Source organism: Rhodamnia argentea, chromosome 1 (assembly GCF_020921035.1).
Source record: "Rhodamnia argentea isolate NSW1041297 chromosome 1, ASM2092103v1, whole genome shotgun sequence".
NCBI lineage: Eukaryota > Viridiplantae > Streptophyta > Magnoliopsida > Myrtales > Myrtaceae > Rhodamnia > Rhodamnia argentea.
Genome location: NC_063150.1, coordinates 11,963,998 through 12,108,176, shown reverse-complemented (window position 1 = coordinate 12,108,176; position 144,179 = coordinate 11,963,998). Strand labels below are relative to the sequence as shown.

Below are 144,179 nucleotides of genomic sequence, written 5' to 3'. Positions count from 1 at the left end.
AGGATGTTTGAAAGTTAAAATGACATAATGTCTCGATATCCTAAACTTGATGGAGTGACTCTATCCAAGTCCGGGACGTTTGGGATCTAGGGCGTCCCGAATATCCCAAGAGAGGTCAAGTTCCCCCATCCGAGACTCCCCATCTTCATGATAAATCGGCGATCTCATATCTTCGGGTACATAGGGCTCCACTCCGGGCATATGAGGAACGATGTACTTCGGGACGTATGGCTCGACAAAGCTACGTCTAATTGTCTTGAAATGGCAGATGTATTCAGGTGATGCCCCGTGAAGGTTCATCTCGTCGATCATATCTTCCGGCCACTCTATATCCCGAGTCCGGGATTTCTTCAGGGAATCCTTAATGCTCTCAACTTTGGCCTCGAACGGCTCCTTATCTTTGCCTTTGAGAACCTCCTTCGGCATGTCAAAAGAGAAGACTCCTGGTGCGGGCGGTGTCGGCATCTTCCGTAAAGCTCCAAACCGTCCGATGACCCTCATCGGATAATATGCAGTAGCTACGGTAAAGCCCAAGAAAGGAACTAGATCTCCATCACTACAAGTGAGTCAAGCCTTATGTATCCTTGGCCATTTAAGCCGCCATCGGAGTTGTTCTGGTTTTAAGGTTCTAAGGAATTCTCTCCAATCCTTAAAGTTAAGGTTAGGGACTCGTGTATGAGTTTGGACAAAGGTTCTAAAGGGATTGGTGTGAGGACTAATCTCAATGAAACCCATACGGAGGTTGAATTGTTTGATGTGAGAAGTGAACCACATATACAGAAATCCACTAGAAGCCCTAAAGATCCCCTTATTCCTAGCCCTGAAGCGATTTAGGGACATGAAAGTTTCTGCTAAAATCAGGTTGGAATAATCCCACCCACAACAGACCTGTCTAATTACCACGGCCATAATAGGATCAAAAGTGATGGTTGAAATAGGAAATAACACGAAGCTAAAGAAGGCTAAGATAAAGACCCTACCCGACTTAGTCCCCTTATCTGCAGGAAGGTTTGAGAACCTATTTATGAGGAAAGCAAGGGAAACATGCCCACAATTACTCTTGGCATTCGAGTTACCTCGAGAGAGGTTGGTATCTAAGAATTCAGCTAAGGAACTAAGGGGTTCATATCCTATCGGGGGTTGGACAAGACGAGGTGTAAATTCTACTCCGATGGCAGCACTATACTCTTCCGCAGTAGGGGTGAGCTCGAGTCCTTCCATATTGAATGTGGCAATGATCGGATCCCAAAATTGCGCCATGGCTTGGATGAAAGCGGGAGGGCATTCGATCTTCATCAAGTCCAGCAGATATCCCGATCGTGTCTTGGCGTACGTCCGATTGGCTTCATTCATATTCTCCCACCAAGCTAGGAGCTCATCTCGAGGGATCTTGAATACTTGGATATCATTCTTTCCCATCAAGTCTAGAATATTCAAATGATGTTGAAAAATCAATTGCCTTGGATTACTTTAAAATGCATGGATGCCAATGTCATGAAACATGCATGATGCGATCTAATTACATATTTCGATTAGTGAAATAGAAATTAGATCATCTCATCTAGGCTAAAGACCCAATATGAGATCTAATTTAAATTTCAAATAAGCGAATTATGCAATTGATCGTGATCGTCTCGGTGATTAGGAGAAATAACAAAGTCACATTCCATTGATCAAAACAACAAATCGAACAAAATAGGGAGAATATACTAAAGTAGATTCCTAATACATGGATATCTAGTAGAGAAAAAGTGGTAGAGATAAGAGGAAATCCCATGAAAAGGGAATCCTATACATGTAGACTAAAACATGAAAATGGTAAAAGACCAATGGAATGTGAAACCTAAGCTTCGAACTCCTCGATATCGCCATGTTTTAGTTGTCTTCGTCCGATTCCTCATCGGGGTAATCTTCGTTGTCTTGGGTAGATTCTTCAGTCGGGACCTCCTCGGATGAGTAGTCCATCGGGGGTTCTTCCTCGAGCGACCCCTCACTAAGCTCCTCTTCCGGATAGGGGTCCTCGATCAATACCTCTTCTTTAATTGGTTCTTCCTCTAGGGGCTCTATCTCCGAGTCTTCTCTTGAAAAGGCGTAGATGATGGTCTTTCTTCCCTCAGTGGATTCTCCATGTTGGCGTAATTCCTCCGGCCATTCTTTCGTCCATGTCATTGTTGTTTCAGGGGACTCTTCAGCCATTTTGAGTTTAGGCTTCTTGAGCACGATATGCTTTGGCTTGGTTTTGATAGCGGGACGCTTCCCCTTCTCCCACGGAGCCAGCATGGGTCGGTCCACTTTGGTCCGACGTTCAGCCTTTCGACGAGCATACGCTTCTCTAGCCAATTGGTTGCGACGTTGTCTTCGTAATTCCATAAATTCCTCATGACGTCTATCCATTTCGCGCTTGAATTGCAAGTTCATCACATAGTGCTCGGTGTGGCAATCCTCGGCATATCCTAACTTCTTTCCCGTCGGTTCACGTCCATGCACAAACCTGGTGAAGTGCAGGCTCGTATTGGGTCCGGGCCACACTACCTTCCTCCGATGGATGAATGGCTCCAGCTCAGCAGAACTTCGGAGAAACAACTGCATCCTTATCTACCATTGTTATTTTTCTTAATCACCAGGACGATTTATAAGCATATGTCGTGCTCGTGAATGCGAATGATATGCAATATATGAACAAATTATGATGAAACAGCATAAAGAAATACATCATAAAATAAAATGCCTTACCAACCGATACGAAAGGGAAGACATGATTTTTCCCGCACATCTTTGGTTTTAGGTATACCAACCATCCACGGACATGCGCATGAGACAAGTGAGGGGTATACTCTAAAAATCAGCAAATCAGGTATGGAACCTATGGCTAAAGGCTCCCACGATCCAAATATGACAAATTCGCCCTCGAGGGTACCTACCCGAGAGGGTTGGAACTTGCCAATCAAGATCATGAGCGGGAACGAATACGAAAGTCTCAAGTGCCATCGAACACAAGATCCTTTCGCACCCTTTCCCTATCTAAGGTAACCTATGGGTGGTTGCGATCGGGGTTTGACCGCCGGTGTGTGCAATGTGTCGTGATCGCCAAAATGCAATTTCATGCACAACAGTTTATATCAAAACACCGCTTCTAATAATCACATCCACAAACATACATTCCTTACTCCAACCTGCAGGAAATAATGTCAACAAAACACTCCACCCCTTATTTCTCCCATCTGCAAAAACATCTAACACATGCGTTAGCGTACGTACCTCACCTTCAAGAGCATCTGCATAAAACATGTTAGAAAAATCAATCAACTTTTTAATCGGCTCAAGTCCTCTAATGGCTTCATAACCATTCCCCAGTGGAGTCGCCGATCTGTCGCGACCCTCCTCGATCGGAACAGAGGAAGAGGGCTAATGGGTCACCCTTCCGGCCCGGTTGCGCGTGGACCTTCGGACGCGGGCCTCTCCCAAGGCCCATTACCCAAATCGCGGCGGAGGGTAAAATCGCGATCGACCTTTCGGTGCGGTCTAGTGGCATGTGTTACGTGTGCATGCTTCGGAGTCGCCACCAATCGTTTTGTGGAAGGTACGATTGGAAACTCTATCGAATAGTTGGGAGCTTCTATTCGATTCTCCGAGAACCAGAGAAGTGGGATCGGGGACTTAGTTACGCCAACTATCAGAGTTGACGCCCTTTCGGTACCTAAATTGATTGAATTTTTCTAATCTCGGATTTCATACAGATGAGTGGGGTACGAATCCTAATCTAGGAATTCATGCGGATGGGAGTGACTATCCTAGCAATCACAATCAATTAAAGTAAATGCGCATATTAAGGAATCCATAACGTGCGGATAAATCGCATCAAATCAGCGTGGCATTCCTAGTATAGCCCTATTGGCTTAGAGAAGGGACATTCAAAGCATAGGAGGGGATCGGGAGTGATTTGGAAGCGATTCGCCCATGAGGGGCAAAATCGTAATTTTTAGAAAGTTTGGGGACGATTTACCAAAAAAAGGGCAAAATCGTCATTTCAGACAAAATTTGGAGTGAGGAAAGTTGAAAATAGGATTGGCCACCTAAACCGACCCATTTCCTAATTTGCAACATTTTTTGGAAGTCCATAGGAATTTTTGGATACAAATTACCCCTAAAGGGTAAAATTGTCATTTTTGGAAAGATCGGGAAAAGAAGACTCAAAAATAGGATTGGCCAGTTGATTGTGGCCATTCCTCAATTTTTGAGAATTTTTTTTGAAATTTTGGGAATTTTCTACAATTTTTCCTGATTTTTTTCGGATTTTCTAATTTTTTTTTTTTTTTTTTTTTTTTTTTTTCGGATCGGGTCAACCCGGTCAACGGACCGAGTCAACCCGGTCCACGGACCGGTCCACCCGGTCCGGAGCCGCGTCCGGACCGGCGTTCACCCCCCAAAACGACGTCGCTCGGACGTCCGCGCGCAAAATTTCGAAATCCCACCCAAAAATAAACGAAGGTCTAGATTGTGCCACGTGGCGGAAGGACGACGGTCGGATCGACTTCTCCGAATCAACGGCCAAGATTAGAAGGAGGTTAGATCTCAACCGTTCAATCTAATTATTTTTTTAATTTCTGAAAATGATTTTATTTATTATTCGAAAATTCGAATATTCGATCCAACGATCGGAATGGTGACGTGTGGCCAAACCCGGGCCACGCGATCACAAAATATATTTTTTATTTTTCGAAAAATGGAATATTTTCAAGAAAATGATTTTTATTTTCGAAAATCAGGGATCTCGACACGTGGCGGGTGGAAGGCCGTCGGATCATTTTTTTCGGCTATAACAAAAACGCCGACGTGGCCGCCACCTGGTCGCTACGTCGGCGCCACGTAGACGTTGACCGAGTCAATTTGCATTGACCGGTCAACATCTTCGTCGGAGAAGACGACCGGCGCCGGCGAACCTCGCCGGAAGCCTTTTCCCGAGGGCCAAACTAGCAGATTTCTTCACGATTCCTTGTCTATTTGACTTCTCAACTATCCTACATCAAAATACCCCAAGTTTAGTTCAAAAGATAAGCTCGAACTAACTCAAATCTACTTCCATAGTCCGGCGACACTTGCAACTTCCGGCGAATCCGAGAAGCGACGTCTAAACGCCTTCAAAACTCCATGATTTTTACACGAATCTACTCTTCACCATTTCCGAAACAACATATCTCAATCTTATATCTATGTTCATCCCGCAACAATGAAAAACAAAGGCCACCGAACATCCATGACCGGCGAACTTCGAATATCTTGATTAACGGAATTTTCTCGGTTGAAACACCAAACTAAACTACCTATCATCATCCAATGGAATGCAGAATACTCACCCGAAGATCTCACATCTTAGATTTCAAAGTCAGCGAGTTCGCGAGCTTGGGATTGGCGACTGGATTACAGGATCGACTCGGGGGTTTTTATGCATAAAAATCAAAGAGAAGACACCAAAAAACCGGAGTCAAGGGAGGCACAGGAACATTTTAAGCCCAAGAACACGGAAAAACAACGATCTATTGGAATCGGTCTACGAGAAATCCAATCTCAGAAATGGCGAGGAAGCTCACCTGTCTCGAGCTTGTCGACGACGGCGCGAGGTTCTGGAATCTTCGCGAGACCGCGAGGAATCGACCGGTATTATCGGCGAGTAGAGGTGTCGCTTGAACTAGCCGGCGACCAAAACTCGAGCTCTCGGTCTCTCCCTCTCTAATGGCGTTCTCCCTTTTTACGGAGAGTTTCCTTTCTTTTTTTAAAACTCCCCTCCCCCTTTTGTTTGCGAGCACCACCGTTTCTGTTAATCCCCTCGTGCTCGCTCTAACCGCCGACCCTTCTAGATTCTTCTCGAATTTTTGTTCAAGAAAAGCCGTTCAAGAAAAACGGCCATCTGCTCTCTAACTTGCGCCTGTAGAGCTTGAGGGAGACGATGAATAGTACCGGGTCACCGGGATGGATCCGCCCGACCCGGCGGACCCGGTTCGTGCAATGGAAAGCCAAATTGAGGTAGCAATCAACATTTTTTCATAAAATTGATGCCAGAAATCGCTTTCCCATCATGGATTACCTCTAAAGATGTGTTTTTCGTGAAAAATTCCTTTGAAATCGAGTAAAAACCCCAAATTTTGAGTAAGATCCGAAATTGATTTTTACAAAATTGGGGTCCTTAATGAAGGAATTGACCTCAATTGAGCCCACCATTAGATTCAGAAGGTCAAAAACTATGGGCTAGGGGTCATAGGGTTCCATGGGTGCCTCTTAGTGAGATTTAATTTTGAATTTGGCCTTCTAGGGACTAAAATGAAAGAAATTTTTGTGCAATTAAATCCCTAATGCCAAAATTGAGCAAATTAACATGCAATTGGATCAAAATGTGAAATGTAATGCTAGAGAACCATGTCACAATCCTCAAAAGTGAAGAAAGAAAAATAAAATGACCCCGAATGGTATTTTCACGTCTAATTTGTGGGTGCATTTGTGAAGGAACACACAAATCCGAAATGGAATTTTCAAAATTTAAGAATTCAAAATGAAAAGGAAATTAAAAGAAAAATACTGACTATTTTTATGTATTTTTGTGACCTCGAATGGTATTTATCTTGATTTTTTTGGGTATTTTCCTATTTTCCGAAAAATATGAAAAAATACGAAAAATATGAAAAATTATTTTTTGATCAAAAATGGTTCCTTGAGCTTGGCCAAGGCTACCAAAGTTGATTTTACAATTTTCTAATTTTTTGTGAATTTTTTATGAATTTTCAAAAATAAATCGAAAAATGATTGATTAAAAATCGAGTGTCAACAAGAACATCTTTATGTTTATGCAATCCCCTGCGTGGGACCTTTTCTGTTTCCTTTAGGTTTTTGGTCACATTGGGATTTCTATTCTGTGTTGCACTCTTGAATTTTTTCCTAGAAGATGTAATTTCATATCAATAAAATTGCACTATTTTTCGAATCTTGTTGAAGTATCCCAAACCAACCCGATGACGATAACCAACGACCAACAAGTTTGTCATCATGGTAAGAACCGAGGGTTGGGCTTCTTCAAGAATTCCTGTCCCACGGTTTTGAAAAAAAAATAATAACAAAAAATAAATAAATAAAGTTCTTCAAAAAAAAAAAAAAAAAAAAACACCGCAATTAAACCTTGTTTGTTTTTCCGATTTTGTTACTTTATGTTTCAGGGGGATACATGAGGAGGGAAATCTAGTGGATTCAGAAGTATACGACCTAGATGAGTGCAGTCCAGATTATGAGGAAATTCGTCGGGATTTCGAACGACATGAGGAGATCAAGCCCTTGACCGGTGAACAAACCGTCTCGGTCAACCTAGGCGATGTAGAAAACCCTAAAGAAGTTAAGATCGGGGCAAACCTTTCCAAAGAGATGACCGAGCGCTTGACTAAGCTCCCGAAGGATTACCGGGGATATTTTCGCCTGGTCCTATGCGATATGCCCGGTCTTGACCATTCCATTGTCGAACATTGTTTGCCGATAGATCCTTCGGCCAAGCCGGTGGTGCAAAAGTCAAGGAGGGCCGGACTGCACTGGTCCGGAAGATCAAAGAGGAGGTCATGAAGGCGCTTGACGTCGGATTCCTTGAGACTACGTAATATTCTCGATTGGGTTGCCAATATAGTCCCGATCATGAAGAAGGATGGGCGTATTCGGGTCCGTGTCGATTATCGAGATTTGAATAAGGCCAGTCCTAAAGATGATTTTCCCCTCCCGCATATCGACATACTTGTTGACAAGATCATGCAGGTTTGAATTGTTTTCATTCATGGACGGTTTCTCCGGGTACAATCGATCTTGATGAATGTCAATGACAAGTTGAAAACCACTTTCACCACACCATGGGGAATGTTCCATTACCGGGTGATGCCGTTCGGTCTCGAAACGCCTGGAGCTACTTACCAACGAGCCATGGTTGCCCTTTTCCACGACATGATGCATAATGAGATTGAGGTTTACGTCGATGACATGATAGCTAAAACAAGGCATGGAGAAGATCACGTCGAAATGCTGAAGAAATTGTTCGACAGACTCCGAAAGTACAAGTTACGCCTCAACCCCGCTAAGTGTGTCTTTGGGACCAGCTCGGGCAAGTTGCTCGGATTCGTGGTAAGCAGCAAGGGCATCGAAGTTGACCCTTCTAAAGTCAAGGCTATTCGTGAGCTTAAGCCGCCGACGACGGTTAAAGAAGTTCGAAGTTTGATGGGTAGGCTAAACTATATTGCTCGATTCATCTCTCGCTTATCAGAAACCGCTAAGCCATTCCTCAAGCTGTTAAAGAAGAATGCGCTAGTTCAATGGGATAGCGAATGTGAAGAAGCTTTTGGGAAACTGAAGCAGCATCTCATGAATCCACCGGTGCTTGTTCCTCCAACACCGGGGCAACCTTTAATCCTCTACCTCACAATCCTTAGTGAGTCCTTGGGTGCTATGTTAGCCCAAGAGAGGCAAGAGGATGGAAAAGAACGAGCCATTTATTATTTGAGCAAGAAATTCACAGCTTCGGAAATGAAATACTCCGGCGCAGAAAACATGTGCGGCGTCGGTCCGGGTACCGCACAAGGCTTCGGCAATATACCTTGCATTACCAGGTGCTTCTGGTGACAGAGTGCGATCCTATCAAATACTTGCTAAATCAACCCGCCTTGATTGGTAGACTTGCCAAATGGCAAATCCTCATCTCCGAGTTTGATGTTCAATATTTGTCCCAAAAGTCAATCAAGGGACGAGCTATAGCGAGATGTCCTAGCTGAAAATCCGGGCGAGATGATGATGCCTATCATTCTGAAGATCGAATCATGTCGGTGGAGGATTACATCTGGACTATGTATTTTGACGGAGCTGTCAATTTATCGGGATCAGGCACGGGCGCGGTTCCGATATCTCCAAGTGGTCAACATCATCCTGTGGCAGCAAAATTGGTATTCCCTTGCACAAATAACATAGCAGAATATGAGGCATGCATCCTCGGTTTGCAAAGCTGCGATTGAAATGGGGATAGCCGGACTCAAGGTGTTCGGAGATTCCGCTTTGATTATCCTTCAAACCGTTGGAAAGTGGAAGACAAGAGATGCTAAATTGCTGCCCTACCATGAGTATCTGGATGAACTGGTGGAGGAATTTGAGGATATCTCATTTGAGTATCTGTCCGGGACTCATAATCGATTCGCTGATGCATTGGCTACCTTGTCTTCAATGTTACAAGTCGCCAATGGACTTGAGGTTGACCCACCAAGATCGAGGTATTTAAAAAGCCAGCATATTGTATGGCCGTAATCGATGAACCCGATGGTAAGCCGTGGTACCATGACATCAAGACTTATATTCAGAAGCGGGAGTTCCCCGAAAAAAGTACCGTATCCGACCAAAAGTACATAAGGAAGATGGCCTCGAAGTTCTTCTTGAATGGAGAAAATTTGTACAAACGGTCATTCGATTCTGTCCCGCTAAGATGCGTTGACTCAACCGAAGCGATTCGTCTGATGATGGAAGTACATGAAGGGATCTGTGGTCCACACATGAACGGCCACTTGTTAGTTAAGAAGATTATGAGATTGGGTTATTATTGGCTCACGCTCGAAAGAGATTGTATTCAAGATGTCCGAGAGTCACAAATGTCGATTCATGGTGACAAAATTAATATCCCTCCAAATGAGTTGCATCGTTTATCCGAACCATGGCCGTTTTCTATGTGGGGCATTGATGTTATCGGCCCTATCAACCCTAAAGCATCCAATGGACATCGATTCATCTTGGTGGCGATTGACTATTTCTCCAAATGGATCGAAGCCGCATCCTATTTAGCGGTCACGGCACGAAATATCGTGAAATTTATCCGTCGAGACATCATTGCTCGATACGGTTCACCCGAAGCCATAATCACCGACAATGGCTCGAACTTAAACAACAAACTAATTGACGAATTGTTTAAGGAATTCAAGATCAAGCATCTAAACTCTTCCCCATATCGTCCTCAGATGAATGGAGCAAGAGAAGCCGCCAATAAGAACATTAAGAAAATCTTGGCGAAGACGGCTGAAAATTATCGCGATTGGCATGAGAGGTTGCCATTTGCACTTATGGCATATCGGACCTCAATCCGGACATCTACTGGGGCAACCCCGTATTCTCTTGTATATGGAATGGAGGCTGTTCTACCGGTTGAAGTGGAAATTCCTTCCTTACGTATACTGTCTCAAGCTATCTTGACGGAAGCCGAATGGATCCAGCAGAGGGCAAGCCAATTGAATCCGATCGATGAAAAGAGAATTAAGGCTATATGTCATGGCCGGTGTTATCAGCAGAGGGTTGCTAATTCATTCAACAAAAAAGTTCGGCCTCGATATTTTCAGATCAATGACCTGGTCTTGCGAAAATTGTTGCCAATAGTCCCACTCCCGGAAGGGAAGTTTGCTCCAAACTATGGTGGTCCATATATAGTAAAGAAGGTGCTCCCCGGTGGTGCTTTGATTCGGCCGAGATGGATGGTCGTGTATTTACCAACCCAGTGAATTCGACTACGTAAAGAAATATTATACTTGATTTACTCGATGTTTTCATAATCGAGTTATAATATTAATACGGATTCATAAGTTGTTCACATTTGGGCATTCATTTGTTTCATCGCTACCAATTTTTTTCGAGAGATCGTTTCGAATGGGGGGGCTCTCTCCGGCCCAATTGAATCAGCCATCGATGGCGTGAGATTTACATATTCACGTAGTAAAAGGGGTTATCTTGCGAAAAAATATGACGACCAAGATGAAATCGGTAAAAACTTGCATTCATTTCATCCATCAGAAAGCCTTACAAATAGATCATCGGGGTGGGAACGTAAAGCCAAACGGAGCCCTAATGAGCATCACAAAGGAGCTTAACTGGTCCTCCATACAATTGATGCTCGGCCTACACCGATCGCTTCGAGAATCAAGATCCGCCAGCTTAAAGATGAGGAGCTCACATTTCTCTTTAAGCTCGGCTACCTTGTCCTCGTGATACTCGACAGCAGATTCCAAGTCATGGATCAGCATTCTCCCGCGGGCTATATCCAGGGTCAGATCGTCCATCCTTTCTTCTAGCCAAGTGCATTGGAATTTCAAAACAATATTGAGCGGATCACGCTCAAAGATGGTCTGAGACATGGCCAAACGTTCCACCAAGTTTCCCCTCTCACGAACCAGCAAGGAGACTTGATCATTACCGTAGTCAAGGGCCTTCTTATAATTGTCGGCTACAAGACCGGCCAACACCAAGTTATCTGTCCGATCCCGATAGCGTGCCCTCACAAGATAGGCCAAAGTAACATCTTGATGAGCATGATTGTAAGCCTCCAGGAAGTTAGTGAAGAGGGTAGGGAAGATCCTATATTCCTCTTCTAACTTGGTACCTTGAATAGAAGTAGTGTCCATATCCCTAAACATAAGACGAATTTCAGTTTCGACCTCTGGATGATTGGCTATATAAGAGTAGCCCTGGCCTAGGAGATTATAAAGTTTCTCCCATTTGGCCAAAACCTCACCCGAGAAGACGTGTGCGGGGAGGGAGGCCATTGTTGTTGAAGCAACCGAAAAAGAATGGATGCGAAAGAGTGCTTAGAAGGTTGGAGATGAAGATATGAAAGCGATGATCATCTCGGCGTTAAATCCTAATTTAAAGGGCAGAAAAAGTCATAGCAATAATTATTGTGGGGGCCAAGTTAATTATCCGGGTAAAACTACGGACGTTTCGTCCGTGAATCACGGATCTACCATCTCGAGGCTCACGAATTCGAAAAAGTTGTGAAATGACTTAAAGGTTCCGCCATATTAAAAGAGGGACAAGCATACTGCAGAAAAGATTTAAGGGTCCCACCATGTCAGAAGGAAATGAAGAAGACAGAGCGGGAAACACGAAATCTTGGGAGAAGCACTGGCTTAGTGGTTTTCATCCACGTTAAAAGGGATGCTCTGGAACATATATGTTTACTCAAAAGAATTTGGAGAGAGTAAGCATACAGCGGAGAGTAGAGTGAACAAAAGGTAGTAAGAGGTATTTCAATCCAACATGTTTAGAGGCTACCAGCACTTACCGGGGGCAACCAACCTAGACATCCCCGAGAGCGAATCGCTGGATTTCGAGGCCAGATCCGGCACCGAAGCGGTAAAACCCAACTCCCTTGGCGGTGAAATTCAAGATCTCGACCGCAACAAAGGTAGCAGCATCCGCAGTCAACCCCAGGAAAGAAAACATCAAATTAGAGAGCTCGAAGCTGCCTTCAAGGAGTGCCCTTACGTGAACGGGAAACAAAAAAATGAATTGAGCCGGAAGCTAGGAATGGAGCCCTTGAAGGTCAAGTTTTGGTTTCAAAACAAGCAGGCCCGATTGAAGGTTCAAAGTGAAAGTCATGAACTTGCGTTTCTGAGGGATGAAAACAAAAAGCTTCGAGCAGAGAACAAGAGGTATAGCGATGCTCTTAACACCGCTGTTTGCCATGTTTGTAGCAGCCCCATAACCTTTGGTGACATGTTCCTTGATGAGCCACATCCGAGCATTGAAAATGCTCATTTGTCAATTCATCCCCCAGAGCGGGTTCTCACACAATCAGATTTCGTTGGGGATGCATCCCGCAAAGTCGGTTTTGCGGAGGCGTAACCGATGCCCTTCGAGGGAAGAGACATGCATCACTACAATTGGAGTTTCCCTAGTGTCACAATCAGCCAATTCAACGCTAATGAAACTCTGAATCAGTAGCCTACATGAAGCTTGAGTTTTTTTTATTAGGGGCTCTCAAAATGTCGCTCTTTTGAGCATTACTAGCCAGCCCTTACGAATCCTCAAGAAAAGTGGAGACATGCGTGAATGAATGTACTGTTGTTACAAAGTCCCCATGTGAGATATTCTTCTTTTTACGCCTAGAGTTAATCAAGGGGCAAAGAACAAGACTATTCGCGAATGTTATCATGCTTAAATGCGTGAATTCCTTGTCAAATTTGACTGAACGCCGAAAGGAGAAGCATTAAAAGCCTTCACACAGGTAGATGCAAAAGGATTTGAGAAAAAATAGCCGCCTCGTTCGTAGGAAAAAGCGGAAAGATTTGAAGAGGGAAATAACCGCCTCTTCCGTAGGAGGGAGCGAAAAGATTTGAGGAGGGAAATAACTGCCTCGTTCGTAGAGAAAGCGAAAAGATTTGAGGGCTCCTCCATATCAGAAAAGAAAAAGATGACAGATTGAGTGAGAGGTAAGAGTTATTACGAAATGGATCCAAGGCACTAAGACCGGAAAGGAGAGAAAAAGCTGTCATCTTTCGTAGAAAAAACGTGAACCTATATGCGAGACTAACGGATCGGAAAAGTTTATAAAGTCTCCATGCACCTAATGATCACCAGAACTCGTCACGAAAGACCACCATCACTTTGTGATTTTCGGGCAAATTGTTTTGCAAGTCCGAGAACATCTAAAGCTCGGTCTCTAGTCGAAACAGCCATTTTCGGTCTACATATGGAAGGTTTTAAAAGAAAAACACGTTCATTCCAAGCGGAAGTATGGGAACCTTCCTATCCCGAGGATCTACGAGTCATGGCCATTGATGGCAACCCCGTTTCCCTCTCAATCCTCGTTGCTATGCTGAGAAGTTGCATGTACAGGGTTTTTGCTTATGCGAAGGCAACGGATGCCTTAGAAGTGCTGAGGCGATACAAATATGATTTTGACATCGTCGTCACAGCCGTCGTAGGGATCGATATGGATGGTTTCGGTCTCTTAAAGATCATTGATTCTGAGTTGGACATACAGGTCATCGTAGTATCAGCAAGTAATGATCAGCGGTTCATAACGAGGGCCATATCGCATGGTGCTCGAGACGTCCTACAGAAGCCGATCTGCGTTCAAGTGCTCCAAAACATTTGGCAGCATGCTGTAAGGAAGCAATTACTCGTACAAAAAAACCACGACCAAGGCGACGACGACGATTTTGTCCAAAAGAAAAGGCCCCTTTGGTCCGCCAAGCTTCATTCTATATTCATTGAGGCGGTTCGACGACTAGGAATCAATTCAAAGACGACGACCACCGGCTGTACACAAAATGATGAATATAGACAGACTCACCATGCAAAGTGTCACAAATCACCTTCAAAGGGTTAGAGATAAGCCGAGGAAGCACGATGCAGCTTGGGACCAAGGCGACCGGACCAGAGTTGGCTGGAAGATCAATTCCGGGAAAACCTACAGAGCAAAAGGTACCCGGCCACTTCCCAATCAAGAATACAGGTCATACCAACCTTCCGCTGGTGGTTCTAGTAGCAGACCAGTTGATCATCCCTACAAGTTCCCGAACAACGATGGAGGCTCAAGCTTAAGGAGTCGATCGCTCACAAGCAATCGTCACCGGTGTTAGCAAGTAACAATGCCCAATTCGAGTATCAATTGCTCGAAAAATCAGAAGATTACTTTGATGATGAGCTTGCTACCTTGATGAGCCTATTTGGAAATGAAGGACCTCCAGAGCTGTGATTCGAAGCAAGTTATTATGGGTCTTCAAACAACGATTGTTGGCGTTTAGTCCAAGACAGAATCGGTTGATCGTTGAAGTGGCCAAGAAGAGAGGTGGAACCAATCTCGCATGAATACTCCTTTAATTCCATGTATAGTTCCCCTACGTGGGATATTTTTTTACTTTCTAACTATCTAGAATTTGCCTAGAGTTAAAGGACGAATTTTCTCCTCTCTTGTCAAATGCGTAAGTTCCTTACTAAGCTAGGTCCGTAGCAAATCAATTTGTGGACGACGCCCCTGAACGCCCGTAAAGAGAGATTCCGAATAGCCTTACTTGGGAGAATACGAGTAAAAGGCCAAGCGGACTCAAAAATGGGTAATTCCGTATCGTCCCAATTGGCTCTCGGTCATTTCAAACTCTAAATTATGCTTATTTTATTCTCGACGAGGGATTGCCAACAGTTTTGAGAACAATATAGCAAAAAGCGAACCAACCGTGGACGCCAACATCACCACGGCCTAGTGGTTGGGGGAATGACAGTGGTCCGAGGCGTTCCGGGTTCGATCCCGAGATTTGGCATCAATGTACAAAGACTAATAAAAAATTTTTTTTGCTTGGCGATCCAAGACCGGTTGAAGTTTTGGCCCGGATGGTTACAGGACTCGGAGAGATAACATCTCGGACATACAATTCGATCCAGATGAGTTGATCTTTTCAATTCAAAGTTCACAAGAAATTTGTACAAGGGTAAAGCGGTATCGTTTCAACTCATTTAGAACATGAGAACGTACATTGATGCTTTCCCTTTTGATTTTTACAAGGATCACTGCCTTTCCGGATAGGGAAGTATCCCTTCTCCCTAAAATTAATGAAATGAAAAATTCTTGGAGCCTTTGACAATCTCATGTCTCGAACCAGATAATGAAGTTTTGCAACTCATTTGCATGAGCAGGGGCAACTCCCGATCCACGCCCCTAAGAAGTTTCTTATGTGCTTGCGAATTCCGTCCACCAAGATAAAAAGTTGCTGCATTTTATATGCTCAAAAACACTCATATATTGCATAGTTTGCGCATGACTGTTCCTCATGTTTAATTTACCAACTCTGAATAAGGAACATGAACTACATCGAATGTATAGAATGGGGCGGGACAGGATGATGAAAGGCAATCTTTTTCTAAACACGTCCCATTTTTTCAGGAGAGTTGAACGGTGGCTAAGTTCCGCATTTCACAAGGTAAAAGGTTTTCTCGCAAAAGGTACGATAGCCGAAATGACAGAGGCATTCAGTTCTCTATCCCAAACACTACGGGTGATCCATTGATTACCCCTTTTGAGCGGTGGTTTCATTTCTTTACCCCTGTCAAGAACCACCCCACATCGGGGTCCAAAAGAGTTAATTCCAGCAGCAACACGAGGTAAATGATTAGAAATTTTCTTGCTCGGACTAACATTAATCTTCGGGTGTTTCTTTGCATTTATACTCGAATTTTAATTCAAGTGCCTTAGGATGATAAAGAGCATTCATTTCTCTATCCTATACACTTCATTCTTTGCATAGCCCACTTGGGCCTGTAAATTCATTTCTTAAACCCCTGTTGGTGATCATTTGCTCATTCCAAAGACGAAGATAGCATTTTCCCAAGGATTAGAATTGGAGATGGTCGGGTCAACAGAGAATTCCCGAATGGACTCATTTCTTGTATGCTAGATTTTTTATGTTTACATAATTTTTCTTTGTAAATGTTTATGTTTGTTGTAATTCCTGGTTCAAAATCATGGGATTGTAAAAAAAAAAAAAAAAAAAAAGAGGCAAACTCAGCTTAAAGGAAAAGGGCCCGCTCTCGAAAAAAAAAAAAGAAAAGAAAAATAAAGAGATGACGAAGAGCTCTCAAAGAAAAAGGAAAAGAAATCTCTTCTCGAAAAAAAGAGAGAAAAAAAAAAGAAAAATGAGAGTCGGGAGTAAGAAAAGCAAAGGCTGATCTCATATGAAAATTTCAAGCATAGGAAAAGCAAAGTGCCTACCAAAAGTAAGGCCAATGCACATTCATTTGTAAAGTATTTCTGAATTTTGAATGTATATTTTTGCATGTTAAGTTGTAAATTCCATATACATGTTTGCATTGTGTCTCTTGCAAATCCTTGACAGACACTTGTTGTGAAGAAGACTCCCCAAGAAATCAGTTTGCAAAGTGCAATTTTCAGTAGAAAACTACCATCCCTCATTCAATGATGGTATTCTTTCTCAAGACAATTCCAGAAGACCAAGATCGGTGACTAGTCGGCGATGATCACCAACGTCAAGCCCCTTCTCATTTAATTTCTGAGCCAAAACGAGCATTTTCGTTCCTCGGTCCCCAATCCTAGCCTACGTTATAACCCTCCAAAGTCTCTTCTGATTAGGACACTTGAGTTAACGTAGAGTTAAATGATTTTAAGCATCACTCGAAGAAGTTCGAGCAAGATTATTTCTCTCTCATTTTTGTAGGATTCTTGACTTGTAAATCTGGAGCAGATGATGAAGAAATTCATTTCAGCAACCTTGACTCAATTAGAGTCTCCTTTGTAAACCTTTGACCTAGCCCTCATTACGGTCCTAATCAAGACCTCTAGATCGGCTCGGTCGTATCAATTGCGAGATTATTTGGATCCTTATCGAATGCGATGATGGAAAGATTGAGTGATTTTTCTTGAATCCCGCAGACAGGATAAATAACTTTTTTCGAGAGTGAGAGAAAGCCCTTTCGGACTGAAAGTCCATCCATTCAGCTCACATTCGAGGTATTCGTAATGTGAGGACCTCCCTGGACAAAATTGGTAATGCAAACTTGACAGAATGGTTATGCATGAACCATAGTATGAGTGATTGCATTATACTCATTGTTGAATATGTTTGTGTGTGTTACCTCTGACATTCTATGATAGGTAATACATTCCCGATGTTCGAGTTCCCTCCCAAGGCCTCGAAATTCATCCAAGGATTATTGAATGAGCAAGTTTTGCTGGCAAATGCCTACCAAGTACGATACGAGCAATCTGTTTCGTTCCTTGATTAATCGTTTGGAGAACCCAAGTAAGTTTTCTGAACCCCTTTTCAAATTAACAACTCTTCCGATGATAGTTGTTATGATTCAATTCGAGCAATATGCCCCTTTTGTACTTATCGATTCCATTCGATGGTGCTCCTATCAAATATTGTTCAATTCGGGCAATATGCCTCTTCTGTCAGGTCGTAAAGACATATGCACTGGCGATCTTGACATCTTATCAAATCATAACGACGTAGCTCTTATGATTTCGATCTCGAATCACGAAGACATATGCACTGGTGATCTTGACCTTTAGTCGGCTCATAATGACATAGCTCTTATGATTTTCGGCTCCTTTATCAAATCATGAAGACATAAGCACCCATGGTTTTGATCCAAACCAAATCATAATGACGTAGCTCTTACGATTTTGATTCCCCCTTTGTCGAATCGTGAAGACATATGCACTGGCGATTTTGACATTTAATCAACTCACAACGACGTAGCTCTTGTGAACTCGATCCCACTTCTTTCGACTCACAACGACGTAGCTCTTGTGATCTCGAAGGGCACACATATCCTACGCTGTCTCGCATCGGGGAGAAGTCTCTGATAACAGATAGGCCAAATACCTTAAGGTCCTCGTGTTTGCAAGAAACCGAGAAATTAAGAGAACCATTAGCTTACGAGAAATTTGGTAAAACATGTATTCTTGTATGCGATCCATGTGCGAGTTTCTCTAACATGAAAAAGGAAAATTATGACACATGTTATTTACGATCTTACATATCATGCATCACTTCATAAAAATGGGATTAAAACTCCCGCCAAAAAGTTCATCCATAATTTGCACTGTCAAAATTTAGGATTCAATTTTGTCTTTGAGTGGAACCTCTACGAGCCTCCACTCAAAGAGGGGCAACTGTTGACGCCTAAATTTTGACTAATCTATTTTTTGCATAAAAATTATAAAAATCATCTCACATATTTATTTTGAGCATACATTGCATTGGCATATAATTTGGCAAGTAGAACACTTAATTTAGCATGCGTCTAGACTAGGCACGTGATGGAAAAATGCACCGAGAAGAGTTGAAACTTCAGGGACTGTATTGCAAATACTTAAAACTTCGTGGTCTGTATTGCAAATACTTGAAACTTTAGGGACTGTATTGCAAATACCAAAAGAAGATGGAGAAAGGAAGATGGTGAAGAGAAGATAATGAAAGGAAGATGGTGAAGAGAAGATGAATATGAAGAAGGGAAGATGAAAATGGAAGGTGGAGAAATGAAGATGAAGAAGAGAAGATGAAGATGAAGAAGGGAAGATGAAAATGGAAGGTGGAGAAATGAAGATGAAGAAGAGAAGATGAAAATGGAAGGTGGAGAAATGAAGATGAAGAAGAAAAGATGTAGATGAAGAAGAGAAGATGAAAATGGAAGGTGAAGAAATGAAGATGAAGAATGAAGGATGAAGAACTTTGCCTATAAAAGAGGAGGAGAATTGAGAGAGTTTAGAGGGGGGAGAGTGGAAGAGAATTGAGAGAATTTGTGAGAGAAATTCTTTAGAGAGGAAAAAGAGAGTTCTTGAGAAAAATCGTAAGAGAAAATTTGAGAGTGAAGAAAAGAGTTTTAGTTGAGCATCATCTTCGACGAGTCCCGGCACGTACTTCGCCTCTCACCATCCAACAACGCCACTGCTTGCCTTTTTTCGACGATAGCCACGTTCTTCCAACTCCGAGATCTTGAAGGAAGCCATAACGTGTACGTGAGTAAGATTTTGTGTAATAGAAGGTAACCCTTTCCATCTCGATCTACAAAAATGTAATCGTTTGGTGTGAACATTTGTTTGTTTATTTTAGACATGTCACGTGTCCCAAAATTTAGCATTATTACATGTTAATTTATTTTTGTAAATACTTGTGATTGGCTGCGTTTTCTTTCTTGCTAAATCACCCATGGTGTATATCATACAAAGTTCAATGTTTTACATCCTCATAAAAAAGAAGATAAAAAAAACCAAAAAATTGCATCTTTGAATTTCAAGTAAAATCCATCAAAATTGCCAAATCAAATATTTTTCATGAAAATGGTACCGAAAGGGCGTTAGAGTAATCTAGCGTAACCAAATCCCCGAATTCAAAATCTCCGGTTCGCGGAAATAAGATAGTTTTCTCCCGCTATTTTATTTAGGTTTCTAATCAACCTACCGAAAATGATTAGTGGCGACTCCAAATTCAAAACACATTGCATGTTAATTATTTGAACCTTAAGTTGTGATTTGGTATGGACTTGGGAGAGTCCGAGTTAGGTTAGTTAATTAATTAACCTAATAATCCATTAGCCCGAAACTTAACTCGACTATTTTTTCTAGGTCGCGACAGTGGATAATGTTGCTCCATGAAAGATCGAGCACAACTAAATTCACCGGATGAAGATTCGTCGCCCGAATATTCAGCAGGCAACAAAGCCGAGAAAGCCATCTTAGTTTAGGGAGAAGATTTTTGAAGTTGCCTACGAAATTCATTCCTTCTCCTCCATCGAACCTCAGATTTGGAAAACGGGCTAATTCTTCAGGTGTAAAGTTGTGACCGATACCCAGCTTGAGTGCTTGTACAGCTGGCTTTTCCTACCAGCAGCAGAGAACAAAGATCAGTGCAACAGAGAAAGCGAAAGACCAAGGAAGTAGTCACCAATACCAAAAGGGCCATATAATATGTATGTGTGATATACATTATATCTAGCCTGATTTTTTTCATATCTCTTTTTTATTTTGCAAGATGACCCTAAGTTGGAAAAAATTACCCAATAAATCCTAAATCAATTGTACGGATGCTAATTCAGTCATAATTTTTCAACTTTGTTAATTTTGTCTTAAAATTTTTCGCAAAAACCCAATGTTGCCCTTGTAACCAACCTTCACATTGGAAATCACCGACGTGGAGGTACAGTCATCATCGGCCGTCCTACATGGCGTACCGCCAATTTCCAACAACAATTGACCAGAATGACTGCGTTTGGAATTTCATGCAAACGTCCAAGATTGAATTAGCAAAATTGAAACATTTAATATCGAATTGACATTCATACAATAATAGGGTTAGGACTGAATGGTAAATCCCCCCTGGTTGATGTTACGCCGTAGAACAAAATTGTGCATCACTTTTTCTAGTACCACAAAGGAAGAAAATACTCCTTCGATGGATATCGACGTATGCATTGTGATTTATCTTACACGAGGACGAGGGAGAAACATGAAAAGGCACAAGATTGCTTAGAATCCAAATGATTAATAGCTTCGACAAACAATAAACCATTAGAGTTGGTTGACCCGAATGAAAACAATTATGACTTAGTGGGTCGAGCGTCGCTCCAATCCAATCACAGACGAGCTCGAGATCTCATGGAAGGTGTCTCTGGCTCGCGAGTTGAGAACTGGAGCAGCTTCTCAAAAGTGTTCATCGCCGAAAGCGGCAAACCCATCACCACTACAATGCCCTTCCTCTCACTCCCGTCTGGCATGAACGCGCAAGTTGTCCTTGGCAGGTCGCCGGTGCCTAAGGTCCTTAGTTTGCCCCATCCAAAGTCCACGGAGTCATAATCGAACCTTTGCCATGAAGTCAACAGTAGCGAGCTCAGCGAGAAAAAGTTGAATTGATACGTCTGCAAGTAGTATATCCACGACCACACGTAGTCCTCATCCACCCTCTCAATCGCCTTCTTTATTCTCCCCACGGTGGAAGAGAATGGCTCGTCGATCAGCTCTCCGGCAGTGCAGAGACAGCAAGCTTGGACAATAGCATTTCCGAAGTATCTGGGGATTGGCGGTTTCAGCTTAGACCTGAAATTAACTGATAAGAGAAGCTTCGACAGCTGGTGTGGTTTCATGTTGAGTGCCATGCTTCGAGCGCGCCACACTAGGGCTGCAAGTGCTATGAAGCTAGAGCTGTTGCTTTTTACCTGTTGTTCATGTCGAATTCGTTAGTTCCTTTTAATACCTATTTTCATAATGTGTGTATGAAGTCCCAGTACTCCATTATCACAGTACAAATATTAGCTGATGATAAAGGACAACGTATATGTAGAAAAGAAGAAGGAACATGTACCTGTCCATCACTTGTTGCCATTTTTTTAAGGGTTTCCAATTTCTCCCTGTCGAAGTGGAAAGATTTCCACGCAATTTGCTCATCTTCGTATAACGCCATCAAGTTTGATACATCACTCATGTGAATAGAGCAGTCTGAAGTACTGGTGATTTGAGGAGGAACCCTTGACTTCAGAATGGTTCTATCGTGACAAGGAACGAAGGATGAAGGTCTACCTCTTGCTATTTCAGCCCATGAGTTCATGAAATTCTTCATCGAGTAACCATCAACCATGCAGTGGTTGATTACGATTCCTAAAGTGAAACCTCCACATCTGAACTTTGTAACCTGTTAAGTTTTTTCTAGGGTTACCGACATGCTGTAATAAAATGGAACACATGAAATGTACATGGGAAAATTCTTGCATGGCCGTTTTCCATGGACTGATTGCGTGCACGGGCGTCCATTTGAAACTTCGCATTTGACGAGCCCAATATCGGATCTTGTTTGGCCCTCAAAATTCAATAATAGCAAGCCAGAGTGGATGCACCCATCTATATAATAATTATTAAGATTCGGTGTACAATTACAATAAAGTAAAGTGTAAAAGCGAGAAAGTTTTATCCTAGTTCACCCGTACTTTTCTCTCGGTGAGGAGTATGAAGCACACTCCAATAATAGCATATCGGTTCTTAATCAAAGGAACCCTAGCAAGAGCAGACTAATCATATAATTATGACATATTCATCTTAATTGTAAATGAAATGATGGTTATTGTGTTACCGTGAAAAAAAGAGTACCACATTGAGAAAATACTAATTACTAAGATGTTGATACTCCGCTTTTTTTTATTGTAACCACATTAGAGAAGTTTTGCTTTCTATTGATTATAGAAAGCTAGTTTGAGTATAGGAAGTCACATTGAAATTACTAGTTATAAACAAGTTGACACTTCTGCTATATGATGAAAATTCATCAGCTAAATTGAGAAAGTTGCCAACTAATGATAAACAAAAGTGATCTTTTCCTACAGTAAGTCACTACCTACATCTTGCATGGAAAAAGTACAAAAAAAAATTCTGAATCTATTGCAATTGTGCCAATTTAGTCCTAAATCTTCAATAGTGAGAATTTATTCTAAAACATTTTCACATTTTACCAATTTAGTCCATTCGGCTAATTTTAGTTTGAAATCACCGACATGAACTTCGGTTGCCTTATATGGCACAATCGACAATGATGTTGACAATTTTTTTTTAAGTTTTTATAATATTTTATGATTTTTCTTTTCTTTTCTTCTTTTTTTTTTTTCATTGTGGTTGGCGAGAATAGCCGAAGGTTGCTAGCCACTAGGCAAGGGCTTTGCAGTCGTTGGTGAGGGTCACAGCCACAACTAATAAGGTTTAGAACTGAATTGACATAAGTACAATTGATTTAGGACTTTTTTGGTACTTTTTCCATCTGGCATGCATGTGGAACGTAATATTAACTGATGGAATGGGAATTTAAGTCTACCAAGACGGTTCCATCATTGTAATAGACGAGATAGCCAACGAAAATAGTTGAGAAAACTGGGAACCATTGGCAGAAAAGGAAGATAAGAGATTGTTCTTAACCTGGGCCGTTAGAAGAGGTGCAACTTCCAGCGTACTTTCAGTGAAACTTCTATAAACAAGCTTTTCCAGAAAACTTGGATCCAGAAGTCGCATATCACCCAGATCTTCGATGTTGCAATTTGCAGATGCCTCTAGAAATGGTACCCCTAACTTGTTGCAATCAACAGTCAACTTCCATTGAGATGTTTTAGCTAATCTCCCTGCAAGCGGATAGTAATGGACCAGGACTTTGGACAAAGTTTGCTTCATCACGTCTACCATGTTAGGATCGCTCCTGTCGAAAGAGTAAACAATTGATGCGAAAAAATTAGTCGCTTGGTCGAGTTTACTTAAGAAAAGTGAACCCCCAGGTGTCTCTTCTTCTGGCAAGACGGGTACTGGTACAGATCTTTCTACTATTAGGGAGTTGTTCGTCATGGTTTGAGAGGCCTCCATTGGAGAAGTCCGGAACCACATATCCTGCTCTCTTTCTGGGAGAGAAAACAACACCTTCAAGAGTTCAAACAAAACTGTTAGGTGGAGAAATATTACGTATTGTTTGATAAAGGTATCATCGATCCCGCATGCAAGCGAAGTGTCATCAAAGAAAATTTACCTCACGAGCAAATCTGATTGGAATCAATTCATATGAACTAGGAAAAGCAGGCGGAGTCGAAGAATGTGAATAAGGACCACAAACAAGCGAGATGAAGGCTCAAACATGTGCTGCCTCTATGCATCGGAAAAATTCAATCTGAAAGAAAAGACACAGGCCTATATAAATTCCTTGAACGAACCTCGTATCCAAAACACCAATGCTAGTGGTTACTCCCAAGTAACAAGATCTAAGCGTGTCTTGTCAAATGGAGGAACAACAAACGACTGAGAAACATGATAGAGATGAACGTACCGATCGGCTTCGTCTTCGAAATTTGCTGCAACTGCCTGTGCTGACAATTTTTGTTTTGGTTGACTTTCATTTTCCTTAAACATGTAATTCGAAACGGGTTGTTGACAAAACCAAATAGAATTGGAAAAAAATGGCAATTTGCCCCTCGGGGTTTAATGATCGTTGACCTTCGCTCTCCAATCTCAATCACGCATTGACAATGTCAAATACCCCTAAAAAAAAAATCTAAGAAGAAAAGAAAAAGAAATTTGAAGCATGCAATGATAGATTAAAAACTGACAAGTTGTCCTTTCTCAGTAGCTGTTGAGCCCCTAAAATAAATCCACAAGTTTGAGTGTCTCTACCAAACTGCTCGGAGACTCGGAGCAAAAGAAATGGTTGATGGCGATGGGTGACAGACCGTCGAATAAAAGAAAGGACCAAATGGCTACAAGTTTCACGGAGGCCAGTGCGACAGTGATTGAGTGACGAGGCCGTGAAGTGTTATAGAACATTATGAAAAATCAGATGAGTAATAATTGACGAGGTCGTTGAGATGTTGAATATTAGGGTGGAGTGCAAACTCATTAACTTAGGGATAAGCAAAAACAATCGATCAAATCGGAAACCACTAGACCAAACCGAACTGGTCGATTGATCCAATTCGGTCCCCGATTCTAGAGATAAAACTGCCTCCTCGAAATAGACAAATTACGCTCCTATAAGTTTTACTTTTTCAACTCTAAAAGGAAACATTTGAACTCTCATGATTAGAGGTGGCCATTTGGAACCGTGGGCCCGGAAACGGCTCGGAACCGGCCCGTTGACCAGGCCCACGGTTCCACAATTTTGGGAACCGGCCCGGAACCGCCGGTTCTGGGCTGGTTCCGGGCCGGTTCCAACCCGTCATTTAGCATTATAAAAAAACAAATAAATAAATAAATTGTGGGGGTGGGGCAAAGCCCAAGGGCTCTTTGCCCCCCCCCCCCCCCCACGCGGGCTACAACAGCCAAATTGGCCGTTGCCTTAATAAAAAAAAAATTAATGAAATTTTTAATTCTTGCCTATAAATACATATCCTCTCCCTTTCATTTTTCTCACAAATCGTCTCAACAATTCTCTCAAATCCTCTCATCCCCTCAAATTCTCTCAATCCCGCCTCAATTCTCTCAATCGGATTTCCGATCAATTCTCTCAAAAATGGCAAGTGGAAGCAGAAATGCCGACAAGAGCAAGATGACTATGGGAGATTCCGAGAATCCCATTGCTGAATATGATCCTCGTGAGTATGCATGTTGGGAAGACAACGACGATAATATCAACTATGTCCCGATTCCGAATGTCGAGCACATCCCAATACAAGAAAGTCTTCATCCTCCCACCGGTGTCGAAGAAACGTCAACAGCAAATGAGCCGTAACGGAAGGGCCAAGATAATACATCCGACTTGTGGCTACACTTCGACAAGGTACGTGATGAAGGCGAAGGTAAGTATAATATAAAATGTAAATATTGTTCGCAAACATATAAATTTACGAAAGGAGACGGCTACAGAACATTCCGTCGGCATATGACGAAAAAACATCCAACGCAAGTGAGGATCGACAATACGCAACAACAAATTTCCGGGTACGCCACTTCTAATCCTTATCCTATATTCCGTTACACCGATGCACTTTATAAACAAACATTAGCTGAATATGTTGCCCTTGATCATGCTCCGTTTAATACTGGTGAAAATTTTAATGTGAAATATTTAATAAATACTGCGTTGGTTCCGCAAGCACCAACTATTCCAAAAAATACTCTTAAACGCAAAGTTTTTCATCTTTATAAAAAAGAAAAAAAATCTTTAGCAAAATTTTTTCCGGAATTCAATGGACGTGTGCATATTGGTAGCGATATTTGGAGTGATCCTTGGCAAATTCATTCTTATATGGGTGTCACGTGTCATTGGATAGGTGACGATTGGACCATTCCAAAAAGACTTTCGGCTCATAATATTTATAGAATAATTAGGCAAGTTTTAGAAGAATATAATTTGATAAATAAAGTATTTTCAATTGGTTTTGATAATGCCGCCGCAAATACCGCTTCTGTTCCCGAATTAGAAAATATTTGCAAACCCACTTTTGACGGACAATTTTTTCATATTAAATGTGCTTGCCATGTTTTAAATTTATGTGTATAAGATGGTTTACGAACTCTTGACACTTCTCTCGCCCCAATAAAGGGTGCAATTAAATTTTTATAGAGTCGTCCCCATTTTATGAAATCATGGGGAAAATTTTGTAAACAACATAGGAGAAGGGCAAGAAGATTTCCAAAAAATATTCCGATTTACTGGAATTCTACGTATGAGTTGCTTCGGCAAACTTTTGATTACAAAGATTTATTATGTATATTTATTTCACAAAATATTCCCAAAATTACTTTACTTTCACAACATTGGGACGTTTGCAAAAATTTTTTAGATTTTTTGAAAATTTTTAATGATGCTACTAAGACTTTATCTGGTATTTATTATCCTACTAGGCATTTATTTTTAATATAGTGTGTTAATATTGATAGTGTTTTTAGTGAATATGAAAATGATACTAAATTAGCTCGAACTATTTTAGTAATGCGAGAAAAATGGTTGCATTATTATTTGCAAATTCCTCTTGTCTATTTAGTTGGTATTGTTTTTGATCCACGTATTAAATTAAACGGGTTACTAGATTATTTGAATGTGTATTATCATAATTGTTTACACTTGGAAGATTCAATAGATATTTCAAATATACAATGAGATATTAAAGAATCTATAGTAGTATTATATGGAGAATTTTGTAGTAGATATGGTTTAAGTGATTCTTTACAATCTACCGCCTCACGTAGCGAATGTGGTAGTTCACTTAGTAGAGGGTATAATATGCTCAAGAGTAGGCACAAAAAAAAAAAAAAAGACAACATGTAGTATTTCTGAATTAGAAAAATATTTAACCACTCAATTTGAGTTTCGTGATGCAGAACATAGTATAGATTTCGAAATCCTAAAGTGGTGAAAGAGTCACCAAATCGATTACCCAGGTCTCGCCCTCATCGCTCGCGAGATATTAGCAACTCTTTCTTCAACGGTTACAATTGAACAAACATTTAGTGCTGGAGGATTAGTTTTGGACTCTCGCCGTTCAAGATTAAGCTTGGAGTCTGTGGAAGCTCAAGTTTGTGTCGACGATTGGATGAGGGCGAAATTTCGACACCAAGAGCTGGATCGAGAATACGAATTTTTTAGCGAGGATTGTGGAGATACCACCGCCACGGGTATCACAACGGGTAGCGACGATTGACGATGAGGTACGTTGATGTTATCAAAGGTAAAAGAACTACATGGGCTTTGATTCTTCTACCCCAAGAAGATATGTAGGCGCTTAATGATAATTCATTAAATTCAAGCTCATTCCTTCTCTTTTTTTTTTTTCCCCACATTTTATTACAATGTACAATTTGATTATATTTTATAATTTATAATTTATTATGTTTATTTTATTATTTATTATTTTAAAAATTAAAATTTAAAAAGGAACCGAAATGAATCGACCCGGGAACCGGCCCGAAACCGGGATTTTCAACGGCCGGTTCCTGAACCGAAACCAGCGGTTCCACGGAACCGGCCATCTCTACTCATGATCATACTTGCTCTTAACCAAAATACTGAAAATAGGATGCCAATTTTCATCCCATCTCTTGCTTCTTAAATAGGAAACTTGCTTGGTCGTTTTTTCTAGCAGTCGATGAGGGACTGCAAAGCTCTCTATTGCTGTCCACACTCACTCCCCATCTCTCTCGTGCCGGTGTGGGACTTCAACTCACTCTCACTCCCTCTATCTCTCTCGCTTCCCCTCATCTGCAAGAGTACCCAAGCCAAGCCATGCACGCTCAAGGTATCCTTGCCACTCCGAGATTCCTACATCGAGTGGGAATGCAGAGAATACAAGAGGGATTGTCAATGAAAGCCAAGCGACGCTTGCTCAAAACATAATTTTTTTAGCGGTTTGGCTAAGATTAAGCGTGGTATGTATCGGTCGCAGTCGATGCCCTCACAATTTTTACCCATTTTTTGTAGTAGTACGATTTTTTTGTTACTCTTGTGGGAGGATTGGGCACTTCACCACAAACTGCAAACATGTCCCTTACAAAGAAATAGAAAATGGAGCCATAGGAGATGGAAAATTTGGCTCGTGGTTGAGAGCGGAAGCACGTGAGACAAACCTTTGTGGAAGCTCTCTTTTGGGGAAAATCTCCCTGAATCTGACCTTGAAGAAACCATCCCTGAGACCCCAACTCTGGAAAAGATAGCAGGGGAACTTGTCCCTACGAATGACGATAGCCAGCAACTTCCTAAGCCTATGGATCTAGTTGTGACGGAGGAAGCTTTAAAAAGAAAGGGCAAGGAAATTGTGGATGCGGCTGCAACCTCGAATCAGTGGAAATTACTGCTGCTATCGGACTCCTCATGGTCCGAGAATCGCCTGAAGAACGTGACAAGCTTCTCAAATAAGATAAAGAAGAAGTCCGAGACACCAGCTTTGAAAAAGATCCGTTGCTACAATGCACACATTTCCAAGGAGGCAGATTTAAGATACCTAGATTAAACTCATCTCCTTGACACTCTTATCCCAGTCGAGGATGGCTCAAATTAATGGGCTTTGGTGGCTAGCCCTAATAAGCTATCGGGGGATATATGAAACTTATTAGCTAGAATTGTCGGGGTTTGGGTACTCCCTTGACATTCCAGCAACTTTGAGCCTTAGTGGCTCTTGAGAGGCCCAGTTTGATCTTTTTGATGGAAACAAAGAATAAAGAAGCAGCAGTTGAGAGAGTTAGGCATAGACTTCGTTTTCCAAATTCTGTTATAGTTAATCCCACAGGTTGTGCAGGGGGATTAGGGTGGGTTTGGTTCAGCATTCCCAAGAGGCTTTCAACCCCCAAAGCCCATTGAGAGAATGCTGAAGCATTTGATTCAGCTTTAAGCCAACATTTGACCAAATGCTGGCCTTGGAAAAACTAAAAGCCCAATACTGGTAGGAATCCGCATTCGACTTTTAGCATTTGGCCAAATGCAAAGAGATTTTTTTCCTTCCAAAACTAATCTCATCAATTCCCTATATTTTAGACTTTGCCCCTCTTTTTACCGTTTATCTTCTTAGTTGATCTAGTAACGGGTAATTTTTTTAATTAAAAATTAAAAGTCGCATTCAAAGCATGTTTGGAATGTTGTTTTTACCAAACACCATTCAACTCAGAGCCCATTTTCAAATGAGATTTTGCCAAATGCAATTAGCATTTTCCTAAACTTCTTTAGGTTGAAGGCATTTGCATTTTCCCAAAGTTCATTTCAAATGCTGAGCCAAACCCACCCTTAGTGGTCATGTGGAACCACAAAGTTACGGTTGAGATTAGGGAATGCATGGAGAACTTTATCGATCTGATTTGCAAAGATTTAGAGAGTGGGACAAGAATGAGGATGACCTTCCTGCATGCCTTGACAAACTTCCAAGAGACGTTGTGCCTTTGGGATATACTACGTTTTATCTCGACTATCAATTCCATGCCATGGATTTGTGTCAGAGATTTCAACAAGATATTATTTCATTGGGAAAAGATAGGAAAACGAGAAGAGGAGAACTATAGAATGGGAGCATTTCGCGAGCTACTAGCTGATTGCTCCCTCATGAAAGGGGAAAGTAAGGACTGTGCTTTCACATGGTCAAACAATAGAAAAGGCGAGGCGCTAGTCAAGAAAAGGCTAGATAGAGTCCTATGCAATTCCGAATGGAGAGTCTTATTCCTCAATGCAGAGGCTTATGCTTTACCAGCTATTGGCTCCAACCATAGCCAGATCATACTCTCGACTTCCCCAGCTTGGAAAAGGAGTAGGAAAGAACTCAAATTTGAAGCATTTTGGCTTGAGGATCCAGAATGCAGCAAAATTGTCAAAGATGTTTGGGGTGACCAGCAAGACAGTGAGCTTAATTTCATGGACAAAACTCAGAAAGTAACCTTGGCTTTGACTTCCTGGAGCCGAAGGAAATTTTCGAATGCTTCCAAACAGATTTGAGGAGCTCAAAAGGAGACTCACTGAGATCACTAACAGCAATAGCTACAGCAAAAAGATAGCGCAAGCCGTTACAAAGCAAATTGAGATTCTGTGGAAACAAAAGGAGATGTACTAGGGGATAAGGGCTAGAATTGATTGGTTGAAATGGGGCCACAAAAACACGAACTTTTTTAATGCATCTACGGTCAAAAGGAGGTACAGAAACAGAATCTCAATGCTGAGATTGGATGACCAGAATTGGTGCCGCGAATCTGAGCAACTCAAATAGCACATTGTCGGGTTTTATCAAGAGCTATATAAGACGGTGGGTCAGAGAAACTTCCAACTGATCCTCAACATGTGCCCGATGATGGTAGGAGACGATATGAATAACTCCTTGACAGCTCCCGTCTCCTTAGAGGAGGTCAAAACAGCGGTATTCCAAATGGGGGCAACTAAAGCCCTGGGACCGGATGGACTCAATAGCCAATTTTATTGACACTATTGGGCGTGCATTTAGCAGGAAGTGTTCCAATTGGTATCCCAATTTTTGAGACAGGTATTCTCGACCCATCCATCAATAGTACTCTCATCACTCTTATCCCCAAGGCCCAAATCCGGAGTGTATATCTCAATTCAGACCTATCAGCCTTTGCAATTTTAGTTATAAAATCATTACAAAGGTGATGGCCAATAGGCTTAAACAGTGGCTTTCGAACCTTATCACAGTGCATTCATGGGGGAAAGACAAATTCAAGATAATATCTTCATAGTTTAGGAGGTAATTCATCAACTGAGAGTCCGAAAAAGAAAGAATAAATTTCAAGCTTTCCTAAAACTAGACATGCAAAAGGCTTATGATCGCATGGAATGGAACTTCTTGTGTGCATGCATGTCAAAGATGGGCTTTGATGAGAAGTGGGTCTATTTGGTAAGGCAATGTCTCGCAACTGTCTCCTTCAGCGTCAAAGTAAATGGGGAACCACTTCCTTACTTCCAGCCAACCCGAGACATTAGGCAAGGGGATTCCATATCCCCATACCTAATCATTATCTTATCAAATGTGCTCTCTTTCTTGATGAAACAAGCAGTTGAGAATGGAAGCCTTAGAGGGATCAAAATGATCAAGTTTTGCCCCACTCTTTCTCATTTATTATTTGTGGATGATGCTGTATTTTTTTCTGGATGGAAGCGTGAGGGAGTGCTAGAATCTGCAGAATATACTAAATCAGTACTTTTTTGCATCGAATCAAGCTATAACCTGAATAAATCAGGTATTTACTTTAGTAGTGGTTGTCTTCAAGCTCTACAATGTAACATGGCTAACGAGCTGAAAGTTCCAGTTATACAGAAAACAGGAAAGTATTTGGGCATTCCATCGGACTGGGGAAGATCTAAAAAGGATATGTTTGCTTGGATTTTGGCGAAAGTAGATAGGAAATTGGATGGTTGGAAAGAAAAACTCCTCTCAAAAGCCAGCAAGGAGATTCTCATCAAGACATTTGTTAAGGCCTTACCACAATATGCTATGTCCATCTTTAAAATCCCAGTTTCAATTTGTAGAGCAATAGAAAGAAGAATTGCTTATTTTTTATGGAAACAAAATGCTTCCAAATATGGTATCCACTGGAAAAGATGAGAGGTACTAAAAACTAGGAAAGATAGAGGAGGATTGGGATTCAAAGACCTTATTTTCTTTAACAAGGCCATGTTAGGCAAACAAGCCTGGAGATTAGCACAATCACCTTCAGCCCTCTAGAGTCAGGTATTACGGGGAATCTATTATCCTAGAGGTGACTTTTGGAAGGCTACGAAAGGCTCAAGGCCCTCATGGGGCTGACAAAGCTTACTCATCGAACGACATGTCGTAAGCCAGAATGTTAAATGGGTGGTTGGAAATGGGGAAAACATTAGAATCCGTGAAGACAAATGGCTGTCAGTCAGCTTGTCAGGGACTCAAGCTCACCCAGACGAACCATCATGGGTGGCCGATCTGATAGACAATGAAACAAGAGAGTGGGATATGCAGAAATTAAATCTGTTCTTCAAAGATAATATTGGGCACGGAATCTCTTCCATTCCTTTGCACATCCACTCAATACAAGACAGAACGGTATAGACAGCAAACATTAATGGAACATATACGATGAAGAGTGGATACAATTCGATTCCTCCAACAATAGCGAAACAGAATGCAGAAAAAGCGACATCATCCTATTAGCCTCCCCGAGCCCTGTGGTCCATTATTTGGAAACTAAAAACCAGCCCCGAAATTCATTTTTTTCCTCTGGAATGTGTGCCAAAATGCACTCCCAACCATGGAAAACCTCTATAAGACAAAAATACTAATTGATCTTATATGTACTCTGTGCCGCAGCGCCTTGGAATCAACCGAACATCTCTTCACACAGTGCCAATGGACTAAAACTATCTGGGAAGACCCGCAAGTCAGTATCAATACTTCACCTTGGAAAATCTTGAGAATTGAAAAGTGGATTTTTGAGGTCCTCACTGATGGCTCATGGATTTCACAGAGACAGAAGTTCGCAAGCCTACTTTGGCAAATTTAGAAGTCCCGCAACTCTGTTATTTTTCGAGGTAGCGAGACCTCTCCTCTAGCAACCATCACCAATGCACTAGCTATGCATAAGTATGAGATCTGTAGCCAAAAGGAAGCATCAGTAGTGGAAAAGGCCAAAACTTTAGAACTTGGGAAGTGGATACCTCGGGATAAGCACACGGTGAGTGTCATAACTTGTGTACGGTGTTCACTTGAATGCCATAACTTTCAAAATGTTTGGTTGAATGTCATAACTTTCAAAAATCATTCACTTGAGTGTAATGTCAACTTTTGCGACTTCCACGTTAGCTTTTTCGACATGCCACGTTAGCTTTTTAGCTTGCTACGTCAACTTTCCGGCGTGCCACGTTAGTTTTTACGACGTCCACGTCGGCGATAGCACTCAAGTGAACGATTTTTGAAAGTTATGATACTTAAGTGAACGTTTTGAAAGTTATGGCACTCAGGTGAACGTCATACAAAAGTTATGGCACCGATAGTGTACTTATCTCGGATACCTCCGAATCACACTCAGAGGAAGTTTAACATCGACGACTAGTGGATGGACGGGAATTCCGCAACTTCGGCAGCCGATATATGCAGATACAACAACGGCGTCCTGGTTGATGGCTTCATTGTGTCGATCCGAGCTGATTCAGCCACTTTGACGGAAGCCCTAGCCGTGCGCAAGGGCCTGAGACGTCTGTGGGAAGAGTGGAGACCTCTGAACGAAGCAGAAAAGGAGACATGCAGTCAACCTGTACTTGAGAAAGACCTAGCACCGTGTGTACTTACTTTTGAGTCTCTCTCCATTGTGGAAGGCCTTTACAACGTGGACTGAAGCCCATGGTCCATCAGAAATATCTTCGAAGATTGCAGAAAATTGCTGGCCCAATTAGAAGTTGTCTCAGTCACTTATGCTCCACGTGAAACGAATCAGTGCGCAGACCAAATTGCAAAGGCGCATAGACTTGGTTACCTCCCTTCTAATTGGCTTTATAAGCCCCCCCCAATCCCTTTGGGACTTGTTATGTGTTCACACTAGTTGTGTTTATTTTATCGGACCGTGAAAGTGAATGAAAGAAATTTTGACTACAAAAAAAAAAAAGAAAAAAAAGAATGTGTTTCAAGTACACGCAACGGGTTCTATTGAACCGCTCTTCGGACCGAACCAATCGGTCCAGTTCCAAGCACCTCAAGTTCGGTTCCCGATTTTGAAAACTAAAAGTCAATCGATTCTACTGGTTTGGTTCCCAATTTGTGGGGGTGATTGAATCGGTCCGGGAATCAATCACCCATATTTCTATTCCAATCGAAATTAGTAATGACAAAATGAGCATAATTCTAGATTTGGATGCTTGTCTCTCTCATTTCGAAGAGATCTTTATCAATCTATATTTGGGGTCTTTTGTGTGTATATATTCGGGATTTTGTTTCCCTTAGATTTCATTAGTGTACAAGTTCGGTTTTGAAGGAGATCGGAGGAGTATCGTTTAACATTTTTATTCTGCATGGCTTATGGTATATGGGACGCCGAATCCAAGCACGTACTGCCAAAAGGGAAAGCCGTAGCAACAAATGAAGATTTTAGTGTATGCTCATAACTATAGATCGATTCGGTGATTGGTAGGCGATTTTAATTTGAAAAAATCATAAATTTGTTCTTTGAGCATGTGACCCCTATCAATGTTTCTGATGATTCATCTTGTTATTTTGTCTTGTAGTTGTATGAAATTTGTTTGGTTTGCAGTTGGGTTGCATTGTTTCTCTGTGTTTTTTTTTTTTTTTGCATAAATGAATGAATGTTACTTTGACATAAATAAATATGTTAGGGTGTGGTTTATACTCCCTATCGATCGGAAGACATGAGGATCACTTAATATGTTGGAGCACGTATTTTATTGGTAGTTTGTATTTAGGATATATAATCTCTTTCTGTTATAATTGAGAGTTGTATAGAGAGGTGCTAATTATGGTGTAATCATTTGCTGTATGTAACTCTACTTTAAGGGTGAACCAGGATAAAACCTCTTGTTTAGATTTCTTTACCTCATATTTGCTCTATTTTTCATTGTGTTTGTGCGTCTAATCCTAACACAATATAGGAATTACGTACAAGTCACGAACTTTCAATTATAAAAAATCTTATGCGTATACCGTCATTGTAAAGAAAATTTTACATTAGCTTGTTGACCCTTACTTTGGAAATTTTACATATCTAGTCTATTAAATCAATGGTGTATAAGGCCGCTTGTGTAGCTATTTTTTTTTTTTTTAACACAGGGAGTGTTTGTCACAAAAAGAATTGTAATGTCATTCTTAAACTTTTTAATTTGTTAAATGTGATTTTTGAATTATTCTTAAATATTTAATGTATTCCCTAAACTTTCAATTTGTTGATTCCACTCTCTCAACTTTTCATATGAAAGTCAAAGAAGTCTTTTGGTACTATCACAAATTTTCATAATTCCTCTATTACCCAGAATTTAGGTCAATTTAATTTATTAACTAAAAAAATGCTGTCATCGTATTACCATTTTTTGTCTTTACATACTACTATAGTTCCATTTAAATATATTTTAATTTACAGTCATTATAATAGAAAATAGTATAACCTCGTTTGAAATTATATCAGATTCATATAATCCTTTTATTTTAAAACTAAGTGCGTTCATAAGAAAATTTAATAAAGATATTAATTTATTTATAGATTCTCGCAAATGAGGTTCTACTTTTACTATTATGGACATGAGAAGTTAAAATATACTTAAATGGAACTATCGTAATATCTATAAAGAACAAAATAGTAAAAAAGCAAAAAAAAAAAAAAAGTCATATTTTTCATTGATTTAGGAAATGGTCTAAAAATGAAAAGGTATTTTAAAATCTGAGCAATAGTGTAATTGTGAAAGCTTTTCACTTTTTAATGAAAAGTTGAGACGATTGATTGAACAAATTGAAAGTTTAAGGACTGGATTGAACATTTAAGGATAATTCACGGAACAATTGAACAAATTAAAGTTCAAATATGACATGCAAAAATTAGGAACCGTCTTTGTCTTTTTCCCCTTTTTTTTTTTTATGAAATACATTGACAGTTCGCCGTACACGAGAACAAGGGTCATGTTTGGTGGCCCCAAACTAAAAATTACCCTATCGGGTGATTGGTGATGCACATGATAATTATAAAGTTAGTCCTAAATTTATTGTATGGATATCAAGTCAATCTTAAAATTTTCAATTTTGTCAATATAATCCTAAATATTTGCGTGACATTCTAATATAGTTCTTCCAGCCAATTGTCATAAAAAGTTGCCAACGTAATAGGTGGCCCCGGATTTTTTTGTGATTTTTCAAATACTTCCAAAAGTTTTCTGCAGGATTATCATTTGATTGTTTAGATGTTGTTGACCTTCGCATGTCTTTTCTGTCTAGTTTCTTGATGTATTTACAGCATGTGCCCGTGGCATTAGGTGGAAAGGAAGTTGTTAAATATGTCTTGAATTTTATGTACTTGGTCCGATTCATCACCTGACCTGACATATTTTTTTGTGCAGCCCAAAAGTAGAGAAAAAATTGAGATTCAGTTTGTGACGCGGAAAGTTGGGCCAATAGGCTCAACTCGGTGCAAGCGAACAAATCTCTATAGCAGTACAAACAAATCTCTATACTGCGGCTAGGTTTTTTTTCGTTTAGATTGAGGATTTTCCTTACATGAGAGACTTGTGAGCCGTGTGCTTTTGTTCAGTCGATAAGACCGACTTCTGTAATCTGTACTCTCTTTGATTGTAATGGAATATTGTTTTACCTTTCCCGTGGACGAAGATCACCTTGATCGAACCAGGTAAATCCTTGTGTTCTGTGTTTGCTTTTCGCATCTGTTACAACCGAAGCAATTTACAAGGTTTGGGTGAACGTTGACCTTCACGTGCCATTTCCGTCATTAAGCACTCTTAGCATGTTTTTATGCAATGTACAATTCAGGATACTGATGTGAATGAGCCTTTAAATAATCAAGGACATTGAGATCCGGGTATTTCATACTACGTTTTCATTTATTAGATAAATCATGCAAAGTGTGAGTTTATGTCTAGTTGGTGAATATTTTATATTCTTTTCAAAACTGAAAAATTACTCAGCATGGTTGTGTTAAGAATATTCCTACAACTATCTTAAGAAGCTGATGACATGTTGTGCATTTGTGGTGTTAGGTTGATAAAACGTCAAAACTTTGATAGACCTCTAAATTACAAAAAGTGAATAAACTACTAGACACTGTATAGTCGTCAAAGAGTTTAGAATGTGAATGATAAATTTTGGAAGGACCTAAGTACAAGTAGTGAATAGACAATCAAACAAAATATTGTGTCCGTGACTCATGGCATGTTGTTGGCGCCAAATGGCAAGTATCCAAGCGCAGCCAACGCTGTGTGACGCGATCCTGGTAAAGAAATGTAAGACGCGATGGAGTAAAGGATATGCATGGAATTGAAATCGTTGGAAGGAAATGCTGCTATATGCTACTTTAACTATGAAAAATTTGCCAAACACCTAATAAAACTGTAACACCCTTTTTCACAACTAGAGTATAATGAAAAAACTATATCAAACAGTTTCTGTTCAAGTGTATTAAGTGCCGTAAATGTTAGTGTTCTTCAACTGCTATCATCTGCATTATCAATGGACACCTTCCACGCATATCTCACCATTATCAAAGCCAACGCATAACCATCACGATCCGATACTTCGCCATTAGTAGGTGCAGATTCTGAGTGACCTAGTTGATTATCTTTAGTGATGATAATAATCAGAATGACACGTTAGGACAGGACCAATGATCTTTTCAACTTCGTCAGTACCAATGACTTCCAAGAACAATTCGCTTAACGAAAGTACCTCCAAGCCATCAAGATACACTCACTTTGGTGCTTGTACACCTTAACCGTTATGGCTTAGTTTATCGTCTTTGCTGATATTAAGAATCATTGATTACTCATGAATTGATTTTACCCTCTGCACTCGTCATACTAGTCATTAGTACTAAAGACAGTTTGGTGACCATCAAAATTCCATACGAATGTTCTCCCAACAAATATTATAGAATAACTAGACATCAATGCAAATCTAATTTAGTTAGTTGCAAAGTTTAGCATGATTCATTGCACGAAAACTACATGCACTGCTTGTACATTTACAGAAGTTCCTATCATTGAACCTTTCATGCAAGAACAAAAAAAACAAAGAGAGAATCTCTGCATTATTCGCAGGTACAATTTGAAGTGATATGTTGGAAAAAAGCAAAGGGGGAGACACATGCGTGACTCTACCTTTCGTGTTTTCCCACAATTTCTTTTGACAATTCAATTCAGTTGCGAGTAAGCAGGCGAGGTGTGCATAAAATATAAGAGAGGACACGAGACTTTCGCAGTAGGGTCGAAACTTTTTGAGGCACTTTTTAGTAGCTTGGATATTTTAGGATAAAGTTGAAAATGAGAGAAAATTGTATGGCAGGTAAATATCATGAATTTGTGTTCTCTTTTGGAACCAAACATGACCTAAGTCCACTCTATTCAGTCATTTAATTTGCAAGACAAAATTTCAAAAGCATTCAATTGCAATGGCTTCTTTATATTTTCATGTTTAAAAAAAAACAGTATTTTTTAGATTCAGTTGGTGCAAATCTTATCTATTTTTTCTCAAGACTTCCGGAAAGGAGATTTAGAATATGGCAAGCTACGGGTCATATCTTCCTTCATCCGTGCTTGGAGGAAATTTTCTCCAACTATGATTTAGATTGGTAGGTTACAAACTATGGACATCACTCGCATGTAAACTTCATAAAAGTGAAATGCTAGTGATGTTTATATTTGTAGCTCACCAACAGAAAGGCTGAGTTCCTCCGATCGGAGAGAGAGGAAAACACAGTCTAATTAATAGTGTACGATAGCTTACTTCAGTAACTATGTCTGATTATTTTCAATATTACGGAAAGACATAGGCCATAACCACAAAAACAAATGGTATGTGACATATAGGTTGCCCATAAGAGTCACTGTATGTAAATGTTTCATATCTCTAGCAACGTTTTTTGAACTTTCTGTAGGCTTCAATGTTGATTCCACGTGCTCTCGAGCTCCAACAGAGCACTTGAATCAATCAACTAGGATCATTCTCTAAACATACGGAAATCACAATGTTACTGCAATGTTAAATCATCAATATGGGGGGAGTTTTCAAAATGAAAAACAAGTCCTTGATGCGTGATACAACTCATTGGCCATGTAGAAGCACGTAGGCGACATTTCAATTAGCGAATGTGTGCTGGATGACAAATTGGATACAAGTTAAGTCTTTTCATTGGCTTAAGCACAAACACTAGGGGATGCCATCGGGGCTAATGCACCCGATAGCATACACATTGACAACTTAAATGATTAAAGCATAGTAACTTCACACATCACAATAATTCAACGTAAGAAACAAAACATCATCAAGAAACATAACACGTGCAGGGCCGCAAGTTCGGCTTTATTCCACATGCTGGTCCTCCAAACTCTGCTAACTCCCGCCAACTCTTTCTTTGCCCTTTTTCCCAAGCAAGCTCTACATGTTAGCCAAAAAGAAAAAGAAAAAAAAAAAAAGCCGAAATGAGAACTTTTGTTTTGCTTCGAGGTAAACAAAACGCACCTGAGAATTTTGACGAGGCTATACTTCCACATATTTCTCACGACCGATGCGCACTTTGAATACTAAGAAAATCTGGGAGAAGTTCAAAGCCACTCACCTTAGTATTGCGCTAGCTCGAACCCGGACATGCTGTTCTTTAATCAATCCCAGCATGGTTGTGCATGTTCATGATTCTGATCAATTTGTCCCACAAAACTTGGAGCCACGGCATGGTAGACTGAACGGTGTGTTCTGCAGCTTCTGTCCAATCTGTGTCCAACTTCGTAAATGTCGGCATATCGGGCAATCTCTCCAGGGACATGCATTGTTTGATCTCCGCCTTCTTCAAACGATTCAGTTCTACCAAGCCGTTGACGGCTTCCAGCCTTTCACAACCAAGTAGCTTGAGATGCCCTAGTTTTTTCAACTCCGACAAGTTAGGCAATTGTCGGATTGCATTACAGTCAGTAATGTCTAGAAACTTAAGTGATTCCAGTTCCCCCAAACCTGGAATCCCTGTCAATTTGGGTAAGCTACTGAGCTCTAACTTCTGTAGCCTCGTCAGGCGTGATAGGTTGGGTGTGCTCCCCAGGAGGCACCCTGAGATATCCAATTCCCTTAACCCCTCCAAGTATTCAAGCTCAGGGAACTCTTGCATCGGACATCCGTGGATATAGAGAAACGACAAGCTTTCGAACTCGGAAAATTTCGGCAATTTCGGGATCCAGCCAAGTCTCAAGATTGATAAGCTACGTGGAAGCTGAACAATGGACTCCGCGTCCACCCATGGCGAGATAAGCTTGTCCTTATCAATCCAAGATGTATTACTTAACTTACCTTTCCATACTTCGAGATGCTTTAAATGAACTAGATTTGAGAGGTTGGGAAGAACAGGGAATTCATCAGGTGAAACCAATAGGCATTTCAAACTCGGGGGAAGCTCTGGCAACGGGCCAAGCTCTTGGCTTGTAATTATAAGAGTTTGGAGACTGGAGCAACCAATGATATTGGGCGGCACTGTAGAGATTCGAGTCTGATATAAGTTCAAGATCCTCAGACGGGTCAGGCTTCTGATTTTCAAAAGGAATCCATCCTTGAGAAAAAATAAATGCTGGGCATGGAGCTCTTCGAGCTTCTCCACTCCTTCAATAGTATCAGGTATCGTTTCTATCTTTGTGTGCCCGATCCTAATAACTTTTAGTGTCTTTAGTTGTCCAATGGAATCGGGGATCGCATTAATCATCGAATGTTCTATGTCCAACTCGACCAATGATTTTAGATCACCAATAGAGTCGGGAAGCTTAGATAGATTCTTGCATCCACGCAAAATCAAATGCGTGAGATTCGTCAACCTTCCAATAGAGTCAGGAAGTTGGTGAATACCATAATGACCTCGAGCATCAAACCTCGTCAATGAATTTAGGCTGCCTAGTGCCTGAGGAAGGTTGAATGGCTTGTCTCCTCTATAGGGCAAGATAATCTCTGTCAAGAGTACTAGAGAACCGATTTCCTCAGGCAACCCTTTGAGGGAAACACATCCCTCGATATTCAAAGTACGAAGCAGTTTTAGCTTACCGATTGAGCTACCAATAGTGGATAATTTCCTACAACCAGCGAGAATTAATTCCTCCAGCTCGCCAAACACAGAAAAGTCAGGAGTTTGGGTTAACTCTTGGCAGGCCGTCAAATCTAGAACTTTCAACTTTTTTGCCTCCTGCAGAAATAATAAGAGGTTGATTACATGCCGAAAAAAGTATGGGAATACAATAACATGCAACCAGCTAGTGAAAGTCAATTGATAGAATTCGAAATTAACATTAGCGAGGTGTGTTGGTACCTTGATTTGGTTCCACCCACCCCAGTCGTGGGTGATTTTGCTCCGCGAAAGGTCGAGCACGACCAAATTCAATGGGTGAAGATTTGTCAAGCAACGACGGAAAAAAAGCCATCTTAGGAACGGGTGAAGATTTGTCAAGCAATGACGGAAAAAAAGCCATCTTAGGAACGGGTGAAGATTTGTCGCTTTAAGATCCGGCGGGCAATAACGCCAAGAAAGCCATCTTAGATTAGGAAGACTGTGGTTGAAGTCACCTACGAAATTCATTCCTTCCCCTCCAAGGAAGGCTAAGTTTGGAAAACGGGCTAATTCTTCACTTGTAAAGTCGTGACTAGTACTCGGACTCAGATTGAGTGCTCGTACAGCTGGTTTTTCCTGCCAGTAGTAGAAGAGAATAAAGATGCGTGTGCAACATAGAAAGCAACAAACCAAGGAAGTAGCCGACAATTTAAGTAGCTCTTCTTTGACCCCAAACTAATTAAATCGAGAGCATGTTGTAACAAAATAAAATTACTTTTCTTTTTACCTCTATGCTTGTCAGTAGGTTTGAAGTATTGTCATCGATCCACACCCAACGGCGCTTTCCAGCATCATGTAAATTCTCTGCCTCGACAATGGACCTTCCTAGATCTCGAAGTTCAGCATGCATCCAGAACTTCTTGTTCTCGTCGATCTTTATCAACGACCTTTCACAAAGGACCTTAATCACTCTGCTTGATGCACGATATATGCCATCATTCCACATGTAAGACGCTTTTACCTTATCCTCCCCGATGCAAAAACATGCTATTTCTAGGAATATGGCCTTTTCTATGGGGTCCAATTTGTTCACACTTATCATCAATTTTCCTCGAAAGTTCGTATTCCGGGCTTGCTTTAACTCGTTCAGTGTGTCATTCCGATTTAGTCGGCTGTTCGGGTTGAAAAGAGGACCCACAACTTCTAGAGTCAAGGGAAGCCTTCCTACGCTTAAAATGACTTCTTTCGAGAGTTTGTACCAATTTTGCGGATACTCACTTGTAAATGCATGTTTGCTGAAGAGCTCAACTGCTTGATCCAAAGACATCTCCTTTACTTGGTGGGACCTGTAATTGCTATGTCGTTTGATATTAATTGGTATTATTCCTTCATCCCTGACTGTAAAAACCACCCTACTTCCGAGACCGAACCAGTTGTAGCTCCCGGCGAGATTTTGGAGTTGCTCCTCCGTGTCCACATTATCGAGAACAAGGAGAACTTTCTTTTTGCAAAGTCCTCCTTTTATTTTATGCTTCCCACCGTGCACATCTAGGATTACATCAGCATAGGCCGAGCCCAGTGTTTTGGATAACAGCACTTTTTGCATGTCTAAGAGACTAGGACATTCGTTAATTTTAAGGAAACAATCGTATTCGAATTTAGACCGGAATTGGTTGAAGATAAAGCTAGCAAGAGTTGATTTACCAATACCGGCCGTCCCATGGAGTATAATGAAACGTACATAGTCAATGGAGTCGACATCCAACAACTCCTCTATATCTTCTAGATCATCCATTTGAACTAGATGGTCAGGGAGATCTCTGTTCTTCACCTTCAGCAAAACTTGAACATGTCGAACAATCTTTTTTATATGGAGCCCATAACTGCCAGACAGGGATGGTGGACGAAATCAGATTGAGAAAATGACGACAACGTGCCATTCCTAACTTTCAAGCGTACATCATTTGAATGAATTAACCAAACATATTGAGACTGCTTTACAAATGGGGGTTGTTTTTCCAACAATAATATTTAATCCATTTAAACACAACAGTCTCAAGTTACAATGAAAATTAACTAAGTTATAATAAAAGGCCTCAAATTAGCTGCCGTGGCTGTTGGCCATACTCTCATTGGTTGGGATTAATCACTGAAACTTAGTTTGGATGTAGTGATTAAGAGGAGATGGAAATAATTTGTGTAATGACCTTAGGAGAGGAAAAAAAAAAGGGTTGACCGATTGGATTTTATGGTTGTTTGTATGCTTACGAAAGAAAAGAAAGGAAAGGAAGAGAGAAAATAAATCGAATTATATCTTTAGGACTATGTCGTCCTAGTTGTTCATAGATTAAATAAATGAAAATCAACTTTAGCAACGACGCATTGATTCCTTAAAGATTCAAGATACCGTCAATCTTGCCATTACCATCGCGATCTCAGCAACATATATCGATGAGAACGTCCAGATCTATTACTCTATTCCTCTATTTGGCTTCAAAAATATAAATCCTTTACGATGTTTGGTTTCATGGATTAAATATGTGATAAAGCAAGAATATCATTACAATTTCCAAAATATTGCTAAAACCAGAATAATAAAACCATATAATGTGATCTAGTAAATTTTAGCTTAAGAAAAAACGGATTATATTAAAACTAATAACTCGAAAAAGTGCTGGAAAACTTACTCGTTTCCATCCACCTTTAGACGTATAGTAGATGGAACCTTTTTAAGAGCCTCCGTCCAGCGATCCACTTTGGTCGGACCATCCTTCTGCCTATGCTCGTCCAGGACTGCTCTGCAGAATTTGATAGGATTGACATCAACCTCCGGAAGCTTTGAAAGAATGGCGATCGTCTCCTCCTCCCTTTGCTCATCCAGGGCTGCTCCGTAGAATCTGGTACATTTGTCATCCTCCTCCTCCTTCCGAACGTTTAAAAAAAAGGCGATCATCTCCTCCTTCCTTCGCTCACCCAGAGCTGTTCCGTAGAATTTGGTATAATTGACATCATCCTTCGGAAGGGTTGAAAGAATGGCAATCATCTCCTTCTTCCTATGCGTCGCCAGGTCTGCTGCGTAGAGTTCTGTAAAACTAACATTCTCCCCCGGAAGGTCTAAAAGAATGGGCAGCATCTCCTTCTTCCCCTCCTGATCTGAAGTTTGATTTACCATACGTTCAACCTCATCAAGACACCAGTCACTGGAAGCAAAGCCCGGAGAGAAGATGGGGATATAGATTTGACAGTTGTCGAGGTATCGCAAAATCTCTTCCTTTTCCTGGCCGATTTCGAGCACTTTGTCATCTCTGAAGACGCGGATTTCTTTCTCCTTCATATCATGATAGAGGTAACTGCAAAAGCCTCTCCGAGTTTCTGATCCCCGGAAACACAGGAACACATCGAACTCCTCTCCTGATGTGTTGGTGGCTGCCGCCATCACACGTTGCAAATGAGAGCTGAGACAGAATTGAGCTGAACGAAAATTGTCAATCAGCTTGCTCCAGGCAAGACATGCTGCGCTTATGGTATAACATGTCCAGCTGTACGAGAAAGACTAAAAGCTTGTACTTGCTAAGGTGTGTGTCGCTGGAGTTGGTGGTATCTGGAAATATATTGGGGCAAACAAAATATAAAAACAGAAATGGATCCGGAAAGAAGTCATTTTCGTTTATCAAGTTTGTTTTGTTGTCCTTGGTCCTCATCTTATAGAAGGATTTAGGCATGTTGTGGCCTTCCCGGAGATGAACCACCAAAGGTTAGTTAATCAATTCCTAAGCGTAGTGCTTAGCACGGACTCTCTCAAGCCTTACCAACGCAACTTTATACTCGATCCAATCATGTAATTTATTTTGCCTTTTGGAGCTGCTACCAATCAATTATGGGTCGATTAGACACTCAAGTAAAATATAAGAATGCATTTGATTATGCTAGATTACTATACCGCCCTTTTGGTATCTTTTGTATTTGCTTCGAAAAATGTTGTGCATACAGTCTTTGTCACTTCTTAACTTATGCCACTAGCATGTGATGGATTATCATATGGGTACTCAATCAATAAAACAATACCCAACATTCAAAGGAGCAAGTAGATTGCAGAAAATTTTGAGAACTTGGATGCGCTAGGCAATACAAAGCATATCACTATCTATCAGTCATGAAATTTTTGCAAACTATTGCAAAATAAATTATGCAGACAGAATGGATGGATGATATGCGTGATTGTGCATAAGTTAATGACAAACTAATATGCAATCTATACTGATCGTTTTTTGACATGCAGGATTTGAGAAAATGTGCTGATAAGCCTTAAAATTCCATGCCATGGAAATTGACTTACATGTAGGAACGATATAACTACATGACATGCATGATCAGCTCTAAATTATGTGTGATGAAATTAGATACGCATTAATTCTAAATGTCCTTTATGTCAGAACCTAATTAAAAATGAATCCTAAATGACATATACTTATTAAATGACATCCAATATGAATTTTCTAGAGTTGACTTTCCTAATCAGTCTGTATGAGACTCTCTAACATGATATTTTTATTTCATTTTTGTTTAATGAAAACTATGAATTAACCCGAATCTATATGCATTCTAAAATGAACATGCATTTCCTAGTTATGAAATTATGAATACGCCCTAAGCTCTAAATATGCATCCGACATGTGGTGTGCCATATGTACATGACGATTATTAAGTTCGACGAGGTACCAAATATATGTCTTATCCAAGCTTACCAAAATATATTTCAGGGCTGGCAGGTCGCTAGCTGGACGTTGGACTGAAACACTGTGGCAGGGAGACTGATGTTGCTGGAATCAGCCGGTGAAAGTGATGCAGGACTCTCAGCTTGACGGAGATTTGATGGTGAGGCTAGGAGTTCGTGGTCGTCGGGTCGCTGAGCGAGATTCCAAGGCCGCTGCTGGTTGTGGCGGAACGGCGGTGTTTGAGGCAATGAGAGTGGCTGACAAGGATGGGGCAAAGTGTGGTGCCCGCAAAGCGACCAGGGCAGCACTAAAAATCACACAGAAAGAGGGATGCTCCCTCTTGGATGACGAAACTCACCGTTTCCTCTCTCTCTCTCTCTCTCTCTCTCTCTCTTTCTGCTTTTCCCGAACTCTTTCTATGTTGGGTCAGACCTTAGCCTCCTCTTTATAGCCACCGATAAAGGCCCGTAGTTGAGGAGAGAGATATCAATACCCTTTTATTTGATTTCGAAGTTGCGTGCGATGGTCCATGGTGATTACCTAAATATGAACTATACTGATGATATTTTTATTTATGGGTCGGTTTGATTTCTAATTTTCTTATAAATTAAATGTCCAAATGTGGTAGTCAAAATTTATGTGTCGACCTCGACAATGCATTTGTTAAATGAAAATGAAATTAGCATCAAATGTGATGCACATAGGGACATAACCAAACGGACAAGGTCGAACTTCTTAAACAACGAGGCCCCTTTTGGCAAAATTGTAGTTACTATGGAGGAATATTTCGGTGTGTGCTCATTACTGATGATGATGCAAGTTTCGATTATCAGCCATCGATTTTGCTATGATGTTATGAAAAATTCGTTTTTGTGGAAGGAGGGAGTTGCTGCAGGTTAGACCAAGTTGATTTATCTTTCAAACTTGCCCTAGATTATAAAGCTTTGTGATTGGTTTTGTCTTGAAGTTATGTAGCTCTCTTTTAAGCAAAATGAAAATTTCCTTCTTACCAATAAAAGAAAAAGAAAAAGAAAAACAACAAGGTCCCTTTAGAAAAGTTTATTACGAATTATTATTATTGACTTGTTAAGCTTTTCCAAACCCAACTTCCCCTGGCCCTACCCCTCCCTTCTATGCAACTTCCCCTCAGTAGTGACATATATAAAATAATCTGCAGGTGCTAATTTACATAGCAACAATAAGAACGGGACGGGGCGATGCAATCCCTGTATAGCTAAATTCACTACATTTTCATTAAAGAGATAAAATTTACCTCAATCATTTAAGTGCAACTTAGAGTGGTGGCTCCAAATTTGTCTATCTAGTAAACAAAATGAATGGATTTAATCGTATAGGGGTGGAAATAATCCCACCCAACAAAAATCTAATTTTATATAAACAAGACAGCAAGCCATTATTGCCAAACTAATTGGGGCCCCATGCGTTGCACGGTAATGAAGTTGATTTATGGAAGTATTTGTGTTGGAGATACATGGCATAATTTTACGAAGAGCATTCATCTATCAACCAAACAACAAAATTGTTTAGGAAATATGAATCGTAAGTTTAGTCTTTCTTCCTAAGCTATGTAAATTTTTATTTGGATCTTGTAATGTAGATGTATAAATTGTATCCTATCTATTGTATTAGCAAAAAAATGTACATAGTGTGGGATCATGATCTTTGTTGATTTCCTGTAATCTGAACTTGGTCAGACTTGTGTCTAGATATGTTGTATTGTATATTTAATAGGATATCTTAAAATTTGTTTTGGGACCTATAAATAAACCACGTGTTGTCGCTGGACCCCGATCTTAGACAAGGGTGGTTCATGCGTTTGTTTAATACAATTCTATTACGTAATTAGCATTAGATGTGATGCACATCCAATGGAATCAAATGAACAAGATCGAACTTCTTAAACAATAATCCACGGCTTGGCATAGGCTCCTGATTTTATAGAAGGCATGCATTTATTAAAATACAAGTATAATACGGAATTTAGCATCAAGTGTGATGCACATCGTGACGTAATCAAATGGATAAGGTCGAACCTTTCATAAAAATTTATCGTGAGTTATTATTATTAAGCTCTTTAGCCTCCCGAGGCACACCAACCCCGACCCTTCTCTCCCTTCGACCAAACTTCCTCTTAGCAATTAGAAAACAATATGGGTGCAGAATTTACGTTTCAACAATAATGACCTCTATTAGAACGAGACAGTAAACCATTATTAGCAAACTAGTTGAAGTCCCATGCGTTGCACAGATCTGAAGTTGATTTCTTGGAGTATTTGTTTTGTAGATATGTGGTGCAATTTTACAAAGTGAGCATACATTTTGTATGTGACTAGATTGTTCGCGTCATATAAAAAACTCCAAAAAGATAATATAAAAAAAAAATAAAAAAGTTTGTTTGCGTCGGCATCGATCGTATCACATAACATGGCCGTCGTCCATGTCAACAATTTCCAGCTAAAATTGGCCGGATGGAGTCAATTGACAAAACGTGAAAAGGTTCTTGACTAAATTACACAATTGAAAGATTTAAGATTGAATTGATTCAAATATATTAGGTTTAAGACATTTTTTGTATAGGGAAGACGTGTTAGGATTACTATATTACTTGTTAACTGTACGAGACTGACTGAAAGCATGTTTTGCTCCTTATTTGTGCAGCTGGAGTTGCTAGTACCGAGAAAACATCTATAATTGTGCAAATTAGTCCAGTAAAAGTAAAAGTGGATTCGAATTCTTATGTGATTCACGTGGCACAGGACTCGAATTTCCTATGATTTTGAACGGTAGCATAGTGTTGAACCGTTCACTATGGCTGGTTTAGTTGATAGAGTCCTTTCACTAACTCATTGCCATTCATTCTCTTCGGTTTTTGCTTCACCCGACTTCACCTTTCACTGTGGCTGATAAGCTCCGACGGAATTAAAAGTCACATTCAATGAATCTCGCATCGATTAATGCTTGTTCCTACCCACATGAAATCTTCATGACTTCAGATCATGCACTTGAGATGGACCAATTTACTGAGTCTCGATTATTCACTACTATACTGGTTAGTCTTCTCACCACTTATTTCCTAGAAGAGAACTATTAGATCTGAACGTAGGTGAAGTAAAATGTCTCATGCTGTGTGGGGGACTCGAAGCTGGAAAATAGCCCCATTTTTCATTAGTAGCCAGGGGTACGTAGCCAGCAAGCTGGTTAATAAGCATTGTGCGAAGCACAAACCAGTTATGTAGGAGCCGAAATTCCGATGACTCACCCCAAGCACGAGAGGCTACTATACTTGCCTACCTGGTAGTAGCCAACTGAAGTTAAGGTGGAGTCTACCTCTCCTCCGCCACTCCATAAGTTGAGATAAAATATTTTTCTTTCCTTCATCCTCGAAAATACTTTCGAATTTTATGTCTCAGAGTTCGGATGAAGTGCTTTTAAGGGCTTGCTTAGGTCCAACAGATGGAACTTATGGATCCGTAAAAATTCTCTCTTCCCCCAATAGGGTTTCCTCTAACCCTTCAGCCACCGCCAAACCCCAAAATCTCCTGTAGGCTGTTTTCGAGGGGAGAGAGATCTCTCCCTCCCTCTCCCTCTCCCTCTCCCTTCCCTCTCCCTTCCCCTCTTTTTCTCCCTCTTTGTTTCTTTATCTATGTATCAATATCTACAAGATTTCTTCGATGATTTCGTGGGACGTCATCGACTTTCTTCATAATGAGAAGTTTGTAGAAGTTGGAAGGGCGAGCACCTTAGAAAAATCTATTATTTCGAATCTGCTCGCTCGCTCGGCCTTCGATGCTTACTCCATATAGTCAAGTGTTTCACAAGTCTAGGAGACTCCTTTACTATTACCTTCTGCAATCGGCTTATCCGAAAGTAATTTTATGATCAACTAGTATCTCTTTTGCAGGTTTTCTCTCCCAATCTAAAACTAAATTTAAATTTGGGTGTTCTGCTATTCCGATCTAGAAATAGGTCTGGGATTGTCAAAGCTTTTTATGTGCTCTCTCAACCTATTGGGGTTATTGTCTCTATACGGTGATGATGCTGATGCCGAGCCTAGGTGTTCCCCGCCTTTTGGTAAAGTCGTAGTTTTAGAAGAAGGATATTTCAACGTGTGCTCATCACCGATGTTGATGGGAGATTTAGTGATCAACTGCCGATTGTGCTTTGATGTTGTGTCGGATCTATGCTTGTAGAATGAGTAAGTCTTTGTAGGGTGTATAAAGTTGGTTTGTCTTTCAGATTTACTTACTTTATTTGATTTGCATCTTTTTCTTCAAACTATATATCTCTATTTGAAGTGAAATGAAAATTTTTCTTCCGACAAAAAAAAAAAGAAGAAAGATAGAACCTGTTAAGATGCACGTGTGAGTTGTCTTAGAAAAGTCCCACACCGAAAATTTGATATGGTGTGAAGCAATTAATATCCAAGTTACCTTATAACTTATTAATTTAAGTTTTTGAGTGAAGGTGTGTTCAATTAAATATGTTGATGGGCTTATATTTGTATTCCCTCTTGACGATCTCACTAGGTAAAAGCATTGGACTTCTACTATACGCTCCCTACAAATGATATTAAAGCAGATAGTTGATTGGTGGGCCCCCAATCTGTTTCATTGCTTTGCGAATATCTCAAGAAAGAAATCTTATGATGAACGCTTGTTTTGGATGAAAAATTGTTGATGTTGGTTGGTTGCATTCCAACGACTTAGAGATTGAACATGAGATAAATTGATGCAGAAGGATACTTGGATTAAGAGGGAGCAAACCTAACATTGAAGCTCACACATGTGAGGGAGATTGTTAGGATGCACGTGTGAGTTGTGTTAGAGAAGTCCCATATCGGAGAATTGATATGGTGTGAAGCGATTAATATATCCAAGTTGGTTTAAGCTTTTGAGTGAAAGTGGGTTCAACTGGATATGTTGAAGGAATCGTACTTTGGTTCCCTTTTGGTAATCTTCCCAAGTGAAGGTATCAAATTTCTGTTGCGTGCTCCTAACAGAACCTACGGAGTTCTACCTATTCATGGGGCCACCAAGGTTTTAAAAAATTGAACATCATTAGTGCGATTTTTTTTTATAAGGAAGGACTTTTCATGTGCACCTAACTCATACGAGCCTGATGCACCACTGTCTCACGTGGGAATGACATCATCTGATATTTGGGTGTGGTGTACTTCCCACACTCTAACGGTTGTGATGCATTGGGTTCAGGTGAACCCAAGTGCATCTAATATGTCGCAGTTGGGAGTTCTTTCCTAATGACATTCTAGTCTTTTCCATATTAAGGAGACTCAATCTTTTCATGTGCCAATATCGGATGAAAGTGCGTCTAAGATAGAATGTCCCTGGAAACAGTATCTCCAGAGAAATTGTTAGATGGACGAGATCGATGATGTCTCAGCAAGAATGGGGGAGGACATCATTTCTCCTAGAGAAAGAAGGAGTTGAAGCTGCCCTCGTGCTTGGCCTCACCTACTATGCGGACAATGAAATCCGATCTCGCTAATAAGTCCCATGCCCATCTGCTGATGCCACATTATGAACCTAAAGGCTCTCATTTAGGAGATAGAAGACCTTCGAAACCGAAGAAGAACGTGCATCTGTATTGTTAGTCACCGAGACTATGGTGATATGATTTATTTCACTTCAATATAGCTTGTTTCCTCTTTCAATTGTTCAATGGTTGAATAGGTCTCTTTTTGAAATATTGCAGGCAGGATCAAAGAGTCTGAAAAAGAGGAAGCCCTTTTGAGCAGATTTATCGTAGATCTATATGTCCAAGCCCTTTTGATGATCTGGAAAAGGCCAGGAAATTCAAATCAGAGCATCTTTCGCTGAAAAAATTGCCAATGAGCTTACTTGAGACGATACATGTTGCGATTACTATGGACGCACATGCCAACACTTCAAAAGTACTTCTAGAGCAGAAATCCATTTGGTAACACAACTTTTGGAGTAGAAATCTATTTAGTTACGCAACTTCATTTTTCCTACTTCTAGAGCAATTTTTTGCTCCAAAAGTAATTTTGGAGCCACTTGAAGAAGTAATAAAAATTTATTTCTCTCCAAAAGTAGAAAAATCCATTTGGAGCCACTTGCGAAAGTGTTGTCATGCGCGCCCTATATTATTCGTCCATCTGCAAGAGACTAACTAAAAATATGTGCCGTCACTTATTCGCCGAGGTGGACTTGCTCACACCAAGAAACGTTTATAATCGTATAAATTAGTGCAACAAATGTAAAAGTGGATTCGAATTCCTATGTGATGCACATGGGGATGGATTCCAATTCGAGCAAACAAGTGACATCTATAATCGTGTAAATTGGACGGATTCAAATCCGTGTAAACACGACACATCTATAATCGTGTAAATTAGTGCAACATATGTAAAAGTGGATTCGAATTTCTATACAATGAACATGGGGACAGATTCGAATCCATGTAAACAAGACACATTTATAATTGTGTAAATTAGTGCAACATATGTAAAAGTGGATTGGAAATCCTATGTGATGAACATGGGGATGTACGAAAATTCGTGTAAACAAGGCACATCTGTAATCGTGTAAATTGGACAGATTCGAATCCGTGTAAACAAGACACATTTATAATCGTGTAAATTAGTGCAACATATGTAAAAGTGGATTGGAATTCCTATGTGATGAACATGGGGATGTATGAAAATTCGTGTAAACAAAGCACATCTGTAATCGTGTAAATTGGACAAATTCGAATCCCAGTAAACAAGACACATCTATAATCGTGTAAATTAGTGCAACATATGTAAAAGTGAATTGGAATTCCTATGTGATGAACATGGGGATGTATGAAAATTCGTGTAAACAAGGCACATCTGTAATCGTGTAAATTGGACAGATTCGAATCCGTGTAAACAAGACACATTTATAATTGTGTAAATTAGTGCAACATATGTAAAAGTGGATTGGAATTCCTATGTGATGAACATGGGACGGACACGAATTCGTGTAAACAAGGCACATCTGTAATCGTGTAAATTAGATGGATTCGAATCCGTGTAAACATGACACATCTTTGATCGTGTAAATTATTGAAATAAAGTAAGAATGAAATTGAAATCCTATGTGATGCACATGGGGACGGATTTTCTAATCCGTGGAAATAAGACACATCTGTAATTGTGTAAAATAGTGCAACAAAAGTAAGAGTGGTTTCAAATTCCTATGGGATGGACATGGGGTCGGGACATCGAATTGGTTAAACAATTAATAAGAACGAGGAAATAAACCATATTATATAACTGATTGAAGTCCCATGCGTTGCATCGACCTAGAAGTTGACAATCCCACCCAACTGCGACACCATTCCAAGTGGACAAATCCACAAAGAGCACTACAACAACACGGGTTTCGTACTAGGGGGTCACATCCTTCCACGTCAGCAAGCTATGTCAGTAGGCCATGTTATCAGGAGACTTCAGCGGCCCAATAACATTATTGACCGAACCGGCTCAATACTTTAACTAATCGATTCGAGGTCTTCTGAACTGATTCATTGCCGATTCAAATTAGCCCCAGCTTTCTTTAATGTGTACAGTTCAAGTTTCAGGTCAGTTTTACTTTCAACCTTATTAATACACTACAAAATTATTTTCAACCAAACCATCCAAGACGGTTCTAGTTATTACTTGTGGGTTAAGCTATACCTAGTTTTTTGAAGGGGAAAAAATGATGGCTACGTGTGACAGGAGACATCCATGGAACCTACATGAACATCTGATGAAATTGCGGAAAAGATAATGTTGAATGACTTGAAGATCAGATGAGTAAAAACCGTTAAATCATCTTTGAGATCTGCAATAATATCTACTGGTTTACAGTTCAATAGGTTTGAGACTGTCAAATAGGTGTGAGATTTACTCACTCAATGTTATGCCAACAATGATTTGGCTCACCAAGATATAGTAATTGGGGCAATCTATCGCAGGTGATTTCAAGTGGACGTAGTCGACTCGGGATCAGCTTGCACTCTCCAAACCAACATGTAAATGTAAGATTGATAAGAATCAGTATACTAGTAATCTGGAGCAATATGTCTCCTAAACTTCAAGCCTGCTGCCAAAAACGAGCTTCAACTTATTCAGCATTCTCTGTCTATCATTTGCTTATTGCAGCATTGCACATCTGATGGTGCGTGGAGGCGACATTACAGGTGGAAAGTCGGAAATCCGAACACGAACATGAGAAAGATGGGAGGAGGACAATAATATACAAACATCCGTCCACCAGTTTATATACAGATTACGATCTGAGAACCTTACACGGGAGACAAGAAAAACCTCCCGTGTTTTCTAAGTCACCTATGTAAGATAAACTTCGACATCTTCCTAAGTCTGAACCACTTATTCCCAAGTACCAGTTTTGGAGTAGCAAAATAGGTGGAAACTATGAAGAGGACAATCTGTTTCCTTGCGAAAAGTCACATCTTTAACCCGCCCACTTCTAGATAAATGAGATGCCCTTCTGAATACTCGTCGCTAGCTCTTTCTTTGCCTTTTTCCAAGCTAGCACTACAGGTTAATCGCCTCGTACACTTTTCTTGGTTTGACAAGGTGGCATTGGTAAATAAAATTCCTTGATCACTGAAGTCCATATGCCCACATGGACACAAGATGTGATTTTGCGAAGATCTCATCCTTCTCATAATGAAAGTTCTCATGGCTTGTGAATTAAAGAATTTAGAGACTCTAACATGATTATTTGAAGCATGCAATCATGTGTCTGGGAAAAAAACAATGCTTGCTTGTAAAGTGTGTGCTCCTTAGGTGGTGGCCTCGGCACTCCGAAGCTCGTCACAAGCCTTTAACAAAACGAATGTCGCTACGCTAGAACAGCTAAAGCACTACTTTACTTTACGACCTGAAAACCCAAAACTGAAGAGACTAACGGGATGCGACATGATGGCATAATAGAATTTGATATTTATTTACCTTGACAGCTTCTGTCCCGCCATTTTGCATGCGCGATGTCAGGTAATCAATTCCTTGAGAGGAGTCAAAGAACAAGGTGGTTTAACCGACAGATTTTGAGTATATAATTGGTATTTCAGGCTTGGAAATATATGTAAAGCAGGTTTAGGCTTTGAAGTCCATGGAAAGCGGGCTAGGGAAATTGGATTAGTTTTTTGCCTTTTTCTGGTAAGTATAGAGGACGAAAGTGAAGGTCAAAAGCGAAGAAATTACTTTGGAAAGGGCCATATTTTCCTCCTGTAGACTAGACACCTAATTTTTGTACCAATCTTTGATAAAATGTAGTTTGTAATTCAACCTCATCAGAATTACAATCAAGAGGTATGAGTGGCTTGTGCTCTACAAGAACTTTCGAACTACACCGAATTACCCGAATCGGACGGCTGAAATCCCGACACTCTTTCGGAAATTAGATCAGATTTTCAGAAATAAACTATATCAAATGTTTAGAAAGCTGGGGTTACAAGCTTTCTGTGATCATAAGAATTATATCGATTAGGTGCCAAATAAGAGTTATCCGAGCGATCGAAACGTAAAAGCATAATTTAAGGAAAAAAAATTTGCGTCAGTGCCTCGTGGCATGTGGTGGCACCACTTGAAATCATTGAAAGGAAATGCTGCTATAAGCTACTGGAACTAAGAAAAATTTGCCAAACACCTAATAAAGCACACCCTTTTTCACAAGTACAAAGAAAAAAATGTACCAAAAAGTCTCTATTTAAGTGTATTAATGGCCATAAATATCCGTGTTCTTTCTAGTTGACACAGGCCAGTATGATCGACACTAATATCTATTGCTCGATCCACTATTTCCATCTTGCGTAAATGAATAAAATCCTAGCAAGCGGTAAAATAGCTTAGCCAAATGCCTTGGAAATTGAGAGAAAGGACGACAAATAAATGCAACGTTAAATTAGAAAATATATTGTCCAAATAGAAACTGTGTTAAGTTATATAATCTGTGCCAAGTGATGGGGACTCCATTCTACCTTAATACTTTAGCTAAAGAATAACTAGACATAAAATGCAAATCTCATTTAATTAGTTGTAAAGTTTAGCATTATTCATTGCATGAAAACTATATTCACGGTGTGCACATTTACAGAAGTTCCAATCATCCATCCTCAAGATCTTTCATGAAATATATATAGAGTGTTTTCCACAACTTCTTTTGGCAATTCAGTTCAGATGAATCTTTTAGGCATTTAAATTGCATGCATATTTTAGGATAGAGTTGGAAATGAGAGACAATTGTGGGGGCAGGTAAATGTCATGAATTTGCAGTCTCTTTTGCAACCAAACATGGCCTAAGTCCACCCTATTCAATTAGTTATTTTTGCAGGACAAACTTTACAAGAATTCAATTGCTGGAAACAGACATTTTCCTTGATCTGGAACGTGTGATGTATATATCTTTTAAAAATGATCTAGTTACATCTATTCATTCACCCAAAAAGGAGATTCAAAACATTGCAAGATAAGCGTCACATTTTTTCTTCATCCTTGGTTGAAGGAAACTTTCTTCAGCTATGATTAATGATTGGTATGGCACAAATTTTGGATATCACTCGAATGTAAACTTCATAGAAGTGAAAGCGGGTGATGTGTATATTTGTAACTCACCAAACGAAAAGCTGGTTTCCTCCAATCGGAGGCAGCGTAGAACACGGTCTATTTAACAATGGAAAACATTTTACTTCTGAAATCACGCCTTGTTATTCTCATATTACAGAATGACATAAGTCATAACCACAAAAACATATGGCGTGTGACCATATAAGTTGTTCATGAGAGTCATTGTATATAAATGTTTCATATCTCCCGCGATGTTTCTGAATTTTCTATAGGCTTCATTCCACAGGTTCTCGAGCTCCAATAGAGCACTTGAATCAATTAGCTGGGATCGCTCTCTAAACTTAGCGTAATTAAAATTTTCCGTCAATGTAATTCATCAATATGTGCTGTTTTGAAAGCAAAATGAAAAACAAATCCTTGATGTGTGATCCAACTCATTGACCATGTGGAAGCACGTATGGCAACATTTCAATAAGCAGATTGAATATTGCAGCAGTCCCAATTATTGTTTCCTCAAGTGAGTGATGCATGTGACAATTTGGATGTAGTTTTAGTCTTTTATTGGGTAAAGCACAAACGCTAGGACATGCCATCGTGCCTAACGCACCCGAATATCATAGATATTGGTAGTGAATGTTCTCTTGAGCCGTACTATACTTAATAAATTCATACTTCAGATATAAATGAAATGAATAAAGTGCAATAACTTCAGGCATCGCAAGACACAAAAGCACAAAAACTTTCCTTCGATGTAATCGAAACACACCTGAGAATTTCAACAAGACTTATATGATGCATTCTACTTAAGGTCCTCCAATATTGGACGTCGCAACCAAGTCGACGGCCTCCCAATTTGTCTCAGACATGGTGAATGCCGAGACATCAGGACATGCAATGTTTTTTTTTTTTTTTTTTTTTTTGGTAAAGGTAAGATTTGTATTGACTTTAACCAAAAACACAAATCTACAAGAGCGAGGCCCGATACCACAAGGAGATCTTGTACTCATGGTGACACTATTAAATGTCACTATGGATGCAAGGGTGTCGTGGGTTTAGAAAAAAGGAACTGGTATCCCTAAACAACTTAAAAGAAAGAAGTAGCCAAACCAGGCGGCTATAATAGAAAACAAAACAAGCCTGGAAAGAACCTCATATCAAATAAAGACAAATGAGTTGATGCCCCAGCTTGCTTGCATCCTCCGGTTTCTAGAGGTGTCTTCCACTTGTTTGAACGTCAAGGCCTTATCCCTTACAACTTTCTCGAGGTGCTTCTTGATAGCTGGCAAAAAAAGAGTCAGATTTTAGAAAAGGATGTGATTCTTCTCCTTCCAAATTAAGTGGCACAAGGCTCCAAAAGAAAAGCGAACAATACTCTGGTAAAAACTTTGGCCGCAAATGTTGTTGGCCTCGTCGTCAAAAACATCCTCCAAGTCAGAAGAGGCTATAAAGGTAGCTCGAGGTGCCATAATAGGTTTGGACACCAGAACATTGTGAGCATTGCCGAAGACCCTGCAAGATCAGCAGAAGTAGCTACAGTCCCAACAATATCAGCAGAGGAAGAATTATCGAGATTGGTTGGTGCACGACCCTATTGTTTGCAGACATTTTCCCATACATCAGTAGGTTGAGTTGAAATTTTCTCCACGGTTGGTGGAGCAACCGTAGGGGCAGCAGTAGTGGTGCCGGGTGGGCATTTGTGGCCAAAAGTGCCACAGGTTGAGCATGAGGTTGGTTTCCACTTGTACTCCACTTTTATCGAGCGGGCATCACTGTTTAACAATACCTCCACAGAATCACAAAGAGGCTGTTTAGCGCTGATCTCAATACAAACACAGGCATAGGAGATCATTTGCATGTTCTCAATTTGGAGATCCACATAGAGGGGCCTTCTGATAGCACTCACCACAGCGCTGATTCCAGGGGCAGACCATAGGGAATATGGGATATTCCTCAGCCGAATCCAAACAGGAAGGGAATCATGTTGGCCTCTCTTGAGGTCCATAAAAGGGTGCCACTGTTGGAGAATTAAGGGCACTTTTGGGATAGTTAGAGGCCCACTGTCAAGTGTCTTGCGACGAAAATCATCATTTGGTATGTAGAAAAAATAGAAGCCATTGTCGTTGGCCATCACTTCGGATAAATGAGGACCCCAAATGTGCTTAAGAGCCGACTCGGTAAGTTTGAAGGGGAGCCTTTTCCCAACGTAGTAGCCAACAAGGCATTCTTTCCACTTGGGATTAGTCGCAAGTATTTCATCCGATATATGCACCATAGATCTATTACTGACAACGGTGGGAGGGACATAAGTTAAATCATACCCTTTTGCCGCAGATTTTGCAACAGGTGCCCAGGAGCGTTGGAGGGGGAGGGGGTGATTAGCTTCCTCATAGGCATGATTGAGAGACTGTGGTGGCTTGGTTGAACTCCTACCACGGCTACGACCGAGCCTACTAGTGTGCGGGTCTTGCTGCATATTCCTAGCAACATCTGCAGTAGCAGCCGATTTCCCCTTCACAGGAGTTGGAACTTGAAGAGAGTTCGAGGCACCTACGGTGGACTCCAAACAGACTTTGGCGGCTTGCTCAGACGGTACGAGGTTCCTAGGAAGTTTAGCCTTTGCCATGGCAGAAGGCTTTTGCGGGCAAATTTCCTCTCGATTCAACAAATAGGCGACCATGAAAACCTAACGCAATATGTCATAGGGGCCAAATGGACACTCCAATCCGAGATCCCAATAGTGAGATGGGCGGCACTGCGACCCCCTTGCTCAGATGGCACGGCGTTCCCAGGAATTTTATCTTTGGAGTCTTTCCACAACTTTTTCGATTTTGACAATTTAACTCAATTGCGAGTAAGTGGGATACATTTAAAAAAAAAAAAAAAAAAAAAAAAGGAAAGAGACTGCAGAGGATGAGACTCTTGCAATGGGGTGGCGGTGCCACCCCGTGCTTTGCCTGCAAGAGGGTCGCCAAGCCTGACCCGAGGTATTGGCAAGGGTGAAAACAGTAACCTATCCTCACCTACATCACCCGATGGTTGCGCCAGCATTGCCACCACGATACGAAGGTTGGACGACCCTCGGTGGTTGTAGTGATGGTGGCGCCACCGATGCGTGATGCGAGGGCTAATCCTAGCCGGAGGGTCGTAGACTCTCGCTAACAAAGCTTAGGGTAGCAATGTGATGACCAAGCTAGTTTTGTACTAAATTGTGCAGAGTGATCGTGTCGGAGTCAAAACGGACGATACCACCACCATTAGGCGAATGGTTTTGCCCAATAGTCCAAATCGAACCTTTATCTCTCTCAAATTAAGATTAAGTTGGATCGATTCAAGACATTGCACAATTCTTACACACATGATTAAAACGCAAAGGTGAAGTTTAAAAAAAAAAAAAAATTGCAATTTCGGGGAAAACACTAGATTGCATCTAAGACTTCCGAAGGGAAATGCTTCTCCGATAATACTATCGGGAATGGTACAATTTTAACCGTAGATCCATACATCATTACCGCATGTTTTGTATAAAGCACTCATTGATTGAAATATTGCATGATTAGAAATAATTGACAGTACTATCAGACTGTCAATCTAGCAATTTATGACTTCCAAATCCCACTAGAAGAAAGTCAATCTTCCCCAAAAGACTTGAAATGCAACGGATAAAGAGAATGCCAAATTGGCTGTGAAAGAAATTAATAGGCGACTTGAGTCAGGATAAGGTAAAGATCAAACGGGTGGTACGACTCTATTATTATGCTGGAAAAAGCAAAAGGGAGAGACACGTGCATGACTTTATCTTTCGTGTTTTTCCACAACCTTCTTCTTTCTTTTTTTGCCCTTTTTGACAATTCATCTCAATTGCGAGTAAGTGGGTGACTGATGAGAACGCAAAGAGGACAAGACTCTTACAATTACAATGGGGTCCCCTTTGGCTTCCTTAGTTGCTAGGATACTCAGCTATGACTTGATTGATAAATTACAAGTAATTGACATCCCTCATATGGAAACTTAACTAAATTATAATGCGGGTGATATCTATACATGTAACTCACCAATTAGAAAGCCGATTTTCTCTGAATGTAGATAGAGGAAAATATGGTGTTAATAGCAGTGCACAAAAGTTTACTTCCATAATTCTGTATTATATTGTTATCTCCACATTATGAAAAGACAAAGGTCATACCAACAATATTATAAAGTATGTGACCATCTAGGTTTTTCATTTGAGTCATTGTATGTAAATGTTTCCCATCTCTAGCAACGTTATTGTATTTTCTATAGGCTTCAATGTGGATTCCACTTGTTCAGATAGCTGGACATAACTATAGGCATAAAATGGAAAAATTACCAATAAAGTTTTAAACCTATTGTAATTGTGTCAATCCAGTCCCAAACCATTTTCTTTTTACCAATTTAGTCATACAATCTTTTACATTCGTGCCAATTCAATCCTAAATCTTTTGTATTTGTGTCAATTCAATCATTCCAATCAATTTTCGCCCAAAATTATTGATATGATGCGGCAGGTCTTGACATGTCAATTTTTAATAATATTTTAATATCTTTCTGATTTTTTTATATTATATTTTCTTTTTTTTTCTTTTTTTTTTTCTCTTCTTCCTCCGGCCATATGAGTCTGGCGATCGGCCCGAGGCGAGAGGGCCAGCGAAGCTTGCCCTCGTTGGCCACCCGCGAGGGCGAACAGACGAACTTGGCTAGCCCTCTTGCTTCTAGTCGATCGTCGGGCTCTGCGGCCGGCCGGACAAGGAAGAAGAAGAGGAGCAACCAAAAAGAAAGAAAAAATAATATTGAAGATATTAAAATATTATTATAAATTGGCCACGTAAGTGTCGGTTGCGCTACGTCGGTGATTTTCGATCAAAATTGACTGGAAGAACCGAATTGGCATGAATGCAAAATGTTTAAGACAGAGTTGCCATAATAATGTTTAGGATTGAATTGACATAATTGCAATAGGTTTAAAACTTTTTTGATCATTTTTTCGGCAGAAAGTGGACAATCCACAAGACATGGTGGATTTCTATAACTAGATTTTGACTATCTACAGGCTTTGGTGGAAAAGCTCGCCTTCAAAATTTGATTTGAGTTCAAATTGGTATTTCAGAATTTGTTCAAGGCAATGAAATATATGGAAAACGGGTCGGTTAGAGAAAATGGATTAATTCCCAATTTCAAGAAATGTTCGGTGAGAAAATGTAAATCGCATTGGAAATTGAAACTGCATGGAATTGGAAATTGAAATCATTGAAAGGAAATTACACAGAGATACGAATGGATGAAAGGGAAATGATAAGGAAATCGATAGGACAAACTCGGTGCGAATGTTCGCCTTGTTTGTGGGCGTCCAAGATTGGTTTCAATTCATCTTTTTCTTCTCAAGATGCCGCACTTCACATGCTCCCAAATGGCTTTCCGAAGCGCCTTAGAAGTTGAGATAAAAGAAGATAACGAATGAAAGATTAAAATAACAACAAAAGCATGTCATCCAAATGGAATCTGTATACCAAATAATCTTAGCCAAGTGATAGGGACACCTCCCTACCAAATTACTATAACAAGAGAATGACTAGTCATAGATGCAAAATCTCATTTAATTACTTGCAAAGTTTAGCAAAATTCATAGCGTGGCCATCTTGGGATTTTTAGTCATACATTCCAATAGTCAAAATTCCCAGTGCGACAAAATGCCAAAATATCATCCAAGTTAGATCATTGTTGATGTAGCGGGAATAAGTACACTAGACTCAGCTTGGTTGTATACATAGGTGACGCGGTTAAAATGGACACTTGTTAATGGTCGCACATAACTCAAGGCTGCAACACACTCAAATCACAAATAAAGAGAAGTATCATTATTCAGAGGGTCAAACCGATCTCACCATAAAAAAATGAATGTGTATAAACCCCAAGTGATGATCTAAGTTCGGATAAAGTAACTAGAATAAAGATGTAGAGCTCTTATCCACCAAGCATGGTTCTGCTTGGTGAGCTACAAGTTAGGATGTCATTTACGTGCAAACTTAACTAAATCTAATGTAGGTAAGGTTTATGTTGGTAACCTACTATTCAAAAGACTAACTAGAGAAACCGAAGAATCTTGAAATGATCACGTCTTGTTTGAGTAATAATCTCATAGATAGGCGTCCATATATACACTTCTTGGTGAGAAAACTCTCGAAATCTCTTGTGTTTCTAAAATCGCTCACGGGTCCTAATGCGAGCCCGGAAGCTCTTCGCTTATTGACCAAAATGTAAACCGGGCCAATAATGTTACGGGTCCATATCCTTATCTGGAAGCACCAGACTTTGGTGCTTCAGACGAATAGAAGGCACAACATGGACGCATCCTATCAAGCATGGCCTCGTGTCGGGACCTTATTCAGTAGGGTTCACATGTATTCAGATAAAAATGAGCGTATTGTCTTTGTACAGAGTGCGGACAACATGTACTTGAACTTAGATAAGACAATCAAGTTCTAAAATTTATCAAAATTTGGCCAATTTTGAACGGTAGATGCAAAACGAGTACCTGATATGTGATACAACTCATTGGCCGTGTAGAATCACGTAGGCAACATTTCGATAAGCGGATTTCATAATTGCATTGGTCCCCATAATCGTTTCATCAAACGTGTGATGGATGACAGATTGGAAATAATTTTAGTATTCCATTGGCAAAATCACAAACAACATGCCATCGTGGCTAACGCCCCCGACATTCTAGTCTTAGATATTGATAATGAATTTATGTTAGGCCTAGTCATAGGTGATAATTTAATACTTTGGAGATGATTGAACAGAACAGAGCAAAAAACTTCATGCAAGAATTCAATCTGAAATGAAAACATCATCTTAATACCTGGAACTTTCGACAGGGCTATGCTTCCCCACCTTTCGTGCTCGTCCAGCGGGCCAAGTGGAAGAACCTAACCCCATTGGACCCAGTACCACCGAGGCACAATTTGGATTCACAAGGAAATCTGAGAGGAATACAAAACCACTCACCTTTCGGGATGATACATCCTGCTTCAAGCTTATTTGTCCAGCAACATCGAAAGCCATGATCGTTTCCTCGGCATGGTAGATTGAACGGTGAGTTTTGCAGCTTTTGGCGGCATCCAATCTGTATACAATTTGGTGAATGCCGGCAAATCGGGCAACCTTTCCAGGTACATGCATTTTTGAATCTCTGCTTTCTTCAAAGAATTCAACTCTTTCAACCCTTCGACGGTTCTCAAATTTTGACAAGAAGAAATAGAGAGATGCTGTAGATTTCTCAACTTGGACAGGTTAGGCAATTGTTCAATCGCATGACAAGTACCAATGCTTAGAGACTTGAGTGATTCCACTTCTCCCAAATCAGGAATCTCTACCAGTCTGGGTAAGTCTCTGAGTAGTAACGTTTGTAGCCTCTTCAAGCCAGATAGATCCGGTGTGCTCTCTAGGAAGTCGCACTTGCATATCGTCAATTCCCTTAAGCTCTCCAAGTATTTAAGTACGGGCAAGTGTGGCATCGGACAATTGCTGATTTCGAGAAACGACAAACTTTTGAAGCCAGAAAATTCCGGCACTTGCAGGATCCAACTAAGTTTCAAGGTAGATAAGCCACGTGGAAGCCGATGGATGGACTCTGCATCCCTCCAAACCGAGATACCCTGTTTTGCGCTCCGAATGTCGCTAGGACTTTTTCTCCGCACTTCAAGATGATGTAGATCAACTAGGCTCGAGAGGTCAGGAAGAACAGGGATATCACCAGCTTCAACTACTAGATATTTCAAACCGGAGGGAAGCTCTGGCAATGGAAGCAGCCGGCGGCTTGAAATTTTAAGCATTTGGAGACTAGAGAAACCACTGATCTTACTCGGCACTGTAGAAATTGGGCTTAAATTCAAGTCCAACATCCTCAGACGGGTCAGGCTCCATTTTTCCCACGGGATTTCATCCATAAGACGCCAACAGTTTGAGGCATTGAGCTCTTCGAGTGTCTCCACCCTTCCGAGAGCACAAGGTATCGTGCGTATCTCTGTGAATGCCACATTTAAAACTTTTAGCCTCTTGAGATTTCCAATGGAATCAGGAAGGACGGAGATGAGTGAATTCCTTATATTCAACTCGACCAATGACTCTAGTTCGCCAATAGAGTCCGGAAGTTCAGCTAGATAATAGCAATCAACCAACCGCAAACGAGTGAGATTCGTTAACCTTCCAATAGAGTGAGGAAGTTTGCAGATAGCCTTGTTACAAAAAACTTCAAACTTCAGCAAAGATTTCAGGTTGCCTAGTGTCTGGGGAAGCTTGAACCTGTTGGATAAGGGTCGGAAGGAAATCCGGGGCATGATAATCTCCGACAAGCATTCTAGAGAACCGATTTCTTCAGGCAATCCTCGGAGCAAATCGCAACCCCTAATATCTAAAGTACTTAGATGTTTTAGCTCACCGATTGAGCTACCAATCATAGTCAATCTCCGACAAAAAGCGAGAATCAATTTCTCCAAATTGCCAAACTTGGAAAAATCGGGTGTCTTAATTAATAGCATGCACCGTGTCAAATCTAGAACTTTCAACATTTTCGCCTTCTGCAATGGACAGAAAAAGCCAATTACAAGCCCATGAAAAGTATAAGAATACAGTAGCACACAACTAGCTGGCAAATGTCAAATGATAGAACTTGAAGCAAACATGAGTGAGGTGTGCCGGTACCTCGATTTGGCTCCATCCAACCCAATCATGGGTGATATTGCTCTCTGAAAGATCAAGGACAACTAAGCCCACTGGGCAAAGATTTGTCGCTGTGAGATTCAGTGGGCAATGGCGCCAAGAAAGCCATCTCAGATTAGGAAGACTGTCTTTGAAGTCACCGATGAAATTCATTCTTTCCCCTCCAAGGAACGTCAACTCTGGGAAATGGGCTAATTCTTCAGGTGTTAAGTCATGGGTAATACCCAGACTGAGTGCTTGTACAGCTGGTTTTTCCTGCCAGCATAGAAAGCAATAAACGAAGGAAGTAGTCAACAATATCAGTAGTTCTCCTTCGACCCCAAGCCAATTGAATCGAAAGCATGTTATAGCAAAGCAATTGCCTTGTCCTTCTCAATTTGAAAATAAGACAAACAAAGCATGTTTCAAATGTTCATTCGGTTTTGATTTTTCTGTCTCATCTATTCAAGTCATTTTCATTTTCATTTTCCATTGAAACAAGATACGAGCTAAACAAATGGCACTTAGCTTTCTTCTCGTTTTACATGGGTCAGGCATGAAAACATATACTTATTTGTCTAGAAGGTTGCCCTCTGTTTCTCTTTAAATCAGAAAAAAAAGCAGGCCATCAACCAATATTTTCGATTTTAAAGCACATGACAGAAGATTTTGTTGGATTGACATTTTTTCTACTTTTAACAACTCTGACCTTGTCACTCCTTAGTATGCGTGACGTCTGCTCATCAATCCAAACCCAAGTGCGCTTTCCAGCATCTTTGAAATTCTTTTCCTTGACAATGTACCTTCCTAAATATCGAAGTTCATCATGCATCCAGAACTTATTATTCTCGTCGATCTTTATCAAAGACATAAGGCGAAGAACTCTAATCGCGCTTTGTGGAGAATATTCACAATCATCCCACATGTAAGATGCATAAGACTCGTCCTCCCCGACACAAAAACATGCTATGTCTAGGAATATATTTTTTCTCTCGGGGTCCAATTTATCGATACTTATCATCAGCGTCTTTCGGATGTCCCCATGTGGTACTTGAATTAAGTCCTTCAATGTCTTCTCCCATTCTGATTTGCCAGTGCCAGCGAAAAGAGAACCCACAACTTCTAGAGTCAAAGGAAGCCTTCCTATGCTTGAAACAACTTTTGCCGAGAGATCAGAGCAATCTTCCGGAGGAGTGTCGCTTCTAAAGGCATGCTTGTTAAAAAGTTGAATTGCTCGATCCAAAGGCATTTCCTTTATTGGGTGGGGCAAGTAATTGCTAGGTCGCATTTGCATCTCCTCATGTTCTATTTTGCTTTTGTCCCTAACCGTGACAATTATCCTACTTCCGGGACCGAACCAATCACAGCTCCCTGCGAGGTTAGTGAGTTGCTTCTTCTCGTCCACATTATCGACAACAACAAGAACTTTCTTGTCGCCAAGTCCTCTTCTTATGCGATCGATCCCATCGTTGGTGTCATAGATTTCTTGAGCGGATGTCGAGCCCAGTGTTTCGGATAACAGTTTCTTTTGCATGTCTAAAAGATCATGACTTTGAACATCTTCAAGGAAACTACTGTGGCTGAATTTAGACCGAAATCGGTTGAAAATGACGCTAGCAAGAGTTGATTTACCGATACCGCCTATCCCATTAATTATAACAAAAAGTACATGATCATGAGAGTCAGCATCCAACAATTCCACTATATCTTCTAGATCATCTGTTTCAACAAAATGGACAGGAAGAGATCTGTCCTTCCCCGTCAGCTTAAGCTGAACCTCTCGAACAATCAATCCTATAAGTTCCCCATACCTGCCACACAACTATGGTGGATGAATACAAATTGAGAAGATGATGCCAACGCACTATTCCTAACTTTCACACGTTTGAATAAGATAAGCTTAATATAATCAAGACCGGTTTACAGACGGTTGCGATTTTGCAAATAACAAATTAGAATCCAATAAAACACAACAATCTCTGGTTACAATCATAATTATTTAAGTAGTAAAGGGCTCAAATTAGCTGTTGTGGCTGCAAGTAAATGCCGTTATCTTATTCTTGTTGCGTGTTTTGTTTGTTCGTTTGTTCGTTTTTTTTTTTTTTTTCTTTTTGGCCAAGAAACACCATTAAAAGTGAGAATGTATATCCAACATTCACCATTCATAGCAGTCTATATAGGTCCTTTAATGATAGTAGAGAAGATGTGACCGGATTCGGGTGTTTGCTTATCTGCATAAAACTGATGAATTGCTCTTTTTGTTAAAACTGATATTCATCAAATAAGCTTTAGTTATTTTTAATGTGCAGGCAATGTTTTGAGATTGATCAAATATATAATCAGTTATGCTATTAGCACAAAATCAGTCTGTTTGATCTACACTGAATTGTTGGAAAAATAACTATTTTTGTATCTAAATTTGTGTCAAGGTTTTTCACAACAAAACAGGATGCTAACTTAGCGTTATAACAGCAACTTGACAATAACAACTACCGTGTTAATTATAGAGAGAAACTATAGTTACTCGAAGATTAATTGAATAAGGGATATCTTCAAATGTATAAGAAGAAGAAAAAAAGCGCCGTTTTCAGATTATACGAAAATTAATAGCTGGATCAAGTTGTGGAAACTCACTCTTTCCCTTCTCGCCTCCAACCAACTCTGGTTGCAACCTCACGAAGGGCATCTCTCCAGCGATGCACCTCATCGGGGTCATACTTCTTCTCCTTCTCAAGCTTAGACAGGGCCTTACTGTACAATCCGGTTCTGCTCTTGACATCCTCCGGCTTCACGTCGAAGAAAAGGGGGAGGATCTCCTTCTTCCCATCCGACTTTGAAGTGCAATCCACCATACGGGTAAGCTCGCGGAGACACCACGCACTGGAAGCAAAGTCCTCCGAGAAGATGGGAATATAGATTTGAGAGTCGCTGAGCGCTTTCAAGAGCTTCTCGATCTTCTCGCCCACTCGGAGCTCTTCGTCGTCTTTAAAGACGCGGATTCCTTTCTCGACCATGTCACGATAGAGGCAACTAGTGAAGTTATTCCGAGTATCCGAACCCCTGAAACTCAGGAACACCTCGAACTCCCTTCCTGATGTGTCGGTGGCGGGTACCATCGGACGCTGCAAACCGGGCCTGAGATAGAATCGAGCTGAACGAAAATTGTCAACAACCTTGCTTGAGGCGACACATCAATTGAGGACAGTTTGAAAAAAACAGAGAGCAAAAACAGGAGTGGATGTGGTGGTCAGTCACGACTGAAAGCCATCAACTGGCAGATGGCAAACTGCCGAAGAAATCAAAATCACAGGAAACCCAGATCGAAATATTCAATCGAGTAATCGAAAATGATACCGATGTAAAGAGAGAGTACCGAGTGAGCTGATCGAAGGCAAACAGATGAAGGCCAGGCCACAATCCGCGAGATCGAGAGAGAGACTCAGGGGAGAGCAGAGAGAAAAAAATAAAACGAAGGGCGCCGCTGGAGAGACGAGAGGCCAGATCTTGGGATAGTGAATTAAGTGAAAAGTATAATGTGTTTCCAATTTAAAACATTTTAGAGTTGGGTTTGAACCGGTTAAACCGGTTATACCTGAGAACCGGTTTCACCCAAAAGCTGATTTTACAAAGCCGGGGGAGGCTTGATCTTTAGCCCTCTTATTTTATATTATTTTATTTTTACATATGCGAGTCTAAATGTTCCATGTAAGGAGAACTTGGTGCGAGAAATTGCTGCTAGTGACTGTGGCGAATCTCCGGAGAGGCATCTCCAATTAAAAATTCTCGATCTTGAGGCGAGAGGCGATGTTCCTTGTCCAACCGTAGGAGAAAGACTAAAGCGTATATTGGTAGTTTAATTGAGGGGTACCAGCCCAAACAATTCTAAATCTATCATGTGTCCGTCAATTTAGTTTTAAACTTTATAAATTTATCATTTTAGTCCTAAATTTTTTTCACAATTTACTAATTTTGCTCTAAATCTTTTGACGATATATTAATATAGTCCTTTCGATTAATTTTGAACATAAATCCCTAACGTGGCGATTGTGTCCCGTAGAATAGCCAATGTCAACGTTAGCGATTTTTGGCCAAAAATCCGGCTATAAGGATTATATTTACAAATTGTCAAAATATTTAGGATTTAATTGGCCAAACTAAAAGGTTAGGACTGAATTTGCCGCCATACAATAGGTTTAGGACGTTTTTTCAAAATTTACTTGGTGGTATTAAGAAACATATATAATTGAGCAAATTACCGTTACAAAGCCAAAATGACAAAAAAAGGCAAATGGATTCGGTAAGAAGTCCTTTTTCTTTGTCAATATGTCACTGAGTTCTAATCATAAGGAAGTATTCCCGTAGTTGTTAAATACAAGTCTAATAGGAAATATGATGCACGTAGAGATGAAATCAAACGGATTAGGTGGAAGTTTTTAAACAACGAGACCCCTTAGAAGACTTTATTATGAGTTATAGTCATTAAATTAGTAAGCCTCTTCAAGCCCAACTACCGCTTATCCCTGCCACTCCCTTCTTTGAAACTTCGTCTTGACAGAAATGATCAAGCCAACCAAATATAAAACTATCTACAATGTTGAATCTATGCCGCATTGGGAAAATTACCAAAATAGGTCATAAATTTATTATAAGTGTTCCAATTTAATTTTAAATATTTTTATTTACCAATTCAATCTTAAACTTTTTGCATTTGTGACAATTCAGTCCATCCGGCCAACTTTGGCCAAATTACGCCGACGTAGCAATTTTAAATAGTTTTCTTTATCAATTTTATGTGTTGTCACCGAATCTTGTTTATTAAAAGCAAATCAAAAGAACAGAAATAGATTTGATAAGGGCATGTATGGCAACTATTTTAGTTCTCAAATTATGTTCCCTAAAAAAAAAAAAGATGAAAATCTTGTTTGGTAACATAAATGATTTTGATTTTAATTTTGTTCCCAAAAATAGATTTGGAGTAGAAACAAGAAAAAAAAAAGTTGATTTTGGAAAAAAGAATCACTTTTAAGAATCACAAAATAGAATGAGTCACACATCTCTCACTTTTTCTTTTCAGTTCTCTTGCCAATTTTTTCTCGACCTAAAACAGAACGATGTCTCATTTTCAAATAAAAATATATCAAATAATAAAATAAAATATTCGAAAAAACTTGGAAAATTTTTAAAAGATCAAAAAAGTTTCAAAAAATCCCTAGAAATAGAAGAAGCTTAGATTAGGATAGTTTGACCTCATTTTCATAAATTTGGTCCTAGATTCCCTAGATTTCATATATTTTGTTCTTTTTTAGAAAAATCATAAACAACTTTGCAATTAAATTCAAACTACATTTCTCTAAGCCCTTAGGGCTTCATTAAGGCTTTATGATGCGATTTATCAATGCCATGATTCCTTGATTGCGTACTTGATTTCATTGGTTGTGATTTGCCTAGGTTTATGTACTTTAGACTTAGCCTAGTTTTAGAAAATTTAGAAAAAGACAAAAATAACCATCGTGAACACTTAGCAAGCTCTCGTGCTTAAGTTTTTGATGAATTAAGATTGAAATTTGATTTCCTAGAACCAAAAGCGCACACCAATGCGGGGTAGTGCAATGTATTTTCCTTGTAGAAACAAGGACGTCACTTGTGTCGGTTGTTCGCTCGCTCAAAAGAGTTCGATGAAACCCCATAATAAATGGCGAAAATGATTCGTAATGATTCTTATTTATTTTTACATTTCAATATGCAATATGTTGTATAAGAGAATCAACATGAATTAATTTTCGATTAATTCGAAATGTATGATGAGATTTTACAAAGTAACTACGTAATTATTTGACTTAAATGATAAAAATTGAGAAGAGCAATTATTTTCAAGAATATAAATTTTGTACAGTTATCAATCACGTTTGTGGTTCGGGGATAAAAATTTTGGATGGTTACCAAATGCGTTACGATTCTCTAAAACTCATTCGAAAAATAAAATCAGAAAAAATTATTTTAATCAGAATAATTTTTTCGAACCATAATGGTTAATCCTATTTCTTTGTCGAATTTTGTCTATTGTTCGCCGAATCGTAATGTAATAAAAGCAAATCCATCTCGAAATCTAACGTCAAATGTGACGCACGTAGTTTCTCGCTTGAACCTAGACACGTCACGATTACTGTATTACTCGCCCAGTTGTACGAGACCAACTGAAAGCATGAGTGATTGCTTATTCGTCCAGCTGGAGTTGCCGGGAAAGTCGCTCGTCAAAATTTCACGGCAGAAGAAGCTTTCACGCACGTGCAAGCGCTAGGCTGAGTTCCTTTACTCACAGGTCAGACCAGACCCTGTGAATGAGCCGCAGTTTACAACATCGAAGTTAAGAAAATAAACCATTCTCACTGTTATTCTATTTATTACTGGGGTGTGTTTGTTTCGGGGAGAGTATTTTTCTATAATTAGTTTTCCAGACTTTTACCCGTTTGGTTCTTCGAAAATGGCTGAGTTGACCAAGGAAAATCTATGCATAAAATTAGGAAAGTGAATTCCTAAATCTAAAGTGATGAAAACACTTTTCGGATTTGTTCCTCTCAATTTTTTTTAAAAAAAATTCAATTTATTATTATTATCTTTTTTGATTTTTTAAAATTTTATTCATTATTTTTCTTTCGTTTTTTTCTTCCGCCTCTAGGATGAGGGTCGGAAGCGGGCACGGCCGAGCTTGAGCTTAGGCTCGGCTTCGACTTTGGCTTGGGCGGGCGAGCCTTGGGCTCGCCAGATCCGACGAGCTCGAGCTTGCCCGTGGCAACCATCGACCTTCGCAGTGAAGGAAGAAGAATGAACAAAAAAAAAGGATAAATAAATAATCTAAATTTTTTTTTTGGCTGGAGCCTGGTGCACCATTGTCCCACTTGGGAACGACATGATTTATTTCACCATTGTTTCCTCTTTCAATTGTTCAATGATCGAATAGCTCTCTTGGTTCACTTTTTTTTTTTTTTTAAATGTTGCATGCTGGATCAAAGAGTTTGAAAAAAGAGCAAGCCCTATTGAACATTTTTATCTTTAGATCTAGATTTCCAAAGCCTCGTGATGCTCCAGCTGCTTTAGTTTCTGATATCAGGAAAGTGAAAAACATAATAATAATAATAATAATAATAATAATAAAACAGATCTGGCGTCATATCTGATGCACATGGGGATAGAATCAAACCGACAAGGTTGGACTTCTTAAACCATGAGCCATGAGACCCCCTCGGGATAAATTTATTAGGAGCTATTATTATTAAATGTCCAGCCTCTTCAAGCCCAGCTCTACCCCAACCCTCCCACGTCGTTCCATGAAACTTCCTCTTGATAGCAACGTAATGATCACGATAGACAAATATACAATAGTCTGGTGGTGTTTAATTCATGTAGATTGCATAATGAGGAGATAATAAACCATTGTCACCAAACCAGTTGAGGTCCCATGCGTTGCGCAGACCTGAAGTTGATTTACTGAAATGTTTGTTTTGAAGATATGTAGTCCAATTTTACGAACTGAGCATTCATATATCAATCAAAGAACAAAACATTCCTAGGCACCTATGAAACATCCGTTTAGTCTTTCTTCCTAGAAGATGCGATGTTTCATTTTAATGTTGTTATGTAGATGTCTATAATTTACTAGCAAATACTGTAGCATGTTTGGGGATCTTGATCTTTGTCGACTTCCTGTGATCTATACTTGGTAAGGCTTATGCCTAGATTAGTTAGACTGTATATTTAATAGGATCTTTTCGAATTGGTTTTGGGACCGAATTAAACAAAATTTTTGTTTTGAGTAGATTTATCTTAGATCCAGGCCCTCCCGATGCTCCGAAAAAGGCCAGGAAATTCAAATCGGAGCATTGCGAAGATTGTCAATGAGCTTGCTTTGCAAGCCGCTATAAACCTTATTACAGCAATTCTAGAATCAGCATTGCTAGGATCTAGAAACGTAATAATGTGTTTCAAATTTAGAACATTTTAGAGTTTGGTTTGAACCGCCTAAACCGGTTTTACTTGAGAACCGGTTTCACCGAAGAACCGATTTTAAAAGGCCGGGGAGGAATGTTCTTTTAGCCTCTTTTTTTTTTTTACCATATGCGAGTTGTCCTCTTCATCGGCGTAATTGGAAGATTTTGAGGATGATCACTCGATTAATTATTTTTTTCATGACAAAAGTTATATAAGCTCGGTAATCTTTTAGTCTAGATGTTCCATGTAAGGAGAACTTGGTGCGAGAAATTGCTGCTAGTGATTATGGCGAATCTCCGGAGAGGCATCTCCAATTAAAAATTGTCAATCTTGAGGCGAGACGTGATGTTCCTTGTCCAACTGTAGGAGAAAGACTAAAGCATGTAGTGCTGCTTTTGTGAGAGATACTTCTCCAAACACTTCTTAAAAAACTATATGGTGGCCAATTTAGTTTTAAACTTTGCAATTATATCGTTTTAGTCCTAAAACATTTCACAATATAGTCATTCTAGTTAATTTTGACCCGGAATCACTGACATGACGATTGTGTCTTGTAGAATGGCCAATGTACATGTTAGCGATTTCCATGTAAAATTGGCCAGAACGATTATATGGGTAAATCCTCAAAAGATTTAGGACTTCATTGACCAAATTGAAAAGTTTAGGACTGAATTTCCCACCGCATAATCGCTTCAGACGAATAAAAGGCACAACATGGACGCATCCTACCCAAGATGCCCTCATGTTGGGACCTTATCAGTAGGGTTTCACATGTATTCGGGTAAAAATGAGCGTATTGTCTTTGTACAGAGTGTGGATAACATGTACATCTTATTGATTTTGAACGTTTTGTATTTACTGCAATTTGAGGGACCTAAGTGCAAGTAGTGAATAGAGGATGGGACATGGTATTGTCAAAGCATTTGGATAGCTTGCAGGCAGGAAGTAAACAATCCTCAAGACATGGTGGATGGCTCTATTTACTCAGTTTGGAGCACCTTGGCGAGAAGACTCAGGCTTCGAGATTAACTGGTTTCGAAGCTTTAAAATCCATGGAAAGCAGGCCAGAGAAAAATCGATTCACTTTTTGCCTTTTTAAATGTAATCACGGATGGCGACGGTGAATGCCAAAAGCAAAGAAGTATTGCTCAAAAAATTATTAGTTGTGTGGTAATTACACAACATTGCTAAGCGTGCATTCTAAAATTACATTTCATTATGCTAATGACATTGAAGAAAGCCTATTGCGAAGACGCCAAAATTAACCACATCGACTAATAATCTATCTGAACAACTTAAAATATACCAAGCTTTTTATATCCCTAGTGATATTCAATGTTATGGATAAGTAAATATTCAAAATCTCAAACAAGGTACGCATTTCCTTTATTCATTAGGGACAAGCTTAACCTTTTCACCGGCAAAAGTGTCAAAAAAGTCTTAAACCTGTTGCATTAGTGTCAATTCAGTCCTAAATATTTTTTTTTGTATCAATTCAATCCCAAACCTTTTACAATAGTGTCAATTTAGTCCTAAAATTTTACATTTATGCCAATTGAGTCAATTCGGCCAATTTTGATTGGAAATCACTAGAATGGACGTCAATTATCCTACGTGACACGGTTGGCGCTAATGTGGATAATTTTTTAATATTTTTAATAATTTTAAATATAATTTTGAAAAAAAACAAAAAAATGATTAAAAATTATTTAAAATATTAAAAAAAAATATCCAAGTTAGCGCTAGTTGTGCCATGTAGGACAATCGATATCCACGTCGGTGATTTTCGATCAAAATTGGCTGGATTAACTCAATTGGTATAAATATAAAAGATTTAGGACTGAATTAGCAACAATACGAAAGGTTTAAGACTAAATTAGCACCAATAAATGGTTTAAGACTAAATTGGCACCAAAAAAAGGTTTAGGAATAAATTGGCACTAATGTAATAGATTTAGGACTTTTTTGACACTTCTCTCCCTTTTCACTGATTGACCTTCATGAACCTCGCTACCAAGAGGTTTGGTGACAATCAAAAGAAAGTTGCTCATAACATTAATATCCTCCTCATCCTAAAACATCCTCAATTCCACAATTTCATCTACTTTTTGACTAACTTGAATGAGCCAAGAATTCTGTACGCTCTTTTATGTTAATTTGCCTGTAAAGAGCGATTCTTGCCTTCGGAGGCCCTTGTTAAAGCAAGGATATAACACAATTATTGACGATGATAAATACAACTTAAATTCTCCTCTTCGCTATACTTTGCATCTTAACCGACGTTTTTCCTTCTCTTTGTCGCTCCTCCAAAACAATGCGTCTCTTTAAACTAGAAGCAATTGATTTTACTTGGGAATTTCCAGATACATACGTGTAATGCAAAAATTGCAAGATCGGATCTAAATTATAGAATCTCCAAGCAAAAACTGCAAGATTAGCTCGACAGGACCATCCAGGAACTGAACCAAATCAGGAACTGATCAACCCCTAATCCAAACTATCCCACTAGATACTTTTTGCACGGGATCACTCCTCTAAAAGGGTTAAAAGCGTAATTCCAATTACAACCACATCAAGTTACAGTGGGCAACTCTCCAATTGTGGGAAATGAGTTACCATTTATGCACAATGTATCTAATTCACTCACATGCAAATTACTTTAATATCGTTGATTGGTACTTTGTATTAATTACAAACACCAATCGAGTTAAGTATTTCGTAGCCGTATCATATATGATAATCTCAACATATTTGTATTTGAACTCAAATAAGACAATCAAGTCCTAAAATTTGTCAAACTTTTGCAATCAAAATTCGGGGGTTTTGTTTGACTGATTACTTCAATGTAAAACATTAATATGTGCTTTTTGGATGCAAGAAGCAAAGTAAGTACTTGATGCGTGATACAACTCATTGGCTGTGGATTTGACAATTGCATTGGTCCCCATAATCGTTTCATCAAATGTGTGATGGGAGACAAATTAGAAACAATTTTTGTCATCCATTGGCAAAATGACAAACAACAAGACATGCCATCGTGGCTAATGCACCCGGCATCTTAGATATAGGTAATCACTATTTGTTAAGCCTAGTCATACATAATAAATTTATGCTTTGCAGATGATTGAAATGAATAGAGCAAAAATCTTCATGCATCACAAGAATTCAATCTGACAATGAAAACATCATCTTCACACCTGAAACTTTCGACAAGGCTATGCTTCCATGCATTTTGTACCCGTCCAGCGGGCCAAGTGGGAAGAACAACGTCGGCCCCAGGACGACCGACGCGCAATTTGGATTCAAAGGAAATCTGAGAGGAATACAAAACCACTCACCTTTCGGGATGATACAGACTGCTTCAGGCTTATTTGTCCTGCTATATCGAAAGCCGCATTCGCTTGCTCGGCACGGTGGACTGAATGGTGTGTTCTGCAGCTTTTGGCGGCATCCAATCTGTATACAATTCGGTGAATGCTGGCAAATCGGGCAACCTTTCCAGGGACATGCATTTTTGGATCTCTACTTTCTTCAAAGAATTCAACTCTTTCAACCCTTCGACGGTTCTCAACATGCTACAATAATATAGCTTGAGACGCTGTAGATTTTTCAACTTCCAGAGATTAGGCAATTGTGGGATCACATTACACCACCCGATGCATAGAAACTTCAGCGATTCCAGTTTCCCCAAACCTGGAACCTCCGCTAGCTTGGGCAAGCCACTGAGATGCAAGTCTTGTAGCCTCTTCAAGGCCGATAGATCGGGTGTGCTCTCCAGGAATTCCCACGACGATATCTTCAATTCCCTTAACCTCACCAAGTATTCAACGGCAGACAAGCCTCTTTTCTCCAATCTTTTGAAGACCAAAAAATCTGAAACTTGATTCTTTGGGCCACAGAGGTCGGGAAAAACAGGGAATTGAGGGATATCCTCATCCTTCCCAGGCCAAATATCCTCGTTCGCGCTCATGGGTCGTCGGCTTCCACACACTTCAAGATGATGTAAATCAACTAGGCTCGAGAGGTTGGGAAGAACAGGAAATTTAGCAGCTTCAACAACGAGACATTTTAAACTCGAGGGAAGCTCTAGCAACGGGTGACGCTGGTGGCTTGAAATTTTAAGCTCTTGGAGGTTAGAGAAACCACTGAGGTTTGTCGGCACTCTAGAGATTGGGGTCCTATATAAGTCCAAGATTCTCAGACGGGTCAGGCTCCACCATTCCCATGGGACTTTACCCTTGAGATACGAACAAAACGATGCATCGAGCAATTCCAACATCTCCACCCCTCCTAGAGCACAAGGTATCGTGTGTATCTTTGAGTGTCCCAACCTAATGACCTTTAGTCTCTTCAGCTTTCCAATGGCATCAGGGAGAATGGAGATCCCCGATAATTGCAAATCCAACTCGACCAAAGATTGTAATTCCCCAATAGAGTCTGGAAGCTCATATAGATTCTTGCATGCATGGAAACTCAACTTTGTAAGATTCATTAACCTTCCAATGGAATGGGGAAGTCGGCTAATACCATAATGAAGTCGAATTTCAAATTGTGTCAATGATTTTAGATTGCCTAGTGTCTCGAAAAGCTTGAATGGTTTGACTCCGGAGGGCATGACAATTTCCGACAAGCATTCTAGAGAACCAATTTCATCAGGCAACCCTTGGAGGGAATGACATCCCTGGATATTTAGAGTGCTTAAAAGTTTTAGCTTACCGATTGAGCCATCAATCGTAGACAATTTCACACACCAAGCGAGAATCAATTTCTCCAACTTGCTAAACTCAGAAAAATCAGGTGTCTTGGTTAACTCTTTGCAGTGCGTCAAATCTAGAACTTTCAACTTTTTTACCATCTGCAGTGAAATAAAAAGGCCGATTCCATGCCACAATCAGTATGAGAAAACAATAGCATACAGCTAGCTAGCGAAGGTCAATTGGTAGAATTTGAAGAGAACATGAGCAAGTTGTGTTGGTACCTCGATTTGTAACCATCCAACCCAGTCGTCGGTGATGCGGCTTTGTGAAAGGTCGAGCACGACCAAATTCACTAGGTCAAGATTCGTTGGTGAAAAATCCAAGTGGCAATGACGCCAAGAAAGCCATTTAAGATTACGAAGAAGATTTTTGAAGTCGCCCACGAAATTCATTCTTTCCCCTCCAAGGAACCTCAGCTTTGGCAAACGGACTAACTCTTCAGGTGTGAAGTCATGACTAATACCCACACTGAGTGCTCGTACGGCTTGTTTTTCCTGCCAGCAGCAGCAGACAATAAAGATGAGCCTACAACGATACCAGTGGTTCTTCTTCGTCCCCAAAATAATTTAATGAACCGCAAGAGTTCGTAACAAAACAATTTTCATTTTTTCTATCAATTTGAAAAGAATGTAAACGAAGCAAATAAAGAAATTTTCATTCTCGCAAATGAAGAAAACGTGGAATTTCACACTGGTTAGGCGTGAAAGCATATAATTTTGTTGTTTATGGAGTTCCTTTCTATTCTCTATAAATTAGTAAACAAAGAACTCCATCAAGCAATGACCTCGAATTTGGAAAGCACATGGCCGAGAGATTTTGCTGGATCGACTATTATATCTTCTACTCTTAATAACTTTTACCTCATTGCTCCTCAGCATGTCTAAAGTATTCTCATCAATCCACACCCAAGTGCGCTTTCCAGCATCTTCAACATTGTCTCTTTTGACTATGTACCTTCCTAGGTCTCGAACTTCATCATGCATCCAGAATCTATTGTGCTCATTGATCTTTATCAACGACATGAGGAGAAGAACATCAATCGCGCCATGTGGAGAATAGCCGCTACTTCGCCACATGTAGTCCGCATAAGTCTTATCCTCCCCGATACAAAAGCATGCTATGTCTATGAATATGGCTTTTTCTATTTCGTCCAATTTGTTAATACTTATCATCAGTGATTGTCGGACGTCCTTATATGGGGTTTGCTTTAAGTCCTCGAATGTCTCATCCCACTCTGACCTGACTGTGTTGGCAAAAAGAGAACCCACGACTTCCAGTGTCAAAGGAAGCTTTCCTACGCTTAAAACGACTTCTTTTGAGAAATTATAGCAATCTTTCGTAGGAGGATTGCTTCTGAAAGCATGCTTGCTGAAAAGCTGAATCGCTTGATCCAAAGGCATCTCCTTTACTGAGTAGTCCATGTAATTGCTAGGTCGTTTTTGATTGTCTGTATTTCGTATTGTCCTTAGGTCCCTACATGTGATAATGACTCTACTACCACAACCAAACCAATCACAGCTCCCTGCCAAGTTCTCGAGTTGCTTCTTCTCATCCACATTATCGACAACAATCAGAATTTTCCTTTTGCCAAGTCCCCTTGTTATGCGATCGATTCCATCGTTGGTGTCATAGATTTCTTGAGCAGAATTCGAGCCCAATGTTTCGGATAATAATTTCTTTTGCATATCTATAAGACCATGACTTTGGACATCATCGAGAAAACTACTGCAATCGAATTTAGACCGGAATCGGTTGAAGATAACACTAGCAAGAGTTGATTTACCAATACCGCCCGTCCCATGGATTATAACGAAACGTACATGGTCATCAGAGTCAATATCCAACAATTCCTCTATGCGTGCTAGATCATCCGTTTCAACTAGATGATATGGGAGAGGTCTGTTCTTCCCCTTCAACTTAACAAGAAGCTCTCGAACAATCAGTTTTGTAAGTTCCCCATACCTGTCAACAGGTGTGATGCAAGATTATTGCTTCTAGAAATCATCTATTTAGTACTTGTTTTGCTGAAATTTAATGGAGCTCTAATAACTATCACTCCATTGGGTTTAACACTATAAATCGATCTATATCTTAAAATGTATAACTTGACCAATTAGTTTTTAGCTTAAATGAATAAGTACTTCACGTATTATACTAAAGATATAGCTCAAAAAAAGTTGTGAAAAAGTTACCCTTTTCCCTCCAGCTTCCAACCTACTTTAGTCGGAACCTCAACAAGAGCATCTTCCCAGCGCTTCACTTCATGAGAGCTATACTTCTTCTCATGCTCAGACAGGGCATCTCTGTACAAATTGGTTTTAAGTTTGACATCGTCTGGCTCCACATCGAAGAAAACAGGAAGGATCACCTTCTTCCCGTCCGACTTTAATGTACAATCTACCATGTGTGCAACCTCACGGAGACACCATGCACTGGAAGCAAATCCCGTAGAGAAGATGGGGATGTAGATTTGAGCGTCTTCAAGGGCTTGCAAGATCTCTCCCTCAATCTTCTGACCCACTCGGAGCTCTTCACTGTCTTTGAAGACTCGTATTCCTTTCTCAGCCATGTCATGATAGAGGCAACTAGTAAAGTTATCCCGCGTATCCGGTCCCCTAAAACTCAGGAACACCTCGAACTTCATTCCTGAAGTGAGAGTGGCTGGTGCCATCGCACGTAGCGAATGAGACTTGAGAAAGACTCGAGCTGAACAGAATGTCGACGAGCTTGCTTGAGGCAGGACATGAATTGGGCAAAATTTTAAAACAAAAGAAGGAAAAAAAGTAACAGATGGGTGGGTATGTTCAGTATGGCAAACTGCGGAAGAAATGGAGAACGCAGAGATCAAAGTGACAAAAGACTTGAAATGCGAAGCATTCTATGAAGACATCGAAGCGAAGCTGGAGACAAACGCGACTCTGGCAAAACTTGACAGAGAGAAAGATCGAAGGTCGCCACAGGAGAAAAGAGAGAGAGAGAGAGAGAGAGAGAGAGAGAGAGGGGTGCTACCGTGCTAGACATGAGAGCGGAACTAGTTTGGAGTACAACACATTTTTCAGGGTTTGGCTCCAGCTCCCAATAGCAGATCTTACATGGCCGGAGAGAGCTTTTTGTTGTAATTTAATATGTGAAAACTCTCATTAGGATCTTGTAATTAAATGTCAATGCAAAAGAATTAGTGAAATAAATAAGAAATAATAAAGACACCAATGATTTATGAGGAGTGTCCGTATCTATATTCACGGGAGAGCCGATAAAATATTTCACTAATAATTAGACAACTCAAGTTACAAATAGCTCGCACGCTCAAATGTTTCTTAAATTTAGGTTAAACCTAAATTCCAAATATTTACAATGAAACAACTCATCTTGGATATAGACCTCACTGAACAACTGTCGGCCATTTAAGCTGTGCCCCGCTATCGACCAAACAAACGAAAAGTCAACTCACAGATTCGAGGTGTTTACTGGGTAGCTGCCCTTCGGTGCCTCTGAGCGTACGGCTTCTCCTGCTTTTTCCTTTTTGCCTTGTACATCTCACCCGTCATGATCAGTAATAAAAGCATCTGTTCCTCACCAAAAAAAAAAAAAATCGCTTGGGCCCCGCATTGATTGCTTTTTGTCCATGTCCACTTCTTGATCCAATGGTCAAACATTGGATAAGATCAGATAACCGATGCATATCTTGTGGGCGCCGGATAATTATTCTATTGTCGAAATTAATTTTAGAAAGAAATAAATTTTTTATTTTTATTTCTAAATAAATTTCTGAGCGAAATTTTTTTTTTTGTTGATAAAGACATAAAATTTATGTTTCTAAAATATAAATTCGTTTGATAATAATATAAAATTTTTATTTCTAGAATAAAAATTTATTTGAAAACAGCACAAATTTCTATTTCCAAAATTTCGCTTCCGAAGACCTTTCTTTGAAAAACTCAAAGAGTCTCCCAATTTTCATAAACAACGTTAGGTTCTGTAGATAGCAGCAGCATCAAGGTCCTGATTTGCATCAACGTCACATTCTTTTCCAATATTGCCTTCTTCACATTCGCTTTTTCGGCCTTAATGCTCCATGTGAGGAGAATTCAGTGTGAGAACTTGCCGCCGGTGAGATTGGGGCGAATTTCCAATTGAAAATTCTCAAGCTCGTGCTGTTGAGTCCAAATGGCAATTTCGACTCCCTTTGCCCACGACATCCAAGAAGCTGCACTTGAGTTTCGAGCCTGGTGCCAAAGACGAGCGGCTTATTCAGCACCCTGTATCTGTCATTTGCTGGGACCGCACAACTTATAGTGCAAATAGCGCAACTTCAAGGCAACATCACGGTTTGCGAAGAAGCACCAAGAGAGTTCTAAACCTTCTGTGTTCGTATTAATTTTGTCTTAAATATTTTAATTTGGCAAATTTAGTCTTAAATTTTTTTGTATTTGGCCAGAAATTGCTGACATTAACACCAATCATTCTACGCGGCTCGGCTGGGGCTAGCATGGCCATTTTTGAATTTCAATTATACCAATTTAGCAGCGCCACGTGGCAGGATCCAAGAGTTTGAAAAAAAGAGCAAGCCCTTTTGAGCTGATTTACTGTAAATCTACATATCCAAGCCCTCTTGGTGCTCTGAAAAGGTCAGGAGATTCAAATCGGAGAATTGTTGGTTGGCGAAAGATTGTCAATCAGCTTGCTCTAGGTGAGACATGTTGCGGTTCCTATATTACTCGTCTAGCTGTACGAGACAGACCGAAAGCATGTGTTGTTGTCTATTCGTTTAGTTGGAGTTGCCGACACCAACATCTATAATCGTTTAAATTAGCGCAAGAAAAATAAGACTGGATGCAAATTCCTATTTGATTGCTTTAGATAAAGTTATTATTGATTGTTATCATTACGTTATTAAGCGTCCTCAAGCCCAACTCTCTCCCAACCCTACCACTGCCTTCTATGAAAATTCCTCTTGATAGTAATTAAATCAAGATATACACATGTAAAATAAGTAACCATATCTGATATTAAAAATGAACACGAAGCTTCTCGATAGATTCTAACCATTCATTCTAGGCAAATTTGATAAGCTTTCTAATCTATTGCCAGTCATTGCCAGTGACGGTGGGGCAGCGGCGGCGAGGGTTATTTATTGTCATGGTTCTTTTTTAAAAATTTTTTTTAGCTTTTTTTGTTAAATTTGTAAGCTTATTTTTCAATTTATTTTAAATAAAAAATTATTTTAAAAAAATTAGTTTATTTTGCTTTTCGAAAATATAATATAAATAAAAGTTGTATTAAAAAATCGAATTTGAACCAAAATGATGTCGCCTTAGCCACATCATTATCATGCAAAAGAGAGAAATATTAAAAAAAAAAAGGTCATTATTGAAATAGAAGGAGTTAACTGAAGGACTCGTTTACAACAAGTTAACAAATTTTAGGACTTGATTATACTTTTTTTATAAGTTTTAGGATTTAATTCCACTTTTATGACAAGTTTTAGGACCTATATCATTTTTTTTCTTTTTTGAATTCTTAGCTTTTTTAATTTTTTAATAATTAAATTTGTATTTTTCGATACTTTTTTTTTAGCTTCTTTTATTGATAATTGGACCTCCGGCAAGCCATGTTAGCTTCATATATAAAAGATTTAGTGCGAAAGCCCCCTGATTCTCCAACTGCAGCCTGCAGTTGCTGATAACAGGAAACCAAGTTATGACAATAACAATAATAATGAACAGATCTGGCGTCCAATCTGATGCGCATGGGGATAGAATCAAACCGACAATGTCGGACTTCTTAAACCACAAATCGTTGGACCCCTCTAGAAGAATTTGTTAGGAGTTATTGATATTAAATAGTAGGCCCTCTTCAAGAAGCCAACCCTACCCCAACCCTGCCACTTCCTTCGATGAGACTTCCTATTGATGGCAACAAAATGATCATGATAGACAAATATGCAATAGTCTGGCGGTGTTTAATTCATTTAGATTGCATACTAACGAGATAGTCGACCATTATTATCAAACTAGTTGAAGCCTCATGCCTTGCCCAGGCCTGAAGTTGATTTAATGAAATATTTGTTTGGGAGATATATGGTATGATTTTACGAGCGAGCAACCATATATTAATCGAACAATGTAACTTTCCCAGGAACATATGAGTAATTAGTTTAGTCTTTCTTCCTAAAATATGAAATATTTCATTTTGAATGTTGTTAAGTAGATGTTTACATTTTATTAGCAAAAATGTAGCATATTGTGGGATCTTGATCTTTCTAGACTTCCCACGATCTATACCTGGTAAGAGCTTGTGTCCAGATCAGTAATATTTTTTATATTCAATAGGACATTGTCCAATTGGTTTCGGGACCTGATTGAACAAAATTCCGTTTCGAGCAGGTTTATCTTTGGATCCAAGCCCTTCCGATGCTTTCCTTGGCGAAGATTGTCAATGAGCTTGCTTGAAGTGAGACATGTTACGTTTACTATATTACTCGTTCAGCTGTACGAGACGGACTGAAACTGAAAGCATGTGCTGTTGCTTATGGTGTCCGGCCGGAGTTGCTGGCACCAAGAAACATCTATAACCGTGTAAATTAGGGCAACAAAAGTAAAAGTGGATCCGAAATTCAAATGGGATGCATAGGGGTGCGGGACCTCGAATTCCTTAAACAATGAGGCCCCAATTAAGTTGTTAAGCGTGTGTTCAAGCCCAATTCTCTCCCAACCCTGCCACTTCTAAATAATCCGCAGGTGCTAAATTAACGTAGCGATAACAATCTAATATCTAACAACGAGGCAACAAATTATTATTATCAAACTAGTTGAAGTTAAGGGTGTCAAAATTACCCGGTCCGAACCGAACTCAATCAAACCCAAAAATATTGGCTCCTTTCGGTTCACATATTGAGAGAGAAAAAATTGGGTACCTAGACAATTTGGTTTGGTTTGGGTCGGTTCAAATCATATACCCAAAATGACCCGAACACACATTGAAGCTAAATAGGAAAAGAACCCTAAAAGTTCCCCTCCCGCCTTCCCTTGGCCCCTCCTTCTCCTTTCTCGTCCTTTCCGCTGCTCTCTCCCACCTTCACTAGCAAGTCCGCATCCTCCGTCGCCCTGTCCACCACGATTCATCGGAACTCCGTGGTCGACTGCCCCCTCCCCGGGTGTGAAGAAGATGCAGAGGGCTCGTCCCACCACGCCACTACGGGATAATTGTCCAAAAAGTCTGAAACCTATTACACAACAGCCAATTTAGTCCTAAATTTTTCGGTTGTGCCAATTTAGTGTTAAACATTTTGACAATTTGCTAATTTAGTCCTCCACATTTTGACAATCTATCAATTTAATCCTGAACTTTTTGATAATTTGTCAATATAGTCTTTTCTGCCAATATAGGTTTAAGATTAAAATGGCAAAATGTCAAAATATTTGAGGCTAAATTGAAACAAGTCAAAAAGTTAGGATCAAATTGATACAATTACAAGGTTTAGGACTAAGTTGGAAAATTTTAAAAAAAGTTAGGACTAAATTAATACAATTGAAAGGGTTAAAATTGATATGGCTGCAGTACAATAAGTTTAGTATTTTTTGGACAACTTCTCCTTCACGACTGCGACATTCCCACTGAGAATGACGGACTAGCACGTTTGAACGTTCCTCATCAATTCTCTCTTAGCCGCTACCCAAATGAAGCAGCACATTTAATGAGGCTCACCCAACTTTTTTTTTTCTTTTTTTGGGTCGAGAAAGACGCGGTTCATATATCAGAATATTCAAGATATACATATAACACTTTGGAGTCTCAAATAATTACCACATAAAGTAAAAACTTAAAAGCACATAATAAAGAATATTTTGCAACTTACAGCATACTCTCATCTGTCAAGAACACATCTGTCATAGTTATCATTCGACGGCCGATCACCAAATCCAATAATGAGCACACGCCGAGCTCTCCCACTCGCCCAACTTCAAGATGACGTTCTAAAGCTTTTTTTTTTTTTTTCTTGCTTTCTTTTTGAGGGGCAAATAACTTGTTTTTCCATGGAACACAAAATAAACTCGGTAATCTTTTAGTCTAAATGCTCCACTCAACGAGAATCTGGTGTCAGAAATTGATGCTGGTGGCTGTGGCGTTGTGTCCAAGTGATAATTTCTACTCCCACCTGCCAACTACCAAGAAAGAGAATCTACAATGGTTCTCTTGCTACTTGTCGTCTATTAAATCTTCTGGACAAAGCCATAAAAAAGCTGCACTTTGTAATCTTCGCCAAGGACAAGCTTCAACTTATTCAGCACTCTCTGTCCATCATTTGTTTATTGCGGCATTGCACATCTGATAGTGCGTGGAGTTGGCATTATGGTTGCATAAGAAATCCGGAAATCCGAGCAAGAACATGAGAACAGATGCAAACATTCGTCGACCTGTTGAGCACATAAAAGTTCTCATTACATCGCAAACCTGAGATAAAAGAGGTAAAATTGTCACTCCTGCATGACCCCCAACAACAGGAACATCAACTTCTCTAGGGTGAAGACCCAGTACTGCCTGCAAGAAACATAATAGATCAGAAATCTCATGAGATATTTAGCAAACATCTGCAACATTCTGGGAAAGGGACAAAGCTGTTGGCTTTCATGGCATTGTCTACAACCCGGTATCTTGTACAATTTTGCTGCATGAGAATTAGTACCAAGTATCTATGACAATAAACAACCTCATGATCATAAGAAGAGAACCAATAGCACCTTCGGAAACATAACAACAGTTACATGATTAATCGAAATTTCGATGAATAAATAAGTATTGACAACTAACGAATTCGCATAAATACCACCAAAAGCTATTAATAACCCTTGAAGAGTCTGTATACCTATAGTTCATAACCAACTTTATTGAACGCAAATCATCAACACGTCTTGTTTTTGAACGCTCGATGCAAAACAAGCCCTTGAACATATCATACCACTACTTGGCTGCGTAGAATCACGTAGGCAAACATCTCAATAATCGGATTTGGTAGTTGCCGCAATCCCCGCTCTTGTTTCATCAAATGCATGATGGATGACAAATTGGAAACGATTTTTTTTTTTTTTTTTTGTTGTTGGCAAAACCCAAACACTAAGGCATGCCATTCTTGAATCTGTTGCAAATTTGGTTGTCATTCCACTTGCAGGGCCGCTAAACTCTGAATTCTCGCCAACTCTTTCTTGGCCTTTATTCCAAGCAAGCTCTGCAGGTTAGCAAATAAAAAAGCCGGATATGAAAACTTCTGTTTCCCTTCGTTGTGATCAAAACGAACCTGAAAATTTCAATAAAGGCTATATTTGCCCACCTTTCGTAATAGTCCAATGAAAGTCGGAATCGCTTCGCCGGCTGAACGGCGTGCTCTGCAGGTTCTTCTAGCGGCGTCCAATCTGTCTCCAATGTGGTGAATGCCGATAGATCGGGCAACCTTTCCAAGGACATGCAACATCTGATCTCCACGTACTCCAAATTTTTCAACTCCTTTAAACCTTCCACTGCTCTCAACTTTGCACAACGTTTTATCTCGAGACGCCACAAATTTTTCAACTTCGACAGGTTAGGCAATTGTTCGATCACATCACACATGGCAAATTGCAGAAACTCCAGGGATTCCAATTCCCCCAAACCTGGAATCTCAGCCAGTTTGGGGAAGTGAATGAGCCGTAATATTTCTAGACTCTTCAAGCGCGACAGATCAGGCAAGCACAGCACCAGACATTCAGCAGGCGCAACCACTAGGCATTTCAAACTCGAGGGAAGCTCTGGCGCCAGACATTCAGCAGCTGTAACCGCTAGGCATTTCAAACTCGAGGGAAGCTCTGGCAACAGGAAAGCCGATAGCTTGCAATCTTAAGCATTTGGAGACTAGAGAAACCACTGATGTTTCTCGGCACTGTAGAGATTGGGCTCCCTTCCAAGTTCAAGATCCTCAGACGGGTCAGGCCCCACATTTCCCACGGAAATTCATCAATGAGATGCGGACAAAACGAGGCATTGAGCTCTTCGAGCGTCGCCACCCATCCGAGAGCACAAGGTATGGTGTGTATCTTTGTGTATGCCATCCTTAGTATTTTTAGTCTCTTCAGATTTCCAACGTAATGAGGGAGAAGGGAGATCCCCGAGGATTTTAAATCCAACTCGACCAATAATTCCATTTGCCCAATAGAGTCCGGAGGCTCAAGTAGATCCTTGCATCCAGAAAAACATAAATGCATGAAACTCGTTAACCTTCTGATGGAATCAGGGAGAACGGAGATCCCGGAAGTTTTAATTTCATACCTTCTAATGATTTTAGTTTCCCGATAAAGTTCGGAAGCTTATGTAGATTTTTGCATTCAGATAAAAGCAGATGCTTGAGATTCCTTAGCCTTCAAGGGAATTAGGGAGAACGGAGATCCCCAAGGCTTCTAAATCTAATCCGACCAATGATTCTAGTTTCCCAATTGAGACCGGAAGCTCACATAGATTCTTGCATTCAGCTAAAAGCAAATACTTGAGATTCTTTAACCTTCCAATGGAATCGGGGAGAACGGAGATCCCCGAGAATTCTAAATTCAAGCTGACCAATGATTTTAGTTCCCCATAGAGTCTGGAAACTCATGTAGATTCTTGCATTCAGATAATATTATGTGCTTGAAATTATTTAACCTTCCAATGGAATCGGGGAGAACGAAGATCCCCGAGAGTTCTAAATCCAACCCGGCCAATGATTCTAGTTCCCCAATAGAGTCCGGAAGCTTGTGTAGTTTCTTGCATTCAGATAAAAGCAAATGCTTGAGATTCTTTAGTCTTTCAATGGAATGAGGGAGAGCATAGATCCCAGTGAGTTTTAAATCCAAGTTGACTAATGATTCTAGTTCTCCGATGGAGTCCTGAAGCTCGTGTAGATTCTTGCATTCAGATAAAACCAAAAGCTTGAGATTCTTTAATCTTCCAATAGAATGAGGGACAGTGGAGATCCCCATTTTCTTTTAAATCCAAGTCGACCAATGATTCTAGTTCTCCGATAGAGTCTGGAAGCTCATATAGCTTGTTGCAATCCGATAAAAGCAAACACTTGAGATTCTTTAATTTTCCAATGGAATCGGGGAGAAGGGAGATCCCCCATAATTTTAATTCCAACTTGATCAATGATTCTAGCTCTCTAATAGAGTCCAGAAGCTCGTGTAGATTTTTGGAAAAAACCAAAACCAAATGTGTGAGATTCAACCTTCCAATAGAGCGAGGAAGTTGGATGATACCAGGATGCGATAAAATTGTAAACTTCGTCAAAGATTTTAGATTGCCCATGGTCTCGGGAAGCTTGAACAAATCACCAAACGAGGGCATGATAATCTCTGACAAGCATTCTAGAGAACCGATTTCTTCGGGCAACCTTTCGAGGTATGTGCATCCATAGATATTCAAAGTACTTAGTTGTTTTAGCTTACCAATTGAGCTATCAATCGTAGACAAATTCTCACACCCATTGAGAATCAATTTCTCCAACTTGCCTAACTCCGACAAATCGGGTGTTTTGGTTAACTCATAACATTTCGACAAATCTAGAATTTCAACCTTTTCGCCATCTGCAGTGGAAAAACAGTGCAGATTACATGCCAGCAAAAAGTGCTAAGACTATGAAAGTCAATTGATACAATTTTAAGCAAACATGAGTGAGATGTGTTGGTACCTTGATTTGCCTCCATCCACCCCAATTGTGAGTGATCTTGCTCCCCGAAAGGTTGAGCACGACCAAATTCTCCATGTGAAGATTGGTCGCTGAAATATCCTGTGGGCAATCATGCCAAGAAAGCCATCTCAGATTAGGAAGAAGATCTTTGAAGTCGCCTACGAAATTCAGTCTTTCCCCTCCAAGGAACCTCAGCTTTGGCCAACAGGCCATTTCTTCAGGTGTAAAATCATGACTAATACCCAAACTGAGTGCTCCTTTTTCCTGCCAGCAGCAGCAGAGAATAAAAATTAGTGTGCAACACAGGAAGTTAAAACCTAATGCAAGTAGGCAATAGTATGAGTAGTTCTTCTTCGACCCCAAACTAATTAAATCAAATGGATGTTGTAGCAAAATAATCACTGTTCTTCTAAACTTGAAAATAAGACGAACCAAGCATGTTTAAAATGTGTTCATTCCTCTGCCGTTTCACAGACTAAACACCTTTTTAAGGAAACAAAGAGCTCATTTTCATTCTCATCGAAACCAAGAAACGAAGAATTTCAACTAACCAAACGGAGCATTGGCTTTCTTCCACTTGGGTAAGCCATGAAAACATATACTTTTGTTGTTTATATATTAGAAAACAAAGCAGGCCATAAACCGATATTTTCGATTAAAGTAACATGACCGGAGATTTTGCTGGATTCATTGTATCTTCTACTCTTAATAACTCTCACCTCGGTGCCCCTCAGTATGTCTAGAGTATTCTCATCAATCCGCACCCAACGGCACTTTGCAACATCTTCAAGGATTTTTTTCATGACCATGTATCTTCCTAGATCTCGAACTTCATCATCCATCCACAAACAATTGTGGTTATCGATCTTTATCAATGACATGAGGAGAAGAACATCAATCGCACTGCGTGAAGAATATCCGGTACTACGCCACATGTAATCCACATAAGTCTTATCCTCCCCTATGCAAAAACATGCTATATCTAGGAATATGACTTTTTCTATATCATCCAATTTCTTGATACTTATCATCGATGTGTTTCGGACTTGCCTATGCGGGACTTTCTTCAAGTCCTCCGATGTCTCATCCCACTACGATCTGACCGTATTGGCAAAAAGAGAACCGACAACTTCCAAAGTCAAAGGAAGCCTTCCTATGCTTGAAATGACTCTTTTTGAGAAATTATGCCAACCTTCTATAGGAGTATCGCTTTTAAAGACATGCTTGTTGAAGAGCCGAATCGCTCGATCTGTGGACATCTACATCACCAAGTAGGTCAAGTAATTGCTAGGTGGAAGCCTTCCTATGCTTGAAACGACTCTTTTTGAGAAATTATGCCAACCTTCTATACTAGTATCGCTTTTAAAGACATGCTTGCTAAAGAGCCGAATCGCTCGATCTGTGGACATCTACATCACCAAGTAGGTCAAGTAATTGCTAGGTGGCGGTTGGTTGTCCTTATCCAGTATTATGCTTTTGTCCTGACTGTAATAATGATCCTACTTCCAGAACCAAACCAATCATATCTCCCTGCAAGATACTTAAGTTGCCTCTACTCGTCCACATTATCGATAACAAGTAGAACTTTCTTGCTGCCAAGTCCTCTTCTTATGTGATTGATCCTGTCGTTGGGGTCACGGATTCCTTCAGCAAAAGTTGAGCCCAATGTGTCGAATAACAATTTCTTTTGCACGTCTAAAAGACCTTGTCGTGGGACATCATCAAGGAAACTACTGAAATTGAATTTAGACCGGAATCGGTTGAAGATTACGATAGCAAGAGTTGATTTACCAGTACCACCCATTCTATGAATTACAAGGAATCGTACATGGTCGTTAGAGTCAACATCCAACATTTTCTCTATATGTTTTAAATCATCTGTTTCAACTAGATGATCAAGAAGAGATCCGTTCTTCCCCTTCAGCTTAAGTAGAAGCTCTCGCACAATCAATTTTATAAGTTCCCCGTACCTGCCATACAGCGATGGTGAATGAATTCATACTGAGAAAATAATAACAATGTACTATTCCTACTTTCAAGCGTGTGCGGTTCGAACAACATAAACTAAATATATAAAGACCAATTTACAAACGGTGGCAGTTTTTCAAAAACAATTTAAACATAACAATCCAAAGTTACCAACGTCCACATCTAATGAAGCTGCCTCCAGATCTTGAAGAGACGTAAAAGAACGGCGAGGAGCCAAGCTTAAGAGCTAATTAAAAGTAATAAGTCTTGGACAGATTTTATTAAAAGTAATAACTCAGAAAGAGTTGTGGAGAACTTACCCTTTTCCTTGCCAGCTTCCAGCCTACTCTAGTTGGAACCTCCACAAGAGCAGCTTCCCAACGCTTGACCTCATTGCAGTCATACCTCTCCTCATGCTTAGACAGGGCGTTTCTGTACAATTCGGTTTTGAGCTTCACATCATCCGGCTCCACGTCAAAGAAAATGGGGAGGATCTCTTTCTTCCCGTCGGACTTTGAAGTGCAATCTACTATATACACAACCTCACAGAGACACCATGGACTAGAAGCGAAGCCCTTAGAGAAGATGGGGATATAGATTTGAGTGTTGTCAAGGGCTCGCAAAAGGTTTCCACCAATCTCCGGACCTACTCGGAGCTCTTCATTGTCTTTGAACACGTGAATTCCTTTCTCCACCATTTCACTATGGAGACAACTAGTGACGTTATCCCGAGTATCCGGTCCTCTAAAACTCAGGAACACCTCAAACTCCATTCCTGAAGTATTGGTCGTCGGTGTCATCGCACGTGAGTAGCGAGACTTGAGACAGTGACTGAGTCGAGGTCAAAAGAGACGAGATGCGACAATGACCGAGTCCTAGATCTGAGAATGAGAACTAGGAAGTGTTGCAAATTTACGACATTGTAGGGTTTAGTTGTCGGAGAATCATTATTTTTATGGATGTGAGTTGTGCTCTTCAGGGGCGTGCAATTTGCTGATGCCCAAGTACGAAAAGGGAACAAAAGAAGTCCCTTGTGGTTAGTAGTTACTTTCATTGTTGTAAAGGAATTTTACTTGAACTTTCGCAAGTCAAAAGGAAAAATACACGTCCTTACACTTGTGGGCAAACACTGAAGTCGGTAGTCTTTTACACTGAATGCTCCACGTAAGAAGAACTTGGTGTGAAAATTTGCTGCCGGTGATTAGGGACAATCACCGGAGGGGCATCTCCAAGTGAAAATTCTCAAACTTGTGCTTCTGCGTCCACATGATAAGTTCAACTCTCCCTCTGCCCACTACCCAAGAAGAGCCTCTTTAATGGCTCTCTTCGCTCATCTGTCCCTTAAAATCTTCTAAACAAAGCCGTAAGAAGATGCACTTTGAGTCTCTTAAAACTTCAAGCCCAGTGCCAAAGGCGAGCTTCAGCTTATTTGGCACTCTCTGTCTATCGTTTGCTTATAGCGGCATTGCACAATTGAAGTTGCACTTGGAGGCGACACCACAGCTGCATAAGAAAGTCGAAAATGCGGGCAAACATGAAGACGAGCAAGATGGACATAGAACTATAATATACAAACATCCGCCCACCTTGTTATTACACAAATTACCATTCCAGTACATTACATTCAAGAAAAGAAAAGAAACTCGTGTTTTTGCCACGTCAGCTATGCAGAATAAACTTCGATATCTTCCTAGCTCTGAACCACTTATTCCCTAGAACTAATTCTGAGTGTAAAATAACCAGAAACTATGAAGAGGCCATCCCTTTCGCTCGGAAAAGAAACATCTTTAAACCGCTCACTTCTTGATAAATGAAACGCCCTTCTGAATACTCTCCGCTAACTCTTTCTTTGCCTTTTCCAAGCCAACTCTACAGGTTAACAAACAAAGGCCGAGATTAGAAAACTTCATCTTCTTTCGATGTGTAATCATAGCCGACCTAAAAATCTCACGATTATTAAAATTCCAGACCTTTCGTACTCATTCAGCGGGCCAAGGGGAAGAACCTCCTCAGCCCCAGTACGACCGAGGCGCACTTTGGATGCAAAGAACGGAAGCTCAGTCACCTGAAAATTGGGGACAACGATTAAAAGACAATCATTTGTCGTTTCAGTTTGAAATAGAGAGAAGGTTAAAAAAAAAAAAAAAGGGGATGGCCGTAAGTTTTTTCGAGGCACCAAACCTGGGAAGAAACAAATGCACACTCGACAATGCCAGCGTCACCCCTCATCCCACGCAGGCATGCATCGGCGAACTTCACAGCAGCATATGCCTGCATATTCCATTTTCACATTGTTTGAACAAGCGAATAGAGTCCACATATCAAATAGCCATCAGATTTCCTGTTCATGAAAGAGATCAGAGTACATCTCAAGGGCCAATTAAAAGGACTGACCATTGAGAGGGTTGCTGAGCCAGCTCCAGCTTTAGCCTGAAAGTGGTCAAACCACACACGTACACATTTCAGTTAGCTCCACGACACAAAGGAAGGAAGCAGAGAACTGAAAACTAAGACATCATGTTAATTTCAGTTTGGGGAAATATACAGAAAAAATCCAGTTTCAAGTAGAAATTGAAAATCACACTAAGAAAATCTGATCTATTTAACAATTCTGTCATTGCATGACTTCTCCACCACTTATCATCAAAATGCAAGTCATTCTCCCAGCAGTAACAACAAAAGATGTATGGAGCTGTGTTTGTACATTCTTTATGTTACCTTCCTATGTTTCCCTTAAAGAGGACCAGACAAAATAATGAGAAACTAAGATATTCTCCACAACTGCTTGCTTCTGCCTATAGCCATAGACAAAATAATCACCTTATAAATACTTCCACACGCTACGTGTCCCATTAATTCCAACAGATAATAACAATCTTATTTTCATCACAGTGTATTGGCAAAGGCTTCACGCCATAGAGTTAACTTAAAAAAGACATGCCCACATGGACCTAAGATGTGATTCTTGCGAAAATCTCATCCTTCTCCTAAAGTAAGTTCTCCAAGAGTACATCTTCGAAAGAGCTTGTAATTTAAAGAAATTAGGGACTCTAAGCATGCAGTCCTGTGTCGGTAAACAAAATGCTTGCTTGTAACAGTGTACTACTTAGGCGGCCACAGTAGTCCAGAGCTTGTCACAAACCCTTAACAAAGAGCATACTAGAACAGCTAAAGCACTATCTTACAACCTGAAAACCCAAAAATGAAAAGACTAACAGAATGGGATATGACAGCAACACCACCTAATTGATGTCCAAATTCATAACACCTTGAAATTTATTTACCTCGACAACTTCTGTCCCGCCATTTTGGATGCGTGATGTCAGGTAATCAATTTCTTGAGGAGTGAAAGAACAAGGTGGTTTAACCTACAAATTTCAAAATGCCAACTGACATTTAGCATTCTACAGTAAAGCGAAATATCAGACAGCATCCCTGTCGATCACATAAAAGTTCTTATTAAAAAGAATACATCACAAACCTGAGATAAAAGTGGTAAAATCGTCACTCCGGCATGGCCCCCAACAACTGGAACATCGACTTCTCTAGGGTCAAGACCCAGTACTTCTGCCTGCAAGAAACATAATAGATCAGAAATCTAATGAGATATTCTGGCAAACAACTGCAATATTCTGGGAAAGGGACAAAGCTGTTGACTTTCATGGCATTGTCTAAAACTGGTATCTTGTACAATTTTGCTGCATGAGCACTAGGACAAAGTATCTATGACAACACACAACGTCATGATCATGAGAAGAGAACCAATAACACTTACTAAAACACAACAACAGTTACATGATTACTTCACCCAAACCAATCAAATACATGGGGCATCTGGACTCTATTGCTAGACTTGCAAATAGCCTAGTTTTATTAACTTCACTTCTACACCATGCACCTGATCCCATACATGAGGCATCAGCCTATCTAATAAAATACCAGGTGCACTAATCTGTCTTCTCGCAAGCCAGGAAAAGGTTAGATGCCCTTGGAGCAAGTTATTAATTGCAGGTATGCTAGATTTATCGTTTTAGACAAAAGAGTGTGCTAAACAAGGTGAACTACAATTCTAACTTTGCAGGCTCATACAAAGTGATAACCCGATACTCTGAACTCTACAAAGATACTTCATGCTCCTAGAAAGTATCAGCAGGACAATTGAAGCAGGAGTGGTACCTACCACAAAAGTATTTGCTCTAACTACATCAAGCATGGTCACACCCAACAGTCTCTTTGGATCATAAGTGCCAGTTCTCTTGAAAACTTCAGCTGCAATGGGAACTGTGGAGTTAACAGGGTTGCTAATCAGGTTGACGATAGCTTTCGGGCAAGATTTGGCAATTCCTTCACAAAGGGTTCTGACGATTCCAGCATTTATGTTGAACAGGTCATCTCTTGTCATTCCCGGTTTCCTAGGAACTCCAGCAGGGATGATGACAAGGTCCATTCCTGCAAGGGCTTCCTCCAATTGTTGCTGTCCCAGAAATCCGCGGACCTGATTATAGAAACAACAAATTAGTCTGATGTATTAAATGACCCATGTAAAATAATGATATCGAGCTCACTCATCTGAAAAGGTAATACAAACAATATCCCCACGAAACGGTCAAAAACATCAATTTCCATCTTCATTTACAGATCAACACTTCTGTTCATCCTAATTTCAGCAAATAGCAAGCGAGTTTTCGATGGGAGGGGAAACTCACCACGGCACCGGTGTCCATGTGGCTGATATCAGCGGTGACACCAGGAGTATTCACAACATCATACAAATGAAGAACAGAGACGAGCGGATTGATCTTCATCAGCAATGCCAGAGGCTGCCCAATCCCTCCAGATGCTCCCAGGATCGCGACTTTAAATCCCGGCGCTCCACCCTTTGCCCGGCAATTGGCTCGCCTTAAGCCCGGGCTCTCCTCCATCTAAGAATCGACCACAATGCACAGTCACTCCTTTTAAGCTCTTCAAATAAGAAACAAAGCCTCATAATCTACGTACACATGGATAAGAAAGCATCACCAGCTTCGGTAATCGCAGCGCACAATTCAATTAAAGTTTCGCGTAACCTTTCAAGAAACTAACAACTACCCATTTCAATTAAGTGATTCTTGAGTAACAGAGACCCTCGTCAATCAACAAACTACGGCGAATCCCGTGCCATCACCGAGAAGGTGAGAGAATAAAGAGAAAAAGGGCATGACCCATAATCAAGGAAGAGCTCAATGTCAATGGAGATACCTGGAAATTAGGTGGGTGAAGGTGAGCAGAGATTCTTGCGATGCGTTGGTTGGCTTCGGAAGTGGGCTGCATCCTGAATTCCACTTGGAGGGACTCGCTAGTGGCAAAGGGCAAAGCTTAGGTATAGTAACGAGAGAGAGAGAGAGAGCGCTAAGGAATCGAATAAATACAAGAACAAGAAGCAGAGGCTGAGATTGGGATTGAGAATTGAAGATGAAGATGACGCGAGGGAGAGAGTGGGTCGAAGGATTGGGAAGTGTGGAAGAAAAGAAAAGGCGAAAGATCAAATCTTATCCCCTGCTAACAACGATAATGGTTGTGGCCTTCGATGCACTTCGCTCCTCTGCCTCTCCTTTGACTATCCGATTCCTCCACCGTCTCCTTCTTCCCTTCTTTGTTTGCTTCTCTTCCGCTTCTTTTTTTCTCTTTCTTGGTTATATCTTCGATAATTTGGCTGTCGGTTTTCCGCGGTGCAGTGCTCGTGGAGGTCCATGACCAATCTCAAATCTTTTTTAATCGTAATTAATATCACAAAAATTCCAAACTGATATTTCATTTATCCAAATTAATTTTACTCCAGCCTTAAGGTTTGTCTCGGAGAAAATCTCAACTATATTTGCTCCAATTTTGTGAACCGAGTAAATGTGTTACTAATACCAATTTATGAATTTCGGTAACACCAAAATTTAATTTAGAATAAATGTGATATGGATGTAGCAGTTTGACATAAGTGGTGTGATGCCGAAAAAGCAAATGGAAATTGGCTAAACAGGAGAATTGGAATTGATAATGAGGAACAATATGTTCTCTCGGATGCGATTATCAAATCGATAGAATAATATCAAAAAGTCTGCCGTCTTCGAAATCCTAAAACACCCTTTTATATGGTGTTAACCCTAATTACATTAAGGAACATAAAATTACGAAAACGCCACTGAAACTATGAAAAACGTTCAAAAACCCATGAAGACGACTCCAAAATGCTAAAAAACGCTATTCGTCACGGCATAGCCGTGTGTTTCGATCAACGGCCCATGTCCATACAATAGGCCAAATTTCAACTCATTCCGAGTTCGCGAGCCCTAAGTGCATCATCCTCCCTCGCTAGGAAAAGATTCGCCCTCGAATCTGCTTCGTCTTCATCAATATCGGTCTCCTCGGGTTCCTCCTCGTCTGCATGGTAAGGTGACAAATCTGCTACATTAAAAGTCCCGGATACATTGTACCTACCCGGCAATTCAATCTTATAAGCATTATCATTAATTTGCTCAAGAACTCTGAATGGTCCATCGGCTCTAGGTTGCAATTTGCCAAACCTATTAGCCGGAAAACGCTCTTTTCTGAGGTGAATCCATACTAGATCACCCGTTTTGAAGACGACTCTCTTCCCGCGTCGATCCACCCGCTACTTATACTTCATGTTTTGCTTGTTGATCCGGTTATGAATCTGCGAATGTAGCTCTTTGATCCGCTTTGCATGTTCATCTGCGTCTGACCCGAACTATTTGTGAACCGGCAATGGCATGAGATCTAGAGGAGTAATTGGATTCCGTCCATAGACTATCTCGAAAGGACTCTTACTTGTAGTGCGATTACGTGATCCGTTGTAAGCAAACTCCGCTCGAGGTAACACCAAGTCCCATTGCCGCGGACTATCCCCAACCAAATTGCGCAGAAGGTTCCCCAAGCTTCGATTTACAACTTCGGTCCGCCCATCGATGCGGGGATGGTGAGAGGAACTAAATTGCAATTTGGTTCCCATGTGCCTCCAAAGAGTGCGCCAAAAATGACTCACAAACTTCACGTCACGATCGGAAGTTATGGATTTGGGAATTCCGTGTAACTTAACAACCTCCCGCAAGAACAATCGAGCAACCTGTGAAGCATCAAATGTTTTGTTACAGGGAATAAAGTGCGCCATCTTCGAAAATCTATCGACAACCACCATTATGGAATCTTTGTTCCCCTGTGTTCGTGGCAATCCCAAAACGAAATCAAGGCCGACATCCTCCCATGGCGCAACTGGGACGGGTAGAGGCATATATAAACCAGCATTGATACTTCTGGTTTTTGCCAAATGACATATTCTGCATCTCTATACAAACCGAGCCACATCACGTTCCATACGGGGCCAATAAAAGTGCTCACACAGCAAGGCCATCGTCTTATCCACCCCAAAGTGCCCAGCTAGGCCTCCCGCATGATTCTCGGTAATAATGGATTCCCTCAAAGAACACCGAGGGATACATGCGACTGTTGCCCTTGAAGAGAAAACCCTCCTCAATCAAAAGCTCTGCGAAAAGGTCCTGTTCGCACTTCATCCAAATATCTCCAAAATAGGGATCATCAACATACAAATCTTTAAATGACTCGAAGCCCAGAACTCTCACCTGCATTGTAGACAAGAAAGAATGTCTTACGCTCATTGCATCTGCTACCTTATTCAACGCTCCCGCTTTATGTTTAATGGCAAAACCGAAAACCCGAAGAAACTCCACCCACTTTGCATGCCTAGCATTCGGTTTATGCTGCCCATTGATGTACTTCAAGGCCTCATGATCCGAATATAGAATGAATTCCTTTGAAATAAGGTAGTGCCTCCAATGCTCCAAGCTCCTCACTATGGCGTAAAATTCTTTGTCATAAGTCGAATACTTTCTCTTCGCGTCGTTCAACTTCTCACCGAAGAACGCCACGGGTTTATTCTTCCGGCTTAGGACACCCCCAACACCAACGCCCGAGGCATCACAATGCACTTCAAAAACCTCGGTAAAATCTGGAAGCACTAAAATTGGAGCTTCGATCACCCTTTTCTTTAATAACTAAAATGCAGCATCCGCCTCTTTGGTTCACACAAATCTGCTTCCCTTCGGACAATCCTTAAGAGGGGCAATAATGGTGCTGAAATCCCGAATAAACCTCCGATAAAAGGACGCTAACACGTGAAAACTGCGTACCTCATGAATATTTTTCGGAGTTTCCCAAGTCGTAATGGCCTCGATCTTAACTGGATCCATCTGAATGCCTTCCTTCGATATAATATAACCCAAAAAAGTCACTTCATCGGCTAAAAAGTGACACTTCTTGGTGTTGGCATACAATTTCTGTTCTCTCAAGACCTCAAATACTTTTCTCAAGTGTTACAAGTGTTGCTCAATCGAAGCACTATAAACCAAAATATCATCAAAATAAGTAACAACGAATTGGCCAATAAAAGGACGAAAAACCTGATTCATCGGCCTCATGAAAGTGCTCGGCGCGTTAGACAATCCGAAAGGCATCACCATCCACTCATACGGACCATCTATAGTCTTAAACGCCGTTTTCCACTCATCCCCAGGTCGCATCCTAATCCGATGATATCCACTTCTCAAGTCTATCTTCGAAAAGATAGTCACCCCATGCAACCGATCAATCAAATCATCAAACCGTGGGATAGGAAATCGATACTTGATTGTGATTTTGTTAACGACTCTGCTATCTATGCACATTCTCCACGACCCATCTTTCTTAGGAACCAATAAAGCCGGCCTTGCACAAGGACTCATGCTCTCTCGGACTGCTCCTTTCTCTAACGGCTCTTGCACTTGCCTCTGCAGCTCCTCATGTTCCTTAGGACTCATCCCGTAAGCTGCTTTATTAGGAATAACAGCTCCCGGAATAAAATCAATACAATGTTGAATGTCTCTCATGGGCGGTAACCCGGGTGGCATCTCTCCCGGCACGACATCAGCAAACTCCTCAAGCAAAGGTAGAACTTGAGTGGGAATTTCAGGACTATCAAAATTCTGCTCCATCACCACAATGGCAAAAAGTTCGGGCGCGTTCACTGCCTCTTCCTGGAACTTTGACCTGGACAACAAATTATTCTTCACCTCCTTTCTCAAATCTGAAGGACCTAGGGTAATAGTTAGACCGTCCTTCTTGAAGGTGTAGGTATTCTTGAAGCTATCATGCTGTGTCTTCCTGTCGAACCGCCACAGTCTTCCCAACAGAATATGATAAGCGTCCATCGGGACTACATCACACCACATCTCATCAGAATACCTTTTCCCAATCGAAAATTGCACAAGACACCTCTTGCTCACCTTTACTTCGTTCCCTTTCCTAAGCCACGACGGTTTGTATGGTTGAGGGTGATCTTCTGTTTTCAGCCCCAACTTCTCCACCATAGTAGTGGACACCACATTCTCGCAGCTCCCTCCGTCTATTATCATGCTACATACTTTTCCCCCACTAGTGCACTTAGTATGAAAGATATTATGCCTAAGCCACAATTCATCTTCCGCCATAGCAGCATTCAAAATTCTTCTAACAACTAGTGACTCACCGGAATCAGCATAGATAATGTCATCCCGATCTAGATCTGCATCCTCTTGTCCTTCATCGGCTTCGTCATAAACTGGATCTTCATCAACGGTTGGATTATCAACCAGCGTTACAATCAGTCGGTTCGGACAATCAGCAGCAAAATGCCCGAGTCCTTGGCACTTGAAACATCGCTTGGCTATAGCTCCTCCCCTGTTAATTCCAGCACTCATAGGTCTAATACTGTTGTAAATGGACAACATCAGAAATTTCATACCGCAGCCACGCTAAATATCGAGCAATTGTTTGCTCCTCTTCCTCGACCACATCACAACGTATCCGCAATCGATCGAACTCCTCGGTATACTGCTCGATTGTTAAATCTCGTTGCTTAACATTGTGATACTCAATAAATGCCTCCCGCCTATAATGAGTAGGTAAAAAAAAATTTTGCAACAATTTCTTCATCTTATCCCAACGATTCACTTTTGATTTCCCCTCTTTAGCTCGCTGCCTTTTCACATGCTCCCACCATATCAAGGCATGCTTTCGTAGCCTAATAGCCACTAATTTTACTTTACGCTCTTCGATCGGATCCTTAATATCAAAGATCCTCTCTACCGTATGTAACCAATCAATAAACTCATCGGGATGAGCTTTACCTTGAAATTCAGGAATCTCGATCTTCATCCCGAAATTACGAGAAGAGGGATGATTTCCGAGTCGTACTCCTCGATTCCGTCCCTGGTTCGAAACCCCGAAAGGGTTGACATCCTCCTCTTCATCATCGGTTTGATCCTCGAGTTCCGCTCCTTCTTCGGATTGAACGTCCAATCTCGCCTCCGCATGTTGTCGCTCCAAATCCTGGATTCGCCTTCTCTGTTCTTCAATCTCTACGTCTCGTTGGTCTCTTAGACGCGGTTGTTCATCCGCTCGAGGAACGAGTCCACGTCCCCGACCACCACGAGCCCGCCGTCCACGACCACCACAATTCCGTTCAGCCATTAGTCCAAGGCAACCTGTGCTCCGATACCAATTGATGCCGAAACGCAAACGGAAATTGGCTAAACAGGAGAATTGGAATTGATAATGAGGAATAATATGTTCTCTCGGATGCGATTATCAAATCGATAGAATAATATCAAAAAGTCTGCCGTCTTCGAAACCCTAAAATACCCTTTTATATGGTGTTAACCCTAATTACATTAAGGAACATAAAATTACGAAAACGCCACTGAAACTATGAAAAACGTTCAAAAACCCATAAAGACAACTACGAAACGCTAAAAAACGCTATTCGTCACGGCATAGCCGTGTGTTTCGATCAACGGCCCATGTCCATACAGCCGACCAAATTTCAGCCCATTCCGAGTTCGCGAGCCCTAAGTGCATCATGGTGTACCAATTTGAGATTTTAGATTGTATTAATCTCTTTTTTCGAATGTTGATGAAGAGGCCAGATATCTTTACAGCATTGTATTAACCCACCCCCCTTTTCGTTGATGTTGTAGAACCTCGCCTCACTGTCGCCGCCAGCGGAGTCGTCGTGGCGCCGCGTCTAAGCCAATCCACCTTGCAGACCATGGACAAGCAAAGCCAATCCCACCTCGTGCTTAGGCGCCTTCTAGTTTCGCAAGCCAAGTTTAATGTGTGTTTAAGGTGCCTTCTAGTTTGGTTGTTGATTCATGATATCCGAGTGACAATGTTGGCAGAAACGGTGGAAGGAACACGAGGGATTGTTCCCATGGAACATCTTGGATGAACAATGGACGACCGTTCTCATCGGGACCACCATAGCTCAAATCCGCCAACTTAGTTAGGTTTTAGAGATTCGAGACCCGTTTCTGGATCTTGAATCGGAGGTCAGGCTTATAAAGCTTGTGGAAAGCTTAGGCAATACTTCGAGTTTGCTGCAACGCCGTAAATTTCAATTTCTCTAGGTGAGAAAGTAGTTCGATCATCAGCGGAACATTTCTAATAGGGGTAACTTGCAAGTGAAGGACTCCGAAAGTGATAACTTCCAAATGCTCTCTGGGTTTCCCCTTTCAGATGCAGGCTATCCCTGCCATGTAGCTCTTCTGGCTATTCTAATTGTGACAATACTCCCCAGTAGCTCCCTTATCCAAGAATTCGAAATCTTGATGACTTTTAATCTAGTTAGGTCTCCAATAGATTTAGGTAACCGCAGACATCGTGTTCCCGAGACATCCAACTTGAGTAGCAATTCCAATTTCCAAATGAGACAGGAAGTTTCTTTATTTAAGTAGTACGTGATAGAAAGAGAGACTTAAATTCCCAGTAGAACTAGGAGTTCATCGATTTCTGCATATCTCGGTTTAATTACTCAAGCGCTTCGTTACCAGTGGATTTGGATAACCTTGCGATGGCCGTATGTGAGAGATCCAACTCTACCGCTGATGCCAGTCTTGCAAATGATTCAGGCAGCTCCCTCAAACCTTTGTGCAATTTCCTAGATACAAGTACTTGAGCTTCCCTAACCGTCTAATTCCTGCAGACATCTCTGTGAGACTTTTGCATCAATCCACATTCAAGTAAATCAGACACTAAGCGTTCAAGGGAACCATCAGCTTCAATCGGTCTTTTGCAATTTTAAGGATCAATCTATCTGAACTCCAATAATCAGAGAAGTTTGCAGTCTTGGTCTTGTTGTTGCAATTTGTGAGATCTAGAACTTTCAGCTTCCTGAACCTGTTACAATAGGGAGAATCCAATTTGAATTTAGACACATATCCACCTACATATCAACTCAACTTTTTCCCCAGGATATGTTATTTAATACAATCTAATCACAAATGGCCCTGTTTATGATACCAGCTGAGATTTACTTGCGAATAGACTTGATTACCCCGCTCTTTTTTTTTTTTGTCCGATTCTATCCTATCTTATTCTACTATACAAATCACACTGCAGGTTACCAAATCCTGCTGCTTCTTCAGGCGTCCCCACCCTACTCCTCCCCGAAGGTGGGGATTCGAACTCCCCACCTCTCTCTTCCCAAATGAGAAGAGTGACCATTGGGGCAATCCCTCAATGGTTGATTAACCCGTTGATCACACATTTTATTTACAAGGGCTTGTTGCCTATATAGTTATGGCATAGTCAATTGGAGTTAGAAAAAGAAACTAGAGCACAAACTTTTGTGAGACAATTCAATATAGATGCAGATAAACATATAGCGAGGGATCGTGCCTCGAGTTGACTCCATTCAGCCCAGTCCTCCGTGAAGGAACTATAAGACAGAACCGCAATATTGCTTGTATGGAAATTGATGGCCAAGGGCTCATGAGGACACCTATGCCAGGACAAGGATGTTAACCTTGAAAGCTGATTCTTAAAGCCCCCAACAAAATGTCCCCTAGCTAATTTGAGGAATCTAATGTTTGGAAGCCTTGAAAACTTTTCGTTCGTTTTGATTCCTGGTGCAGTTCCTTCTGAGCAGCCTGCTCCAGTGGCTTCCTTTCTTTGCCGTTCAATAGTAGCAATGGAGGTGGCATAAGAGTAAATGACAAAGTCTCTTTTTCAAGAAAATATTCCGTGGTCAGGAATCACCACGCCATTAACCTACGTGGCGTGCGAATGCCTAGTCAGCTTCACTCAAAAAACGACATGTGTCCTATGACATGGATTGGCTGAAAAATGAAAAAACTAAAATCGTGCGAGTCCAGTGCTGACTTGAATACTTTTAATAATATTTTAATATTATTCATTTTTTTATTTTACTTAAAAAAAAATTTACATCTCTAGCCGGAAACCTCGCCAGCCGACCATCTCTAGCTACCAACAAGGGTGTCGAGCTGTCGCTAGAACCAAGCAAGGGCGTGGTCTCGCTTGTGACCAGCAAGTGCGTCACCGCCCTCGCTTGGATATTGGCAAGGGCACGGAGGTCCTTGCTTGTGGCCGACAAGGGGTCGGTCCTCACCTAGGTCTAGGCAAGGGCTCGACGTCCTTGTCGATGGCTGCGAACCCTTGCCTAGACTAGTTGAGGGTCATTGGCCCTCACCGGCCAGTGACGTAAAAAAAAAAACAGAAAAATAAAATTTCCAAAAATATGAAAATATTATTAAAAAAAGAGTCCACGTCGGTGACAACCGTGTCACATAGGACGGATGACGTCCAACATAGGTTTCTAGTCAAAATTGATCGGATGACTCAATTGGCAAAAGGTGAAAATGTTTAAGACTCAATTGACAAAATTAAAAAGGTTTAAGACTGAACTAACAAAAATGCAATAGGTTTAGGAATTTTTAGAGAATCTTCCCCGAGGGTTTAGGTTCTTCTGGAACGCAACATCCCTATGATTTAAATAGATAATCGTTTATCGATTTCTTTTAGCATTTTTAAGCATTTGCTTCTGAAATGGTAACACTTCCGTCGGGCAATTGATATGGATGCATTGGAAACTTGGTCCAGTACCATGTAAAAATCTCTTGAAAAGGAGAAAGAGAAGGTAACTTCTAAGCAGGTAATCCACAATTTTGCGAGCACAAAGTTATATAAAACTACATCTATCAATGAAAGATGCAGAGAAAGAACTCAAAAATATAAAAGAAGTACCCCCTTGCACTTATTGACCCATCTCCCCCCCTCTAAACTTGCCGAAAGGAAATAGAATTTCGACTGAATACGTACCCGGTTCTGAATGACAAGGCTGATTCTGTTACCAAAAATAGATTCAAAAACACGCATGGTATTCAGCAAGCCATGGACACTTTCGACGCGCGAAACCGACATCGTTCGAAGCACTTTGTAAGAATTCCAAGCCTTGATTCCTTCAACCGGAAAGAATTCCATGATAAACCTATAATTTCGAAAATTTTGCTGACTCGAAAAATGAAGTGTCAATCCACGTCATTGTTCTGGCCCAGCTAAAGCTGACATGGCAATCCTCATAAAAAAAAATATATATATGCACATGACATGGTGTACGCTTAATGGAGAGACTACATGGAGCAGTAAACTGAAAAAAAGAAGAAGTTTATAGACCATATTGGATATTCAAAGAAAAGCTTAATGACCATTAATATCATTAGTGTTAGGATGCACGTGTAAGTTGTGTTAGAGAAGTCCCACATTGGAGAATTGATGTGGTGTTGAGCAATTAATATATCCTAATTGGTCCATAGCTCATTGGCTTAAATTTTTTAGTGAAGGTGGATCCAACTGAATATATTGACGGGCTCAGAGTTGGACTCCCTCTTGGCGATCTCCGAGAAGGTATTGGACTTCTACTTGTCCCACATAAACAATCAATTTGCTAGCATTTTCATTTTGCTTCTATGGACTTACATCAACCGATTTATTCTTGGAGGGATAAGATGGGAGCATGCCAATAGAATTTTACACAACCTTACAGTTCTTCATGCTAGTAAAATTAGAGTACATCTGAAGTTGCGCAGACCAAGGAAAGTAGAGTGGCACCTGAGATGCTAGATAATCTTTGTATATTCTAAAACAAGCTTGGCTCAAGGCAAGCATGTGACATGGAAATCGATCAATCTTGGTGAAGTTGACAGGCTTCTTGATTATGTTAATGCACTTGAAAGAGATTTGGATAATGATGTGATACAATGGATTTTGATACAAACAATCTTGGAGATGATAATGATGTGATGATCGAAGCCGATCCTCCATGGACGGATGCTAGATCCATTTTCTAAGTTCGGTTTGTAAATTGCTTGCTACACGAGACGAGTTAAATTCAGTACGGCTCATTGCATAGTCGTTTGTTGTTTACTGAAACTGTACACGTCAAGATTGCGACTCGCTAATCAAAATGTATGTATGATCAAAGACTTGGTCTAACGAATTAAAAGTTGAAGGGCTTGATAGGTCAGAGACCAAAAGTTATGGTTTTCCAATAAGGAACAATGTTCAATGTCCTTTGTTGATTGCCGATGATATGTCAGGAGGATTTGATGGGATAAGTCCAATTGGAATTACGAGAGAAATTAAGGTGTTTCCTAAGGGTATAACATAGTAAGAATACCTCAAACATTTGCAACCCTCGTGTATAACTAAAGTTAGAACTTCTAATCACTTAATAAACTCGAAATTAATCAAAATGAGTTTTTTCATTGCTAAATTAATTAACTAACCACAGATAAAATCAATGATAAGAACAACACGAGTGTTATGACTTTCGTACGGCACTCATTAAGTGTCACATCACGGTAAAAATCGATCATTTTGAGTGTTATTTTCGACAAATCATCAAATGTAGATTTTGTACTTAATTTTCCATTCCAACGTGGATTAATTTCTTTTTCTTTTTTTTTTCTTTTTTCTATGCTAGTGATCTCGAAAGCCTCGCCCTTAGCCAGCAAGCTTGCGATGGCCCTCAGCAAGGCCTTTGCGACCCAGCTGGCCGCAAGCGAGGGCTGCGAAGGCCTTGCCTAGGGCCATAGCATCCTTACTAGATCTAGACGAGGCCGCCTCTCCTATAGCCAATGGGGCCACAATGCCCTTGCCCAGGGCATTCGTGGCCCTACCATCCTTGGGAGAGATGGCCCTTGCCCAGTTTGCCCAAGACCTTTGCGGCTAGCGAGGGTCGTTGGCAACCCATGCCAGCAAAAAAAGAAAAGAATAAGAATAATAATAATAAAAAAGTTACATAAAATTTTAAAAATTGTTCACGTCAGATTCTTCGGTGTTCACATCGAATTTTCGGCAAGACAAATCGCCGATGGCACTTAAGTGATGTATTAGTGCGTACGAAAGTTACAGACTCTCCAACCGTTGTTATCTCCATAAAACCCTTAAATTAGTCAATGAACATGACACAGTCTTCCCAGGAATTTTTGTCTTGTCACTGCTCCAACAGGAGTGGACATTCCAATGCTGTACCAACTTTCACGTCCCAAACTTGTGCAGTTCCATAGCTCCTTCAAGTCTTTTCTTGCAGATTCAGACACAGGTTGGATCTCGCATGCTCTTCGTCACTCCATGTTGAGCTAGAAGCAGGTAACTCACAGAAAAAAGATCAAACAAGCTAGAAAACAGAGAAAACTTGCAACTTTGAGGTCACTAATCTAATCAGACCAAAAACCAGACTTAATTAAATTGAGATTCGGGGTTTTGCTGGGTTGAATGAGGGGGTTAATCCAGCAGAAAAAACAAATGCAGGAGAAGCAAAAAAAAAAAAAAAACCGGCGGAGCGCAAAGTTGCTGTGATGGTGGGTACAAAACGAAAACCGAATGGGGGGAAGTTGCACAGAAACGGCGTGCTACGTGGGGTGAGATTAGCGTGATGATGATTAATGGGAGTTTGAAACGAATTGGAAGTGGGAGGGGGGACAGAGAGCGAAAGGGAGAGCTTTGTGTCTTTACCAGAAAAACGGACCAAAGAGAAAGTTGAAAGGGGCTTTTCACCGGCCGCTCAGTGCCAATTTACAGTGCCTTGCCAAAAATGATGACGACTGTCTTTCGCCCTCTCTCTCTCTCTAAAAATAATTCTGTACTCAATTTATGTATAGTTTATTCGTAATGATAAAACGAGGATCCAATCTTTTGATTTGACCGATCCCCACAGATGTACGTAAATCGCCCCGTCCATACGCACGGTATAAGACGGAGATCACAATGTGGTCGGCACAGCTCTCGAGATCGTTTCGAGCGAGAGACGCTGTGATTAGAATTTGAAATATGCTAGATCAAAGGTCAAATATTTAATCACTCCACCAACCTTACCAAGGTAAAGCGCAATTGTAAGTATGTCATTCAATAAAAGCTGTATTTTGCTTTAGAAATTAACCCGAGTTAGCACGTGTCATAAGCTCGGGATGACACGTGGAAATTAGACTCTACGCGTACTGCGTGCGAAATGAGAAATCCTTATAATGAACAAATGCCCTTTGCCCCCTCTTTATAATCCCATCTCTCTGTCTCTCCCCTCTCTCAATGATCTCCCTGTGCTTCTCTCTCTCTCTTCATCTTTCCGTTAGAGAGAGAGAGAGGAGTGCCACTGGTGGGGAATCGGCCTTTCATCCAGATCATCAGAAACGGATGAACGCGGAGGAAAAAGCAATTCCTCATGTTTTTCTCCTGAGGAGGACGAATGACCGGAACGTCCTCCGGCGCAAAGCCTTCAGGTTGGACCTCCAGCTGCAGCTGGAAGGTCATTATCGTCGAACTGTCAGGTGAGGAGAACAGTCACAATGTGAACCCGGGGATTCCGGTGGGAGCCAGTTTCCTAATAGAATAGTGAAAGAAAGGCAGACAGTACGGAGCCAGGCAAAATTTTTCCGTCTTTGTCACACTTGTTGAATTTCTCATTTGTTATGTTCACTCAATACTTGTGTTTCTAACGAACGGCAAGAGAGCTACTTGGCCGAAAACTCGATCATGGCTTCATGTATGTATTCTTCTTCTTCGTTATTCGGAAGGTATTAAATGGAGTCGATAAATAGTCTTTCATGCGATCGATCCTTTTGATCATGTGACTAGTTGGTTGCAGATCATAGTGTCGGAGAATTGCTCATTGAGCTTGCTCCAGAATTTAAGGAAATAATGATGTCCCATTTGCTAAGTCTTCAGTACTAATCTTTTTGAATGAGATTGAGGGATGGATGTTTTGCTTAATCCATAAGAGAGTGGATTGGTCGTGCTTCATCTATCTATCCACTAGTTAGTTGTTCTCTCATTGTTGGTAGCCGATTAGTTTCTCCTTGGTGCTTCTGATTCTTTCTTCTCATGTCCTGTACTGAAAAACTCTTGTCCGTTGAGCTCATTGCTGGTTTATTATGCTCTCGATCGATAGAAAAAGTTGCTTCCCTAGAAAACTGAACGAATCAGACAACGCTGGTCGTCTTTAGGTCCTTAATTCGCCGGCAAACTCGACGTTCCTTCTCCTTTTTCTGTTCTTTTGTCCGCACTGTGATGTTCACATTTCGCTTTCAATTAAAATGCATCTTCTTCTGGCTTATATGCTGCAAATCTTTTCTCATGGAACATAAGTATTCGGATCATGAGAGTTCGATGGAGCACAAGTGGCTAATGCGTTCGATCGGTAACGTCTATCCTGTAAGTTTGAGAGCCCAAGTCTTCTGTCCTTTTGTTAATTTGTTGGTTGATCTATCACTATGAAGTTCTCTGTGTGTTAGCTTGTTTCTTTCCTACTTACTTGCACATAATTAACATCTTGTATCTTTCGTAATTGGTCATCTTACCGCTTTAAGGAACGTGCGAGGTTTGAAAGTACTAACCTCCATCCAGTCAATAATGCCATTAATCTTACATGCGTGAGAGATGGGGATGCATTCGAGTCATATCTGATCCTTATCGAAAGAAAACTTCAATTTTTTATGCTAAGCAACATATATGAAAGCTCTGAGGCAGACCTCAGTATACAATGGAACGTTTACTTTGCGCAATAGCGTGTTCTCTTTGCCTTGCCTTCAAAAACAAGCAAGCAAGAGCGATTAATCTAATCAGGCAAGAGGCATGCGAGTGCAATGGATCGTGGAAGACAGTACGAAACATAAGGCCGAACTTTGTCAGTCAGGAAATGCTGTGTAAAAGTGGGTTTTCCTTGTCTCGTAGCTGTTAAAAAATAGCGTCAAAGGTGGCTTGGGAGTTCCTCCTTCTTCGCTAGCAACTTGGTCCTGGAATTTAGCGGCACGTCTCGGCGATGGGTTGGCCAGGAAGCCCCACAAGTACGACCACAAGGATTAGTTAATGATTATTTTTCCGTGATTTGGTTTTCATTTCATGATGGTCAATGTATGTATGTTCACACCCCAGGTGAGGTCAAAGGTTGCGGCGACGGCGAATTTGTTTTTGAGCTGTCTCGTTCTCGAATGATTGAAAATGGAGACACTCTCGACCATGCGTGCAGATCATGAGAATTAGATAACCTCGACCTGTGTACTTTATCAACATAAGCAGTGTTTGATTGAATCGATCCGGTGCACCGGGCCACTTGGGAACCGTCTGATAGATAAATCCCACCCGTTTCGACTGTATTCATGAATAGTAAGGATGAGCGGTTCCAAATTCTGTATAGGTTTCACATGAAATCTGTAAACTACCAGTGGGAACATGTTGTTCGTTTTTTGGAATCCGAAACACACCCAGTGTAATCTGGAACCTAGAATCTACTCTGTCATATTCTTAATTGAACGATTGTAGTGAATCATCACATGTAATGACCATCATTTTTTGCTACGCAATCTACTAAACATAACTCATATTTAGACATGCGAATAAATATGAAACATCAACAATGAAAAAGTTTCATTCATAAATGCCGCCAGGAATAAAAGTTTAGATTAGTGGTTCCAAATTCACATTCATCATCGGAAGCCATGAAATATCGCAAGATTGCGCAATCATATGTACCAAAAAAAAAAAAACACAAAACTTATCGCAAGTTACAAATTTCATGTTTCACCTACTTAAAACTTAGAACCTACTCGGAGCAACAGGTTCTCCATTTTTTGGAATCTGAAATCTACCTTGCATACCTTGGAAGCTAGAAGCCGAAAAGATAAATCCCACTCGTTTTGACGATATCCGTGTGCAGAGGTGCTCGAGAAATCGATGTTTGATGTATACTCGCTTTTGATGAGGAGAGCATGCACTGAACGCATCCGATAATTACCCTTCTTGTATTTCTGCCTCCCGACAATTAAATTAGAGCCCGAGGTTGCAAAGCCTCAATAACTTTTGCTGCTCGGGTCACACTACGGTACATCGCTTCCCGGAGAGGAGAGACACAAGATCGTGCTCATGCTTATAGCTCAGCCAAAATGCGGGAACATATTAGGAGATAACCTAAAAAATACCAATAATGGTGAGTTCAAATCAAGCAAAATGGGCAATTCGGAGAGAAATCATGGACGGCGAATCACTCATGGAGTTTTAATGGTGATACATCAGACATCGAAATTGTTAAAAGGGTAGTTTAGTCTTTTCTATAATTAGTGAGCCCTAATGCTCACTATATATATAGATGATGTAATCTAATAATCATGTTATGACAATTATATTTTTCATCATGGTATCAGAGCCTGTGGTCACCAAAATCTTTCTTTGCTTTCGATAAAAAAAAAAAAGATCCAGAACGATCGGCATTGCCCAACGCCACCTAGCGTTGCTTGACACCGCCCAACCCTAGATCCATAGCAACTAGCGTTGCCTAACATCACCCGACGTTGCCCGACCCAGCCCGGATCCAACATTGCTCAACTCTTGGCGCCGTCGTCTGACTCTGCCGGGCAAGCCCATGTCCGTCTTCTTGTCCATCTCTCCGTCTTCATGTTGGATCGATGAATTCCTTCGCCGAATTATAATCCGGTGACGTGAATCCACAGCTACAGCCACTGTTACCATTATTGGAATCTATGCCCAACAATCTCCATCTCTTGCTCCTCCCCTGAAGCCGACTTAGAATGGTGCAAGATCACGAGCCGATGCTTTGATTTTGGTTTTCTGTTCATTTAAGGTGTTGGGTTGTTTGGTTTCGAGAAAGTTTTTTGGTAGTGCTTCATTACGTATTGGAACAGAAAGATCGAGGTCATGATGTTGGGTCTCTTGCGGTGAAGATTAGCTTAGGACGCTCATCATCGGTTTCGGCATTGAAATTTGAAGAGCTCTCGGTTTCAATTCTTTTTTGTGTTGTATGCACCCGTGATTCTTGGCGGTGAATTCCTTATCTGCGGTACCTTGTTTGTATTTACAGAGTTTAGCACAATCGTTGCTGAAACCTAGATCTGCAGCGTTGGGGCAAAGATTGCTTCAGTAGTGGATGAACACGTGTCTCTTTTTCAAGGATACGGACCAGCCCTTTTTCGGCGGTGGTGCGGTGAGTGTGGAAGATAGTGTTGATTTGTTAATGCCCTATATTGATTCGTGCTTATGTTATGATGAGTTACTTCCATTGATGGTAATTGGTGGTAATTGGTGGTAATTATTACCTTTAGTACACAAGGTGCAAATTTTCATAAGTTCACTTTTATATTATTGTTGAACTATGGCTAGTAATTACGGAAACACGGACATTAGTCTCACTAATCCGAAGTTAACTTCTATTAAGCTCGATGGGACTAATTACCCTTCTCGGTCTATGGCAATCAAAACACATCTTTTGGCCACAAAACAACCGAGTTATTTGACTTTATCTCCACCTACGGATACAACAAAGGAGGATGATTGGCGCTCTGGCGATGCTGCTATTAGGACATTGTTGTGGAATACCATGGCTTCCAAGATTAGTCCTCGGTTTATGCGATGTACATCAACCAAAGCTATTTGGGACAAATGTGCTCTTATGTTTTTAGGTCGTGATAATATAACCCATGTTTGTGATGTGTGGGAGGAACTATTTGACCTTCGTATTGGAGACATGTCTGCATTTGATTACTATTCTAAGTTCACTACGCTTTGTGAGAAACTGGATACTTATTTGCTTCCCACTAATGACATTAGAGAGTTGGATAAGCACCAATAGGATATGAGAGTTGTGTTATTTCTTCGAGGGCTTGGTCCCACTCATTATTCTCTCCGACAGCAAATTATCTCTCAAGGTACTCTTCCATCAATAGAAGAGGTTTTTTCTCGAGTACTTCGATGCGTGCCCGACTCATCATCATCAGCACCTATAGTAAGTGCTATGGTTTCTCGGTCTGCTGGTGGTCGTAGAGGCCGAGGGTGTAGTCCTCGAGGTCGTGGCGGGTCTCTCTTTTCACCGGGTCATGGCCGAGATGTTGGTAAGGGTGCTGGAAGTTCTCGTTATTGCAATCATTGTCGGCGAGCTGGCCATATTGAGTCTTATTGCTATATCCTACATCCCGAGCTTCATCCACGAGCTGCTTATGCCAAAGCAGTAGAATCTCCAATACAGAAGGTTGCTGATCGATCACATGAGTTACCTAGTACCATTATCTTGACAGGAGTTACCTAGTACCATTATGCCGACTCGCACCAAGTACGAATCCTTAGTGCGTCCCAACCAGGTGGTGGATTCCTCTGCTCCTATTGCTACTTTGGCACGGACTTTTTCAAGTAGTCCAACTTGTTTACTCTCTTATGCACCCACAACTTGGGTCATAGACTCTGGCGCCACAAATCATACGACCGGTAATTCTAAGTTGTTGTTTGGTATTACCTCTATATCACCTAGTACCGTTACACTTGTTGATGGTTTACGTCCCATATCACTTGGTCAAGGGAATGCAACATTGGGCCCCTTTCTTACTCTTTCATCTATTTACCATTTGCCGGTTTTTCCATATAACTTGCTCTCTGTTAGTTCTCTTGCTAGAGATTTGAACTGTTCGATAACGTTTACCTCCACTCATTGTGTGTTTCGGGATCCGAGGACCGGACGGATGATTAGTGGCGGACATGAGTCCAATGGGCTTTACTACCTAAACAAAGACCTTATTGCTTGCAAACTCAAAAAGAAAACCGCTTCCGACTTATTCCGGATGCATTGTCATATGGGTCATCCACCAACCGATATTCTTCATCATTTTTCACCTATTTCAGAATCTATGAGTCATATCCGATGTGATGCTTGCCAATTTGGCAAACACCATCGGTTATTATTTCCTTCTCATGTCTAGCATCGTGTGTCAAGTCCTTTTGAGTTGGTCCATTCTAATGTTTGGGGACCATGTCGTGCCAATGACATATCCGGTTATAAATACTTTGTTACATTCGTGGATGATTATTCCCGAATGACGTTGTTATATTTAATAAAAGATCGAACTGAAGTTTTTCTTGTTTCCGTATGTTTTACTTTGAAATTCTCAATCAATATCATGTTTCTATTAAATGTTTGCGTTCTGATAATGCAAAAGAATTTATGGCTGTTTCCTCTAGTTTTCGATCATTTTTTATATCTCATGGGATTTTGCATCAGACTTTTTGTCCCTATACCCCCCAACGGAATGGGGTGGCTGAACAAAAAAATTGTCATCTTCTAGATGTGGCCCGTTGCCTCCTTTTTCATATGAACCTCCCCAAAATATACTGGGGGCATGATATTCTTACAACGTGCTATCTCATAAATTGCCTTCCATCCTCAATGCTTCATGGGGGCATACCTTTCTCCACTATCCATCCTACAAGTTCACTTTTTACTTTGCCACTTCACGGGTTTGGGTGTGTCTATTTTGTGCATCGTCTTGCTCCTGGTTATGGTAAGCTCGATCCACAAGCCGATACGTGTGCATTTCTTGGGTATTCTCGAACTCAGAAAGGATATAAGTGTTATAGTCCAGTCAATCGGCTATTGTATGTCTCAATAGATGTAACCTTTTTCGAGGATCGGTCATGTTACTCCTCTACAGCAGGTCCTTCCGAAGATGTTCTATCTTCGACTATGGCTCCACTACCGCCTATTCCCTTGGTGAGTGTGCCCGAGTCATCAACATCGTCGTCTAGTTTTTAGTTCGCCGATAAGACCTATCAACGATATCGGCTTGTTCAACGTGAGGTAGTACGATCACCGCCTATATTGGATATGCATGATTCTCCACCAATCAATGTCCCGTCTTCTAATCCTCCGGTCGCCTTTGAGCCTTATTCTATGACTAACATTCCAATTACATTGTGTAAAGGTACACGTTCTTGTGTTGGTCAACCTAATCCTCGATTTACTCCCTATAGTGGATTATCTTGTCATACACATACTCGTTACCCTCTTTCTCGATTTTTATACTATGATTGTCTTTCTCCTACATATTCCTCATTTGTTGCTTCTTTATCTACTGTATGCGTGCCAAGTACTGCTGTAGAGGCTCTTGCTCATCTAGGTTAGCGACGGACTATGGAGGATGAAATGCAAGCGCTGCAGGATAATGGGACATGGCAACTTACATCGTTACCTGCTGGGAAATAGGCTGTGGGGTGCCGTTGGGTTTTCCCAATAAAGTTTCAACCAAATGGCATTGTTGAGCATCTAAAGGCGGTTCTAGTAACCAAAGGCTACACCCAAACATATGGAGTTGATTGTGATGATACATTCTCTCCCGTAGCAAAGATACCTTCCGTTCGTGTTTTCATCTCTCTTGCCGTCCATTATGGTTGGATTCTTCACCAACTTGATGTCAAGAATGCCTTTCTTCATGGGGACTTGGCGGAAGAGGTATATATGGAGCAACCCCCGAGGTTCGTTGCTCGGGGGAGTCTGCCGAGTGTTTGTCGCCTACACAAGGCATTATATGGGTTGAAGCAATCTCCTCGTGCCTGGTTTGGTCATTTCGGTGATGCAGTGATTCGGTTTGGTTTATGACGTTGTATTGTAGATCATTATGTTTTTAGCTCTACTTCCCCTGCTGGGTGTGTTCTCCTGGTTGTGTATGTGGATGATATTATCATTATTGGTAGTGATTCTGTAGGCATAAAAAAAATTGAAACAGTTTCTACATGCAGAGTTTAGCACAAAAAATATGGGTTGTTTGCGATATTTCTTAGGCATTGAGGTGGCCTACTCACTTGATAGTATCTTATTATCACAACGAAAATTTGTATTGGATATTCTCGGTGATGTTGGTTTTCTTGGAGCAAAGCCCGTTAATACTCCAATGGATTCTAATGTGAGACTTGATGCAGAACATGGCGAATTACTTCATGATCCAAGTAAGTATCGGAGACTGGTGGATAAGCTTAATTATTTAATTGTTACTCGACCGGATATATCTTTTGTTGTTAGTGTTGTTAGTCAATTTGTGAGTACTCCTCGTACTACACATTGGGAGGTAGTACTACGTATAGTTAAATACTTGAAGAGAGCACCAGGCAAAGGGATATTGTTCAAGAATCATGGACATCTTGATGTTATTAGCTACTCCGATGCTGATTGGGCTGGTTGTCCTTTTGATAGGCGATCAACTTCCGGTAACTACGTATTTTAGGGAGACAATCTTGTAAGTTGGAAAAGTAAGAAATAACATGTGGTGTCTCGATCAAGTGCTAAGGCAGAATATCGGACTATGGCTCATGTGACTAGTGAGTTGATTTGATTGAGGATGTTATTATCCGAACTCGTTATGTCATCGTTAACTCCCTCAATTACGTGTTGTGATTACCAGTCTGCTCTGCATATCGCTTCAAATCCAATTTTTCATGAGCGCACAAAGCATATTGAAGTAAATTGTCATTTTGTGCGAGAAAAGATTCAAAACAAGAACATAACACTTCAATACACAAGGACTGAAGATCAACTTGCTGATCTTTTCACTAAGTCATTACAAGGAAGTAGAGTAATTACTTTGTGTAACAAGTTGGGACTCTTTGATGTTTATGCCCCAACTTGAGGGAGAGTGTTAAAAGGGTAGTTTAGTTTTTTCTATAATTAGTGAGCCCTAATGCTCACTAGATATATAGATGATGTAATATGAGAATCATGTTATGACAATTATGTTTTTCATCAGAAATATTAAAGAGGACATAATCGCAAACTAAACCAAACTATTGGTTAGTTAAAGCAAGGCCAATTCATCGAAACAGCTTACATCTAAGCACTCGGACATTTAAAAGCGAAGTCAACAACAAACCAAAAGGAGAATACAGCAAAGATGACCTCTAGGACCACGGCGTTGGATTATTTTGCCAATAGAGTGATATTGTTTGCAAATGCAACGATCGTAATAGCACCGTAATGCAAAGGTTGACGCATATCTAGAGCAAGGATATAGATCCATTCCGGCATGTTTCAGCTAGATGTAGGAAAGGGCCGAAACCAAAAACCATTCCAAAGGGTACTTGCTAGAATTTACACACTCTATCCGGGCCGAAGGTATATGGGGCGCCTCAATCTTTCATTCCCCATCCTTTGACATCCTTATCGGGATCTGACCAAAGCAAATCATGGAGCGGACCAAGATCCGGAACATCACTTGGGCATGGCAAACGTCTAATTTGATCCATATTTATAAACTTAGGGGAAAATGCCGCCATGCATGCATAATATGTTGCACTCTATGAGAGCGGCTACTGCAAGACAAATGAAACAATCAATAAACTTCATCCAAACAGTAACCATCACAATGCGTTTACACTCATTGTAAAATCAGTATATATCTGATTCGTGGACTCACACTCATGATTTCCTCATAAAAGGAAGAAATTCTCGGGAAACTTTATTTTGTAGGCAAGCGGAAGGTAGATTGTTTCCAGACTTCGCTTGCCACGATCCTCCTAATTTCCAAGAAATACATAATTGGCATGAGGAGGGAAACCTCCATGTTCCGAAAACCTCAAAAGATCATAAAAGTGCCCATGAATGTCACCTGGAAAAATAGAGTCTTGAGGTAAACGATAGAGTCATCGTGCAGAATAGGAATGTATTGTGCACGGTGTGAAAACTTCATCCAACAGCCATTGTTAACCTCGGTGACAAAAGGCTTGAAAATGTGAATCTTTCCATGTGATTTTACACTAAATGGAGCATAATGATATAAGGAAGGTGGATATACGATTAGTGCTGCACAATTAAAAAGGGAAGTTGCTGGCATTGAAGCTTTTATATGTCCCAACCCTAGTAAATCTCGTACATTAGGAAACGCAATCGGCTTAAAGTTATAGAAGGATTAGACATTTTCCTTCCGTGATAAAAAATTCGGTCCGGACAAATATCAACCAACATTCTAATCCTTCATCAAGGAGAGAACTCGGGAACCTAACCACTAGTCCAAATCCGAATCAACTGCCACTTAAGTTCCCTCGGTGAGTTCAAAGAGTGGATCTCAAGACCTAATTGTTCCTCAAACCAATCAAAAGGCCCCAACTTTCATAGTCCAGGTCACCAAATACAACGCCTCCGAAAACAAAACCTAAACTTTAACCAAAACCTAAACTTTTACAAATCATTCATTTTCTACGTAACAAGCGGAGCCTCGGGAACATTAGGATCAAACTAAATTAGTCTATGGCATAGCCACTTGGACCTCCTATTTCTTGACTGATTCCCAAGCATCAGCAAATGGAATTATAGCATGGCAAGATTGAATCACGCAACCTTGCCTGGATTTCAACAATCTTGCGGGAGGCCAATGCCAATTATCACCATTAATATTGTTTGAAACTTTAAATATTCATTTCAAGGCAGGCAGCATTTATTACACAACTCTTGAACAATAAACTTCTAGCGACACTCCAGGATGCCCATTGTCAAACCGTAAGGAAGTAGATTAGCAGTTTCCTTTAACAGAAATTACATTTGCTCGTGGCCCTTTTATGAGTAAAACAAAGGTTTACATCCAAGTGAGATGAAACAATCATTTACGGACATCCAAAATCCACAATTGTATGGTTGTCATTTAGGATCAACGTTCGAAGATCGGGCACCAATCAGCAATTTTTTATCGCGAAAATGAAACTCAAGTTTTTTCACGCTCCCACTAATAAGCTCAAGCTCCATATCGCATTCGTCCTCCTTTTGAACACCATTCCGAAGATCCCAAACACAAATCAAGATAAAACAGATAAATGATGCGCCACAGAAGCTTCAATACCAGTGATTCTTTCTGTCTTCCTTTTCCAAGTTATGTGCCTAAGTGACCAAATGATGTGAGCTCTGCAAGGTAAAGTAAATGCTTAGTAACCACAACACATTTGTCCACATGCACCGTAGGGGTGGCAATATTTGATGCAATAGAAACATGAAACCGAACGAGGAAAATCTTAGATATTTGGATTTCCCATGAAAAACACTACTTGGAACTCACACATTCTAATCCATTACTACTAAAAGAAGCAATCAGTCATCCTAATGCACACAACCTTATATGATTGACACGGTTGCCACCATGACTCTTGGAAAATTGAAGACAGAGAATCTAATGCAATTAGAAGAAGGTTTTTTTCATTAGTGACTACTACGCGTGTTTTTTTTTTTATAATGAGTAAAGAGAAAATCATTATAGAGCACTAAGGGGGATGGGTGCAAACTACAAACTCTTGTACACAATGAATGAAAAAAACAAAGAACATCACTTACATTGCAACTTTGGAGGTTATGCGGCAACAATCATCACGTCATCCTCGGATGAATCGGTTGGTTTATCAGCAGGTTTAAGAATTTGAAATGAGCACAGTAAGTTTTCATCCACATTCATCATTGCCCCAAAGTTTTCATGTTCACCGCAAAAATTGGTAGCAGAAAAAATGGTCATCAGTTGTCTATCAACAAAGAACTCATAGCCATCTTCAACAACCTGTGAAAAGCATAGCAGTGAATGCAGCTATTTCTATGGCTAAAGGCACCAAAAGAAGAAAGCATTAACATGTCACTAACCTGGTGGCCACGGCAAACAAGGTCCAGATCATGCTTTTTCAAGAATTCGGACACTCTATCTGGGCCAAAGGTATATGAGGCGCCTTGATCTTTCATTCCCCAGCCTTCGACATCCTTATCGGGATCTGCCCAAAGCAAATCGTGGAGCATACCACGATCCGGAACCTCACTTGGGCGGTGCAAGCGTCTAAGTTGATCAAAATTTGTTACCTTGGGGGAAAGGCCGCCATGCATGCATAGTATCCCGCAATTTATGAGAGCGGCTCTTGGAAGACAATCAAAACAATCAATAAAATTCTTCCAAACTCTAACTATCATGTGACATTTACATTCATTGTAAAATCCATATATTCGATTCACGGACGCACACTGGAGATTTCCTCATAAAAGGAAGAAATTCTCGGGGAACTTAATTTTGTAGGCAAGCAAAAGGCGGATTGTCTCCAGACTTTGCCCGCCCCAATCCACATAATTTCCAAGAAATACATAAGTGGCTTGAGGAGGGAAACCTCCATGTTCAAAAAACCTCAAAAGATCCGAATAGTGCCCGTGAATGTCACCTGGAACAAGAGAGAATGAGATATATGATTCGATCGACCAAAAACGGACATTCGGGATATGATTAGCAAGATAAGAGTCATCGTGTAGAATAGGAATGTACTGTGTACAATATAAAAACTCCAACGGTCATTGTTAACCTCGGTAACAAAAGGCTTGAAAATTGTGAATCTTTCCATATGATTTTATACTAAATGGAGCACAATGACATAAGAAGGATGGATATACAGCTAACGCTGCCAAATTAAAGAGGGTAGTTGCTATCATTGAAGTTTTGTATATTGGGGGTGTGGTTCATACTCCCGATCGACAGAAAGATACGAGGTTCTCACTAGATGTAGTTCTTGTGCCATTTATTTATAGTCTATTTTGTTGGGAGAAATCGGGTGTGGGGCACACAACAAGCACTCACAAAAGAACTTTGTTCACACAAGGAAGAGGAGACGAAAGGTGGCTTTTCAATATACTGTATTCACAATCGATTCACCCCCCACTGAAATGGTTACAAGACACGCCTATTTATAGGTTTAAAACACGACTCTTGATCTACACTAGATACATGAACAGATATGATGTATATACATAGCATTTACTACGCATCGAAATACAACAAGACTCTTGAAACACTCAACTAATAAAGATAGGTCTCGGTACATGCACAAGCTGGTACATGCGTCTTGGAAGTTCATCAACAATAACCTCGATATACATGAATTTGGTTTAATTTCTAACACTCCCCCTTAAACCAAATTCTCTTCCGTCGATCATTCCAAATAAACTTCTGAATTTCCGAAACACTTCGATCTTGAGAGGTTTCATAAAAATATCTGCGACTTGATCACCGGTTTTCACATGCACAACTTCAATTTGTTTGTCGCTGACTTGTTCTCAAATAAAATGATATTGAACATCAATATGCTTGCTCCTCTCATGAAAAACTGGATTCTTTGCCAAAGCAATGGCAGAAACATTATCAACAAAAATTTCCGTTGCATCCTTTTGCTCCATATGGATTTCTTTTAGCAACTTTCTCAACCATATCGCATGACACACACACGATGATGCAGCAACATTCTCCGCTTCACATGTCGACAGAGTAACACCGGATTGCTTCTTTAATGACCATGTAAAAGCGGTTTCACCCAGATAAAATACAAAACCCGTAGTGCTCTTTCGGTCATCTACATCTCCCCCATAGTCACTATCTGAATAACCTCTAAGTTGAAATAGTTCGGACTGATAATAATACAAGCCAAGAGAGATAGTACCTTTGATGTACCGAAGTATCCTCTTCACTGCTTTAAGATGAGATGTCTTCAAATTCTCCATATATCGACTCACAATTCCAACACTGTACATGATATCCGATCTAGTACAGGTCAAATACCTCAAGCTTCCAATCAAGCTTCTATAATATGTCGAATCAACATCGACACCTTCATCGAACTTCGACGGTTTTGCACCACTATCCATCGGAGTATTAACCGAAGTGCAATTTTTCATGTTGAATTTCTCAAGGATATTTTCAGCATATCCTTTCTGGGAAATAAAAATCCCATCTGCATTTTGCTTTATTTCAATACCCGAAAAATAATTCATGAGACCATTATCTGTTATCTCAAACTCTTTCACCATCGACACTTTAAAAGTGTCGATCAATCCGGAATTATTTCCTGTGAAGACAAGATCATCGACGTATAAACATGCCAATAAAACATCACCTTTCTCGTGCTTCAAGTAGAGAGCATGTTCGTACGGACATTGTTCGAAGCCATTCGCCTTGAAATAAGCATCGATTCTGGAGTTCCAAGCTCTTGGAGCTTGCTTAAGCCCATACAAAACTTTCTTCAATCTCAGCACTTTGTCTTCATGACTTTTCACAACAAACCCAAGTGGTTGTTTGACATAAATTTCTTCTTCAAGAACACCATTCAGGAATGCCGATTTGACATCCATTTGATGTATGGGCCACCGATTTTGAGCTGCAATGGAAATCATTAGTCAGATGGTTTCCATTCGGATGACAGGTGCAAACACCTCGTCATAGTCGATCCCAGCTTTTCGCTTGTAGCCCTTTGCGACAAGTCCGGCCTTATAACGAGTGACTTCTCCTTTCTCGTTCTTCTTGGCCTTATACACCCATTTGACACCGATCGCCTTTTTGTCCTTCGAAAGATCTGCGAGTTCCCATGTTTGATTCTTTTCGATGGCTTCTATTTCTTCATTCATGGCTTTTCTCCATTTTTCTTCTTTAGCAACTTCATCGAAAATAAGTGGTTCACAATCTGCGAGAAGACATACAAGATGGAGTTCTTCGGTGGTTTCATAAAGTTCGGATAATCTGCTCGATCTTGGTGCTATCGGTTCATCAACACCATTTGAAGAAGTTGGTGATAATGAACTTGGACTTGAAAATGATGTTGGAAAGGAAGATGAATGATTCAATGAGTAGTCTTCTATTTCGACAGAATCACGCCCCATTTCGACGGAATCACTACAAGCGGATTCGACGACTTGTCGATTGTCTTCCCACAAAGCATCTTCATCGAACTTCACATCTCTGCTTACATATACTTTCAAAGTAACAGGATCAAACAATTTGTAAGCTTTCGATGAGGAATCATACCCGATAAAAATAAGCTTCTTGCTCTTGTCTTCCAGCTTCGATCTTTTACGGTCGGGTATGTGAGCATAAGCAATGCTCTCGAAAATTCTCAAGTGAGAAACCGTTGGTTTCTCCCGGTCCATGCTTCTTCAGGAGTAACACCATCGAGTCCTTGCGTGGGACATCGATTTTGCAGATAAATTGCACATCCGACGGCTTCGGCCCAAAGCTCATTTGACAAATTTTTGCTTTTCAACATACTACGAACCATGTTGAGAATGGTTCTGTTCTTTCGCTCAGCTACACCATTTTGTTGTGGGGAGTATGGCGCCGTTAAGAAACGTCGAATACCATGGTAATCACGGAATTGATTGAATTCTCCAGAGGTAAATTCTCCTCCATGATCGGTTCTTAAAGACTTGATAAAATAACCACTCTTCTTTTCAACCATTTTCTTGAAGTGCTTAAACGTATCAAACACATCAAATTTTTCTGTCAAGAAAAACACCCAAGTCTTTCGAGTAAAATCATCAATAAACGTAACAAAGTATCGATGATTACCGTATGACCGAGGAGTGATCGGACCACATACATCATAATGAATCAACTCCAGTGGCTTCTTCACTCAATAAGTCAACTCCTTCGGAAAGTTAGTTACGGAATGCTTGCCAATAACACACCCTTCACATAATTGATCGGGATGATCAATATGCGGTAAGCCATATACCATCTTCTTGCGAGAAAGCATATTGAGTCCGCCGAAATTGAGATGGCCGAACCTCAAGTGCCATACCCACGAAGGATTGTCTACACATGCTTGAAGGCATGTAGACATTTCATCTTTGATGTTCAGAGTGAACGTCCTATTCTTCGACATCTTTACATTCGTAATCAACTTATTATTGCGATCTCTCACCATAAGACATAGATTTTATATCTGGACAGTAAATCCTTTCTCAAGAAGCTGTCTCAAACTCAAAATATTGCTCGACATCTTCAATACATAATACACATTAGTAATAAACTGATGTGTTCCATTCTTCAGGCGAATTAGAATCGTACATTTCCCTTCGACGAGAATTTTAGAATTATCATCGAACGAGACTTTTCCTTTTACTGTCTCATCCATTTCGACGAATATCTCCTTTCAACCGCACATGTGGTTACTTGCTCCAGTGTCCAAGTACCACGTATCATTTTTTTCATCAGCATTTTCTTTAAATGCCAGCATAAGAACTTGATCACCATCATTCACCATGTTCGCATTTTCATTTGCTACCGCACTTTCTTTCCGCCAACACTCATAAGCATAAGGGCCACATTTATTACAACGATAACATTGAACCTTTGATTTATCATACCGCGCATTTGTGTTTCTTCCTCTTCCACAAGCACTTCTTTGATTGTGAAAGCACTCATTGCTTCAGGCGAAATTTCCTCCGCTTCGTCCACGGCCTCTTCCTTGGAAACCGCTTCTACCGCGTCCGTGTTCACGATCTTGATTGACCCATCGAGTTTGCACAGGGTCACTTCTTTGTCCTTTGTCATCTCGGATAGTCAATCAAGATTGGAGTACTTCCTCCACCGGCTCAGACTTGTTTCTTTTCAGTCTTTCTTCATAGGCTTGTAATGAACCCATGAGCTCATCGACCGTCATAGAATCGACATCTTTTGATTCCTCGATAGCGACGACGATGTGGTCGAACTTCTTATCCAATGATCGCAGAATTTTTTCGACAACACAAACATCAGGAACATCTTCGCAATTCCTTTTCATCTAATTCACAATAGCTAAAACTCTTGTGAAATAATCAGAATCGACTCGGATTCTTTCATACGAATTACCTCGAATTCGCCTCTCAAAGTTTGAAGACGAATCTTCTTTACTTTCTCAACACCTTGGTGCGTGGTTTGAAGAATCTCCCATGCCTCCTTGGATGTAGTAGCATTCGAGACTTTTTTGAACATGGAATCATCCAAGGCTTGAAAGATGATTGACAACGCGAGTTGATCTTTCGAACGAGTCTTCTCCAACGCATTCCTCCGAGTTTGAGTCAACGCAACATCTTCATCCGGCTCATCATAGCCATTGTTGACGAGATCCCACACACTATGGGCACCGAGTATGGCTTTCATTCCGGAAGCCCACTTGCCATAGTTTTCTTTGGTGAGGACTAGATACGAAAAAGGAAGGTTGCTTGTTGATGCCATAATCACGAAACCGTGAAGCTCTGATACCAATTTGTTGGGAGAAATCGGCTGTGGGGCACACAACAAGCACTCACAAAGGAACTTTGTTCACACAAGGAAGAGGAGACGAAAGGTGGCTTTTCAATATACTGTATTCACAATCGATTCATCCCCCACTGAAATGGTTACAAGACACGCCTATTTATAGGTTTAAAACACGACTCTTGATCTACACTAGATACATGAACAGATATGATGTATATACATAGCATTTACTACGCATCGAAATACAACAAGACTCTCGAAACACTCAACTAATAAAGATAGGTCTCGGTACATGCACAAGCTGGTACATGCGTCTTGAAAGTTCATCAACAATAACCTCGATATACATGAATTTGGTTTAATTTCTAACATATTTCTCTTATGGGTGAACTAGATAAACTTTGTATCTCGATCTTACTTTCTCGCCTTTATTTTCTATTTTATTATTTTTATGCGCCTAATCCTAACATCATATGCCCTAACCCTAGTAGACCTCATGCATAAGGAAACATGATCAGCTTAAAGCTATCGAAGGATTAGACATTTTCCTTAAATTACAAAAAGTTTCTGTCTCGACATACACACAACACATTCTAATCCTCCATCAAGGAGAGAACTCAGAAACTTGACCACTAATCCAAATCTGAATGAAATGTCATTTAAGTTCCATCGACGAGTTCCGAGAGTGCATTTCAAGACCTAATTGTCCCTCAAACCAATCAGAAGGTCCAAACCTTAATAGTTTAGTCACCAAATACAGCAACTCGAAAAACAAAACCTAAACTTTAACCAAAATCTCCCAAAAGAACCGGAAGCAACAACACACGGGAACCAAGCACCACAAGATCCAAAATCAAGAGCTTCGTGGTGGCACATCTCAAAGATGAACATAAAGACAGATTAGATTAGATTAGATAAGATCATAATAGATAACCTAAGATCTTGAGGTAGCCTTCGAGCTCGAGGAGATTGGGCTGTGAGAGGAAGATGTCCCAAGAGGCCAGGCAGAGCGCGCCGATCTCAACCTTGGTGAGCGGGAATTGCTTGTTCCCGAAATCGAACAACCTGTTAATGATGTCGTCCAACGTTGCCGTCTCCAATCCACACCATAGACCTTGGTTTGCCATTCAACAATCGATATCGAGTCAGCTTTCTCCTTTTTCCTTTGTTATAGTCGTTGTCGCTGTTATACGATGAAAGCGACGTAAGGCGGCGCCTTCCGGAAGAACTAAAGGGAGATGATGCAATTAGGGTTTTGTAGTTACTGAACCAACGCGTGACCGTGATGATCGGGGAAGAAACAAAAACTATGGAGAAGAGAGAGAGAGAGAGAGAGAGAGAGAGAGAGAGAGAGAGAGAGAATGGAAGGGCCTTTGCAACTCCAATGTGGCGGAAGCCCCTGCTACACTTGCAAAATGACAGAGAATGTCCAAAGCTCCTTCCTTGTGCCTTTTCACCCGAGGAAGTCAAATAAATGGAGATCTCCCGCGACAAGTCTTCTCGCTTTGGAGATTGCTCTCCGAGTTGCCGTGTTATTTCCGAACTGCCCCTCCTCTCTCTATTTGATTATTTCCTTTCTCTCTCTTGTTTTCATGTATTGGGGGACTTTGGTAACTATTCGGATCAAAAACTCCTAATCAGCATGGGAAGACTTCAGACCCCATAAGAATTATATACTTGAGACACTAATCACAATAAGAATAGAAGAAAGGCCAACAACAGAAAATCATTGACCGTCGTGAGCATCGGTCCAAGGTAGACTTCTAAAATCGGATTGGACCGACCTTACCCGAAGAATTCTAGTCCATTCACAATTCTGGGTGCAGAATTGGACCGAATTGACGAGGTTAGTTGCAAAGTCGGTCACATGGTCTACATGGTAGATTAGAAATTCACCAAAACTAAAAACCATTCCCGACATAGTAGATTCCAAGTTCCAACTCTTGAACCTACGTGCTTTGAAGCCGTTCACCCTTACTCCACAATCCCCTATTGATACTATACGTAGGACTAATCCAATTGAATCTTGAGAATAAAAAATTATAGCACTTAATGAAATTAAGTTTGTTCGATAATTATATCTAACAATGGCGCTTGAACAATCACTAATAGGATAAATAAACAATGGTTATTTAATTCGTTAAGTAGAAAAATAATTAACGATAATTAGAATCTTACCGTTTATTTTATCAAAATATAGCAACAACGACCACAATTCCATATTTGACAAGAACTTAATTATATTTTATCATTAATCCGTAACATTTGTGGAGTTATCATTAACTCAATGTTATCGACTGGCTTATTTGTAGAGATAGACTACCAACAGCAAAGATCATATCTCGTTGGATGCCTGAAGTAGACATCATTGTAATATATGTATGTCCGGTCCGGGAAAATGAGATCAGCTATTCTTTCAATGCACTTGGACTTGAAGCGTGTGGCAAAATATCCTCACAAAGAATGGACTTAATTGTCCTTTAGGAGGATGGAATGATGAACTCCAATGGGCAATCAAGGCTACCAAAGGCAAGGACTTAGCCATGAGATTTCTCAAGGTATCTTTCCTAGCGACCATATATTGCATTTGGATAGAACGTAACCATAGATTTTTCCAAAACATGTCAAATGATGTCCCCATTATCATGGCTAAAGTTGGTAAAATTGTCAGAGGGCCAGCTTCGTACTACAAGAACTTTAGACTTTTCCATACAAATGTAATAGTAGCTACTGTATGGAGACTCCCTCACTCCATTTGCTCATGCTCATAGCCATATTTATAATACTGGGGAATGCCCTTAAGTTTCTGTACAACATCTTAGAAATGATACTTATATTTTACACCCAAAAAAATGTGGGATTAATTATCTCGAAGCATGAAATACATATGAATCTTTCATTACTTTGTTTAGAAGAAAATTTGAACCGAGCTTACAGTTTTTTTTTAGAAAGCCGAAAAATTTAGCTATATCATTTCAGTGGCACGTTCGAGAAAGAAGATCATTTAAGTGCCTCTTCCCAAAAAAATTCCGACAATTCATCCTATGTGGCCTGTTTAATAATGTTTTAATTCTTACTTGACATTTCTCATAAAAAAGAGAAGACCAAGGTAGACAACTTTTAATAATCTTTCAGCTCTTACTTGACTTGCTGGCTCTCTTCCCCTCTCTCTCTACTTTAATCGTACCTAGAGCATTCATTTAAATCAAAAGATCAAGGATTACTTCGTGGAGCTTGAAGATCAGCGAACAACGGTGGCGATGGACATAGACGACGTCGATCCGCTCCGATCTTTGGCGAGAGCGTCCTCCATGTTGACAACAAGCTCGCCAATACCGATTTCTTCAACTCCTTCGAGGACGACTCTGACTTTAACTGATACAATCCCACTGCTACTTAGTAATCGCTCTCTATCTCCACCTAGCTTCGCATTTTCTACCCTAGGGTTCAATCCCACACAAGCTTCAAAGCCCCTCAATTCAAGCATTGCCTCCAGACCCAAATCAACAGGACGATCCCCGAACCCTAACTCAGCCCTCAACGAAACCTTGAGCAGAGAGCACCTGGTCGAAGTTATCGGCCGAATCTGCGACTACCTGAATCACAAGGACAATTCCTTCATGCAAATTAACCAAGATAAGCAAAGCTTCCGGCGTCTGTTAGGAGTTTGGGTACTACCACTTCAACCTCGACGAAGTCTCTCTATCCGACGAGGAAGATATTGAAGCGTGCTATAAGAAGTTCGTGGAGGCGAGGATCAACAGGATAAAGTTGGGGTTGAGCTCATATCTATGAGTATCCGGCTTTGCCCGAGCGATGGAGTGGACGCAAGTCAACGACCATGGCAACACTAAGTGAATTAGGATAAAATGAGGAATTAGGATTTGAAGAACAAATCGAATTTAACGAATTTATCCCTAATACGTTAATTCAGGGCAAACGAATGTGAAATCTCATTGTTTAGCTCTTAAAAAATCATCTTCATCTTCTTCTTGATCATCAATTTTTGCGTTCGGGTCTTCATTGCCTTCGTCGTCTTCATTGCCTTCGTCATCTTCATCAGCAACTCATCATCACCAACCAATTCTTTTTTTTTTTTTTTTTTGGTAAGGTAAGTGTGTATTGAACTTTTCAAAAAGCTAGGTACAGATAGAAAACTGGACACAAAAACCATGAATCATGGGTGGCACCATAAGTGCCAGAGAGGGTTCAACGGGTTGCAAGATACATAGCAGCGTGTAGGACGCAACCACCCGAGGCAAAGCCAACTAAAACGGAGCAAAAACAGGCTAAACATACAGCCCTAAACAAAAGGAGATAACTATGGGGAAGCAGAGTCTCAGAGGACAGAAAAAAACTGGAGAGTACAATAGGAACCCGATCCCACAGCACCGAAAGTATCAGCATCAAGAAGCAGCATCAGGCGTTGGTCGTGGATCCATCGAGCACCAGCAATATAGTAGGCTCCTAAGTAACAAAGCAGTAGGCGTCGACACAAAAGGAAACAACCAACACCGAATATAGCAGCATCAAAAGTAAAGGTGTCCAAATTGCAAGATTAAGTGCAGAAGAGGTAGCATCCGTCCTTGATCATGGAGAGCACAGCATAGACATAGCATCAGCATAGCATCCCAGCCAAATAGCAACATGGACAAAGAAAAAGTGGACAAAAAAATTAACCCTGGCAATTCTCCGGTGCATCACCAACCAATTCTTCTTCTTTGATTGTCTGTAAATTGAAAAAGAAAAAGATTTGGATGTCCAACGTGGACAAAAAAAATTAACCCTGGCCTCGTATTTAAGTCTGACATGGCTCTTCCGGCGAAGCCACGATAGAACTTAAGTAATTGTCATTTTATAAAAGTGGCACCGGAGAATTACCAAAAAAATTTCAAATCTATTATAATTGTATCAATTCAGCCATAAACCTTTTGTAATTGTGCCAATTCAGTACATTTGACTAGCCAACACCGACGTGATGCTGTCGACGCTAACGTGACAAATTTTAGTAATGTTTTAATACTTTTCAAAAAAATTTAATTATTTTTTATTTTTTTAATAATTCTCTTAGCCCTTTTTTTTCTTTCCCTTTCTTTTTTTGGCTTTGGGCATGCAGCCTCCTCCCTGCTACCGGCCCCTGGGTGAGGGCCTGCGAGGGTCAGGAGCCCTCGGCCAATGGTTGGCAGGAGGTTGCCAGCCCAAAGCCAAAAATAAAATAAAAATAAAAATAAATAAAAAGCCGAAAAAATACTAAAAAATAAAAAAATATTAATAAAAAATTGCCACGTCAGCATCGGCCCAAATGGTGTGAATTATCACAATTGCAATAGATTTAGGAATGTTTTGGTAATTTTCCCAAAGTGGCACTCAAGTGATCGCTCAAAAGGTTTTGACATTAAAGTGAACGCTGTATGAAAGTTGTGATAATTTTGGTATCCTTTTCCTTAATGTTATTTTGTTAAAATTTTGATGCGGGAACTTTGCCATTCTCTTGTGAGACTTTTATCAGTATTGTCCAAAGACGAAGTAGGTATACGCCCTGAGTCACATCCATGATTAAGCTCGAACTAATTTAATCTTTTTCACCGACAAAGAGAGAGGCCCTTACTACTGATTCCAACTGGGTCATAACTAATCCATGTCACTCTCGTTCTAAAGTCCGAAGAGCAAGCTTGTCATGGTAACAACATTAGGGTACTAGCAGCTCCGAAATCTCTTCACAGAAAATATGCTCCGGACATGTCAGCATGGGCTTTTCAGAAGTTACCCCGTGCAAAACAGCCGATCCTTTTGCTACTAGGCATGGGTATGCAACCGGCCGGTCCAACCCAAGAATCAAACCGACCCCACCTTACCGAGCCGGTAAGTGGTTAAAAAGACAAAGGAGTGAACATGTGTAAAATTCTGCTTTAATTTGCCTTTCGTAGTTTAACTTCGGTCGGGAAATGCAGTGTGAAAGCGGGCTTTGCTTGTCCCGTTGCTGTCGAAAATGATGTCGATGCGCCTTGGAAGTTATTCTTCAGCAATGTGTTGCCCATGAAGCTCAGAAACACTAGCAGAAGAATTAATTCATGATTATAATTCCTCATTTGGTGTTCATTTCATGATTGCATGTTCACATCACACTCAGGTAAGGTCCACAAATGCGGCGAATTTGTTCTTAAGTTGTCTAGATTTCGAATGGACCAACATGGAGACACATTCGAGTACGTGTGCAGATCATGAAGGATAAATAATCTCGACCTGGGTGCTTTATTAGCATAACCAATATTTTATTAAATCAATCTGGTGCACCAGACGTTTGGGACCGTCCGATAGATGAATCTCACCTGTTTTGACGAGTCTTATGTGTAGAGCGCCGGAGAAATCGTTGTTTATCAAGTGTATACTCGCTCTTGGAGGGGGGAGTGTAAGCCGAATGCAACTAATAATTACTCGTGCTGTCGTTGGCTTCCAGACAATTGAATTCCAGTCCGAGGTTGCAATGTCTCCATATCTTTTGCTGCTTTGCTCATGTTTCGATTCCAGACAGTAGACTCAAGATGATCATCCCCTGGCTTAGAACTCGGCCAAAATGCAGAAACATATTGGGAAGAAGCCTAAAAGTACCAATAATAGCGAGATCAAATCCAGCAAAACGGGCAAATCAAAGAGAGAAGTCATGTGAAGGTGAATCTCTCGTGGAGTTTTAGCAGTAAGACGCTGGACATTGAAAAATTAAAGAGGACACAATTCCAAACTAAACCGAAATGTTTCTGGCCAAACCATTGGCTAGTAAGTGAAGTAAATAACAAACAGAAAGGAGCCATTTCTTCACAGATTACAGCAGAGTAATCATGTTTAGGACCTCTCCTTGACATCAATATTGTATAACGACGATTTTACTATTGTTGCAAAAGCGACGAGCCTAACATTACTGAAAAGCAAAGGTGGATACATATCTAGAACTAGGATTTATATCCAATCAGCCATGTTTCAACTAGGTACAAGCAAGTACAAAAATGTTGTTAAGAGGATGTGATCCCTAACACGGCCACTAGGAATACCTAATGATCCCACACAATCAAACATGAAATTGATTGTTCGAAAAGGCAGATTTCTTACGAAAACAAGACCAACAACCATTCCAAAGGGTATTTGCCAGACCATCAGTATGCTAGAAGACCTTCATTCGTGGCCTTGATTTAGGTATGAATTCATCTTGCTAACCAGGAGACAACAGCAAGCAGAGAAGCATGAGCTTTAGAATGATTCTATTCATCTTTCTCACGTGGTTGAGAGGAACCTTCAGTCGACTCTATAGGCTTTTGGACGCTAGCTCTCGCTTGCGCAAGAAATGCAGGATCTGGTTCATGCTTATCTGAGGGCTCCTTCATTGCCAAGTATATATAGAACCCAATCACAGCATTGACTGATATAACAGCAAGCAATCCACTCCACAACGTCAGAGAATGAGGAGATAAATCGCTTGAACCTGCTCCAGAAAAAGGAAAGGAAACGTTGACAACCAAATACACAAGCTTTCTATTTGGCCTATAGTGAATTAGATTAAGCAAGCTATATATGTAACCCAAGAACAACACACACTTAATAGGAAAAGTGCTCTCATTATGGACACCAAGTGCAGGTCCCAAAAAATTAGCACGATTGGAAGTTGCAAAGGTTCACTGTGAGAGAGAGAGACAGAGACAGATAGACAGATAGACAGACATACATACAGAGAGAGAGAGAGAGAGAGAGAGACATAGAGACACAGATAACAAAATTGCAGAAAACCTTTCCCGGAGGTTGCATCTGGAAGTAACAGGGTTTGAGCACAACCACAACATTCGGCAAGTTTTCCCGATGAAGACAAATTTTGTTGTTGACCGAGGTTCAAACAGATAAATTGTTCACCCAAACCACATTTCTTGACATGAACTACGGGAAAAAAAAACAAACATAGATGTCTATAACTTCAATTAGCCATCTATGACCCATTTGATTGCATCCTTCAGATATCAAGTGTAACTGAAAAGTGTTTCTTACCACAAATAAAATATTCTTAACCTCGCCTCTGAGGATATGAGAATCACAGAAAATGCTAAATTGATCCTCAAATTTTTCGAGAGACAGGTTTGCAAGAACAAAACGTTTGTACAGCTTCAACTTGAAGCACAGAATACCATAACGATCATGACAAAAGTCACAGACCTAACAAGAGACTACATGCTAAGCCAAGTGGGGCCATTCATTTTCTGACACTAGCACCTGATAGTCTCCCTCTAGACTAAACCAAGTACATCTGGTTACAATTTGACAGAAAAACATATGCACTATGTCTGTGCATTGATCTGTACCATTAGAAACAAAGATCGACATAGCATGTCCATGAGATCTAGAGGGAGCTTTTTCTGGATAGTCCCAGTCTACGCTATCCCCCTCCACATTAGTTATTGGTTCATGCAAGTAGCACGTAGGTCCCACATGATCTAACTGCTTGTGTGAAGTGGGCGAAAGTAGGCTAGGGTTACCTAATAATTTAAGAATTTTATGTCTAGGGGGCATTGCAGCATGATCATCCTCTCCTTACAGTGGCCTTTCTCCAACGTTCATGGTTTGAATCGATATGGTGGTTATTTAATATTTTCAATTTTCGAACGACTATAGCCGTGTGAGACAGAAAAATCATTTCGGTTGGGTGCTTGAGCGCTTCTCATATTGATCAAGGCTTTCCTTGAGTTTTAAAGTTGGGGTGCGTTAGCTAGACCCTTTTGTTGAGGGAGTGATAACGCGCGCCCTATAGTTTTTTTTCTTCGCTTGCTCTGCAGTACGAGCCTCATACAGAGCCGCGCCCTTTTAATATGATGAGAAGAAGAGGGGGCCCCCTCTTTTCTTTTCCGCACAAATCCTTTCCTTATTTACTAGTACATATTTTTTGGGGTGTATGGCTCAGTTGGAAGAGCATTGGGCTTTTAACTTAATGGTCGCAGGCTCAAGTCCTGCTACACCCAAACCTACCTTACTATAATAGGTGAAGCATAGTAGTGTTCAAAGATCACTCTTCCGCCTTTAGACTCGCTTTAGCGACTTTGCCCTTTAAGTGACAAAGGGGGTGAGCCGCTCCAAGCCAAAGCCGATAGCGAATCTCGAACTTGCCCACGCTCATCCAAACAGGCCTCAAAAAGCGAAAGCAAAGCCCTTCCTTCTAACCCAAGCCGACGAAACCACCCCTTATCTAACCACCTCACCCCGATCAAAAAGCAAAGCCTGTGCTTCGAAGTTCAATTTTGCATGTTTTCCGGTTTTTATTGTCTTGAGTTTAGATTATCACTGACCTCCACTTTGGTGAAAGATCTAACATTCTCTACTCACAGAAAATATTCAAGTTGCTCAGGCTTGTGGAAATCACCTTAACAGTTAACCCGACAATAAGTTCATATTTCTAAAATATCCTTCACGATAATAACTCTGCAAACTTGTTCGTGTTCAGCTAATTTGACAATAATAGTAACTTTCCATGAATTTTTCATTTCTCACTCAACGTTGGAACTTGATGGATTTATAGAAAAAAAGAAGAAGAATATCCACGGCTCATTGCTGTGCTTTGCTTCATCTTGCCACACCCACACCACAACATTGCAACACTAGGATGAAAGTTTAGTAGAGTCAGAAGAATATTGCCCCTTCAAGCACAAGATTAGAGAAATCATCCTAAACTTCACCTTCAAAGTCAGTCACTAGAACTCAAAGAATTTGGCACTGTATAACTACCCACATAACCATAAGTAGTTAATATTGAAGTTAGACAACTAAAAGAAAGCATATGTTCTACCATAAGGGGCATAAGGGAATTCTTCTATGAGGTACTCTGCTTCTAAAGGTAAGCACAAGCATGAGACACAAGTCCACGCAGACGCCAAGAGTCAGCAACAGGCATACTAGAACAATTTAAACAAGGAACCGCTTATTTGCTTTTATCTTTCTTTATCATGCCAAACAGAAGATTTTGGTTTAACATAACTTTTACTACCTTATGATAAATGATTTGAAGGACAGAGGAATTATGAAAACAACTGAAAACTGCAAATGTAATTTCATCCATCTGCTCCAACAATTAAAGGAAATGCAGACAAACTCCAACAAAAGCATATGCCTGGAATCACTCAAATCTATGACTGAGATCAGCAGAACCAATTCAGCAAAAAAAAGTAAATAAATAAGGTATCCCGTGATTGAAGGTCAAAAATAAATTCACAAGGCCCAAAGAGTACATGGGAACCTATGAGTGTCCATTTTAAGATGCTAGGAGAAAACCCAATTCCCACATTCTAAAACTCGACATGGCGTATACATGAGTCTAGCTATACAAACCCATTACAGGCCATTATCGAGGCAAAGCGAGACCAAATGCAAGACCAACACAGTTAAGGCAAATAGAGTTTTAAATCTGCATCGATCTCAAGACTTACAGCCAAATCCTTCTAAATTATTGACCTTGCATGAGATGAGCATAAAGAAATCAATGAAATACACTAGCGGGCTTTTCTCCGAGATAAATTAATCACCTTATTGCAGACCATGTTGCAAAAAGATATCCTTACCTGGAAAGACATTATGGTTGAAACCATATAAAACTGCAACTGGAATTATCCACATAAGCATTGATGCCAGTAAGAATTTCTCTACAACTCCAGCCATTGCAGCCCCACTCTGCCAAACAAAAAAGTACTGTTACTGCAAAACATACTGAAGGCCTAGAACTGACTAATATAGCCCAAAATTTCTGGCCCACCACGTACAGAACAGAAAATTCATGATCATCTAGACAATGCCCGAGCACAAGCAGATATACAAACAAATCTCTCTGAGAGAGAGAGGAATAGAGATATTATGCCTATTCACATCTGTGATCAACCATTTTTCCATCTTTTACTGGCCAGTAAAAAGTTGGCAAGTAAAGCTAAGTCATAAATTCTTCCAGCATATTCAGACAATTTAGGTCCATGGTCCAGAAAGGGAAACTTTTTAGGCCCAAATTTGCAAACAAAGGCTGCCATCGTGACATTCTACTACAGCAAGTGAGTAGTCACTTTCTTCCAGGGGTTTATTCTCATGTCCTTTCTTATCTTTTGTCATATCTCTTCCCCCGCAACAGCAGCTGCTAGCATCTTAGTACAAGGAGCTTTAGTTCACACAACTCTTAGAGGATGCTGGGCTCTATCCAAGAGTACAAGTGACTTTTTAGGCATCAGAAATTGGTCTTTTACCAATGCCAAGGTCATGTCGTGCATTGTCAACAAGGTATCCTGTGGTAGTGACTAGTCCAAGTAAGAGAGCAATTAACAATACTTTGCAGCAACTGCTTCTGCTTTCACAAAGGGACACCAACTCCAGCAAACTGTTTGCATGGTTGTCAGGATTGAGATCCTAATATATGCGAATAGCACGGCTCTATGGTACAGACAGCAGCTCGCATGAAAATATAAAGGAAGAAGAAGTGTCTCTCTTCCCCAGAGCTTTGTCTTGGGTTGGTATTTCCTTTTTTCATGCGCAAAGACACTCAAGGCCTCGCAATCTTCAACTTTCCTCTCTCCCTCCGATGTGTTTTGCTTGGTTCTCTATTCCCTGGTTTTTCATTTGGACTAAGCTTCAAGAAAAAAATGGGCCCAGATGTAGAGACATTGGCAGAGTTCTAGGTTTAATGAGGTTGAAAGAAGTTAATTTCAACGTTATCCGGATCGGTCGAAACAGATTGGTATTACGAACCTATGAATATTATCCCACTATCCACCTCTCAATTCCGACAACAGAAAAGATAACATCTTTCTATGAGAACTCAGACTCTAAGCCTTCTCCCAAAAGATCAAGCTCAGTAGCATATACATGCTGAAAGCTGGCCACAAGCTGTGGCAAACACTGATTCATATATCTTTGAACTTAACAACATATGAGGGAATTTATTTACATTGGACAAAGTTAACTCACTTATAAATCATGTCTAATACATGAGTTATCACATGATAATTAAAATATCTCTTTTTCAATCACATGATGGAGTCCCAAGTATGCTTCCAATAGAGCACAGAACCACCCAAAAATCACAAGTCAAACACCACAAAACACTCTTTGGTTCTTTCGTGTCCCCATAGGTCCACAAGGATAAAAAATCGTCATGCCTGGATCCTTTAAAAATCCTCCACTGAAGTCAATGACTATCAAGTCCGTCCCAATAGAAAATTAAATAAGATGAATGAGAGTATTCAATTGAACAAATAATTAGGATTTAAAGGGGACATTTATCTTCTGCAACACAAGTGTGTGCATTTGAGATTGTGAAAGTGTATTGTCAGCAATCATTTCAAGTCAGAAGGTAAACAAAATTGAAGATTCCAATACAACAGGATGTTTAGAGAATTGATCGTCAAATCTAACTATACATCAATGCTATTTAAAGTGAGAAAATGTTTGTTTTCGGACATCAATAAGTTGGGTAAAATAAACACGAAGCATGTCATGAAAACGAAACAAAATCTTAACTTAAAATCATATGAGTTGATAATGGCAAAGAGAACCATTGTTTTATGTGGCTATTGTCGCTACAAGAGCAGTACTATTAAAAAATAATAATATCGACCATTTGTGACTATTCAAGTAACAGGCAGACTGACATTCCCTGTCATCATCATTTAAGGCTGCAGGTGGATCAAAAACTCAAGAAACCCTCCTATGCTACACAAAATAGCAGGAAATGAAATATCATACCTTTTCTCAAAAATAATTACAGCTCCAAACCACAAGCTTCAGCTTCAATTGATTTGAATTCCACACCAATTTCTTGTATTCTCCGGTCGAAATTTTGCAACAATTCGGGCTGTCCAAGAAATTCTATATGAGAATCAAGAATTTTATATTTAAATCAAGACATTGAACACAACAATGAAATTGATTTGCAGAAAGCATGAGCACTCTAAATTACCTTTACCATCAACCAAGTCTGAGATTTGCTTTGACTTGTAAGCAATTGTCTCAGGTGCCGGGCACTATGGAAATCACAGCCTTTGCAGTTTGCAGCTCGTCAAACCCAAAGCCCTCCAGCACTACAAGTAGACAATTCAAACCAAAAGTAATTATTCCCCCTCAAATCTCTAAGGTTGGACTGGCTTCAAAAATTCATGATCTCCTCTTAGGAGGGGCTTTCGGATTGACTTCAGCATTACGTCAAAGTTCCATCAGCCCTCCACATGGCGTCACCCTTACAGAAATTTGCATTTGAAAAGTTTATAAGCATACCCTGCTATGAACTTAACGAGATGATCCCAGAATTTCCTAACTTAATTTTCACTTGTGTTTTCCAACAGCTTTTATTTGTATTCGGAAAATAATAATAGAATGCCTAATCCCTGCTTTCGTCTGAAGTAAGATGTGCTTTTCACTTATTTCCTCCTCCCATTTCTTATCGAGCACATGAGGTAAAGAGCAAAAGGTAGAATGGAAAATCAATTCAAATATTATTTGCCGGTTTCTATTAAAGGCATGCTAAAGTTGCTGCCGATAAGTGGATCAAGAGGCTCTGAATTGCTAAATCCACCCTCAGAGAGGATTTGAGCCATAATTTGCGGCTCCCCGTAAGTAGAATGGTTCATGGACATTAGATAACACTGAGAATAGTACCTATTGACTGAAGAACCCAAAAGGGAAAAAGGGAGGAGATATCAGAGGCAAAGCAGAACAAACGCATCTCGACCCTCGTTCTTCCTAGTTAAAGCAAGTCAGATAATCAGAACTCGACGCCAACACAGTCCAAAAAAAAACCACATCTCTCTGTCAGACATTCAATCAAGCACTTCACGCGCACGATCACTTCTCCAGCACTTAACCCCCCGCTCATCAACGAGCACGTGCCCCTACAAAACCCAAATAAGATCGCTCCCAGAAACCACCCAACGATTCCACAAGCAAAAGCCGAACACTTCCCACTCCTCTCCGTCTCCAATAAACCTCGATTCGGCACAAGAAGCAAGATGAGCGAAAGCACCTTGCCCGGGTGATTAAGAAGAGGTCCTCATTCGGGCCACCCAGCGAATCGTCGGAGAAGCGGTTCGTAGTGTTGTGTGGACCGCGAGTTAATCCGGTTTGGTCTCTACAATTTTTTCAGCAGTGGTTTCCTTTTCTTTCTTTTTCTTCTGGAAAACAAGTATACAGGAATTTTGATACTCGCTACGTCCAACACGAATTATTATGTTTCGCGATATATTAAAAAGGCCGTGCAAATACGGCGTGTCGTCATATTCAAGCGTAGAACATTACAAAATACGAATGAAATATACATATACGATAGTTTTTATTTACTATGAAATTGACAGTATATTGTAAGCTATAAAAAAAAATAGCAAATAAATAAAAATTATTATGTGGTCTACTCTTTTAAAAATTTATAACCCACAATATGCTCTTATTTACACAAACACTAAAATATTATTATATCATCAAGGTTCGAAAAGTCCTAAAGCTTAATCTCTTTAATTTGCGACATTTTGGCCATCAAAACTAAAGAGCAAAATGTTTTAGCTATTTTTTTTTTTTTTTGTATCTTACGATGTCGCGATGTTTAGTTGTAACCAAATGCAAATATAATATTTTTACATATGTTACGAAATTTGACAAATATATCCGTAACATTACGTCATATGTAAGTAAGAATTATCATAAAACGTACCACGATGTTATGTCATTTCGCAGGACAAAAGAAGTAATGATCTTTCTTAGTAGGCCACTAGTGTTTGTCATAATCATATTGAAAATGTCAGGAAACATATATGGAGGATTTGATCTCCTATTGCTCACTCGTTTGAAAAGTGTTTTGCGGTAACCTCGATTTGTCAATTTTTGCTTTTGTATTTTCTTGTCAAACGAGGGAGCTGAGCATGGGCTTTTAGGCCCGGCCCAACTCGACCCACCAGGCCCTAATAAAATTTAATTGGAGCCTGATCCAAGTCCGTGGACACGTTCACTCCAAAAGTCCAACGATCAGCGCTAAACAATTCTCTTTGAAAATAATTTTAAGGATCACATATCCATTACAAAATTTTCGGCCGGGCCATGATTAAGGGAAATTTCAAAAAAGGGACCCAAGTCCTCTCATTTTCTCGAATAAGGGTCTGAAGTGATTATTGTTTCAAATAAGAACCTGAAGTGTCTTCTTTGTCTCAAATAAAGGCCTGAAGTAGGCATTGTTTCAATTCAAGGCCCGAAGTGATCATACTAGTCTCAAAAAAGGGCTTGACTCACTATGGATTAGGGACATTTTTATCATTTTCTTTTTATGTATTTTTCTTTTTTTTATTTTTCAAAAAAAAAAAAGAAAAGGAAGGAGATACAAGTGGGAGGGTTACGCCCTCTCGCCTATGGCCGCCGCCCCATGGGCAATGGGTCGCTAGCATGTCGGGGAGGGTCGGCGACCTCGTTGACTAGAGGCGAGGGTCCGCCCTCCTACCCGTATCTCCCCTTTTCTTTTTTTACTTTTACATTTTTATTTTATTTAAATTTAATTAAAAATTAGGTTAAAATTATATTTTGACGAAATATTCTTGATCGGTCGAAATTTTTGGCGGGCAAGTCGGTCGCGCGAGATCGGGCCTTTAGTTGAAACAGTTATGGCCACTTCATGCATTTATTTGAGACAAAGAAGGCACTTCAGGCCCTTATTTGTAACAATAAGCGCTTCAAGCCTTTATTTGAGAAAATGAGAGAACTTGGGGCTTTTATTTAAAAATTTTCCCATAATTAATCCACACCACCTTGTGCCCTAAAGTTCGAGGTTGGGCAAGCTTGTCACAGCAGCCCCATTAGAATACTAGCAGCTCAAGAGTCTCCCCACACAAGATATGCTATGGCCAACTTAGCACGATCCATCTAGAAATTCATTCACGGTGTGGATCAAATTGGTGAGCTTGGGAAAGACAATCGACTCTTTTGCTACTAGGTCAACCAGCTCCGTGATGATCCATGCTCTTTTTGGTTGGCGATTCAGATATCATTTTGTTTTGTTTTCAAGCTTTCTTGATTTGAATCGAAATTGTAAATCATTATGTAAATATAAACTGAAAATTAAACTTTCTAATATACCCTTGTTGGCATACACCTATGGAAGGCTAGAACATTAAAAGTTGAAGCTAACATTGGTTTTGCGCTTTTTCGTGTGACCGAAAAAAAAAAAGAAAATACTATTTCTATTTTCTTGAACTTATCCGTCCACAGAATTTACTCCACATAGCATATCAAAATATTTGAACATTCGATGTACCAAGTTGATTCACTTACACTTCGAGTGTAAGCTGATATGTAGGACATATTCTTACAGAACTTGTTACGAATCCAATGGACGAAATAATTACCAACTCACAAACAAAGATTAGATACAACAAAATTTTGAGTAAAGATTGGATACAAACAACAATTTAGGCTCCGTTTGTTTCTCCAAAAATAACTTTTCGGAAACATTTTTTGGATTTTTTGATGTTTGGGGCAGAAAAGAAGCTAGACCGGAAAACATTTTCCCCCTAAAACACCTCCATCAAAAGTGGGGAAAATGTTTTCCTCTTTTGAAAAGAGGAAAGCATTTTTCTCATCTTTCCTTCCTCTTCTCTTTCACATATTCTTTCTTTTTAATTGTTTTGTTACTTTTTTTTCATTTTTTATTTATTTTTTCATAATTCAAAATTTTTAATTTTTTATTTATTTTCTCGAATAAAAATTATTTTATTTTATTAGTTTTTAGAAAAAAAAAATAAAAAATATTTTAAATTACTTTATTTAATTTTTGTCTCTTTTTTTTTTTTTGTCTTCTTTTTCTTTATTTTTTTCTTATACCCGCTTCTTCGGCTGGCCATGGGCCTTGAGCAAGGCCCCGGCCTTGATTGAGGCCAGGCCAGGAGTCGTCGGCCTCGCAAGGGGCCGGGTCTAGAAGAGCGGCGATGTGGCAACATCGTGGGCGGCCCGAGCAGGATACGAGACAATCTACGCGAGTGAAGTGTCCATAGGGCATTGAATAGCTTACCGAGATTTCACCATCCATCTAAACATCGAACCACGAGTTCGACAACCTAACTGAAAACTATGTAACGTTATTATGTGACAACATATATGACACAAGAGTTGCCCCATGAACCCGCCATCCATCTTACTTTGTCTTAATTGACGGTTAGATGTTTAAAGGCCACTAATCTAATCTACTCCTCAGCATGATCTCGCTCGAAATTAGATTGTGTCATGGGGGTACTTAAGTAATGCTCTTAAAGGCATTCATTACGACTGTGATAATGGGTTCAATCGGCTAATAACGACACTGAGCTATAATACGACTATCGATACACTATGCACGGGCGATACGGAATCATCCATGATTGAGTAAAACAAAAGTCCCGTAAACACCACGTGCCGGCCTGCATCGAAGAGGAAAAGAACAAGTTTTAGCGGTGTGAATGGACAGCGGATTGACGTTCTTGACATAATGAGCAATGCACGGTTCATCAAGTTGAGGAAGATTTATGCCTCACCATCGAGCAAGAACTGCATTGCCTTGCGAAGCTTGTATATTTAGGTAGAAGAAGAGTTGTAATGTGCATGCGACATATAAAAACCGTGCGGCGCTTTTGTGCTCGTACGATAGATCGTGGGACTTGGGCCCAACTTCTATGGATTTGGGTCCAAACAATTGGGGACTTGGGTCTTGTACCCGTTTTCTGATAGCCTGTACCCATGTTATCGAAGCCCGAATAATATATGTCTATTTTGAAGAAGAAAAAAAAAACAAGGTAATTTTTCTTTACCAAACGATGGAAAATATATCTTTGGGTCTTTTTCAAGTTTCAGCCAAACACCAGAAAAAGAATCATTTTCCAGGAAAATGACTTCTTGGAAAATATTCTCCAAAAATGTGATATTTTTCGCGAAATAAATGAAGCCTTAGTTCTAAATATTTTGATGGTGTTGCAATGCGGGCCACCGACCAATTTAGGCTGAAAATTATTGACGTGGTAGTCCAATCAGCGTTGGGTATCGTACATGCGACGACCAGCAAGTTGACATGTTCGACTTCATTCAAAATGACTTTGTTTTATGGAATTTTACCACTTTTGTGATTTTTTTTCCTTTTTTTTCTTTTCCTTTTTTTCTCCTTTCATCTATGTTCATCTTCTAGATAGAGCCGGTGTCGTCACGGCCTCAACAATGACCGACAAACCTTGTCGTTCACAAGCAAGGGCATTGTGGCCCTCGTTGATTTGGACAAAGGCCACCCATTGCTGAGACCCCAGCAACTGATGGTGAGAAGTAGATTAACAATAAGGAAGGAAAAAATAGGGAAAATTAATAAAAAAAAGAGTTGAAAGTGAAAAATTGCAAAGTTTCATTCAAGAACTGTTGGCATGCAATGTAGGATGGCCAACGCTAATTAGACTGCCACGTTAGTGATTTGTGGCCTAAATTGGCCGGATGGATTACGATTCGTCAAAAGGTTTGAGATTTCATTAGCAAAATTGAAAAGTTTAAAGCTGAATTGGAGGTATATA

General features: G+C 40.3%; 8 protein-coding genes, 1 non-coding gene and 2 pseudogenes across 15 annotated transcripts; 2 read left to right on the top strand and 9 right to left on the bottom strand.

Moving 5' to 3' along the window:
- Positions 1-20,701: 20,701 nt before the first annotated feature.
- LOC115747014 (omega-hydroxypalmitate O-feruloyl transferase-like) lies at positions 20,702-24,130 on the bottom strand. Of its 2 annotated transcripts, XM_030683036.2 has the most exons (4): positions 23,829-24,130; positions 23,234-23,742; positions 21,639-21,965; positions 20,702-21,489 (listed from the first exon to the last, which is right to left on the bottom strand). In XM_030683036.2, exons 2-4 carry the CDS (start codon positions 23,687-23,689, stop codon positions 20,914-20,916), a joined length of 1,359 nt encoding a protein of 452 aa, XP_030538896.1. In that variant the 5' UTR covers positions 23,690-23,742; positions 23,829-24,130; the 3' UTR covers positions 20,702-20,913. The 2 variants fall into 2 exon arrangements, with proteins under 2 accessions (XP_030538896.1, XP_030538895.1); XM_030683035.2 differs by having other exon boundaries at positions 23,234-24,130.
- A 5,383-nt stretch (positions 24,131-29,513) lies between these two features.
- LOC125314473 lies at positions 29,514-30,203 on the top strand. The gene has a single exon (XM_048276836.1). It carries the CDS (start codon positions 29,514-29,516, stop codon positions 30,201-30,203), a length of 690 nt encoding a protein of 229 aa, XP_048132793.1.
- A 9,362-nt stretch (positions 30,204-39,565) lies between these two features.
- LOC115747019 (disease resistance protein RPV1-like) lies at positions 39,566-90,704 on the bottom strand. Its single transcript, XM_048276830.1, has 3 exons — positions 90,175-90,704; positions 89,456-89,719; positions 39,566-41,122 (listed from the first exon to the last, which is right to left on the bottom strand). Exons 1-3 carry the CDS (start codon positions 90,484-90,486, stop codon positions 39,566-39,568), a joined length of 2,133 nt encoding a protein of 710 aa, XP_048132787.1. The 5' UTR covers positions 90,487-90,704.
- Positions 63,151-80,742, bottom strand: LOC115747003 (disease resistance protein L6-like). Its single transcript, XM_048285248.1, has 5 exons — positions 79,956-80,742; positions 78,624-79,725; positions 77,985-78,257; positions 76,501-77,861; positions 63,151-63,484 (listed from the first exon to the last, which is right to left on the bottom strand). The coding sequence occupies exons 1-5, from the start codon at positions 80,432-80,434 to the stop codon at positions 63,358-63,360; spliced, it is 3,342 nt and encodes a 1,113-aa protein (XP_048141205.1). The 5' UTR covers positions 80,435-80,742; the 3' UTR covers positions 63,151-63,357.
- LOC115747013 (disease resistance protein L6-like) lies at positions 64,929-68,183 on the bottom strand. The gene is made up of 3 exons (XM_048285250.1): positions 67,655-68,183; positions 65,730-66,831; positions 64,929-65,296 (listed from the first exon to the last, which is right to left on the bottom strand). The coding sequence occupies exons 1-3, from the start codon at positions 68,134-68,136 to the stop codon at positions 64,964-64,966; spliced, it is 1,917 nt and encodes a 638-aa protein (XP_048141207.1). The 5' UTR covers positions 68,137-68,183; the 3' UTR covers positions 64,929-64,963.
- Positions 90,705-90,912: 208 nt separating the features above from the next.
- On the bottom strand, positions 90,913-92,218 carry LOC115747017 (disease resistance protein L6-like). The gene is made up of 2 exons (XM_030683041.2): positions 91,744-92,218; positions 90,913-91,425 (listed from the first exon to the last, which is right to left on the bottom strand). Exons 1-2 carry the CDS (start codon positions 92,194-92,196, stop codon positions 91,381-91,383), a joined length of 498 nt encoding a protein of 165 aa, XP_030538901.1. The 5' UTR covers positions 92,197-92,218; the 3' UTR covers positions 90,913-91,380.
- A 755-nt stretch (positions 92,219-92,973) lies between these two features.
- Positions 92,974-97,063, bottom strand: LOC115747016 (malate dehydrogenase, glyoxysomal). 2 transcript variants are annotated; one of them, XM_030683038.2, is made up of 9 exons: positions 96,662-97,061; positions 96,130-96,345; positions 95,604-95,918; positions 94,905-94,994; positions 94,708-94,791; positions 93,818-93,853; positions 93,605-93,694; positions 93,394-93,488; positions 92,974-93,292 (listed from the first exon to the last, which is right to left on the bottom strand). In XM_030683038.2, the coding sequence occupies exons 1-9, from the start codon at positions 96,731-96,733 to the stop codon at positions 93,220-93,222; spliced, it is 1,071 nt and encodes a 356-aa protein (XP_030538898.1). In that variant the 5' UTR covers positions 96,734-97,061; the 3' UTR covers positions 92,974-93,219. The 2 variants fall into 2 exon arrangements, with proteins under 2 accessions (XP_030538898.1, XP_048141220.1); XM_048285263.1 differs by lacking the exon at positions 94,708-94,791 and having other exon boundaries at positions 96,662-97,063.
- Positions 97,064-117,700: 20,637 nt separating this feature from the next.
- Positions 117,701-119,354, bottom strand: LOC115747036 (annotated as a pseudogene).
- Positions 119,149-126,826, bottom strand: LOC115747037 (annotated as a pseudogene).
- Positions 126,827-132,643: 5,817 nt separating this feature from the next.
- Positions 132,644-139,667, bottom strand: LOC115747018. 5 transcript variants are annotated; one of them, XM_030683042.2, is made up of 4 exons: positions 138,587-138,790; positions 138,373-138,481; positions 136,212-136,313; positions 132,644-133,102 (listed from the first exon to the last, which is right to left on the bottom strand). In XM_030683042.2, the coding sequence occupies exons 3-4, from the start codon at positions 136,306-136,308 to the stop codon at positions 132,882-132,884; spliced, it is 318 nt and encodes a 105-aa protein (XP_030538902.1). In that variant the 5' UTR covers positions 136,309-136,313; positions 138,373-138,481; positions 138,587-138,790; the 3' UTR covers positions 132,644-132,881. The 5 variants fall into 5 exon arrangements, with proteins under 5 accessions (XP_030538902.1, XP_048132388.1, XP_048132403.1 ...); XM_048276431.1 differs by having other exon boundaries at positions 136,212-136,316; positions 138,376-138,481; XM_048276446.1 differs by lacking the exons at positions 138,373-138,481; positions 138,587-138,790 and adding an exon at positions 139,493-139,667 and having other exon boundaries at positions 136,212-136,316.
- On the top strand, positions 134,549-134,621 carry TRNAK-UUU. Its single transcript has one exon. It is a non-coding gene; the product is annotated as a tRNA-Lys (tRNA).
- Positions 139,668-144,179: the final 4,512 nt, after the last annotated feature.

Coding starts and splice junctions, on each gene's coding strand:
- LOC115747014 (XM_030683035.2), bottom strand. CDS start 23,689: ATGTGGTTCCGGACTTCTCCAATGGAGGCCTCTCAAACCATGACGAAC. Junction 21,966..23,233: donor CACCTCTTCTAACGGCCCAG/GTTAAGAACAAT, acceptor AAAACTTAACAG/GTTACAAAGTTCAGATGTGG. Junction 21,490..21,638: donor TGGCAACAAGTGATGGACAG/GTACATGTTCCT, acceptor GAACAACAGGTA/AAAAGCAACAGCTCTAGCTT.
- LOC125314473 (XM_048276836.1), top strand. CDS start 29,514: ATGTGGAACCACAAAGTTACGGTTGAGATTAGGGAATGCATGGAGAAC.
- LOC115747013 (XM_048285250.1), bottom strand. CDS start 68,136: ATGGTACCCGCCACCGACACATCAGGAAGGGAGTTCGAGGTGTTCCTG. Junction 66,832..67,654: donor TGGAGGCGAGAAGGGAAAGA/GTGAGTTTCCAC, acceptor GTTGTGTGGCAG/GTATGGGGAACTTATAGGAT. Junction 65,297..65,729: donor GCATACTAAGGAGTGACAAG/GTCAGAGTTGTT, acceptor CTATGCTGGCAG/GAAAAACCAGCTGTACAAGC.
- LOC115747003 (XM_048285248.1), bottom strand. CDS start 80,434: ATGGCACCAGCCACTCTCACTTCAGGAATGAAGTTCGAGGTGTTCCTG. Junction 78,258..78,623: donor ACATGCTGAGGAGCAATGAG/GTAAAAGTTATT, acceptor TGCTGCTGGCAG/GAAAAACAAGCCGTACGAGC. Junction 77,862..77,984: donor TTGGATGGTTACAAATCGAG/GTACCAACACAA, acceptor ATTTCACTGCAG/ATGGTAAAAAAGTTGAAAGT.
- LOC115747019 (XM_048276830.1), bottom strand. CDS start 90,486: ATGATAAGTATCAAGAAATTGGATGATATAGAAAAAGTCATATTCCTA. Junction 89,720..90,174: donor ACATACTGAGGGGCACCGAG/GTGAGAGTTATT, acceptor TGCTGCTGGCAG/GAAAAAGGAGCACTCAGTTT. Junction 41,123..89,455: donor GTGGATGGAGGCAAATCAAG/GTACCAACACAT, acceptor TTATTTCTGCAG/GAGGCAAAAAAGTTGAAAGT.
- LOC115747017 (XM_030683041.2), bottom strand. CDS start 92,196: ATGGAGTTTGAGGTGTTCCTGAGTTTTAGAGGACCGGATACTCGGGAT. Junction 91,426..91,743: donor GGAAGCTGGCAAGGAAAAGG/GTAAGTTCTCCA, acceptor GCTGTATGGCAG/GTACGGGGAACTTATAAAAT.
- LOC115747016 (XM_030683038.2), bottom strand. CDS start 96,733: ATGCAGCCCACTTCCGAAGCCAACCAACGCATCGCAAGAATCTCTGCT. Junction 94,995..95,603: donor TTAGAGCAAATACTTTTGTG/GTAGGTACCACT, acceptor TGTTTCTTGCAG/GCAGAAGTACTGGGTCTTGA. Junction 93,489..93,604: donor GTGCATTTGTTTCTTCCCAG/GTTTGGTGCCTC, acceptor CCCAATTTTCAG/GTGACTGAGCTTCCGTTCTT.
- LOC115747018 (XM_048276446.1), bottom strand. CDS start 136,308: ATGGCTGGAGTTGTAGAGAAATTCTTACTGGCATCAATGCTTATGTGG. Junction 133,103..136,211: donor CAACCATAATGTCTTTCCAG/GTAAGGATATCT, acceptor TTTCTGGAGCAG/GTTCAAGCGATTTATCTCCT.